Below are 116,683 nucleotides of genomic sequence, written 5' to 3' on the forward strand. Positions count from 1 at the left end.
TCCGTCCGCGAGCGCCGCGCCGCCGCCGGGGGCCCGCCGCCGGGGGTGAGGGCCAGGGCCGCGGGGCCGGACCGGGGACGGCCTTGGGGCGGGGGAGGCGGCGGCGGGCTGGCCGGGCCCGGGCTCGCCATTGTTGTGAGGCGCCGCGCGGCCTGGGCGGGCGGCGGGGCCGGGGCTGCGGGGGCCGCCGTGTCCCGGGGGCCGCCTCCCGAGCGTCCAGGCCGGCGGTCCCGAGCGCCCCGCTGCTCTGGAAGTGGTCGGGGCGGCCTTCCCGCGCCCCCCGCCCCCTCTCCTCTCCCGGGCCGACCTGCCCGGGCACCACCCCGAGCGGGAATCCCGGGGTCGGGGCGTCCCCCACGGCCGCAGGGCTCGGGGGTGGCGGGGGGCGCGGCGGCCCCCTCCCCCCGCCGCGGGCCCGCGGACTCGGCGTTCGGGGGCAGGGGGCTCGGAGCCGCCGACGGCCGCGGTTTCCGTGCGCGAGCGGCAGGATTATTTTCGAAATACTTAATGTTCTGTTACTGAGAATGTTTAATAATAAACAGGATGTCGCTGCTCGGGGCCTGCCAGATGGGGTTTTGTTGTTTTTGCTTTTTTGTTTTTTTTTTCCTCCTTCCCTTCTTTTTTCGTTTTGTCCCTTCTCCTAAGTCAGAAACAGCACTATTGAAATCGTGGGCCTCTGGAGTGAATTTGCCTATACAGAATTGGAAGGTGGCTTTCTCTTTTCTCCCTCGCTTTCTAAATATCGTGGGAGGTCCGAGCCCACCTTTAGGCAAGAAGAGGAGGTGTTTTTCCAGGGGATGGTTAGCTTGGAGGAAGTGGGGAGAACGGGGGCTGGGGAGGCTCTCAAGACTGTGTCGTTTGCTACATGGCTGCCAGGGAGAAACCTTCAGAAGCCTTTGGTTTCCAGGATTGTTAAATTAGCCCTGAGATTCCCCCCCCACCTTAAGATCGTGTGTGCATTTTATGTGGCTTTATACATTATTCAGTTTGGTTTTTGGAACCATCAGTTTGAAGTCCTAGCGTGGTTTCCATCTGCAGCCTTCCGGCCTCGTGTACAGTGCTGTGTGGTGTAAGGGACTGGGAGGCCCAGGCTTTGGGGTGCAAATCCTTCTTCTGCCAGAGAAATCTAGGGTCTAGAGAGGCTTTGCTGGCATACATAGTGCATTCTCCGCCTTGTAGGGTTAGGGTGATGGTAAAAGAGCTAAAAGAGCCTGGCACACAGTTAGTGTTTAATAGTTGTTCCTGCTGCTGTTTCTGTACCTGCCATCGACCCCCTGGGATGGAATCCAGCCGGTGCGTTGCCACCCATAGGGCTGACCTGATCCAGTCGGTGAATGCCACAGGTGCTGGGGCTAAGGCACTCAACCCATGGAACATCTCTCTCTGGGCCCTTGTTCATTCAGTGCTGGGCCTCTGTGGAGAGACAAGGACGGGAGAGAGTACCCTTTGGAGCCCCCCAGGAACTGGCTTGTGTGGTAATGTTACCGTCCTTGGGTCTAGGGGTGCCTGTCCCTTCTAAAGGCAGGTCTGCAGCTTGGCTGAAGGCAGTTCTAGAACAGTGGGAGATGCTGAGAACAACAAGCAGAGGCTGGGGACTCCTGCCTTTTGAGGATGACTGCTTTCCTTTGGGAATGGCAAATAATCACCTGGGGAGCCCGTGCTTGTTCGGGCAGGTGTCTCTTGGAGCCTGGATTCTGCTCCGTATTGGGTTACCTTATGCAAGTCCCTGAGCTGCAACTCCTCCATCTGTCTGTAAAATGGGAATAATTAATGCCTTGCCTTGGGTATCTGTTGGGGCTCTTGTGAGCCTCACTTTCTGTTTGTGGCAAACTGCTTCTGTCCATAGGAGGGTGATGAAAATGTATGTTGTTTTTGTTGGTTGCGGAGTTTTCTGATCCTTGCTCCAGTCCTGATCTTTTTCTCCCGTTCCTCTGGCTGATGGCCTGTGACTTCCCCACCCTCAAATTCTATCCCTCGGTGATTTTTTTTTTTTTAAGATGTTATTTATTTATTTGACAGACAGATCACAAGTAGGCAGAGAGGCAGGCAGAGTGGTGGGGTTGGGGGGGGAGAGAAGCAGGCTCCCCGCTGAGCAGAGAGCCCAATGTGGGGCTCCATCCCAGGACCCTAGGATCATGACCTGAGCTGAAGGCAGAGGCTTTAACCCACTGAGCCACCCAGGTGCCCCCATAGCTGATATTTTTATATTACGACTACTACTTAATGCCTGGAAGCACTAGACTGGCCTAGAACAGCTAGTCTGCTCACGGTGTTTATTGGTGAGCATAGCAGGGACTGAGGCTAACACAGGGGAAATTGACCCCAGTCTTGGTGGCAGGTGAGGGCTGCGACCCAGGCCACACCTGTAGCTTGTTTGTAAATGCCCCTGGAGACCCTCTCTTGGGCTGAGTGATTCTGTAATCTGCTGGGAATTTGTTTTGGTGCATTTTGACATTCCCACAACCATCTTGGTTTTGTTGTGTTTTCTTAAAACCTCCTCGGAACCTCCTCCAGGCCCACTGGCTGTTGAACTGAGACGTCTTAGCGGGGCCATGTCACCCTGTCAGTGTTCCCAGCTTCCTGCCTCTTGGCCCTTTTTTCCTATCTGATTTCATTCTAGCCAGGTCTGGCTCTGGACTGTTTTTTAGCTGGTTTGTTAGGGAAGGAGATGAATACCCTGCCCTTCCCAGCAAGCTTTTGGTTTACCTGTGAATTTTCAGCTTTCGAAGGCCGCATGGAGGGGCTTTATTTCAGCTCGCTGGCGGTTGGGGGCGGGGGAGGCTGCTGCTTACAGTGGCCTGGGTCCTCTCCAGTCTCCTTGGAGCCCAGATGGGTAAAGAGCCTGGGGAAGGGAGAGCCAGAAAACCCTGGGAGAGTGGAATTTCAGGAATGGCAAGTCAGAACTAGTTCCAGCACGGTCTGCTGGCCTGGCCTGGCCTGGCCGAGGGATTTTTGTTATGCCTGTTCACCATCCCCCACCCACTTTTAAATTTCAGTTCTCTTTTTTTGCAAAGGATTATTTTATTGTATTTTAAAGCTTTTTTTTTTTTTTTTTTTTAAGCTTGCACCAAGTACTGACTCATGTTGCTAATGGCTGTATGCTGGTTATATGTCTCATTATTCTACCATTTAAGATTGATCATTTCTAGTTGGTTTCTGTTTCAGACCAGAAGAGGCCAGGTGGGCTAGTGCGGTGTATTTCTAAATTTGATAATGAGGCTTCTCTACCGTCAGGCATTTGTATCTTGTTGTGGTTTGGCAGATAGCAGATAGGATCTGTCTACCTGGATTTTAGCAGGATCCTTCCCTTGAAATATAAAATTTCCAGCAGAGATCTGTTGGGCTTTAGGCTCTGAATTTCATATCTTGGTCAGGCCTAACTAGACTGTCTGCTTTTCAAGTCATGACTCAATTTCTTTCTTAAGAAAGTCCCATTTTTTCTGGGTCTTGTATAACCTTAAGAACCTTTGGTCTGTCATTTGGACAAAGAAAGGGATCGCCTGTGGTGCTCAGAGGGGGGAGAGAGAGAGAGGAGAAAGACGGTGTGATATCTGATGAAATAAAATTGGTTATGACAAGCTTTTAGGTTTTAAAGGTGCCATTTGGACCAGGCCTCCTCACCTGGGAGCTCCAAACCCCCAGCTCCGCTGTCGGTGGTACAGGCCATTGTTTGTCCCTGTGGCAGGCCTGCGGGGAGCCTCTGCACCCGGAGGGAGGCTGCCTGTGTGACTCGAGCCAGGAGTCTCGGTTGAGCCTTGTCGTTCCCCATACTTGTTGACTGTCATCCGTGGCTGGGTTGCGCCCAGAAGATGCCGGCAGCGACAGGGGCTGCCTGCAGAGGGAGGGGCGGGGGTGGGGGGCAGAGTGAGGTCGATCTTGATCTTAACTTGCTGGCGGTCTTTCACGGTCTCTCTGAGAGTACTTCCTTCCGCTCCCACCTCCGCAGCTGGTTTTGTAGCTGTGCTCTGTATCCTTTTCTCCTCCGAGAGACCCATTGGCCTTTTCCTCTTGGTGGTGGTGCAAAAGCAGTGATTTATTGATTTTCGAAGTCCTTGTCCTGCAGCAGGTGCCCCTGGAGCATGTGCTCTTTGCCGGGCACTGCGCAAGGCCTGTTACAAATGTTTTTCCCTATTCGTAAAAGTAACATTTTTACTGGGAAGGAAATTGAAAAATAGTGAAAAGAATAAAGATAAAAATACAAATACAAATCACCTGTAACCTCACCATCCAGAGAGAATCGCCGTAAAGTCCGGTGTATTTCCTTTGAGTGTGTGTTTGTTTTTTTAAAATCAGTAAACTACTGTATATACCACTCACAGTTTATAGTTCTTAACGTTATAGGTATTTTCCTAATACTGTTATTTTTAAGTAAGCTCTCCGCCCGACATGGGACTTGAACTCATGACCTCTGAGATCAAGGGTCGCATGCTCTACCTCCTGAGCCAGCCGGGAGCCCCCAAAATATATTTTATCAGTTGTGTAATTGCTTTATATGGATATGCCATGATTTATCGAATCCTCTTTTGTTAGACATTTGAACTGTTGTTACCCACTTCTTGTAAACAGATTTTTAGGGCGCATCCTGGCACGTACATCTTGGGGTGCATTGCTGATTATTTCCCGTGAGGGGCATTTGCAGAACAGGGAGAATACAGGCTCCTTCTTCAGTCCTTTTGGGCACACAGTGGGTTTTCGCCTTCGGCCCTTGTCACTTTTGACTCCAGCCTTGTCTCCAGGGTGGATCCCGGGCCACAGGCGTGCTTTTCCGTGCGGCCCAGGACAGAGCAGTTCTTGAGTCGGATGCTCAACCAACTGAGCCACCTAAGTGCCCCTTTTCACAACTTTAAATACGCTTTTTTAAAACAATATTTTGTAGTAGAGTATACATAGGTTTATAATTTTTCCCCAAAGGTTTATTTATTTATTTGTCAGAGAGGGGGTGCACATGCACAAGCTGGGGAGCAGGGGCAGAGGGAGAAGCAGGCTCCTCACTGAGGGGGGAGCCTGACACGGGCTCGATCCCAGAACCCTGGGATCAGGACCTGAGCTGAAGGCAGACGGCTAATGCACTGAGCCACCCAGGCCTCTCTCTAAGGTTTATCATTTTAACTGTTTTTAAGAGTACCAATTCAGTGACCTCATGTGCATTCACAGTGTGGTGCAACCGCCGCCCGTCTCCAGAACTTTATCACCTTCCCAAACTGAGCCTGTACCCGTTGAACACGGATCCCTCATTCCCCTTCCCTCAGCCCCTGGCAACCACTGTCTCCCTTCTCTCTCTCTCTCTCTCTCTAAGTGGAATCATACAGTGTTTGTCCTCTTGTGTTTGGCTTTTTTCACATGCTGTTTTCAAAGTTCATCTGTGCTGTAGTAGGTGTTAGGACTCCATTCCTTTTCCTGACTGAATAATACTCCATATCCCATTCCATATATCACAGTGTGTTTATCCGGTCATCTGTCAGTAGATGACAACTTTTTTTTTTTTTTTTTTTTTAAGATTTTGTTTATTTGACAGAGAGATCACAAGTAGGCAGAGAGGCAGGCAGAGAGAGGGGGGGAAGCAGGCTCCCTGCTGAGCAGAGAGCCCGATGTGGGGCTCGAACCCAGGACCCTGGGATCATGACCTGAGGCGAAAGCAGAGGCTTAACCCACTGAGCCACCCGGGCGCCCCTAGATGACAACTTATAAATGCCATCTTGCCTTTGTTTATTGACTGACACGTTTTCCCTCGTGGAGTGAGGGAGGGAGTGTGGGCCACAAAGCAGAATTCTGTTGCTTCCTGGGGCTCGCCGTTTTCGGTGTCTGGCAGGGAGGGTGCCTGCGTGCAGAAGGGGCAGCGGAGCTGCGAGGAGGCTCTCGTGGAAGTGGAAGTGTGCAGAGGAGTCAGGGCCACTCAGCCTGGGTAGGCGAGGGAAGGTCCTGGAACATGTAGCAGACTTGAAGTCAGCGCCCGGCTGGCTCAGTCAGTGGAGCATGTGACTCTTGATCTCGGGGTTGTGAGTTTGAACCCCACGTTGGGTGTAGAGATGCTTAAAAAACAAAATCTTACAAAAAGAAAGAAAGAAGTATCCATTGAAAACAGTATGCCAAGCCCTGGAGTAATAAAAGTGTGTTTCTAAGTTGAAATCAGAAATGTGTGGGCTGCAGTAGAAAGCTTGTGGGTCAGCTTGCTTTCCAGAGCGCTGGAGCCCTTTGGATGGGAACCTGTTGTGTGAGCGCTGTGCAGTGGCTGGTCACCAGCCTGGGGGAGGGCAGGTAGGACTTGGGCCCTGGGAAGCCGGAGGTGACTCTCCCACTGACCTTGGAGATCACCTTGGAAATCGTATCCTTGTGTAGAATGATGGGATGCATTTCTGCAGGACCAACTGGAAAAAGGAGGTCATCCTGGCCGCTCTCTCCAGGGCTCCTTTGTGTCTCCCGGAGCTCTCTTCCGCAGGTGTTGTTTACACACAGTGCAGAGCTTCAAGAACTGCTCTGTCCTGGGCCGCACGGAAGGCACGCCTGTCTGGGAGGGGGGGCCTGTCCCTGCCGCCTGGCTGACCTGGCGTGAGGGTGAATGGGCTGAGTGTTCCCCAGTCGCTGGGGACAGTGGAGACCTTGTCCTCGAGCAGAAAGTGGGATTTTCTTCTGATATAAAATTAATTGCAAAAGTATACATACTCATTAAGAACAAGAAAAAAACAAGTGTATGGAGAAAAAAATGAAAGCTCTTTCCTCCGGCTTCCCAGGCAGTAAGTACTGTTTGTAGTTGGGCGTGTTTATCCTCCCAGACTCTGGATGCGCGTGTAAATGCGGCCCTTTGTAGGTAGCTGCTAGAACACAGAGATGGGGTCATACTGCTTTCCTTGTACCACAACATGCATTTTTAAACATGTCAAGATAATTTTTTCGGATTAATATATATAGATCTATCACACTTTCAGTGTTTTTTAAAAAATAATATTTATTAAGTTTTAAAAAATCTACAAGTGTATGAGGAAAAGAACCCGAAAATAATTTATAATTCCACGGCCCAGATATTTCCAGTTTACTTTTTAAAAAAGGTAGAGGGGGTGTCTGGGTGGCTCAGTTGTTAAGCGTCTGCCTTCGGCTCAGGTCATGATCCAGCATCCTGGGATTGAGCCCCGCATTGGGCTCTGACGGGCTCCCCGCTCAGCGGAGAGCCTGCTTCTCCCTCTCCAGCTCCCTTCTGCATGTGTTCCCTCTCTTCACTGCCTCTCTCTGTCAAAGAAATAAATAGAATCTTTTTTTTTTTTTTTTAAAGGTAGTTAGGGGCGCCTGGGTAGCTCAGTGGGTTAAAGCATCTGCCTTCGGCTCTGGTCATGATCCCAGGGTCCTGGGATCGAGTCCCACATCGGGCTTTCTGCTCGGCGGGGAGCCTGCTTCCCCCTCTCTCTCTGCCTGCCTCTCTGCCTACTTGTGATCTCTCTGTCAAATAAATCAGTAAAAAAAAAATCTTAAAAAAAGATAGTTAGAAAATTTAAGCTGTATTAAAAGGTGTAAGGGCTCTTTTTCAGTCTCTCTGCAGAGAAGGCGCTATGAGAAGTTTCTTGTCATTCCTTCCAGAAAAGAAAAATGGTGCACATTATCCCTACACGCACATTTATATTCTTAAAGCATGCTTCCCTTTGCAAGTAATAAAATGCCGTGTGCTCCGCGACGGTCTCTCCGACGGATTACGTCATCTGGTTGGCAATGGCAGAGAGTACTTTGTGCATATACTTGATTTAACCTCTTTCCTATTTTTTTTTTTTAAAGATTTTACTTATTTATTTGACAGATCACAAGTAGGTAGGGAGGCAGGCAGAGAGAGAGGAGGAAGCAGGCTCCCTGTTAAGCAGAGAGCCCAATGCAGGGCTTGATTCCAGTACCCTGAGATCATGACCTGAGCTGAAGGCAGAGGCCTTAACCCACTGAGCCACCCAGGTGCCCCTAACCTCTTTCCTATTGATGGACATCTGGGCTATTTCTAATTTTTGGATGTTACACAATTTTGGTAAAATTCTGCCAGATTTTTCCTGAGAAACGTATAATTTGTGTCTAATAGCGTGTGAGGGTTTCTGCGGTGTGGACTCTTCCACTTGGATGGCATTTTGGTAAGAGTTCTGCTGAATAACTTTAGAAAACTGTGTCCGTTTATAAACAGTAGTGTGCGCGCATGAGTGTTTCCGGACCGTGGACTTCACTGAGTGAGCGGCCTTTACGCATTGTTATGCGTGAGCTTGTTTCCCAGATCAAAGGCACCGCAGTCCGGGTAGGATCCTGGATTTTGTTTTGGGAGCGACATTTACCATGGTCTGGAGGCTTGGAGAGGCGGCCATGGCAGGAGGTGCTCTCTCTGGGGGAGGGCGAGGAGGGGTTGCGAGGAGAGGCACAGGTAGCCTGTTGGCACAGATGTTTTCTTCCAGCCTTTACACCCCGGAGCCTAGCCTCTCTGGAGGTTTCTGAGGCTCCCATTTTGCAGCCCTTGGTGGTTTTTTGCTGTTGATATTTCTTGCTGTGTGGGACTTACTTGGAGGCCAACCCTCTGTTGCATTTCCTGATCACGGCTGTCGTGCACGTCTGCTCAGCCACTCAGCCTGCTCTACCCCTTGGCCTCTCGGCCCTGTCTTTCCCCATCTGGTTATTCCAGGAAATCATGCCTCCTGGGTGAAGTGACCGCAGAGACGAAACCCCTGGAGATGCCCAGATGATATTTCATCAGGCCAGGTGGGGAAGGATTTGTGCTCTGGTGAGAGAAAGTGCCCAGCGGGGGTGTGGTTTGGGATGGCGCCTCTGGCCCCGAGGGTCGGCGTCCTTACCTTGACCTGGGAGAAGTCACCGGCAGAGGGGGGCATGCCTGGCCCCCTCCTGCTCCTTTCCTGATGGGGGGGTACCCCTTGGCTTTGAGGTCCACTGCCTTCTTCCTGGTTGAACCCAGGTTCAACCGCTTGCGAGCTGGGTGATTCAAGGTGGTCATCTTTCAGAGTCCCTGTCCTCCTTGTCTGCAAAATACGGCAGTAACGCCTTCCTCCTGGATGGGGCGAAGCCTTCCGCAGGTCGCTCGCCAAAGTGTTTCTGAGGACCCGGCACTAGGCAAGCAGGCTCCCAATAAACAGTAGCTATTAATGGTTCCTGGATGCAGCACCAGCAGAGGCCTAGGGGTTTGGAGTAGGCAGGCGCATACACTTGGGGCTCATTTGTTGACTAGATGTTAGTGTTTCTCGTAGTGTGCTGGGCCCTGTGCCACACGCAGAAGACTGAGACCCAAATCAAAGGGCCCCTGCCGTCACCTCCAGGAGCTCAGACCCCTTGACCAGGGGTCTCCCCGAGGGGCAGGTGCATCAGAGCACTCTGCCATCCTTCTCTCTGTCCGAGGTAAATACCACCTTGCCGGGGTGTTGGGTTACTTGCTGCTGCCCTGTGCCGAGCCCCTGCTATTCCTGGAGAGTTTCGGGTAAACATCTTGAGGAGTAAAGATGAGTGTGTTCAGGTAGTTGATGGGTGCAAGGCCCACTCTGCAGCGTGCCGGCCTGTGACCCTGGCCCCCCCCCCCGACTGGGCATCGGGCAGACGGGAATGTTCGTTTCTGTCCCTCACATCTGCTTGCGGTAGGGGCTTCCACAAGCAGGGTACAGCCTTGGAGCCTCTGTTTCCTGCCAGATGGGATGAACCCTGTCTTAGAGTGTTTGCTGTGACTGTGGCCCCTGCTCAGCTCAGAAACAAGGCAGAGCGTTGATTCTGTGTTGCTCAGTTTACCCAGACCTTAAAAACAATGTGTCGGTAACCATACAGTCTTGTTAAAAAAAACCCAAACACTCCAGAAGTGCACAAAGTAGAAAATGAGTCATTTCATCCTGTCTGCTATCCCTTTTTCAGATCAAGAGATGACTGCTGTCTTGAGAACAGTTTTGTTTTCCACTAATGGGAATGCTTTAACTCTGCATATGAATTTTAAGTGACCGCTGGAAAACAGGAGACAGGAATTTTATAGGCACATTTTTTTTTTTTTTCTCTGAGAGAGAGAGGGGGGCGGGGAGAGGGAGGGTGGGGTGAGGAGCAGCAGAGGGAGAGAGAGAGAAGAATCTTAAGCAGGTTCGGCTCAGTGCAGAGCCAGACACAGGGCTTGCTCAGGCAGGGCGCCAGCTCACGATCCTGAGATCATGACCTGAGCCGAAATCCAGAGTCGACAGAGTCGGGCACTTAACTGACTGGACCACCCAGACTCCCTTATTGGTATATCTTAATGTCAATAAAGACAAGTAAAAGACATTTTACTTTACATATGGTTCCCCAGCATTGTCACTGGGTCCTTTCTTGTTCTCTTAAGGAATAAAAAAGGCCGTCACCTCGTTCTTTGCCACTCTGGATGAGTCATGACACTGCGGAGTCGCCGTTGGTGGCAGCAAAGAGCAGCTGTAACCAGCGCATGCAGCCCTGCCCGGGGTCTTCGGGTCGTAGGGTTTGGTGTCGTCCCAGGAGTGGGGGACAGAGTAGGCCGTGCACTCTGGGACAGGAACTGTCTAGGGTAGGGAGTGGCACAGTGTGGTGTGTGAGGACTGGTGGGGGAGACGATGGGGTGGTGAGGGGGCCGCAGGATTGTGAGAAGAGAGTTCCATCAGTGCGGGTCACATTGCTGTAAGACTCGTTATGAACAAGTGAATGACGTTGGTGTGTTTCCACCTGTGCTACAGGCACAGGCGCGCCGGTGAAAGCCCCTGGGAACGCTGGTCCCTTATTTTCGGGTTCTTCCTTTTTGTTACTTCGCACATTGGTGACCCAGTGACGGTAATCTTCCTTGGTTCCTGTAGCATTGGAGGCTCCCGGAATGAATAGCATGTGGGTTCTGGGGTCTGGTCCTTTGGGCTCATTGGAGATCGTTTAAACCAACTCGGCCCTTTTAGCCCCTCTGCCTTCAGCGTGTGTGGGTGCGTAATTTACTTTCATCAAAGAAGAGGTGGATTTCTGGGGCCTGTGTTGTTGCTGAACCATCTCTGTGAGCAGACACCCCAGCGCCTGGGGCTCGGTATATGGGACAGGAGGGGCTTGACGGCAGAGGACAGAGTGACCTCAGCCCGTTCCTCCTTCACCTGTGGCCTCCATGCCGGGACAATAGGACTGCCCCTTCTGCAGTGGTGAGGACGGTCCTCCATGCAGTGGTGGTGGTGGTGGTGGTGGTTGCAGTGGCAGCGACCCTGCAACCCCGCAGGCCTGGTGCACCTGCGGGGCTCCTTCCTCCCTCTGATTAAAGGGCGCCTTTCCCCCCAGGTGCGGTGCCTTGTTGCTCGGGAGTCTCCTTTGGGGCTTGTCAGGAAGTCCCTGTGGCCTCTTTTCTGCCTCCTCCCGGTGGAGCCCCAGGAGTGCCATGGTCGGAGGAGGGCTGGAAGATGGGGCCTTTGTTTTGTTGTGAGTGGCTGTTGGAGGGCGTTTGCCCTTTGTCGTTCACCTGGGGGAGGGTCTGGGGTCTCCTTCCAGCCTTTCAGTTCCTTGGGCACAAACGAGAAATATGCTTCATAGAAATGTCAGACAGTCCACAGATACTGGCCCAGGTGTGTCTACGAACACGTACTGGGAATTTGGTTGTAGCATTGTTTGTTGTAGTACACAGTTGGAAATAACTTTTCCTTTCTTTTCCTTTTAAGATTTTGTTTATTTGTTTGAAGGTCGGGGACACAAGTAGGGGGAGGGGTAGACAGAGCCGGACAAGCAGACTCCCCTCTGAGCTGGGGCGCCTGATGCAGGGCTCAGTCCCTGGACCCTGAGATCATGACCTGAATCCAGGTCACAGGCTTAACTGACTGAGCCCCCCAGGGCGCCCACAGTTGGCAGTAATTCCTACATCTCTCTGTAGGACAGTGGGTAAATGTGGCACAGTTACACAGGGAAATACTAAATGTAGGCCTTCAAAAGGATGAGGAGGATTGGTATTTTATTTTCTTAGATGACCAGGGTGTGCTCAGAGAAGAAGGTGAGCTGCCGCACACTAGGGAACTTCCCTGTTGGTAGAGCATAACTTGACCAGGAGCTGCTGCTGGGTTGGTGTGAGCTGAGGGAAGAGGGTATGAAGGGTGTCCCCCAGGCTAGTGGTGATCACCTTTTTTTTTTTTTTTTTTTAAAGATTTTATTTATTTATTTGACAGAGAGAGCTCACAAGTAGACGGAGAGGCAGGCAGAGAGAGAGAGGGAAGCAGGCTCCCTGCTGAGCAGAGAGCCCGATGCGGGACTCGATCCCAGGACCCTGGGTTCATGACCTGAGCCGAAGGCAGCGACTTAACCCACTGAGCCACCCAGGCGCCTGGTGATCACCTTTTGAGCTGGAGCAGCTCTTCTTGCATCCTTGAGCATTATTTGCATTTATTAGGCCGAATGTGTGTTTGTGACATCTAATGGTTGCAGAGAACTGGTCACAAAGGTCACCCGTGTGAATGTGAACGACATACATGCGCGTGGAGAGCGGCCCCCGGACCGGGCAATCGGTGCATTTTTGGCTCTTCCCTGGCAAGAGCTTCTCCCAGGCTCTGTGTTTTGCTCAGCGTCCTCCCGAGTGCCCTGGCTGCTGGTGTTGGGGCCCTGGTGGCTCAGAGGACTCTACCCGAGTCAGTCATGTGTGTCTGCTCATCTGTCGGTGGCCCTCGGAAACTGCTTTGTTGATCTGGTTAGAAAGAACAATCCAGTACAAATACCATCTCCAGTTTCTGTTCTCTGCTAAATCAGACCGTACCAGAAAGAACATAGATTTTAGTGGCGTTTGCCGAGAGCTGCTCACTTGCTGATTCACCGCTCTCTGGAGGTGGAAAAGGAAGGAGGAATCCAGTACAGGTGGGGTGTGTGTGTGTGTGTGTGTGTGTGTGTGTGTGTGTGTGTGTGATGTGTTTCTTTTATTTGCCAGGTCCCTGGCAAGTTCTGACCCTGGAGAGAGAGGCCTATGTGTGGCACATCTCTCTAACTGTCCATCTCCAGCTGTAAATTGAAATTGTCTTTTCTTGTTGTTGTTAAATTAACTGCATTTTCAAAAGAGGAGTTAGGCCAGGAACTCTTTCCAGACTGCAGTGGATTTCTAGTCAAGAGTCCTCTGCAGGCTTCGGCCCATGCCCGTGAGCTAGGTGTGTAGGGACTGACCCCGTGGCCCATGAAGAAAGGAGCCATAACAGTTGAAGTTGGTCAGGAGCGATGACAAGGGTCACTGAAACCGTCCGGCAGGAACTGTGGCTTGGAGCTTCAAGACAGACCCCTGTGGATGAGGAGCTTGGAGCTGCCACACTTTCTGGGGCTCTGGGACCTCTGTTGGAGTCCCTCCCCGATGCAGTGCCTGCCCAGACCCCACTCCAGCACACCCTTAACCCGCACCCTCACCACGGCGCCGGGAGTACTGGCAGAGCCTGGGAGTACTGTGGGTATCGTATCCTGGTGGCCACATGGTCATTCTCTGGGGCCCACTGAGTGCCTGTGTTTTGGAGCCGACTTGGATGTCAGGCTGACCTGGGTTTGAGCTCAGGTGTTCCAGTGTCCTGACTTGTTGGTAGTGACCTTGGGCCAGTCTTGCAACCTCTCAGACTTAGTGTCTTGTCTGTAAAATGAGGTGTACGTACCGTTTTCTTTTCATTCGACAGAGAGCACAAGCAGGGAGAGCAGCAGGGAGAGGGAGAAGGAGGTCATTGCAGAGCAGGGCACCCAACTCGGGCCTTGATCCCAGGACTGTGGGATCATGACCTGAGCCGAAGGCAAACGGAGCCACCCAGGTGTCCCCACATACTTTTTTCTTGGTGGTTTATCTGTTTTATTTCTTCGTTCAAAGAACTATTTTTTTTAAAAAGATTTTATTTATTTATTTGACAGAGAGAGATCACAAGTAGACAGAGAGGCAGACAGAGAGAGAGAGGAAGGGTAGCAGGCTCCCTGCTGAGCAGAGAGCCCGATGCGGGGCTCGATCTCAGGACCCTGAGATCATGACCTGAGCTGAAGGCAGAGGCTTAACCCATTGAGCCACCCAGGCGGCCCTCAAAGAACTATTTTTAATTCCATTTTATTCAAGTTTATTCATTAAATTACTTTTGGCTTGCTCCTCAATGATTGTTTCTGCATCCCTCAGCATTAAGTCATATCTTTTTTTCTTCTTTAGGGAGAGTGGGGGCGGGGGCAGAGGGAGAGAGAGAATCCCAGGCAGGCTCCCCTGCCAGTGGGGAGTTCTACACAGGGCTTAATCCCACAACCCTGAGATCAGGACCTGAGCCGAAACCAAGTCAGATGCTTAACCCACTGAGCCATCCAGGCGCCTCCATCAGGTCTTTTTTCCATTTTCTAGAATTGGATGCTTAATTTTATTCTTTTCTGTTAGAAATTTAAGGTTTTTAGATTACTAAATGTCTTCTGAGTACAAATTTGTCTATTTTAAAAGTTTTGATGTTTAGTGTTCTTTTCTCCATCTGTGCTTTTCTAGGTATTCTGCAGCGATGATTTTGAATTTCCTTTTGATTCAAAAAATTTTTTAAGAGAGTTTTAAGGTTTCCAACCGATGGGATTATTTTGTACTTCTGCTTTCATTATGTCTTGTTTTATTGCACTGTGGTCAGAGATTTTTTTGCTTTTCATATTTTGGGTTTTTCCTTGAAGTTTCATATGTAGTCACTTTTTCTAGGGTAAAGATTTTATTTTTAAGTTATCTCTACTCTAGTGCAGGGCTCGAACTCACAAGCCAGAGATCAAGAGTCACATGCTTTGCTGACTGAGCCAGCTGGGTGCCCTTGGTCACTTTTTTTTTTTTTAAAGATTATTTATTTATTTGACAGAGAGATCACAAGTAGGCAGAGAGGCAGGCAGAGAGAGAGGGGTAAGCAGGCTCCCCACTGAGTAGAGAGCCCGAATTGGGGCTCGATCCCAGGACACTGAGATCATTACCTGACCTGAAGGCAGAGGCTCAACCCACTGAGCCACCCAGGCACCCCCCCCCCCCATGATCACTTTTTGAACATGTTTGCTGATCTGCCTTAATTAGATCATCTGTTACCTTCTCTATTTTGAATTGGCTGGATCTACCAAGGTATAGAGATTTTTTTCCCAGCGTTTTCTTCTTACAGTTACTTTTTTTTCATTTTGAGGTAACTCAGTGTGTAATAGGTTTGTGCCTGTTGGTGTTTTCGTTACGGACTGCCCCCATCTCTGCTCTGCTTCTTTCCTGTGTGTGCTGCTTTCATTCAACATTGTATCTGCGAGTTTCGTCCATGTCCTTGTGTGTGAGTTTATTCATTCTCGTTGCTGTATAGTATTCCGTTGTGTCGATGTAGTATTGACTGGTTCTACTGGTGACATACTTTCAGCTTGCCTAAGTTTCCGTCCTGAGCCCGTCCTCATGATGCTGCTGGTGACATTTGTACACATCTCCTGGGATGTGTAGATGTTCTCGTGCTGTTGGGCTCATACCTAGAACGGAAGGGTTGGGTTGCGGGGCGGCGTATGGTCAGCTTCAGCAGACAGCTGGCAGTTTTCCAGTGATTGCGCCCATCGGCATGCCCACTGGCAGCGGGTGAGAGTTGCCCTTGCCCCACGTACTCACCCGCACTGGTGAGTGTGGCCTCGTAAAGAGAGTAGTTCTCCCGAGTTTAAACTCTGGCTTCCGTGTAATTCCAGTCAAGACCCAGCAGGCTTTGCTTTTGTTATTTCATTTGGATGTTGACAAACTGACTCTGAAATTTTATATGAACACGCGAAGAGCCAAGAATAAGCCACGCGTTCTTGAGGAAGAACAGAGCTACAAGACCTGCCGTGGGAGACGTGCGGGCTTCGTAGAAGCTGCGGCAGTGAGGGTAGCCCCGTGTTGTCAGAGGGATAGACAATAGGCTGATAGAATGGAACAACGATTTTGAAATAAACTTCACAGAAGTAGTCGGTTCATGACACAGGTGCCACATGACAAAGGGAGAAGGTGGCCTTTTCCAAAAAGGCACTGGGACCATGAGTCTTAATGCCTCAGATCATATCCAGAATCATGCTTATGTGATTGTAGAGCCAACTGTGAAGGATGAGACAGTAAATCTTCTAAAAGAAAACATAGAATATCTTTACGGTCTTGGATAAGGCAAATTCCTTAAGTGGGACACAGAAAGCACTACCAGAATAGGTAAATTGATAAATTGAACATTAAAACTTCTGTCTTCTCCTTTTAAGAAACGCTCCAGTAAAATGCTGCAAATGCTATTTTATAATTGCCCAACGACGTCTGATAATCTGTGAGTTTGTCCCCTGGAACCGTCTGTTCTGCTCTCATCGGGACGGGTGCTGACCTGCCTGTTGTGCAGCGGCCATCTTGGGCTTCCTTCGGTTGTCATTTCTGGGGCTTTGTCCCTCTGTTGGATCATTTGTTTCCTGGATCCCATGCATGTTTCAGTTGGGTAGTTGGAGCATCAGTAACTGTGGCTATCTTTTTTTTTTTTTTTTTAAAGATTTTTTATTTATTTATTTGACAGAGAGAGATCACAAGTAGGCAGAGAGGCAGGCAGAGAGAGAGGAAGAAGCAGGCTCCCCAATGAGCAGAGAGCCCGATGCGGGGCTCGATCCCAGGACCCTGAGATCATGACCTGAGCCGAAGGCAGCGGCTTAACCCGCTGAGCCACCCAGGCGCCCCAACCGTGGCTATCTTAAGTGGCCCTAAACAATGAGGACATGATTGCCTCAGGTATGTGGAAGTCCACAGGGGGCAGGTTTCCAATTGGTAGGTCCAGTCTGCCATGTTGTCATTAAGGACAAGGTGTCTTAGTTGTTTGGGTGGGTCACTGTGGAGTCTTTGTTGAGCCGAGAGGCTGTAGAGGGAACAGGTTTCTCTTAGAGCGAGACTGGTCCTCCCCCCAGCTGGGTATGGGGCAGCCCTCACTGTTGCTGGGGAAGGAGGAGGAGATCACTTCCTCCAGGAAGGAGGAAGGAACAATTAGCTGCTGTGACGTTTGTCTCTGTGTTGGATCGCTCTCTCGTTTGTCAGAGTATATTCCTCTGCAACTTTCTGAGGTGTATGTTTTGAGCCCTTGTGTGAGTCTGAAAGTGTCGTTTTCTATCCCCACAGTTTACTTGGTCAGCTGAGTATTAGATTCTAGGTTGAAAATCATTTTCCAGGGAGGGGAATGATGTTGGTGATAAGTACAGAAGTGCCTCGTCGTTGCTCTTAAGACTTCTTTGCCATTTTGATTGTTCCTCCTGGGATTTTTTTTTTTCCCCTTGTGGGTGGGTGGGGCACTTTCATAAGCTTTGGGGTTCCTCTCTTAATCCCCGATGTACTTTGATCTTTTGGTATCTGTTATTCTGAGCACTACATGGGTACTTGCAATCTTGGCTACTCAACCTGGGGGTTTTTCTTTTTTTCTTTTTTTTTTTTTTTCATTTGATGAATTCTTGCCTTTTTCTCTAGGAAATCCTGTTTCCACACTCCTAGTTAAGTTTGGACCCCTGGGTTCATCCTTTAATTTTGGGGTGGGAGAGGAAGACCAGCATTCATCTTCTTGCTACTTTTTCTGAGATTTCCTTAATTATATCTTTCATTTCTTCTGTTGAAATTAAAGTTTTAAAAAATGTAGAATGGGGGCGCCTGGTGGCTCAGTGGGTTAAAGCCTCTGCCTTTGGCTCAGGTCATGATCTCAGGGTCCTGGGATCAGGCTCTCTGCTCAGTGGGGAGCCTGCTCCCCCCTCCCCCCCTGCCTCTCTGCCTACTTGGGATCTCTCTGTCAAATAAATAAGTAAAATCTTTTTTAAAAATGTAGAATAGTTTGGATTTACAGAAAAGTTTTAGTTTCTGTATACCATACTGCCAATTTCTCCATGTTACAAAGTTCTGATGTTAGTATGATACTTTGTCCCAACTAATTAACCAACCTGATACATTGTTATTCATTGAAGTCTGTACCTTATTTAGGTTTTGTTAGTTTTTTACCTTATGTTCTTTTTTCTGTTCCAAGAGCACGCATTTAATTGTCGTTACTCCTTGGTTTCCTCCAGACTTATAGTTACTTGATTTTCCTTGTTTCTGATGACCTGGACAGTTTTGAGGAGTACTGGCCCTGTATTTTCTAGCACGTCTGTCCGTTGAGATTTGTCTGATGATTAACGTAAGGTGGTGGGTTTTGGCTTATCACATGTTTAATACTTCGTAGGACTTTTTCTGATTGTCCCTTACGAAAAAAAATTCTGTTTCTGTTGCGTGAGTGTAGTATCTTCTCTTAGTTTTCTGAGGATACTCATTTTATATTACTTCCTTTTTTTTTTTTTTTTTTTAATCTTTGGTTCCTGGCATTGTCTGTTTCTTCCAGGTACTTTTGTTTGTTGTGTATTGGTTTTTGTGCCTTTTCACCGAGGCCTTTCAGATGTCTGTGGTCTCAGGCACACACAGCTGACGGGCCTGAGTGGCTGGGTCAGTGGGGGCTCTTCCCTGTAGGGTGAGCGGGTGGGAGGGCCCCAGGTTTTTGTATCTGTTGGGTTTCAAGAGACCACTCCTTGCTCTTTGCCAGGGGCGTGGAGAGAGGGACTGAACATGTTTACAATAAGTTTGTCCGCCACTCTGCAGTGAGGCTGACAGCAGAGGGGGCCCAGGTGCCCAGGGTTTGCCACTCAGGTTTTCTTCAAGCTTATTCTTTTGTTTGGTGGTGGTGGTATTGTTTTAAGTTCTTTTCCTCACCCCCACCTCCTTGGATCGTGGCTTTTCAAGTCTAGACTTAACCTTACTTAATTTATCCATAGGCGGAGGGGCTCTTTCATGAAGCCCGCCCACCTTTAAGTCCCCGCCTCCTCATCCTCAGAGGTGCCCGCCACCTCTCAGGGCCTCCCGAGGTCTCTCCAGAGCCTGGCAGTCCTGTTTGTAGCATCCTTGGGTCTGCAAGATCCGTTTTCCCTCATTTCTCTTCCTTGTCAGCCAAAATTGACCCTGACCTTTGGGTGCCCTTTGTTGTTTATTTTCATTTTAGGGGATTTTCAGAAGGGTGAGCTATAAATGCCTGTAGTCTTTCTTAAAGTTTTTAACCAGAACCTCCCTGCGTCCCAGATAGCATTTCTTGAATCAAATGGAATTGAATGAAGGGGTTGTGTGTGTGCAGGTAGAGACCCGGTCATGTTTATGCACGTGTGTTTCAGTAGTGGCGCGTGTGTGTTTGTGGCTTGCAGGGCTCTGCTGCGGCCGTGCGGCGGGAGGGGGCAGTCGGCCGCGGTTGTCTTTTTGTGTCAGACATTGAGTGCCGTGTCTGTTTCTGTGGCTGCAGAGCAGTGCAAGGCCCAGAAGGCGGGGCAGGTTGGGATGCCTGCTCGTGGGTCGCCACCTCCTTGCCCATATGGGCCATGAACTCTGTGCTTCCCCCTCCAGGACTCTTGAGAAGGTTTGGAGCCCAAAGCCTCCGGGGCTGCAGAGGGAGGCTGGGCGCTAGGAGGAGGGTGGCAGGGGAGTCACCCTGTGCCGTGAGTACTCCGCCAGGCTGTGTTTGTATCACACCTTGTGGCCGGCATTTGTCATCCTCCAGCAGCCTGCTCAAGCAGACTTTCTGTCCCATGTGTGGAGACGCGCAAGCGGAGGTGGCTGAGGTGGCCCCTGGCCTCAGGTAGTTCCTTCTGTGTGTAGAGAGAGCCACTGTCTGCGAGAGCCCCTCAGTAATCTCTGGGGCAGCCTTGAGTGTGTGCGGCCCGCAGTGGCCACTCTTTGCAGGTGCTAGACCCAGCCTCTGTTCCTCCTCCCTCTGGTGTGTTTATAGCAGTGGATCTGCGAGGGCACCGGCTTGGGGGTGGGGTGGCGGGGGATGCTTTCCACGGAGCTCAGACCAATCCTTCCTGCTGCCTGGCCTCCCTCTGCCAGCCCAGCTTCCAGCCTCTACAGCAACGTCATGCCTGCGGGAAGGCTTTGGGTATACACACAGTCACTGCCAGGACTCTTCTCGTGCCCTGCTTGGCCTGTCAGCAGTCCTCTAGAAGCTTTCCTTAAAATCATTTTTATAATTTTCTTAAACCAGTAGCAAATTGGTTAAGAATTTAGTTAACAGTGATTGATGACTGTCATTGCCGAACTCTTTTGAACTAGGAGACAAGGACAGGGGAGAGCAGGAGGCAGGTGGCCCTGCGTGCTGGCGCACGTGCTAGTGCAGGGAGACCCGCCAGTGTACCCGGAGCTGGTTCACCATGGTAATTGCTGTATGTTTTAAAGCTTCTATCAAGCATGTATTCCTTTTGTTCCTGAAGAACATGATGGATAAACAAAGGAGTGGGGCTAAGATTCCCCCCTGCGTGGAGCAGTGTTGTCACGCCAGTGTGCGATGGCACCGGATCCTCAGGCTGCTGCCCTGAACTGGGAGACCTTGAAGCTGGGGCAGTTTTGCCTCCTTTAAGATGTAGCCTCGGTGGCGTCTTTATCTCAAGAGGATTTCCTCGGTGTGGAAGTGTGTCTCTGCCTCTTGGGAATTTATTACAGGGCCCCCGCCAGATCCCAGACAGTTCTCGGGTGTCTCACGGTGGCTTTGGAGGCCTGCATTCTGCATCGGAGCTCTTCAGCTGTGATGCCCCTGAGTGGGGACAGGTTCCTTGGTCACAGGAGCCGGTGGAAGCACAGGTGGGAGCCCGGACGTGGGGAGGATGAAGGCTTCACCACTTGCACAGTCATCGGAGGGAGGAGTGTTGTGTGTGAGGCTGACGGAGGGGCTGGGCAGCCAAGACATGAGGTGTGTGGAGCCAGTGTGACAGCTGCCCTTGGCCGAGAACCTTCTAAGAGCAAACAAGCACCGGGTCACATGTGTCGTGTTCCTTCTCATTTATTGCTGACGTCAGACCTGGGAGGTGGGTAACACTGTGTTCACCCTTATTTAATCCACAAGGAAACAGGCCTAAAGGCATAGCCAGTGTGGGCGGAGGTGAGATGCAAATCCTGGGTTTTGGAGAGATGAGACTGGGGGGGTGGGGATGAGACTGGGGGGCTGTTTGGGGCCAGTGTGTTGGGCTGGAGGTTTTGTCTTGTCCATGGCACGGTGAGATCCCGATAAGGGTGTGATGGCAGGGGCTTCTGATCTGGTTGGGCCCTGGTTGGGGTGGTGGGGTGCAAGGGCCAGTCGGGGAGAGCTGTGTGTGGTCCAGGGAGTCAAGGGTGGGGCTTACAGACCCAAGTGTGCAGAAGACTGGGCTGGGGAAGTGCTTTGGTCTCTGCAGCACATGCCTTATTTCTTATTTTTAATTTCTGTTGCTTCCTGAACATGCTCTCGGGGGTGTGTGTGTCTTTTCTGGTGGTAGCTAACAAACATGGGGACCAGAAACCCCATTTTCATCCCGAAGTTGTTCCCTCACCTTTATTTTCAAGCAGCTTGCTCTTAGAGAGGTTTGTGCTCTGTGTCCACAGACACCCCTCACGGCTCTGCAGAAACCTAGAGGCCGCGTGTCTGCAGGCGAAAGGACTGGATTGTGCCACAGAGAGCCCAGCTTTTCAGACAGGCCGCTCCTCACAGCTGGGCGGGGCAGGGGGGGCTCACAGCCAGGGGACACAGAAGTATGGGTCCCTGCTTTTCTGACTGCTGCCCTGTAGGGAGCCTCTGAAAGCTGGAGGTGTGCAGGATGTTTGGCCTGTGCTGTTGGTGGGGGAGGTGGTGGAGTTCCCCTGCCAAACCCCGCCAGGACTCCCCTCCGCCCACACTCCACTTCTGTCCCCAGCTCCTGCTCTGTCCTGATGCCTACGTGAAGCTCTTTCACTTGAACTTGCCTTCCTGTAACACGTTATTTTCCTTTAGACTAGGGGTCAGAAAGCTGCAGCCCTGCATCCACCTGCCTCCTGTTTTTGTAAATAAAGTTTTATTGGAACACAGCTCGGCCTTTTGTTGGTGTTGCCAGATTGCTCCTGTGCTGCAGTGGCAGACTGGCTCAGTTGAGTAGTTGACGTGGGGTCTGTGGGTCGTAAAGCCAGATACGCTGTCCTTTCACGGGAAACAGTCATGTTCTGGGGATGGGGCTCTGCTGACGACATGTCCTGGGCACACACATAATGGTCAGTGAGTGTCTGAGGATTTGAAGTAGGGGGTGTGGTGCCTCCCTTAAGTTAAGGTTCTTCTTTGCCAGATGATGGCATGTTGGTGAAGGGTGGGATTATTAATCTCGTATCTGGATTTTGTGGCGATGATTCTTCACGTGTGGCTGAGATGTAACAAGTATACTGAGCAATGAGCACGTCCTTTCTGGCCCCTCTGGTGGTTTTCTCAAGTGTTTATCCAGTCTGCTGTCAGTTTTCCATTCCTGTTGGATCATGTTTTTTGATATGTTTTGTGTCACGGTGGGATCTTTCCGTTCCTTCTATGTGGAGACATCGGCGAAGGCTGCCTTCGTCTCCCGCCCACCCCCAGGTCAGGTGCTCCTGTTTGGTCCTCACGGTGGTGGCACGCATGCTGGCCTCACAGTTCCAGCGGGTCCCGAGTCTTCACCCTGTGACTGTGCTCAGGGAGAGCAGGGCCGGAGCTGGAGCACACAGTAGGTCCTTCCTCAGTGTTGGTGACGTCTCCAGGTCCTGAGGGTTGAAGTCTGGTAGTTTTGTGACCTTGGACAATGTACTTCTCTGTCTGGACTGCATCTTAGTGTCTTCCGTAAAGCAGGCTGGCGGCCATAGTATCTTCCAGAATGAGGGCATGTGGGTGCCCAACAGGAGCCAATGTGTGGCTGCAGTGGTTCCCTGGGGAGTGAGTGAGAGGCCGTTGGGATCACCTGGCAAGGTGGGCATCTGGAGCGGGCTGATACCTAGGCAGAGGGAGATTAATCCTGTCCCCCGGTGAGACGGAGTGCGGGAGGCTTTCCCTCTGGCAGGCAGCTGGCACTCGGGCTCAGTGACCTGTGTGACAGGTGGGGCTGCTGTCTGCAGAGACGGGCTTGATATTAGGTTGCTTCTGTGGGCAGATCTTACGGGTGGTTCTTGTGCCAGGGGATCCTGGGCCTCTCAGAGCACATCTTTAGATGACTTGCCAGAATATGCAGACCTGAATTTGCTTTTCAATGTCCTTTTCTTCAGGGCACCTGGGTGGCCCTGTGGCATCTGCCATTGCGTCCCAGGGTCGGTCCTGGGATCAAGCCTCGCATCTGGCTCCCTGCTCAGCGGGAAGCCTGCTTCTCCTGCTCTCCCTGCTTGTGTTCTCACTCTTACTGTCTCTCTCTGTCAAATAAATAAAATCTTTTTTCTTTTTAAAAGATTTTATTTATCCATTTGACAGACAGAGACCACAAGTAGACAGAAAGGCAGGCAGAGAGAGAGGGGGAAACAGGCTCCCCGCGGAGGAGAGAGCCCAATGCAGGGCTCGTCGAACCCAGGACCCTGGGATCACGACCCGAGCCGAAGGCAGAGGCCCCAACCCACTGAGCCACCCAGGTGCCCCAAATAAATAAAATCTTAAAAAAAAAAAAAGTCCTTTTTCTCGTAACACAAAGCTATCTTCCTGTGGATTTGGGGCCTTTTTTTCCTTCCGCCTAATGGTGATATTTTCGTGCAGGGCAGCCCTTCTCAAAATGCCCCGGGGCCCCCTGGCATGCTTCCCTGGCGTGCCTCAGAGTGGCTGCTGTGGGAAAGAGCGGGGTTACCACGGAGCGGGTGGGGGGCAGGCAGGACCCCTCCTGGCACGGCACCCTGGGCTCCTATCTGTTATATATGGAATACTGAGGATCCAAATTAGATTTTATTTGGGGGGAGAAATGAATTCTGTTACCTACCAAAGGGAGAGAGAGCCGTGGCGATGAGCCAGGCTCAGTCCACGCCTGTCTGCAGGGACCTGGTGTGCCTCAGCTGGTTCTTGTCCGCGGGTTGGGGCGTGAGTCAGGCTTGTGTGAACACGCCTCGGACCCGCTGAGAAGCACGTTCTCTGGTCTCGGCCGGCTTGGAGACTCACACCCAGGTATTTGCCTGTACTTTTCTGCCATCTGGTGAGACCAGTCAGGCTGTGTGTGTGTGTGTGTGTGTGTGTGTGTGCCTCTCGACGGGTAGAAACTCAGCAGATGCCTGTGAGCTGTTCACACTCCTACGGACTGGTGGTGCTCCTGGCCTGGTGTTTGTGAAGACCACGGGGCGAGCAGAGCGGCCCCGCTGTCCTGGAGAGGCCTGCGGGCAGGGATACCCGGATGATTGTATCTGTGTCCAGGGAAATCTGGCTTAATGAAAGAAACACCGTATGCTCCAAGGCCAGTGTCTGTAACCTTATTTTGTAAAGGATCAGGCAGTAAATAGTTTACGCTTTGTGGGCCCTCCAGGGCTCTGCTACATGTCCTTCTTGGGCTGACAGTAACTTGGGGACTCCTGTTCTAAAGGAAAAGGGCCTGGAAGAATCTCCCTGTTTGCAGTCTTCCTGGAAAAGTGTGCAGCCCCTCCCCCACAGATGCTGTTTCCATAGCGACGGGGACTCTATCGCTTTGCCTGTTAGCCTCACAGCTTTAGGTAGGAATAGAGGACCCGGTGCGGGATGTGTGATAAGAGATGGCTACTTTGGCAGTAAATCATTTGTACATCCTGTGGCAGTGGGGGCTATTAACACTGGTGTGTTTGGTCTTTAGAACCATCTGGGACTTGGGAAATCTTGTCTTGGCCCCTGTAGACGGGGAAACTGAGAGCCAGGGAGGCCCACGATATGTCAACAGGTGCAAAACTTGGTTAAAAAGTGGGAGGAGGAGGCGCTGCAAAAAATTGCACGTACGGGTTTAATGCAGGCCATTTGTCCAGAGTGTGCCGTGCTCTGGCTTCCCCCAGGTGCGCTGGTTGCCGGGGGAGGGGGGAGCATTTCCCCCGCACATAGTAGGTGCTCAGATAGTATTTGCTGAATGCTTCCTTTTCTCGGGAGGGTTTCAAGCAACAGCCGTAGACCAGCTAACAATCCTAGACGCAATTCTTTTCTTTCTTTTTTTTTTTTTTTTAAAGATTTTATTTGTTTATTTGTCATAGAGAGAGAAGTGAGAGCAAGCACAGGCAGACAGAGTGTCAGGCAGAGGCAGAGGGAGAAGGAGGCTCCCTGCCAAGCAAGGAGCCCGATGTGGGTCTCGATCCCAGGACGCTGGGATCATGACCTGAGCCGAAGGCAGCCACTTAACCAACTGAGCCACCCAGGTGTCCCCCTAGATGCAATTCTAAGTTCCCAGGAGAACGGATCCTGTTTGCCCTGCGTTTTTCTTCATTTTTTTCCCCAGGAGTGCCAGGACTGGGGGTGTGGTCAGGCTCTGGTCTCCTAGTGCTTTCTGGGGGTGGGGGTGGGGACCGGTTCGTTCTCAGGAGGGTGTTGTCACCTGGAAGGCCCAGGAGAGCTGTCTGTGTCCACTGTAACCTCTGCCCACAGGACCAGGTGGCGCAGAGTCAAGGAAAGGTCTATTTGTATCCATGAACTGGCAGAAGTTTGGAGCAACAGATTTTAAGAATACTTTCTAGCCCTATTTGTGGAAACAGGTATTTTCTGGTCAAGTCTCAGAATTAAAAGACATTTGATATGTAGAAGTTAAGCACATAAGGATTTTGTGTGGAAATACCAGCCCAGAATGGCTGGTAAATAATTTTTCCTTCCCTGGACTTAGTCAGTTTGGTTTTTAGTTTAGTAAAGAACTCTGTAGTTAGATGAATTTAAATTAACAGTGCTAAAGCTGTAGTTCTGCCAGTATGGGGCTGGGAAGGAGACACCTCGGATTTTATTCAGAAATGTTTGTAGGGTCACTGGTCTGGTGAGAGCTGTGGTCAGGGGCAGCAGAGAGGTAGCTGCCATGTATCATTTTTCATCATTTTCTGGAATTGGTTTCTTATTAATTAGCTCTGTGACCATGGGTGGTCATGTCATCTCTTCTGGCTGGACATACGTAGGGGTGGGCGCAGCTGGCCCTCTGCTGCATCCCACGCCCCGCTCAGTGCTGGGCACACAGTGGTGCCTAATAAAAGCCTCTTAAATGAATGAGTGTTTTTCTGTTCTTGTAACCAATTACCATAACTTCAGTGGCTTAAAACAGTGCAGCCATAGGGGCGTCCGGGTGGCTCAGTGGGTTAAGTGTCTGCCTTTGGCTCAGGCCCTGCTCTCAGGGTCCTGGGATCCAGCCCCAGCTCGGACTCCCTGCTCAATGAGGAGCCTGCTTCTCCCTCTCCTTCTCCTACCCACCTCACCGCTCACACACACTCTCTGTCAAATAAAATCCTAAAAAAACAAAAGTGCAAATGCGTCCTCCTACAGTTTTGGAGGTCAGAAGTCTGAAGTGAGTCTTTCTGGGCTACATACAGTCAAGGTGTGGGTGGGGCTGATTCCTTCTGGAGACTCGGTTGGGTGGGAGGGAGGGAATTCTTTCTTTGCTTTTCTCCAGCTCCGACAGGCTTCTGCAGCCCTTGCCGGGGCCCCTCCCATGATCAAAGAGCTCTCCAGCCTCTGCTCCGAGGTGCCACGGCTTTCTGACTCTGGCCCTCCTGCGCTCCCTTCTAGGGACCTTGTGATCACTGTGGGCCTGCCCACATAATCCAGGATCATCTCCCTATCTTGCTAGCCTTCTGTTAATCACATCTCCAGAATCCCTTTTGCTGTGTAAGGGAAGGAAGTCACAGGTTCTGGGAATTCGGATATGAGCTTCTTGGTTATACGGCCTGCCACAGAGTTTGTGAATAGAGTACTAAGTAGAAAAGTCTGGAAGTGTCTAGACACAGTCCACAGGGTAATCTCATTTTGGGGGCCCTGCCCCCCTCCTGCTTGAGCTGTAGGGCCTCTCCTGGGCCACCCAGTTACTGCCCACCTGGAGGCCTCGGAAGGTGCTTGCTCAAGACTTCCTTTTAGACCCAGGGCGAGCAAACCACATAGGATGTCACGGATTCTTTGTTTTTTAAAACGAATGTGAAAAGTGATTTTTTTTTTAAAAAGCTTTTATTTGACAGAGATCACAAGTAGGCAGAGAGGCAGGCAGAGAGAGAGAGGGAAGCAGGCTCCCCGCTGAGCAGGACCCTGGGATCATGACCTGAGCCTAAAGCAGAGGCTTTAACCCACTGAGGCACCCAGGCACCCCTGAAAAGTGATTTTAAAAAATCATTCTTAGTTTGAGGGCTTATACAAAACAGCTAGGATGGTGACCAGTGTTTGCCAGCCCCTGTTCTAGACTATAAGCTCTGTGAGGCAGGGGCCCCATGTCCCCATCACCATGGTGACAATCTCAAGGGCTTCTGCTAATAGAGGGGAGGAAGAGGGGGGAGGGTGTGTGTCTGTGTGTGTTTCACGTTCCTATCCGAATGATCTTTTGATTTGATAGAAGTGCCTGAAAGTTAGATCTCATCCAATCCTAATGGAGAATTTCAGGTTGATTTACATTTGAGATCCTGTTAAATACCAGTTATTCTGACGAAAATCAAATCCAGTTCCTGCCGAGGGGCTTACCGCCCAGCTGAGGGAAGAATGCTGTTGTTAGTTATGACTGTTGGGCGGGGAGCAGAAACTCACTGGAGCCAGCTCCAGGGAGGGAGATTTAAAGATAAAGGGATGTGTTATGGAACCCCGCGGCACCAGAATCAGGATTTGGACACTTTGGGCGAGGTTCCGTGCCTGGTCATTCTTTGCTCCTAGCCCGTGAGGCAGACACACTCTGGGAGGCTCTGACACATATGCTTGGGAACTCTGAGCACTTTGGAGCATTTGTGGTTTCTGTCTTCATTGAGGCTGACTCTCCTACAGATTTCATTCATTTTCAAGATTTATCAAATGAATGAAAGGCTGGATGTATCCAGTTTTGTGTAAGAACCAGCTTGGTTCGTCTTCAGCCTCGCGCCAGGCTCCGTGAGCCTGGAGGTAGGTGATGCCACTATCTCCTGTTACATTTTTTTTTTGGCCCCAGTTTGTAACTGATCTTTGCTCCCCGTGCTTTATATAAAAGTCTTGCATCATAATATATAGGATTTTATCGTCCTCCCTGGTTTGGCGGAATGCTTTGCCAGCACACTGAAGGTGTTCCTTCTGGCCTGTATGGTTTCAGAATAGGGTAAGACAGCAAACCATACTGCGGCTGCTGCCACCAGGCGTCCTTCGTCGTCAGCGAACTGTTCGCTCTCACCTCTGACACACGCGTTAGCAATGCGTCTGAGTGACTACTTTAGCTTTCTTCCGCATGAATTCCAGAGGGAAGTAGTGATCGCTCTTACAAGTTTATTTTTCGTGATCCAGTTTTAGAAACTATAGCCAAGAACCTCTTGGGTATAGGATAGAAGACATGGAAGCTCTTGGTCCCCAGGTGAGTCGCCTACCATGGGGCGCTCACTCACCCTTGGCAGGCACACGCTCAGTGTCTGAATGAATGAGTAACATGCTAATAGACTTACAACAGCCCGTAGGAAATGAGAAAGTGGCAGAGGGAGGGAGCTGCCTTCTTGGTTGTCTTGTCAAAGTTTTCCAAGTGGAGGGGGCAGCGGAACCCAAACAGCGCACCCTCCCCCGCGCAGTCTCTCCTGGGGGTGCGTCTGTGTCCACACCCGCGTGCGCCCCAGGGAGCCCTGCTTCTTCTGTTGCTTGAGCCCGTGCTTTTTCTCTGGCTGCAGATTCTTTGGTTTGAGAAATGCACACACCTGGCGGGTCCTGCGGACCATCCTGATTTGCATTGCTTCCCTTTGATTTGGTTTTGCTCATCCTTGAAATGAACGGCCTTCATAAGCAGGTTGTGTACGTCCCCTGCTCTGCCTGAGTTCTGGTGTTAACGTGGGTGTGCTGCAGTGATGAGTATTTCTTTTCCGTCTTGAAGAGCTGTCCTTGACTTGGCACGAGGACTCAGTGTGGAAAGGTTTATATTTCAGTGTCGCTGATGAGCGGTAGACTCTGGCCAATTCAGACAGAATAGGACTTCTTAACGTTGGGGGTAGGGGAGGGACCTCCAACAAAATATTCTTTAAGTGCGAGCAGAACGGCCTGTGTGTGGTAAGGGTGATTCTCTAGAGACAGATCCAAAGCTTTCTTCAGGTCTTCAAGGAGATCCGTGATCCCTGAAGAATTCAGTCCATTGCCTTGGGTGTTCTGGTGGATTAACGCTCTTTTTTTTTTCCTTTCTTTTCTTTCTTTCTTTCTTTTTTTAAAACATTTCAAAGGCAGATCGGGAGTGGTGCCGAGAAAAATTTCCTTACTAGATGACATTTCATCGCAATGTCCGATCGTTTGGGGCAAATAACCAAGGGCAAGGATGGGAAAAGCAAGTATTCGACTCTCAGCCTGTTTGATAAGTATAAAGGAAAATCAGTAGACGCGGTCAGATCCTCAGGTAAGAACCGGGGTGAGGCCAGTTCTCTATGCTTTTCCTTACGTGAGAAACCCCGGTTAGAATGGTCTCGACCCAGAGTCCCCCGGTCACACTGCCTTCTGGGCATGGAGTGGTCACCTGGCAGATCTGGGGACGCAGAACCCCACTCTCCCCTCCCCCCGTTCCTCTGCTCCTGTTTGGTGTCTGATTTTGGTGCCAGTTCCTGAGGCAGAGAGGGCAGCTGCGGACAGGATATCCTGACTCTGCCTCCATGGATTGTGTCCTCCTGTGTCTTCTCCTGGAAGCTGGGGACAGGTTCCCCTCCGTGGGTAGACTGGAACTTCATTTGCATTAGTTACCCTGTCTTAGGCTTCGTGGTTCTGACATTCTGGAGCGTGGGGGGAAGGTCTTGTTGACACTGTCCACACCCTGGGAGGATTTGGGGACTGACGAGGGCCCCGCTCAGGCCCTGGCCCGGCCTGTGGCTAGGCGGAGGCTGCCCCTTCTGTCCTGCTGTGAGGCGCCTCAGCTGCGCAAGGTGGTTACCGTGTGGGGTGGAGGCTTCTGGGCCTGGCTCCCTGCCCATGGCGCAAACTCCCTGTGCCTGCTCCCGCTCTAGTAAAATGGAAGCCTCGGCGCAGATGTCAGCCTCTCTGTGCTCTGAGGCCTCGGCCACGGCCTTGTGAAGCGGCTGAGCAGCTCCCTGACCGTTTCGTCTGCCTGCACGCAGGCCGCCCCTCGTGTCTGTCCGGCTGTCTTTGTCGGCATCGCTTAGAGCGGGAAAGACCAGTGGCCTCCCGGCCTCTTTCTTCTGAAACTCGCCTGTCTCCACCCCTCTGTTCCGCAGTTATTCCTAGACATGGCTTACAGAGTCTCGGGAAAGTGGCCACAGCCCGGCGCATGCCACCACCTGCAAACCTGCCAAGCTTGAAGTCTGAAAACAGAGGAAACGACCCCAACATCGTGATAGTTCCCAAGGACGGGACGGGATGGGCAAACAAGCAGGATCAGCAAGACCCAAAGAGGTGAGAGCGGAGGGGCAGGTGGGGCCGGTGTAGCCAGAGCCTCATGGAGCGCCGCGGCCCCCTTTGCTTCTGCAGAGGGCAGCGGCCGAGCTGGAGAGCCGGGGACATCCCAGAGGAAGCTTCCTTCGCCCCGACCCCTGCTGCTTGGTTGTTTCTTGCTCTTTGCCTTCGTTTTCCCGGCTTCGGGAGCTGCAGCAGGGCTCCTGTGGGCTGCCTCGTCCCCGGTGACCAGTGTCCCCCGTGCCTTATTAGGAAGGGCCTTATCACCCCAGAGGAGCTTATGCAATGCCTCGGTGCTGGTTCCTGAGCCAGTGCGGGCCGCTGCGGCTGGGGCAGGTGCTCGAGGGTACTCCGCTCTGGTGGTCATCCCTTTGCGCCGGTTCTGGGGTGAGGAGGAGGCCGTCTTCCCAGCTTCGGGGATAGCAGCTCTCCGTAAACACTGCTGCAGTTAGTTGCTCCAAACAGACCCAGTTAGGAAGGAGAACAATCCAGAATCCTCCTTACTCAGGGTTGGTATGCAGCCTCCCTGTAAGCTCGCACTGCCAGCACGGCACTTACGGGAGCCGTCGGCGGCCCCGGGTCGGGCGCCGAAATCATTAGAGCCACAGCAACTGTAGGGGCTGCTGTTGGGCAAGAGACGGGGTGTGGGGGGGCGGGGGTGTTCCAGCTCGGCCCCGGGCACGTGACCTGGGCCCTTCCCTCCCGCTTTCCACTCTGGGTCTCTCTGCTGGGCGCCAGCGAGCCAGAACAGTGCGCAGGAGGGGTTTGGGATTTGTACTGGGAGGGGCCAGGGAGGGACAGGACCTTGCTAAGGCCGGCCAGCAGGACCTGCTGCTAGGGTTTGCCTGCTGGGGAGTGAGAATAGCACAGTCTGGTCTCCTGTGTCTTCCTGCCCTCGATCTCCTCTTGTGCTCTGGCTGCCAGTGCTCGGGATCCAGAGAGTAAAAGTGACTAGAGTGCAGCCTGCCAACCCGTGTCCTTTTCTCTCATTGGAAATGGCCATTGTGGCTTTTTTTTTTTTTTTTTTTTAGAGAGAGGGAGCGTGTGTGTGAGCACAGGGGTGGGAGGAGGGGGAGGAGGAGAGGCAGAGGCAGAGGCAGAGGCAGACTCTTAAGCAGGCTCCAGGCTTAGTGTGGAGCCGGATGCGGGGCTCGATCTCACAACCCTGAGATCATGACCCGAGCCGAAACCAAGAGTCGGGTACTTAACCGGCTGAGCCCCGCAGGCGCCCTGGCCGTGGCGGCTTCTGTAAAACTTCCTGTACTTACTTCAGACAAGATGTAGAGAGTAAGCACACAGTTCAGTCGGGTGAGCATGAAGGAACAGTAGAAATAGGGTCTGAAAAGCTGTTTTTACATTTTTCCAATAGTTTTTTTAGGGGCCGTACAGGTTGATGGTGAGTCCTGGTTTTGAGGATCAGCGGGCCACTTCCTCCGCGCTCTCTGGAGCCCGGATAGTGATCTGCTTGTTGCGCTCCGGTGTCCTGGGAGATACGGGGACATCCGGGCGGTTGTAGGACATGGAGGGGCTGATGCAGGTCGGACAGCCGGCACGGAGAATGTGGGGGTGGGGGTCCGCCGCTGCCGTCGTCTTGTTCAGACGGTTGACGCCACAGACTCTGTACTGACGCGGATATGGTACATTTCAGCCCAAGAGTTGACATGCCTCCACCCCAGTTCCAGAGAGTGAGGACAGGGCCCCACTCCCTGCTTATGTGGCTTCTGCCGTCGTTGGCACAGAAAGGGCCAGGGGATCTGAATGAGGCCGGTCTTGCAGAAGCACGTCAGCCAGGGGGAAGGTAGAGACGAGGCAGTGGACCCCAGGCGCTGGTCCTCTGCTCTCCTGGGCCATGTCCTCCCTTGGGGTCGCAGGGAGGGGACAGGCTAAGGGCCACCACCACTGGGACTCTGTGCTTAGGTTTGGAGAACACAAAAGCGATGCTATGCAGAAGCTTCTGTTGTAGGTAGGAGGTGACTTGAGAGGAGATTGGTGGCCTTAACTTTGTGGTGATGCTGCCCATGGGGCTGCTTGGGTCAGGTCGGCCCCCACAGCGTATACGTGTGTAGCGTTTGGCCTCAGCTTACTGGTGAGCCTCCGGCATCGGGGGAGACTGGGTGAGCGGATGGCGGCCCTCCTTGGGTCTCATGGAGCAGAACAAGTGACCAGAAGGCTCTGGGTGAGCAGACGTCGTCCTCACAGGCCCTGGTTGCTTGTGGAGTGTGTATCAGCTGACACAGTCGTCTTTGCAGGGCACTCAGGCCATAGCTTGTAAACTTCAAAATCCCTTTTAACCCAGCAGTTCCACGTCTAAGAACTTAGACTACTGAATGACACAGAAGTACGTGAAAGATTTGTATTAAGAAGTTCTCATTGAGGTTTTGCCAGTAATGGGGGAAAAATTGGGGATGGGGCCTATCCAGTTGTACTGTATCTCTAAAACCAAGAGTAGAGCCGTGTGCCTTCCCAGAGCACATTAGATACGTTAAGTAAAAACAAGTTACGAATTGTATGTGTGGTGTCACCCCACTCATGTTAAAAAAATACTATGCTAATATATATAGCAGAATCTGCTCGGTGTTTCACTCTGGAGGATGAGATCGTGACAAATTCTGTGTTAGATATATTTATACATTTATTTTTACTCTGGGCACATATTTCTTTTATAAGCCAATGAGCAAAATCACATCTCTCAAAGGCATTAGCCCCCTGCATTGCCGTGAGCGCTTGGTCAGGAGTCTGGGCCTCGGAGCCCCTTCCTTGTGTGACTCAGTTTCCCTGTTGGCGGCTCCTCCAGCCCTTGCTTATGGTGAGCTACCATAAGCTGCAGGGGCAGCTCTGCCTGGAGGCCGAGGACCGTCCTGCCCAGCAGACGGCTGTGGCTAGGCCTTGGAGGGGGCCCAGCTTCTCGTGGGCTCTGCAGTGGGAGAGTCTGCCGGGGAGAGCTGATGTGCTGCTGCCCAGGCTCTGGGAGGCTCGGAGGGGCTTGTGTGCGCCCGCACCTGTCTGACCGCTGTGCCCCCCACCTTGTCCAGTTCCAGTGCGACGGGCTCTCCGCCGCCGGAGTCGCTGCCGCAGCTGGGTTTGCAGAGGCCTGTCTCCAGCTTACAGAAGCCGACACAGTCGAGCAGCCAGGAGGTAGGTGCCGCGTGACCTGCTCGTTCTGGAGGCGAGCCTGGCAGGAGGCCGTGGGAAAGGCTCACGGGACATTGTCACGGGTCCCCTGAGGTGACTTGAGTCTGCAGCTTTTGGAGAGAGGCCCCAGATCCAAAACAGAGTACAGACACCTAACTTGCTTTCTGGTGTCTTACCTTGAGGGGAGTTCGCTGGGGTGAGCTCCAGGCCAGATCAGGGGCCCCTGGTCATGCTCCATGGGGACCGGTTAGGTCACAGGAAGGTTTGGGGGTCAGTTGAGAAACAAAATTAAGCAAGCTCCTTTACTGTCAGACCTCTCGTCAGTGTCTTTCGTGTGCTCGTGTGTGCTGTGACTCTGCAAAGACAGTGAGTGGCACTCCCTGATCCCATCTGTCCTACGAAACCTGTCTAACTTAACGTCTTTTTTTTTTTTTTTAGAAGGTTTTTTTTTTTTTTTTTTTTTTTTTTTTTTTTTTTTTGGAAGATTTTATTTATTTGTCAGAGAGAGAGAGGGAGAGAGAGTAAGCACAGGCAGACAGAATGTCAGGCAGAGGCAGAGGGAGAAGCAGGCTCCCTGATGAGCAAGGAGCCCAATGTGGGACTCGATCCCAGGATGCTGGGATCATGACCTGAGCCGAAGGCAGCTGCTTAACCAACTGAGCCACCCAGGTGTCCCTAACTTAACGTCTTTAGAGACAGGCGTGTGTAGGAACACACTTCGGGGGACTCTGGTGTGTGACCCTTTGCTTGTTGGTGCATTTCAAGTCTTCTGGGGGCGCCTGGCTGGCTTAGTTGGTGGCACATGTGACTCTTGATCTTGGGGTTTGAAGTCACGTAGAGATTACTTAAAAAAGAAAATCTTAAAAATAAATAAAGAGTGTTTTCCTAAACAGAAAACCAGGATTTAATCAGGCAGGGGCTCATAATGTACTCAGGCCATTGGAGTCTGTGGATCTTGTGGGTCAGTAGGTCGATACACTTGGCTGTTGGCTAGAAACCCAGATGAGACGCCTGCAGATCTTTTAGACCACAAGACGTGTAGACAGACACCTAACATTGCGCAGCTGTCTGGAAAACGACCTGCACTGCTGTGTTTTCGTTTAGTACTGCTCCCTGGGCAACAGAAGGCCTGAGATGCCATCCCCAACCACTGGGGAGAGTGTATGGCCTCGCCAGAAAGGCACCCTCCCCCACCTGACACCGAGCTGTGCTTTCGATATTAAAGGAAAAGGTGAGAGAAGTCCACATTCACGCGAAGCTCCCTGTTCACTGTCCTGAATCCATGAGTGCCCGGCGCCCAGCCAGAGTCCAGAGTTGCGCTCGGCTCTGTCTCCTGGACTGGGAAGCTTAAGAGACTAGGGCAGCCTTAGTTCGCCACCCTTGCTGTCTGCCGGACTCTCCTTGGGAGCTGCTAGAAGTGGATCTGTGCCTGTCCCCCAGGACTGCAGAGTCTCGGCTGGGCCTGGTGTGGGCCTGGTATCTGCTGAGAAGAGCTGCTGACCATGGTGACCAGCGTGCTGCTCACTCTGCCCCGGGCTCAGCTCTTCCCACGGGATGGCGGTGAAAAGGGAGTCCCGGTATTTCCGGCAGCTGAAGCTCGCCCCGAGAGACATGACGGCACTTGTTAGAGCATGCCAGCACTTGTTAGAGCATGCCAGGAGCTCTGACGGCAGCATTAGTGCCGCTTCTCGGTCCTGGAGCCATTCTCTTCCCGCTCGGTGCCTTTGGTGGGCAAAGGCAGGGGCACCATGGTGTGGGCTCAGACACCACGTGGGAGGCTGTGGGACGCCAGACTGGCCCGTCCCAGCAGCCCTGCCCTGTTTCGTCACTGGTACATACCTTCCGTGGTCTGTGCGCAGGGGCCTGTGGCCATCCCAGGGCACCCGGCCACTCCTGATACCTGAGTGGATCGTGAGACCTAGTCAGCTCTGCGCGGAAAGTGAGAGAGACTGTAGTGGTGCTGGGGGCAGGGCTGGGCAGAAGGGATCGATACTGAATGTGAGGTCAGACCCTGCAAGTGCTGAGATGTTCTGCTGCGGCAGCTTTGTTTTGTGCATTTTTACCTTCTGTTGGGGGTGAGGGAGGCTGCTAGGTTGAATGCTCTCTGGGAAAGGCAGGTGGGCTCAGTGGCTGGGGACTCAGCTGGGCTTGGGACACAGGCTGAGTGGGGACAGGTCCTGGTCCTGCCCTCCTCACTGGGACTAGTGACTGGTTTCTGAGCCTCAGCTAGGAGAGGACTGGAACCTTCCCAAGGTATGGGCGGGTTTGCTCAGTGAGGTGTGCCTCGCATAGCGCCTCACCTGCCGGGAGCTTTCAGCACCGCTGCTTGTGAGCCCAGCGAGTCCAGATCAGCAGAGAAAGGCCTCCCTTGAGTTGCTGTGCCTCGTAAGATGACAGTAATTACAGAAGGTGGTGTAGTGGCCCCTCCGGACAAAGATGAGGCTCTGGGCTCTTGCTGGCCATGGTACATGGGTTTTGAGACACGTGCTGGAATTGGGGTCTGATCATTAACCTCTGGAGCCAGGCACAGGAGCGCTGTGTGGGCATGAGAGGTGACCTGACAGAATGTTCTGGAGTGCAGTCTGAAGGGTACATGGGCTTGAGTCCTGGCTCTGCTGCAGGGCCAGGACGTGAGCTGGCCATCCCCTCTGTCCTGCTCCTCACCTGTGCTGTGGGCCTGGCAGCTCCTGACCCTCGGGCGGCCGCACAGGGGGGAAGCCGGCTGGAAAGCAGACCAGTGGCACTGGCTTTACTCTCATTTCCTTCCTCCTTTCAGAACACAAATTCAGTGCCAGGTGGACCAAAGTCATGGGCACAGCTGAATGGAAAGCCAGCAGGACACGAAGGTGGTAAGTGTAGGCGGTGGTGTCGGGCTGGGTGTGTGGGAGGGACGGGTGCCTTATCTGGACTGTTCCCTTGGGTCTTGGCAGCCCGTGGCCTCGGGCTCTGTGGGATCTTTGTGAGTGAGCTTCTGGTCCAAGCAGCCTTTCCCTCTGCCCCAGGGGTGGGAGCGTAATTCCGCCAAGCTTGTCTGCTCTGGTTTCCGGAGTGTTGTGAGTCAGGGCATCCCTCCTGAGGTGCGTGGGGAGGCTGGACGCTGGCCTGCCGCGCTCTGGCCTGGCAGAGCCACTGGTGGAACCGAGAGCTGCTCGGCAGTGCGGCCGACAGGCGTCTGCTGCCTCTTGCCCGGGCCTGCGGGGAGGCAGTATGGCGTGTGGGGCGTGAGCTGTGGGCCTCGGCCCTGGGAACCGGGCGGCTTGCGTCTTGGATGGTGGCACCACACTTGCTACCGTTCTCGGCCTGTCCGACCTGGGAAGCACTTGGGCCAGCAGAGCCGCAGCCGAAGCGGCCCCACAGAGGGAGATGGGGGGGAGGAGGAGCTCGGCTCCCGGTGACTGCAGAGGGGACAGCAGGACTCCTCCCCACCACCGGTGACCGGAGCCCTCAGAGAATGCAGGCCCTGGCTCCGTGGGTACTTTTGAGAGAAGCCAAAAATCCAGATTTTTCCGCATGAGCCCTCCTAACTTGTCCCTGTTAGGTTGACTGTTGCCGGCATACCGCACCCATCCAGCTGCGTGATGCCTCCGCGCTGCAGGGAGGGGCTGCCGGCGGGCCTGGGTGGCCGTGAGCGCTCTTCCTCCCATGAGAACACGGGCTGCCCCGTGCACCCTCTGCCCCCGGTCCTGGCGGCACCCTGGGCCTCCCGTGTGCCCGACAGCCGGGGCTTGGCCAGCTGCCTTCTGTAGCTCGTGTAGAAGCGCAGCTGACGCCCGCCTGCCCCGAGCCCTTCCCTGCTTACTGGCGCACATATGCCCCTTCTGGGAGGGAATCGCCGGTGCTTGGAGGCTCTGTCCTCAGTCTCCGGTGCAGAGTGACACATCAGTCAGCAGCGTGCCGTGTGCTGTCAAGTTCCCGCTCCTCCAGAGGAGCTCGGGGCCGGAGAGCGTGGGTCCCATCTGCGAGGGCGTTTTAAGGATTCCAGTCTCCAGATGAGGTAGAGGGGGCCGATGAGAGGGGGACGGCAGGGGGAGGGCAGCAGCAAGTATCTCAGTCCCTACAGTTAGGTCTTTAAAGAGGCTTTATAAAGGGCACTCGCTAGATTGTCTTCATAGTAGTCTTTATCTGTAAGGCTTGAAATTAAAAAAAAAAGATATTTTATTTATTTATTTGAGAGAGAGAGATAGTGAGAGAGGAGCACAAGCAGGGAGGAGAGGGAGAAACAGGCTCTCCTCGAGCAGGGACCACGATGCGGGGCTCGATCCCGGGATCCTGGGATCATGACCTGAGCCGAAGGCAGAGGCTTCATGACTGAGCCACCCAGGTGCCCTGAGAGGCTAGAACTTTTTAAAAAGTAGATCAGATGTGTTAATTTGTATATAAAAAGAACTACAGGGGTGCCTTTGGCTCAGGCCATGATCCCAGGGTCCTGGGATGGAGCCCCCTAGGACCCTGGCATTGGATTCCCTGCTCAGCAGGGAGCCTGCTCCTCCCTCTCCCTCTGCCTGTGCCCTCTCCTCTATCTCTCTATCAAATAAATAAATAAAATCTTTTAAAAAAAGAACTACAGAGGTTAAAAAATCCTAGTGAAGTTGGCACAAGCTGCGGAGGGCCGCGCGGCCGCGATCCAGGCACTAATACTCACACCCTTCGACTTAGCGGTGCCGCTCTGTGGAGTCCGCCTCGAGTGACGCTTCCTGTGTGAGAAATGACACACGGACAGGATGCTTCCTGCAGCACTGTAAGAGCAGAAGACTGGAAACAGTCACCTGAAATGTCCACCAAATTTTGGTGCTTTAATGAAATAATACTTTCCAACAGGAAAAACCTTTTACACGGATCTGGCAATGGTACATTCTGAAATGATGGAAAGAGCAGAGTAGCACGGACAGTGCGTTACTACTGTTCATGCAGAGATTGGAGATGAGGGAAAATACACTTCAGAAACACGTATGTGCAATAGAGAAGAGTCTGGAAAGGAGCCTCAGAGGAGGGGAGGAGTGGAACTAGAAGCGGCCTGTTTTCTGGGGGTGTCGGAAGTAGGTGGTGGGAGTGTTGGGGTGTCATCTGTTTGTGCCTTTCTCAGGCTTCTTTTGAACCTGTGATTCTGTTTCCTATAAAAAATAAGACGTGGTTCAGAAAGTAATTCCAAAACATGACAAAATCATTTGTGAATGTTGGATCACTCTTCTCGGTGGCGGCAGACCCTCCCGTGTAGAAGGTGCCGGTCAGGCCTTTTCCACCAGCACCAGCCCCCCGGGGCCTGACGGGTGCAGGCTGAGGGTGGAGGCTCGAGGGCTCCCGCACCACCACTGAGGGCCCCGCCTGGGACCTTCGGAGAAGCCCCCAGTATCCCCTCCTCGGGTTCGCATGCAGGGAACGGGTAGCCCTGGGGTTGGTGGTGGACCCCTTGAGCACGGACACTTTACGGAACGCTGCTGCTCCGATTGAGATTTTGTTTTTTGTTTTTTTATTTGTGAAGGGTAAGTTTAATTCATGCGTGGAGTGAGACCTTCGGGACTGCTGGGGCAGAAAAAGTATGGACTGTTTTTAAGGTTCAAATCTGTATTTTTAAAGTAAGATATTCATGTTTCATCCTTGCCAGTGGTTTTTTAACATGCCCGAGCGACTCTGTGAGTCGAGGTCCCCCTTCACAGAGCAGCAGAGCTCCTTTGTGACACTTGGAGATTGTCTCTCAGGTTAATCTTCGGTGAAGAATGTGTCACCTTGTCACCCCGGCAGGTTTATGTGGCCCTGGACCTTTTCACTGAGTGGGTTGTGAGTGAGTTGTTGCTTGTGCGTTCACGCCAATCCCAGCTGCATGTTTCCGGCCCGGTCTGCCATAGTGCGTGGGTCCGTGGGTGCACCAGTGCTGCTGGAAGAGTACTTGGGGGGAACTGGACTTGGTCGTCTAGGGAGCCAGGCACATCACAGTCGGACGTGCCGTGCCGTGACTGTTGTGTTATGTTTACAGGGTGCTGGGCATTTGGTTTAGATAAAAGCATCAGATCCCACTGGACCCTGAAATGCACCATTTATTATTAGCCATTCATCCGAAAGATGATTTCAGGTCCTGATGCTCAGTGCAGGGAAGGGCTCCCAGAAAGTTAAAGAAGGGTTTCTTCCGAGGAGCCTGTAGTACTGGGGAGTGGATGGGAGAGCCAAGGAAGGAGCAGACCCCAGAATCACAGGAGTGAAATGTTTATTGTTCATGAGAGTAGATCTGGGGTGGAGGCCTTGGGGGAGGCGCAGGGGGGTGTAGGAGGTTGTGGGCACCTTCTGGTGGATTTACCTCTGCATGAGAGCCATTGACCTCCTTTGGCTGAATTCCCCGAAGACCGCCCTTTTCTAGGAGCGGGGAAGGGTCTGGGCTGGAGCGCTGTGCTCTGCTCTCCCTTGCGCCGTGTCAGCAGCCCCTGTCGGCCATCTGAGTCCGGCTCTCCTTGTCCCTAGGGGAGTACACAGCGCCCGCGCAGGCTGCGTGGCTTCCGATCTTCGGAGCCACTAAGGCCAGCAGCATTCTTGTTCCTCTCAGTCCCCCTCACCAAGTCCTCTGCTTTTCTCGGCAGGTTTAAGGGGCTCAAGCCGACTGTTATCCTTCTCTCCCGAGGAGTTTCCGACGCTGAAAGCAGCTGGAGGGCAGGACAAGGCTGGCAAGGAAAGGGGCGTCTTCGATCTGTCGTATGGGCCAGGACCAAGCCTCCGCCCTCAGAGTAAGTGCACTGCGCTCCCTGTCTGGGCACGTGTGGGAACAGCGGACTGCCTGCCTCCTTCTGCCATTCTGCTGCTTAGAAGCATGCGTGCTCTCTTCTGGGCAGGCGTGCTTACTGACCCTGTACCTGTTCCCTGCCTCTGTGCAACTTACTCCCTAGGCTGGTCTGTGGGTTGAGCCAGGCCTGTCTGCTCCACACATCCCCCTGCCCATCATTAGACATTCGTTCTGCTCTCCTCGGGTGCTCATGGCAAAGACAGACCAAGGGCCCGTTCACTTTGTCCCTGGTTCAGAAGGCTCTTTTCTTTTTCTTTTTCTTTTTTTAAAGATTTTGTTTATTTGACAGAGAGCATGAGTAGGCAGAGAGGTAGGCAGAGGGAGAGGGAGCAGAGCAGGGAGTCTGACATGGGCCTCCATCCCAGAACCCCAGTATCTGACCTGAGCTTAAGGCAGATGCTCAACTGACTGAGCCACCCAGGTGCCCCCGGAGCCTGTTTTCTAAGCCACTGGTTCCTAAACCGAGCCAAATCCTATCAGGAGCCTTTGCAGAGTTTGTTAAAAAGTCTGATTTCCAGCCCTGCTCCATCTCCAGCCAGATTAGCGCCTGTATTTCAATGTGCCCGCTGGGGATTGTTTATACCCAGCCTAGGACTTGTCTCCACAGTCCCCTCATCTGGGGTCTGGCCAGGGAGTTTCAGGATTATAGAGCAGTACTTGTAGGTAATATATATATATTTTAAAGGTCTTTAGTGGTCAGAGATTTAAGATTTTCTTCGGGAATGAGATTTTTCATCTGTTCCGACCAGGGATTGTGAAACGGTTCTTGTTTGAGTGTGGGAGGGCAGAAGGCAGGGCTTGATTAGGTCTTGAAACACGAGGGACTTCTGTCTGCTTGTCTTCATTCATCCGCAAGACACCCAGCGTCAGAACTGATGCCCTGTAGACGACGTCCTCGCAAGGTGATGCTTTAATGGCGCCTACTGCCTTCTCAGTGGCCTGTGCTGGGTTATTTTGTCTGCTCCAAAGAATGTCACCAAATTCCTCAAGCCAAGCATCGTAGCTTTCTGGGATTAAAATAAGCTGCTTTGTAGGACTATAAAAAAATTTAGACCTAGAAGAAGTTTCTGGGATCAGTTCCATCTGAAGCAGGTGTGGCCAGAGTGGTGACCAAAGCCCTCGCCCAAGACTGCGTTCAAGGTGGTTCAGTTGCTGGGAGCCGACCCTGGTTTTGTGGCTCCTATGCTGTGTCTCTTTGTCTTAGGGGGTCAAGTACTCGGGGACCTTGTGCTTGACTGAGAAGGGTCAGGCTCATCTGGTTTCTTGTTGGCCTTTGATTCCCCCAGAGCTTGTTAAACTTGACGGTGGGAAACCTCATCTGGGACAGACAGATGGGTTGGCAGGTTGCTGTCTGTGACCTGCAGGAGAGACCCCTGAGCCGGAGCAGGAACAAGTGGGGGTGAAGGCCTGGTGGGTAGGGCTGCAGACCCTTCCACACCTCAGCTCGCAGGGAGAGGGCTTTGCTTTACCTTATGAACTGAGGAATCTCTGACCCGAGCTGTCACGGTGAAACAGAGTTGAAACATGTCAGTCCGCAGACCCTTCCACACCCCCGCTCGCAGGGAGAGGGGCTTTGCTTTACCTTATGAACTGTGAATCTCTGAGCAGAGCTGTCACGATGAAACTGTTGAAACATGTCAGGACTTACACCAATTTTCAAGGTTTTATTTCTAAGTAATCTCTACACCTACCTAACATGGGGTTCGAATTCACAGCCCCAAGATCGAGAGTCACACGCTCTACCTACTGAGCCAGGCACGTGTCCCAGGACTTACTCCAGTTTTAACTTAAAGCCCAGTGCTGAGCCTCGTGCTGATTCTGATGGTCCGTGTTTGTGGGAAAAATTAGCCCAAGGCTATTTTCATCAAGGCTGTCCTTATTTCTTTGTGTGTTAGATCTGTGGGTATGTGTGCTTTCTGTTAATTAACGGAAGACCATGTCTTGTTTACACTTGCCTTCTCTGTGAGTGGACCTTGTTTTGTATTTCTCTTACAACCAGACTTCCCACAGCAAGTTCATAGTCATTGGCCAGGTGCCTGCCCTCCACCTTCCCTGACAGATTCAACCACTTGACTCGACTCTTCACTTTTGGGTTTTTTGTTTTTGGTGAATGAGGGGGTCCCTTGACCTTCAGAACCTCACACAATCCCTCCTCCCCCTTCCTCTGTCCCCCCCCCCCCTTTTGCCCCCTTTCAATTTCCAGATGTGACAAGCTGGAGGGAGGGCGGTGGGCGAAACATAATTTCTGCCACGTCTCTGAGCGCCTCCCCAACTGAGCTGGGCAGCAGGAACTCGAGTGCGGGAGACGGAGCCCCCTCCTCGGCATGCACCAGCGATTCTAAGGACCCCTGTCTCCGCCCGGCTCAGCCTGTCCGCAAAGGGGCTTCACAGTTCGTGGGAAATGTATACCACCCACCTACATACCATGACATGCTTCCTGCTTTTGTAAGTTTTCAGAGTATGCATTTTTTTTTCCCACGAAGTTGGATTGCTCGTGTCCAGCAGAACCTCCTCTAAGTGGCTGAATGTCCACCTTGGTTCTCCTCCCAGTGTCTTTGCCCTGATGTGCCCTACTTTGGAAGTTTGCATTACTTCTGCATTTTTCTCTCCCGTTTTCAAATCTTAAGGGTCTTCGGCGTTCTTTCCCTGGTGATGTGGACGTTATTTTAGCCTTGGTTCTTTAGAAAAAGGAGAGGCAGGCATTGCCTATGACACCACAAGTCCCCTGGTGTACTTCCTGACGGCAGGAAAGAGATGGGGGAGACGGGGGTAGAATTCACTGGGCAGCTCCAAGACTTGCCTGTCTCTTTTTCCCAGTTTCCATTTTCCAAAACAAATTCGAATGCAAGTGGAATTTGGCATTTGAGCCATTACCAGAAAATCCTATTCATTGATGTTATGTTTCAGATGTGTTCACCGCAGTCATCAGAGAACCAGGGTACAGTGGAACGAGGATCTTTTCCCCTTCCCCAGCTCCGTCTTGAACCCCGTGTTCCTTTTAGACAGTTCCAGATGAATGACCAAGATGGGTAAGGCTTCTGTGTTACATCCCGCGAGGAGAGCGCGCCCCTGTTAGGGGGCGTTGCGCGAGGTCATGGGCTGATATGCCGAGGTGCTCTGTCTTCTGCAGACCGCAGTGGGCCTGGAGACCAGCCTGGAGCTGCAGGGTGTGTGGGGTGGACGAGTTCGGGCTGAGCTTGTGCGTTTGGGACAGAGTTGAAGTTCTGGAACGTGTTTGTGGCTGCTGCCCTAGGCGTTAGTGCCGAGTGTGTAAAACTGAGGCAGAGCTCCTCTCTGGTGTACGCTTGTTATAGGCTTCTTTTAAGAGGAGATGATTTAAATATTAAATGCAGCTATGAACCCTTGCAGTGTGGGACTTACTTCGGGGAAAAGTATGAGGTTTTGCTTCCATCTGTATGCCGGACATGAGGCCAGATCTTTACTCTTCTCACCCTCATCAGGAAGGAGAGCAGGCTGGGCACGACTCGTCCCATCCGCCCGCTGAGGCAGCTGGTGGGCCGGGCACCGCGGCCCACCATCATCAACGCCGAAAACCTGAAGGGCCTGGATGACCTGGACGCAGACGCCGACGACGGCTGGGCAGGTGGGTCGTGGGGCTTTCTGGGCCAGAGCCGCTCGCTGGGCAGCTGGCTGGGCGTGTGTCCGTCAGCATGCGGGAGTGGGCTGTGGGGTGGGCGGCAGCCTCGGGTTGCACCCCCGAGGGTACTCACTGGCAGTCCCTTCCTCACCGAGCCGTGTCCTCTGTTGGTCTTTGGTCTCGCGCTTAGCTTTAGGGGAGGTTTTGCTAAGTTCCGAAGAAGACATTTTAGAATGGAAAAATTAAACAAAACCATCAGTGGGGCAGTGAGCCCCAGCTTCCCATCACCTGGCTTCAGCAAGTACCATGCCCTGTCTGCCAGCCTGCTTGTTTTCTCTTAAAATTCTTTTTGTTTATTTGCTTTCAAATACATTTTAATTACATGAGTGTGCTCATCTTCACTGTGCAGTTTTGACAGAGGGACACATGTGTGTAGCACATTTCCCATTGAGAAGACTTTCCAGAACTTTCCCCTGCCAGCAGGCCAGCCTTCCTCCCCCGACTCTGCCCAGGGCCTCCCCTTTTGTGAGGGAGGTTCCCTTATGAATAATATTTTCATTTGTCTTTGGCAAATACCCAGGAGTGGAATTGTTAGGTCAAAGGGAAGATGAGTGGTTGGGCCTGTGAGACCCACCCACACCTTTCCCCGTGGCGGCCAGGCCAGGTGACATTCCCAGCAGCATGGGTTGAGAACGGGGTTTCTCTGCGCCCTCACAACACTTCCACGTGATTAGTCTTTTTAATTTTAGCCATTCTAGTGGGTGTGTAGTGGTGGCTCATTGTGCTTTTAATTCGCATCTTGCTGATGACTGATGATGATGAACAAGTTTTCATGTGTTATTTGGCTACTGGTGGTTTGTTTTTTTGAGCGGTGGGATACAAGTCACAGATACGAGTCCTTTGCAACTTCATGTTTTACAAATATTTTTTTCCCATTGTTTGCCTGCCTTGGTTTTTTTTAAGATTTATTTATCTACTTGAGAAAGAGAGCATGCGTGCGTGCATACAAGTGGGGGAAGAGGCAGAAGGGGAGAGAGAGGAAGAATCCCAAGCAGACTCCGAGCTGACTGTGGCGCCTGACATGGGGCTCAATCCTAGGACCCACGAGGTCACAACCTGAGCCGAAAGCAAGAGTCAGACACAACCGACTGAGCCACCCAGGCGCCCCCTTGTCTGTTCACTTTTTTTTTTTGCATTGGGCTTTGATGAGCCAAAGTTTCTTTATTTTGAAGAAGCTTAATTTATTAGTGTTTTTTAGAGTTATTTCTTTTGTGTCCTGTCTAAAAATCTTTGTCTCCCCTTGACAACAAATATACCCCCTTATTGTCTATAGTTTCAATTCTCGTTTTTGGGTCTGTGGTCTATGTTGAATTAATTTTTGTGCATAAGCCAAGAGTCAAGGCTTGTTCTGATCTGTAAGGCTGTCTAGTGGTTCTGTACCACTTGTTGTTAGGACTTTCCTCTCCCTATTGAATTTTGCTCTGGCACCTTTGCCAGAAATCCATTGACTGGATAAGTGTGGGTCTATTTCTGGACCCTGTTTGTTTCATTGATGTACTTGTTCATCCTGTAGGTTTATAGTAAGTCTTAAATTCAGGCTGTGTAAGTTTTCCAGCCTTGTTCCTTTTCAAGATTGACTGTTTTTTCAAGATTATTCAACTGTAAGATCTTTTCATTCCCATATAAATTTAGAATCAGCCTGTCATATTTACAAAAGGCCCACAGGCATTTTGGCTAGGACTGTGTTGAATTTATTTCTGGATAAAATGGTATCTTCCATTGATATCCAGTGATACCTTCCACCTGGGTACTTGGTGAGTCTGACTTTTCTCAGCTGTGTTTCAGTTTTCAGTGTGGAGGTCTTGAACAGCTTTTGATAAGTTTATTCCTAAGTAGTTTATGTTTTTTGATGCTGCTGTAAATGGCATTGATTTTTTAAAATGTAATTTTATTTTCTATTTGGTGTTTTATATAAACAGTTGATTTTTGTTTATGGTCCTGTACCAAGCACTTTGCTGAATTACACTGGGTCAGTTTTATAGGTTTTGTTGATTTCTTAGAATTTTGCCTACAGATAGGGAAAGTTTTGTATCTTCTTTTCAGATGATATGCCTTTTATTTCTTTTTCTTGCCTAAATGCAGTGTGGTACTTCTAGTTCAGCGCTGTATTCAGGTTCTTTGTTCCTGGCCTTGGGGAGAAAGTGTTTATAGTGTTTCACCGTTAAATCTGATGTCAGCTATAGGATTCTGGGTGTTCTTTATCAGATCGAGGGATTTCCTTCTATTTCTAGTTTGCTGAGTGTTTTGTTTTCTAAATCATGAATGGGTATTAAATTTTATAAAATAACTTTTTCTATGTCTGTCGTCATAAGATTTTTGTCCTTTATTTTGGTAATCTAGAGGACTGCATTAATTGATTGGTTGATATTTGTTTATAAAATATTTTTAAAAATTTATTTACTTGATAGACACAAGTAGGCAGAGTAGCAGGCAGAGGGAGGAGAAGCAGGCTTTCTGCAAAGTAGGGAGCCCAACTAAGGGCTCTATCCCAGGACCGACCATGACCCCAGCCAAAGGCAGATGCTTAACTGACTGAGCCATCCAGGCGTCCCTATTTATTTACTATTTTATTTTATTTATTTTATTTATCTATTTAAACCAACCTTGCATTCGTAGAATAAGCTCCACCTTTTTGTATGCCTAGATTCAGTATGCTGATATTTGATTAAGATTCTCGGTGTCTGTGTCTGTGGCAGATATTGGTCTCTGATCTTCTTTTCTTCTAATATCTACGTTGGGTTTTGATCTGGGGTTATGCTGGGCTCAAAAGAGGACTTGGAAAACATTCCTTCTTTACTTTTTGAAAGAGTTTCTGTAAGTTTGGTATTATTTCTCTCATAAATACGTGGTAAAATTCACCAGTGAAATAATTTGACCCTGGAGTTTTCTTGATGGTGACATTTTTGATAATAAATTTAATTTCTTTGGTTAGTTGCAGGGTTACTCAGATATCCTTTGTTGTTTTTGTCTATTTAATAAGTTGTATTTTCCAAAGGATTTGTTCATTTCTTTTGAATTGAATTTATTGGTATAAAGTTGTTGATCTCATTCCTTTTCCTTTTGACGTCTGTAGGCTCTGTAGTGCTAGACCCTCTTTCATCCCCAGTAACTGGGTAATTTTCTGTTTCCTCTTTTTCTTACTCACTTCATCCAAGGAGGTATTCTTTTTATTAATCTCCATCTCTTAAGAGGCAGTTTTGACTTTTACTTTTCTCCATTGTTGGATTGTTTTCTATTTTATTTATCTGTTCATTTTCATTATTAGGGCTTTCTGGATTTCTAATTTAATTCCATCATAGTTCAAGAGCATGTACTGTATGGCTTCAGTTCTTGTCAACTTACTGAGACTTATTTTATGACTAGGACATAGTTAGTCTTGGTGACTGTTCAAGTGCATTTGAAAAGAATGTGTATTGTACAGTTAGGCGTCTGTAAATATCAGTTTTGTCACTCTCAAGGTGGTTGGTGAGTGTCCTTCAGATCTTGCCTACTTATACTTTTGTCTAATTCTCTCAGTTACTGAAAATGAGGTGTGGAGTTCTCTGCTGGGACCGTGGATTTATGTTTCTCCCTTGAATTTTATCAGGTTTCTGCTTTGTTGATTTCGAAGCTGTTATTAGGCATATGCACATTTTATAATTTTCATAACTGACGTATTGACCTTTTGTATTGTTTTCAGATGTCCTTTATCACTAGAAATGCTTCTTGTCTTGGGGGGGGTCCCTTTTGTCCCATTTGAGATCATTGCTGTAGTGTTATGTTTTCATGGTGTGTCATTTTTCTCGAATCCTTTTCCTTTTGACCCATTTGTGTTTGTTTAAACTGAAGATCTAGGCAGCATATAGTATTCGCTTTTTCATCAAATTGGCTTTGTAATTGTATTGGACTTTTTGTTTCCTTTTTTAAAAGGTATAGTTCATGTAACAAATTTCACATACCATTAAATCCACCCTTTTAAAGTCCACATTTCAGTGGGTTTTAGTACATTCACAAGCTTGTGCAGCCATTTCCACTGTCCAGTTCGAGAACATTTCCATTGCCCACAGAAGCAGCACACTCTACCATTCATCAGCAGCCACTCCCAGCTTACCCCCCCCCCACCCCCGCACACATCCTCTGGCAACCACTAATTTACTTTCTGTCTCTGTGGTTTTGCCTATTCTGGACATTTCATATAAATGGAAGCACACAGTATAGTGTGTAGCCTTTTCTGTCTGGCTTCTCTCACTGAGTCTGTTTTCAAGATTCATTTTGTTGAGCTGTGTGTTCATATTCATTTTTATGGCCAAAATACTCTTTCCCTGTATGGATCTCCCACATTTTGTGTGCCCACTTGTCAGCTGATGGGTACTTTCTGCGCTCTGAGCCCCTCAGGCTGGGGAGTGCCCTAGGACACAGCAGCAGCTCACAGATCCCACTGACCATGGTTCTGTGTTGCCCGGTTGGACTCCCATCTAGTTTTGTCTGCTCTTTTGTTCACTCTTCTGTATCTTCTAAGACATTCATAAAATATTTTGTCCAGATTTAAGAACTGTTGTCTGTGGAAGGGCTCTTCTGACCAGGGCTGCTTTGCCGTCATCCGAACCCAGAGCGGTCCCTCACTTTACCTGCGGTGTTTGTCGCGGTGGCGGCTGGCCGGGTTGCCCTCCTTCTCCTCTGGGCCGGTATGAGCCCTGACTGGAGGAAGCCCCCAGTGTGGCGCTCAGCCTTGGCTTCTCGGTCTCCATGGCCCTGCTCCTGTTGTAGGCCTGCACGAGGAAGTGGACTACTCCGAGAAGCTGAAGTTCAGTGATGACGAAGAGGAGGAGGACGTTGGGAAGGACGGCAGGCCCAAGTGGTAAGGACTCCCCCGTCCCTGCTCCTAGGGCCACTCCCTGGGGCTTGACCAGCGTGGGTGTACACGTGTCACTGTTTACTGGTGCAGCCGTGGGCTGGTCGTCCTGCCAAGTGCATTTCCTGGTCACGGGCAGCCTCACACGGGCCAATACGGTTTCTCCTCTGCGGATGGGACAGCCGTGTGGGCCTGGAGCTGGGGCGTGCATCCCGGCATGGTTGGCTGGCTGAGCGCTGCTGGTTTTAACCACTCTGTGCCGGTGTTTTCCCGAGTGAGTGTGTACACCACTTGCTCCGCAGATGACCTATGGATATGGGGCCCAGAAAGGTCTCTCTGCCAGGCAGGTTTGGGAAACCAGCAGGCTTCACCTGACTCCTTTACTCCGTTGTTGCCCAGAGCCTCCGACTGGCGTGCTAGAGCATGTCAGGGATCTTTGGGAAGGTGGGAGAAGCACCAAGTGGGGCATGCCACCTTTCCTGAACTTAGTGACCATTTCATTCCTTTTCTCTTTTTTGAATCATTTCATTGGACTCATTTTACCTGTAATGCCCTATAGAAAATACTTCATTGTAGTTTGGTCCCTCTAGTTTTTGTCATAATACCAGTAGATTGATTGGCTAGTACTTTTATTTTTAAAGTAAATTCCACTCCCAATGTGGGACTCAAACTCATGACCGTGAGATCAAGAGTCTCCTGCTCTGCCAACTAGGCCAGCCGGACTCTCTGGCTAGTACCTTCTTTTTTTTTTTTTTTTTTTTTTTTAAGAGTTTGTTTATTTGAGAGAGGAGGAGAGAGAGCACAAGCAGGAGAGGGGCCGAGGGAGAAGGAGAAGCAGGCTCTTGGCTGAGCAGGGAGCCTGACTCAGGGCTCGATCCCAGGACACTGGGATCATGACCTGAGCTGAAGGCAGATGCTTAACAGACTGAGCCACCCTTGTATCCCGGCTAGTACTTTTAAAATAGTACCTATGGCTGCTTTAATTTGCTTTTTAATTTAATTTAATTTTATTTTATTTTTGATACCAGCAAGTATGAATGCTTTCCTTTGTGTGGGATTGCCTATTTCCTTTGTCCATATATTTATTAGACTTACTGTATCTCCTTTAAAATGTGATTAGTGTTTTATATTGTTTCGCTATTAATGCTTTGATGTTTTTCTTTTTGTCAGTTTTATTGTCAATAACTGAATGTTTACATAGTTGAGTCTGCAAGTCTTTTTCTTTGTTATTCCGTGTTACTTACTTCAAAGTCCTTCTAGAGGGAGTGGGTAGGGATCTTCTGCCACTTTTTCTCTGATACACAAACAATTAACTAATTGAGGCTTCTCTAACTTATTTTAATGCCGCTTGATTTTAACTGAAGCTTTGAATGCACTTGGGAAATATCTATGGGTCAGTTCTTGGAACACTAAACCCAGAAGGAATTGTGAGCAAGAATTTAAATTAAAGGCAAAACCATACAATTTTACAGACTTACGGAGCCATTGGACACTGCTCCTCGTCTCTTTCAGCTGACGTGAATGGAATATTCAACTGAAAGAGTTAAGCGTGGGTTTGGACCCAGCTTCGCTGCTGGCTGTGACCAAGGACATCTCAAATTGAGAGTCCCCAGACCATCCCCTCCCTGAACCTGCACTCTTTTCGGTGTTTTCTGAGTTGGTTGTGAGTCTCCTCCTCCAAGCTCCCCGGTCTTCCTTAAATCTTCTTTGTTTCCCCGTCCGTGATGGGCTCCTGACACTTCCCTGGACTCCATCCTTCCTGTTCATTGTCTCTGGGACCCTGGGACCACATCCTTTCTTCTCCAGACCTTTCAGAGGTTAGGCAGCTCAGGTCCTTCCTCCACACAGTGCCTTGGTCGTCTTTCCTGGTGCGTCAGGAGCCTTGTGTGGTGTCGCCACCTCTCACGGTGACGTCGGGAGTCCTGGCAGTCGCCGGCCTGCTGGATCCAAGGCAGCTTCTTGGCCTCATCCTCCCTCTGCCCTCCCCATGCCCGTGTGCACGGACACGCGTGGACACACACACACTAGCCACAGCTGACCTGACCCGCTGCTTTTCGCTGAACTCCTTGACGTATGCCGGGCACTGCTTTTGCACGAAAACAGTGCTTGGTAAATGCCCGCATTTTTTTTATCCTGGTGCCTTTGTTTCCCCTGCAGCATGTAAAGGTGGGCCCCGTACAGACCTCCATTCCCCCCAGCCTCCGTTCGGAACCCTCTTCTGCTCCTTGCCGTGTCTGCTCTGCTTCCTCCTCTTGCTCTGTTCCGGCATCGTCCAGTGGGTCCTCGTTTGCTGTTCTGAGGAGAATTGATTGAGCTCCTCCTTTATGCAAAGCAGAGGGAAGGAGCCATAGTCTAAGGGGAAGGACCTTCATCTGGGGTCTCAGGTTCAGATCTGTTTGCTCTTCCTGGGAAGATAGCTCCCCAGCGTCTCGAGACTCTGTTACCAGTTCTTTAAAATGGGGGAGAAAGGACTTAACTTCCTGTAAACCAGGTAATGGATGTGGAAGTTTTTTTGCATAAGAGTGACTTGGTAAATGTTGGTGCTGGATTTTGGTGTTCCGGGCGTGTCCTCTCACCCACGCAGGCTAGGTCTGTTCCAGGGAACGACATTGGTGTGTGGACAGCTGGCTTGGGGATTCCTGAGGCCCTCTGACGGGTAAGACCAAAGCGCACTTGGGCTGACTGGGAAAACTCACACTCACTGCGGTCTGTCCCAGGAGCAGTTGGGACCCCAGACGGCAGCGGCAGTTGTCAATGAGCTCCGCGGACAGTGCTGACGCCAAGCGTCCCCAGGAGGAAGGAAAAGACTGGGGTGAAGCAGTGACCCGTGTCATCCGGAAAGTGCCAGAACCTCAGCCACCTTCCAGGAAACTTCACAGCTGGGCGTCCGGCCCTGACTACCAGGTACCGTGGTCACTGGAGGGGTTCTGTGCCTGTGGCTAGCTTGGGAGACACATGGGCACGTGCGCACCCGCTCTCCTCAGACTCCTCTCACCGAGCTCCAGGACCGCAGCACAACGGTCATCTGCTTGTCTGCTCTCTACGATTGCACTTCACTGAGTTCGTGGTTTCTGAGAAGTCCTAGGTGGACATTTCTCTCTCTTGATTTTTCATTGGCAAAGTTTATTTTTAAAATTTTGAAACAGTCACAAACTTACCAAAAAGTTGGAAGCACAACACAAAGAATATTTTTCTCTAAACCATTTTTAGAGTAAGTTGCCAGCCTGGTCAGGCCCTGTGCCCGCAGAACGCTTTGGTATTTATTTTCTGCCTCGTAGGTAACCACGGTTAAAACCAGGAAGTCCGCGTTGGTGCCTCACCGGCATCTGGTTCTCAGCCCCATCCAGCTTGTTCTCTTTGCTCTGTCAGTGTCCTTGCTGCAGAAGAATCCACTTCCGGATCATGGGCTGCCTCCAGTCTGGAGGAGCCTTCAGCCTCCTTCACGCTCATGACTCTGACCCTTACCGAGATTGCAAGTCATTTATTTTGTGGAATTCACCTCCAGTTTCCAAGGTTTCCATTTTTGGCTAGAATGTCTCAGAGATGACACTAACTCTTCTCCTTGTATCGCCCCATGTGACTGATCCCACTCTGTCCACGCTCTGACAGCCATCACTCTGATCGCTCTCTTTTTTTTTTAATGATTTTATTTATTTATTTGACAGAGAGATCACAAGTAGGCAGAGAGGCAGGCAGAGATAGAGGAGGAAGCAGGCTCCCTGCTGAGCAGAGAGCCCGATGCAGGACTCGATCCCAGGACCCCGGGATCATGACCTGAGCTGAAGGCAGAGGCTTTAACCCACTGAGCCACGCAGGCGCCCCATCATCACTCTGATCTCTTAACTAAGGTTTTAATGCTCACAAAATTTCACACCATGGAGTTTCTCTCATCCACATTTGTAACTGATAAGAAATTTGTGGGGAGATACTTTGAAAATATAAGTATTCTGTTTCTCATTAAACTTCCGGTTTCCTTATTCGTATCAGTGGGTTATAGTCTGTTCTTCTCATTGTTCTGAAGCTCTGGCTATCTTTGATTTGGCTGTCAGGAGCCTCTTTAGGCTGGTGTCTGTCCTATGTGTCCCATCCATTATTAAGCAGTTTCTTTGCTTTCTGATAAGGGAAGCTTTTTTCTTTTCTTTTCTCTTTCTTCTTTTTCTTTCAATCTTCTTTTCCCCCCAAGTAAGCTCTACACCCATCATTGGTCTTGAACTCACGACCCTGAGATCAAGAGTTGCATGGTTGGTCTCAGGCAGGCACCCCGGGATAGCTTTTCTAAGGTCATTTTGTGTTTACCTTGTCTTGCTCTGGAATCAGCCCTTAAGATACTTAGAAACCAATATATGGGTATCAGGAGTGCTCACTCCTCCTGGGCCTGCTTGGTGGACAGGGTGGGGACAGGTGTGTGTGTATATGCAGATGCATGTGTACACACAGACGCATGTTCGTGTCTTCATTATTTGTGTTTCTGTGTAGAGAACCGTGACTTCACAGTGTTAGCTCTGGTTCCACACAACCCAGCTTGGTTCTTTTCCCACCGTGTATCTGTAACTCCTCTTTCCAACAGTGAGATATCTGTTCCCGTCATCCCTAGTGTTCACACTGACTTGATCAGTCCCCCTGTGTGTGACCAGTCTCCCATTTCTGCCCCCTCCCTCTCTCCCTTGCACCGATGCCCTCCTTGCCCTCTCAGCCATCAGTGCCCCATCCCCCCACCCCACATGGATGCCCCGAATCTTCCTGCTGGGCCACCTCTCCTTGTGAATTGCCTCCTCACCCAGCTTGGTTGGGCTCTAACTCCCACACCAGCTGCACCTCCACATGGATACCATCCTCTCCCTGCCTGGGCTCTGACCACCTGCTCTTAGCCACCAGGACTGCCTGGCACCACATGCCTGCCTTGCTGGGCCATGCTTCAGGACTTCGGGACTGATTGTCCAGGAAGCACAGAGTTAGGTCTGAGAAAGGCATTAATTCAGATATATTTGGGAAAATAATGCCAACAATAATGAAACTGCCATTTTTAAGGCACTTCAGCACTTAAGGGACTCTGGTTCCACATCTTATAAAATGAAAATGCTTTTATCTTCAGTCTTTTCTGTCAAGTACCTGTTGTGTGCCAGGCACTGTGCTAGGGTTAGGGAACCACAAAAGTGGAACAGAATGGACACAGAGCTGTTCTTGGAAGTTACCGTGCAGTTAATCCAGATTTCATTCCTATCTGGGGGTTACTCAGTATTCTAAAAAGGTTTCACTTTGATCTGCTCATAAACAACAACGTGAGGTAACTGAGTCAACAAAGAAAAAAAATCTCTATAATTTCATGCATTCAGGCTTCTGAACAGTTCAGACGCTTTGCAGAGCATGAGGTCCATGAAACGGTAGCTACTGTTAGGGCGCTCCAGGTATCTTGTGGAGTTCGACATGTGCCCTTTCATTTCTGGGAGCCGTGGGGTATGAGGTAAATGATGATGTAGGCCCTGGGGTGCCCCTGTGCACAGCGTTCAGAGCACGGGGGCAGACCTGGTCCTGGGCAACGTGAAAGGACAGTGCTCTCTCGCACCCTGGTCCCATCTTCTGAAAGTGTTTCTCTGCTTCCAGGTTCCAAGTTCCTGATCCTCTCGTTATTGTCTCTTGATCATGAGTAGTTAACTTTCAGGAGGAAAGTCCTTGACTGCAGTGAATGTGTTGCATGGTGCTTTTGTGGAGGGCCCACGAGCACGCGAGGAAAGGCACAAATCTTGTTTGTTGATTTTGGAGGGCTGGGGACCCTTGTATGCGTCTGCTACGAGCACCTGGCATAGGAGGCTCTGTTTTGGAGGGTCATCCCCCACTGGAATTTCGGTGACCGGTGCTGAATTACACCTGCCCGACGTCTGTGCTGCGACATGCATGGCCTTCTTTGCACGTGCACTGTCCCTCGGGCCTCCTTTGTCCCCGGCTTACACAGGGGGAGCTAGGGTAGAGGACACTGGCACTTGTCCAGACCTCACTGCAGATTAGTAAAGGGCCAAGCAGGATTGAAACCCGGGTCCACTCGGCACATGACTACTGCTGCCTCTTAAAGGTGCTCAGGGGTCTTGGGAAGGAGAGCTGATCGCATGGTGGGGTGGCCCGTCTCCTGGGCTCGGGCCCGTTGTTCCATCCAACTTTATTCTCTGGGCAGAAGTCCTCGCTGGGCAGCATGTTCCGACAACAGTCTCTTGAGGACAAAGAGGACAAGCCAGCCCCACGGCAGAAGTTTCTGCAGTCGGAGATGTCTGAGGCTGTGGAGCGAGCCCGGAAGCGCCGGGAGGAAGAGGAGCGCCGAGCCCGGGAAGAGAGGCTGGCTGCCTGTGCCGTCAAGCTTAAGCAGCTGGACCAGAAGTGCAGGCTGGCCCAGAAGGCGGGCGAGGCCCAGAAGCAGGCAGAGAAGGAGGTGCCCCGATCTCCAGGCACCGAGAAGCCGCCCCCACAGGAGAATGGCCCTGCTGTGCGCAAAGGTAGGCGCTGGGCCTGGGCCCGTGAACCGGCCACCCTGGGCTGCTGGCCATGTGCTGTTTGCTTCTCTCTGGCTTCCCGGTGCAGCTGGCAGCGGCCGGCAAGGGGATGCGGGAAGCATGGGTCGTTGAGTTCTGGCCTGAGTTCACATCCTGTTGTAGCTACACACTTTGCCTCCCTGGCGCTTGTTCCCTTGTCTGTAAGACAGGATGGAGTAGTGTGTTCCCGCCCGCACGCCCAGGGCACGGGAGAGCACGTACAAAGAGCACTGGGCGCAGCTTCCAGATGTGGAAAGCGTGCGTGGTACCCACTTTGTCCTCGTTGTCTTCGTCGCTGTTCTCATTCCTGCCCCCACCCAGCCAAAGATGCAGGCGCTAGCACAGGGTCCTTTTAGCTCATTTAAGAAAATCACAAAGAACGTACCTTTGTGGCATTGAGAGAAGCCCACCTGCTCTGCTTGTTCGAGTGCGTTCTTCCTGGCATTAATTCTGCAGGGAGTGGATCACGTGGCTCCGTAAGGGACGTTGAACAGCGCTGCGTGGCGGAGAGGGGCTCCTGCAGCGGTTTGAAAGAGTACGGCCAGCTTGGTTCTTTGTGATTTCTTTTTTTTTTTTTTTTTTAAGATTTTATTTGCGAGAGAGGGAGGGAGAGAGAATGAGCAGGGAGAGAGGGAGACGGAGAAGCAGGCTTCCCGCTGAGCAAGGAGCCCGATGCGGGGCTCAATCCTGGGACTCTGGGATCATGACCTGAGGTGAAGGCAGACACTTAACTGACAGAGCCACCCAGGCACTCTTCTTTGTGATATCCTTAAATGAACTAAAAGCCCCTCTTTTTAGGAGAGAAGAGCCTGATGCTGGGTTCAGTCCCTGAAGGCTGCTCAGGTGGGTGCTCTGGCCGGCGAGCTCTGAGAAACCGACAACCGTTCTGTCCATTTCCTTGCCCGGAAGTCTGGGTGTAGCCTGTGCCCAGCCCCAGTACTCACTGAACTGGAGAGTCTGGGAAGCTGGTGCTTTGGTGTGAGCGCCGCTCCGTTGAGACAGGTCCTCGGGGCGGACCTGGGTGTTGTGTGTGCCCCTGCCCTGTGCTTCTGTGGCCTTCCTCTGGGACGTACGGCCAGGTCTCTGGGGTTTGCGTGGGGGTTTGATTGTCCCCTGCAGTAGAATTAAGAATGCAGCCATTAATTACACTTCAATAAAGCTGAGAGACCCCCCCACCTCCACCCCAGTGCGAAGCTAGAAAGTTGGGATGGGGGCAAGAAAGAGGGAAACTGTTCTCTTCCCTTCTCTTCCCTTTACCGACGAGGAGGCGGGCAAGGAGAGGCGCGGTGACTTGACGTGGGGTTGACGCCGGCTGCTTGGATGATGGGTGTGGGCTGTCCCGAGCTGGTGGCTGCTGTCCGCTTTGCTGGAGTCCTTTTCAGTAAAACCTCTCTTGCCTGGAACAGATCCCCAGCCTCACTGCACACTGTGTGACCCTGGCAGGTCACCTGACCTCTTGACCCTTCGCTTTCTCACCTCCAGAGGGATGGCGTCCCGGGGCGTCTGTGAGCTCACGCGTGCAGGCAGGCGTTAGCACGTGCCTGGGCTTGGGGCTGGGGGTCGGCCGGCCCTGGAATGTCTGCGCCAGCAAGAACGAGTGTTTGCCGTAAACGTTCGGCCAGCCCAGCTTTTGTGAGCTCACTGCAGACATTTTTCTCATTATTTGTCCTCTAGGCTCTCCTGAGTTCTCTGCCCAGGGAGCCCCCAGCACGTTTTCAGAAGAAGCCCCCACGGCTCCTCCAGCCGTGGCCCAGAGCGGCGGCAGTGAGGAGGGGGCCGGGGAGGCTGGGTCCCCCGCGCAGGAGTTCAGCAAGTACCAGAAGTCACTTCCTCCCAGATTCCAGCGCCAGCAGCAGCAGGTAAACAGGTCGGACGGCTCGGTGGATGTCCCCTCCCCCTTAGGGGAAAACAGCTGGCTGGAATCTGCCCTCGCATACCCCCATCATTGGCAGGGGGGCAGGGGCTGCGCCTGAAAACTTAGAGCCTTAGGAGAGCGGCCCTGGCCATTTTTCATTTTTCCAAGTGATTTCTCCTATGAACGAATAGAACCTCTGCTGGTAGCAGCCGGCGGTGTTGTCCGATGTTGGCGAGGAAGCAGTGGTGGTGTGCGCGCTCATGCCGAGCAGTGCACTGTGGCTTCTCCTTAGACCAGTGGTGTCCACCCGGGGACCCTCCCAGGGAGAGAGGAGGCCCGGGAGGACTTGCAACACTGTTGGAGAGTTGTGTTAGCTTGGGGCTAAGGATGTAGGTTTGTAGGTATTGAGTTGAACGGATTCTGATCCTGATTGTGCAGCTTCTCTTAGTTGGGCGTGGCCTTGGTGGGCCGGGAGGAATGAACTCCTGCCTCGGCAATGCCGGCCCTTAGGGCTCCCGCGGACTGGCTTATCAGTGTCACCAGTATCCTCTTTATTAGTGGTCCCTACACTCAAAAGGGACCTTGTCTGCCCTGGGGAGGATGACGTGGGTCATTGTTGTCATCACACCAACTCTGGTGGCCCCGTTGGAGCGCTCCCTCGCATCTGTGTCTTCAAGGAGGACGTGTGGAGGAACAGGTTCTCCTGACAAGCGGCGCACTTAGTGGGACACAGGTGGCGTGTGGACGTCACGTCGCCCGGCAGCCAGATGTGGTGTCCGTCGTGGTTAGCTGTCACTTAGTGTGGATCAGAACATGTGTGCCCTGGGGAGACACATCCGGGTCTTCAGCCTTTTTCAGAATCTCTTTTAGTTGCTTTTAAAGACTTCACCTCAGCTCCTCTTTTCCACGGGCCCCCGCGAGGTATTTTGGAAGCCCCCCAGCTCCTGAGCTACAAACAGGAGGTGACATCCCTCATGCTGTGGCGGTGCGACAGTGTGAGCCAGCGCCATGCGGTGATTCGCAGGCTTGGCGGGGAGTTAACCGACCAGGAGGATCTCCGGGGTAGCTCCAGCCAGACACAGCCGTGAGAGTAACGCTATGGGGCGGGGGCAGGGACAGGGACCGCTGAGTCCTTCCTCCAGAATAGAAAGCAGTCCGAACGCACCAGGGCAGCTGAAGGAGCTGGCCAGACAGCCCGTCTGGTCAGCTTCCCTGAGGGCCTGGGGGCCGGACCGGGGAGCTCTGTGTGGAGGCTGGCAGCCCGGGGTGCTGGTGGGGGGTCGCAGAGCTGTCTGGCGCGCCCGACCCGGGCATTCCTGTTTGTAGAAGGGAAGGGCGCGGCCGGTCAGCTCTTCTCCTTGTCCACCTCTGCACCTGACTCCTGCTGGAAGGCTGGTTTTGGGTGTGCTTGTGAGGGCAGCCCCAGGGGTCAGTGATGCCAAGGGGGCAGGGCTGGAACTGAATCCTCACAGGGTCTCGGACCTTGACTAGAATGTTTTGCTGATACTCATCTGTTTGTGCAGAGACTTTTCTGTGTGTCGTGACGTGGTCGGAGGCAAGGTTGCCACTGCTGTGAGGGGAGACGGGCGATGTGAAACCCTCACCTGCCCTCAGGGCACGGAGGGCAGTCCCAGTGCTGCAGGGCAGAGGCGGCCGCCGGGGACTGCCATGGACTGCGGTGGGGCTGCCCAGAGCAAGGGTTCTCTTAGCGCAAACCTGAAGGAAGGATAGGGCTGAGCCAGGATGGTGGGGACGGGAGCCTTCTAGGTGGAGGGCCCCGTGTGCCACCAGGGCCCCACGAGGCAGGCAGTCGTGGGTGCTGAAGCTCGAGGCAGGTGGGGCGGCTCCCATGGGGCCTGGTGGGATTCGGGCTGCTCCGCCGAGAGCTGTGGGGAGCCGTCAGAGACTCCTCGAGCCCGGGCTTGGTGTGACTTGGTGTGACTTGGTGTGGGGAGGTATGTGAGTGTGTGTATGTGTCATGTGTACACGTGAGTGTGTGTGTTTACACATACGCAAGTGAGTACACACGCAGGTGCAGGCTGTGCCCCGGGCACGTGTCTGACCCGGTCTTTCTTCCCGGTCAGGAGCAGCTGTACAAAATGCAGCACTGGCAGCCGGTGTACCCGCCGCCGTCCCACCCGCAGCGCACCTTCTACCCCCACCACCCCCAGATGCTGGGCTTCGATCCCAGGTGGATGATGATGCCTTCCTACATGGACCCACGAATCCCGCCCACTCGCGCCCCCGTGGATTTCTACCCGTCTGCCCTCCACCCCTCAGGTAAGCAGCTCCAGTGGGCCACGCGGGGAGCGGCTGGGGTGGTGTGGGGGGAAGGGCGTTCCTTCAGGAGGTACACCCACCTGGACTCCAGTCTGGCCTCTCCTGCAGCTCACGGGACCCCTCTGAGCTGTAGCTTTCTCTTGTTTGCATACTAGTCACACGGAATCGCTGGGGAGCGTCCTTCCGGTCACGTGTTATACATCGTTTTAATTAGTTCTGGTGATCTTGCTGTGTCGTTTTGTCCTGCTCTTTTTTTCTTTTTTAATTGAAGTTTCTCTCTTTCCATTTGTAATGTTCTTTGTGCCTTCTCCCTTCCTTTTTGTCCTTGATTTGTCCTTCCCAAGGTTTGTGTAATGCCATTTTTAAAAAGCAGCTTTTGGATTTCTTAATTTTATTTGGCTTGTATTACATTAATTTCTGTCTTTTCCTCATTAATTCCTTTGAAATTTTTCTGCTCTTTTTAACTATGTTGAATACTTAGGTCATTAATTTCTGATCTTTTGCTATAAGTATTAAAATATGACTTCAATTATAAATTCCCACAAATGGAAGTTGTAAGATACAGCATTTTTATTGTTGTACAGTTTCAAATGTTAGTCTGATTTTGGTTCATCACCCTTTTTTGGTTGATGATTTTTAATGGTACGTTGTAAATTTTCCATTGAGTTTTAAGATTATCCTTGTGGTGTTAATTTCTTTTTTTTCTTTTCTTTTTTTAAGATTTTATTTATTTATTTGGCAGAGAGGCAGGCAGAGAGAGAGGGGGAAACAGGCTCCCTGCTACACAGAGAGCCTGATGCGGGGCTTGATCCGAGGACCCTGAGATCGGGGCCGGAGCCGAAGGCAGAGGCTTAACCCACTGAGCCACCCAGGCGCCCCTTGTGTTGTTAATTTCTAATGTGGTTGCTTTGTGTTCAGGCAATATTATTTGGATGATAGAGAAGACGGATCAGGAAACCTCCCTATAAATGCCAGATAGTCAATATTTTAGGCTTTGAGCACTACTCCATTTTATTGTTTTAGAACAAAAATGACCAGAGATGATAGTAATTGAGCGAGCCTGGTCACTTTGCAGTAGAGCTGCATTTTTAACAACAGGCCGCAGGTCAGACCCCCTGCAGGGCTTTTGTGCGCCAGCCCGGTCCTGTCTGGATCGCTTGGCATTTGTTGAGATTTTACTTCTAGGCTCTTACATGATCTTTTTTTTTTTTTTTAAACATTCTAGCTTTGCTTGAAAACAATGTTATCCTCCAATTGGACGCAGCCCATTACCTGAAACTTGCTGACGGTGCTGTGTGCATGTACCTGTCCCACCCCGAGCTCCTAGCCCCGCTTGCCTGCTTACCGAGAGGTGCGGGGAAAGTCTCCTGCTCTGACCGTGGCTCTGTCAGCTTCCGGAGCCCGTTGGGTTTTACTTCCGTTGTCTTGGAAGCAGACAGGCGTGGAGCGATGTGTCTTGTTCTGCTCTTCCCGTCGTCACGTGGCACCTGCTGTCCTTGGCCACTTCCTCCCTCTGACGTCCACTCTGTCGGATATTAATGTCCTCATTCCGGTTTTCTTTTCACAAGTGCTTGCTTGGTATCTTTTTTCCATCTTTTTACTGTCAGCCTCTCTGAGCCCTTTTATCGGGGGAGTTTGTACATACAAGATGTGTGTGGTTTTACACTCGGAAAAATCTGACTTAAGCGCCAAAGTGCCTCACTTTAGATCTTGGGGATTATTATATTCGGATTTCCTACTTTCTGTGCTTTCTGTGAATCGCGCCTTTCTGTGCTTTTCTTTTTCTTCATAGTTTGGAACAAATTTCCCTATTGTTTTGGTGGTTGTACTCTGCATTCCGTTTCTTCTTTGTTAGTGGCCACACAATGCTCTCACACTCGCCTCTGACTTGGAGCAGCTGGTCAGCGCCCTTGCCGCTGACCTGAGCTCTCGTGACCTCGTCAGTCTGTCTTCCTCTCGTTCCCTAGGATTTTAGTTCCGTGTATTTGCAGCCACCACGTCAGTCATTACTGTTTGTGTTGCTTCATGGAATCTGTGCCTGGCCGCATTTGCCTGTCCACACACTGGTCTCCTCACTGCCTTCTCTGTCGCGTTTTCCTTCCATGGGGGTGTGGCGTTTCTCCACGAAGTATGTTCTCTTGAGTTCTTCAGGAGATTTTTCTGGCAGTAGGTTTTCTTTGCCTGAAAAAGTGTTTATGACACCCTTTCTCTCGCTGTGTGTAAAATTCTAGGTTGGCAGTTCGTTCTTTCAGGACCCAGAAGATAGTATTTCCTTTTCTTCTGGCTCCCGATGCTGCTGAGGGTGACTCATGTCTGCGTAACCTGCTCGGTTTGCTCTCTGGCCACGGCTTTTTTTTTTTTTTTTTGCAGTTTTATAGTTTTGGGTTTTTGTTTTTTGTTTTTAGATTTTGTGTATGTATTTATTTGTCAGAGAGCACGCAAGCAGGGGGAGCGGGAGACAAGCAGGCCCCCCCCCAAGAAGGGAGCCCACCATGGGGTTCAGTCCCAGGACCCTGGGGTCACGAGCTGAGCTGAAGGCAGATGCTCAGCTGACGGAGCCCCCCAGGTGTCCCCCAGTTTTATACTGTTATTTGATTTTTTTTTAAGATTTTATTTATTTATTTGACAGATGGAGATCACAAGTAGGCAGAGAGGCAGGCAGAGAGAGAGGAGGAAGCAGGCTCCCCGCTGAGCAGAGAGCCCGATGTGGGGCTCGATCCCAGGACCCTGAGATCATGACCCGAGCCGAAGGCAGAGGCTTCAACCCACTGAGCCACCCAGGCGCCCCTGTTATTTGATATTTAGCAGTTAGTTTTCATCCACGTTAACTGTGGGTTTTTGAAAGTGGCGACAGGTCCATAGTAACCAACATGGAGAGCTCGTCTGGTGACTCTTCGTCCTCCTCATGTTTTCTGGATGTGGTTCAGGGCATTCCTTATTCCTCTGGCCCAGACAGCATTGTCGAGCCTGGCGTCAGCGCAAACACGTGGAATCCCATCTCCTTCGTGGCAGATTTCTGGGACTATTTGAGTGCCGGGGGGCCATGCCTCTTGAAACTCACCTAGTGGATGCAATTGTGACTGTTGATGGTATTTTCTCTGGTCACTACATTGCTGGTAACAGAACACCCCTTCCTTGTGGGGGCCTTTCTGCTGGGCCCCAGTTCACCCTTGCTGCTTTTAAGATCTCTTTCTCTTTATTACTGGAATTTTTTTCTCAAATTTGTGGTTTTTTTAAAGATTTACTTGTTTATTTCAGAGTGTGCGTGTGTGAGCGGGGGAAGGGCAGATGGGCAGAGAGAGAGAGAGAGAGAGCGAGAGCGAGCGTCCCCAAATAGACCCCCTAAGCAGACTCCCTGCTGAGCGCGGAGCCCAGCATGGGGCTGGATCCCAGGACCTTGAGCTCATGAGCTGAGCCAAAGTCAGATCAAATCTATTGTGTGTGTGCATCATACTTTTTTTTAAGTTCTTAATTACTTTGTTATGCTTTTCCTAATTCTTAAAACATAACTTCTGGTGTTTATTCTGTTATCTGAAGTTCTCAGGAAGGCACATGACTCTGGCCTGCTGTGGGCTCATGGCGGGCTGCTTCCCACATACACTGGTGATTCCGGGTTGTGAGTTCATCTTCTGCAGAGCTTTATTTATTGTGGAAATCCAGTATGGCTCAAGAGGAGAGTCTGTCCCTCTGGGCTGGTTTTCTGCCAGCCTAGAACCACCTGTTCCCCTAACTTGGGGAATTTTCTATGCCACTCTGGGGTATAACCCTGAATCCTCCTCCCCAAAGCTGCATGAAAGCCGGCATGGCCCCATAGTCCTAGGAGCAAACTGATTTTTCCCCACTGGCCCAGACTGAGACATAAACCTCCTGTTTTGCTGTACTAAGGAGCATACGTTTTAAAATCTACCTTTGCGTTGAGGGCCTCACCCTTTGAGGGTCTCTGTCTTGAGCAGCGTCCCAGTTACGGCTCTCTGCAAAACCCCATTGCCCCTAGCTGCTGCGACTGACAGGGGTGTTTCCCTGCTCCCGTCCAGGAAGCACCAGCTTGTGGCTTTGGCTGGGGCTGTGGTTTCAGCCCCTTGGGGTTTCCCGTATTCTTGGGAACCTCTGTAGGGGGCGGCGGGGTGGGGAGATGTTTGACACACTCTGCATGGGATCTTTGTGGCAGAGAATGTCTGTGCTAGCAGGGTTTTTTGGGTCGTAAGAGCCTCCACATTTCCAAAACCAAGCAAAACCAAGCTGACGTACAGTGTCGACCGCTTCAGTGTGCCTCGCAATCAGCCCTTAATGAGCTGTCTGTAACTGCCGATTTCCAGAGAGGGTCTCCTCCCCTTGCCCCGCACTAACTTTATATCGGAGTCCTGTATCAGGACCTTCCACAGCTACTGGAAAGCTTGAAACCCGCTGGCTTAATGTTGAGCCGTTTTCCAGCCAGATCATCTCAGTAAAAGATGGGCACAACACAGAGTGTGGCTGCAGATAAGCTTCGTGAAGAGAATATTTGAGAAATCAGATCTTTTTCTCTCCACAGGTTTAGGCCTGATGAGAACTTTAATTTCTGCATTGCCGCCCTCCTCCCTCTGCCCCCACTCGATCCACACGGACAGAGAGGCCTTGGGGCACACACCTTCCCTAGCCAGCATCTGTCCAGGGATGAGGCATCCTCTCTCTCTCTGTTTTTTTTTTTTTTTAAAGATTTATTTATTTGAGGCGGGGGCAGGGGCTGGGGGAGAGAGAGAATCTTCAAGCACACTCCCTGCTGAGCTCGGAGCCCGCCACAGGGCTCGATCCCATGATCCTGAGATCATGATCTGAGCTGAAACCAAGTCAAACACTTAACTACGTGAGCCACCCAGGGGCCCTTGTCCTCTGTCTCTTAATCACCTCAGGCCAGTTAACAGTTTGTCGTCCTCTGTGTGTCCTCCTGCCCCCATTCACTGTACAAAAATGTGGAGTGCTGTGGTTAGTCTCAGGGCTAGAAGTAGAAGGAACTGGGGTGCTTGTCTGGCACATCTGGTGGGGCATCTGGGATTGTGGGTTTGAGCCTCATGTGGGGTATAGAGAGGACTTACAAATAAAGTCTTAGGGCCTGGGTGGCTCAGTGGGTTAAGCCTCTGCCTTCAGCTCAGGTCATGATCTCAGGGTCCTGGGATGGAGCCCCACATTGGGCTCTCTGCTCTGCGGGGAGCCTGCTTCCCCCTCCCCCTCTCTGCCTGCCTCTCTGCCTACTTGTGACCTCGGTCTGTCAAATACATTAATTAAATTAAATCATTAAAAAAAAAAAGGACCTGAAACCAAAATCCCCTCCCAAGTCTTCTGGCTCAGGTTTTGAAGCAGGCAGAACCCAGGTCTCCGTCCTTGTAAGCCTCTCAGGCACGCAGCTCGGTTTCCTCCATGTGAGCAGGAGACCTTGGCATCTGCTTACAGGCAGACCCTCGTGGCTGACCGATCGGCCCCCCGGCCTTCTGCTGACAGGACCAGCTCTCCACTGAACTGTTTCCGGTTCCCTCTGCCAGTTTGATGTACTTCTCCACACGGGGTTCTGGACCCGGGAGCGCAGGCTGGACGCCACGGGCCCCCAGGACAGCTCTTTGGGACACTTAGTGTTGCACGCAGGTGTGCGTTCAGAGGTTCTGTGGTCAGAGAGCACGGAGAGCCCCGTGATGATGGACCGGGGTGCAGTGGGGGAGGCTGCTGGGTCCATGTGACAGGGTAACTGGTGTCTCCTCTGGGCCTCTGGTTGCCCCTGACATTGGGAGCGTGGCTCCCTGAATGAGCTGGTACAGAGGAGTTCTCTGCCTTTGCCTTCTCCAGGACTGATGAAGCCCATGGTACCCCAGGACGCCCTCGGGGGGACCGGCTGTCGCTCTGAGGACCAGAGCTGCGCACCGCCACTGCAGGAGAGGAAAGTGGCCGCCCTTGACCCAGCCCCCGTGTGGAGCCCCGAGGGTTACATGGCGTTGCAGAGCAAGGGCTACTCGCTTCCCCAGCCGAAATCCAATGACACTTTGGCCATGGACATGCACGTCAGGTGAGATGAAACATGGCCCTGTGGTCCTGCATTTGAAGGCAGAATCTCCATGTCCTGCTTGCACGGGGCTCTGGGATGAAGCTCTGTCCCTGGAGGCATTGCCTGGAGAAAGGGCACTTGGCAGGGACTGGCAGTGCCCTCCGGGGTTGGAGAATTGATGAGGTTTGCTCGAAGGCTTTTGTATGAGAGGCCATGACCTGCCGGTGAGACTGGCAGCGGCCAAGGAGCGGTCCCGGGTCAGAGGCAGACCTGTGGAACCTTGGGTCAGGGCGAGGGGTGGGGCTCGGCGGGGTCGAGTGCCCAGGTCGCGGCTCCTTCTGTGAAAGTGAAGCAAGTGGGCCCTGCCGGCCCGGTGCCCCAGGCTTTCCGCGGACTCCCAGCCTCCAGCTTGTCATTTGGACCAGAGGATCCCCAGCTGCTCTGCCTCCTGTGGCGCGCTGAGTCCACCAGCAGCCACCGCACTCTTCAGTCTGGACGCCGGGGCCCACCCAGCTATCCACGGCCCAGCAGCTCTAAGACGTGTTTAAAGATAGAGCAAATGTTGGTGCTTGTGGGTTTTTTTTTTTTTTTTTTGGTGTTTTTTTTCTTTTTCGTTTTCTTTTTTTAAAAATTTTTTTCTTTTTAAAACTAAACTCTGTGTTCAGCATGGAAACCAGGAACCAGGCTCCAATCACATTGACTGATTTTTCTGGTTCCTTTTCAGGAATGAAAGCTCTTACTCTGCCTCACCCGGAAGGTCAGGGGGCGTAGGCGCCCAGCGCGATCTCCTTGAGGAGAGAGGGGAGGAGTTCTTGAGTGCTTTTGACAAGAAGGCCCAAGCAGACTTTGACAGCTGTGTCTCTTCTCAAAGAATAGGCCAGGAGCTTTTGTTTCCACCCCAAGACCATGTTCAGGAAGCAGGTGCTCCTGGGGGTCACACCCCAGACCTCAGGTGTTCCCCGCTGGAGCCCGACTTTGCCCCAGCCGAGAAAAAGCCAGAGTATAGCAATTGGGATGTTAGCCACCCGCCAGAGGCCACCGACACAGCCAACAGCATCGAGAAGGGGGCGCCCCGGGAGGAGCCATCGTTTAACGTCTCCTCCTGGGAGAAGGAAGGGAGCCCCAACAATCAGCCGCCCCTGCAGCCCGAGTGGACGCCTGAGCCCCGGGGCCCCAGCGGCCAGCACCCGGAGCAGACCGGCAGGACGCGGAGGTCTGGGCCCATCAAGAAGCCCGTGCTGAAAGCCCTCAAGGTAGAGGACAAGGAGAAGGAACTCGAGAAGGTGAAGCAGGAGCTGGGGGAGGAGGGTGCCCGCATGGCCAAGGAGAAGGGGCCGGTTCGCTCGGCGGACAAGGATGAGGACGAAGAGAACGACCCTGCGCTGGCCAATTCCTCCCCCTCCCCATTGGAGGACCAGGGCTCCGCCTGCACTGGCTTGGGCCGTGAGGCCAGCAGGTGCGAAGAGGACGAGAAGCCCGACAGGGCCTGGGAGAGCAGACCCCCCCGGGAGTCCAGCGACACCCCCCCGACAAAGAGGAACAACTGGATCTTTATTGACGAGGAGCAAGCCTTTGGGGGCCGAGGGCAGGCCCGGGGCCGTGGCCGCGGCTTCCGAGAGTTCACGTTCCGAGGGCGGCCTGTGGGCGGCGGTCCCGGCCTCTGCAGTGGGGGGGTACTTGGGGCGCGGGGCATCTACGGTGGCGGCCCGAGGAGCGGCCGTGGCCGGGGGCTGCGGGACCTCGGCCAGCCGGAAGACTTCCCCAGGGCCAAGCCGCGGCGGCGAATAGCCAGCGAGACCCACAGCGAGGGCTCCGAGTACGAAGAGCTTCCCAAGCGGCGGCGACAGCGAGGCTCGGAGAACGGGAACGAAGCTGCCCTCCTGGAGCGGGAGGGCAGTGCCCTGAGGAAGGGGGACTTCAGGGACTCCTGGCGCTCCAGCAAGGTGTGCTCCGAGGACCACAGCAGCCTGGAGGCTAAGAGCCGAGGCCCTCGCGCCTTTGGCCGGGCGCTCCCTCCCCGGCTGAGCAGCTGCGGCTACGGGCGGAGAACCTTCGTGTCCAAAGAGGCCGCCCACTGGCAGAGCAAGAGCCCGGGCGCCTCCTGGCAGGAGTACAGCTCCCCAGACGCGTGCGGGTCCCGGCGACCTGCAGACAGGGACTGTGTCCCTGATGCCTACAGACATTCTGACTCTTTTGGTGCCAGGGCCTTCGAGGACAGCCGCCTGGAGGACAAGAGGCCCTTCTTCCCTGATGACCACACGGCCGACCCAGAAGGCACAGAGAACCGGCCGTTCCGGAGAAGGCGCCCTCCTCGCCAGGACAAGCCACCACGCTTTCGGCGCCTCCGGCAGGAGCGGGAATCCCTGGGCCTCTGGGGGCCCGAGGAGGAGCCCCACCTGCCGGCAGGGCCATGGCCAGGCCGGCCCAAGCTCTGCCCCGGGGACAAGAGTGGGTCCCCCGAGCTCTCGTACCAGAACTCGTCTGATCACGCCAATGAGGAGTGGGAGACGGCCTCCGAGAGCAGCGACTTCAGCGAGAGGCGGGAGCGGCGCGAGGGCCCAGGGGCTGATCCCGACCCCCAGGTGGACGGCAGCCTGCCCGGGGCTGCTGTGGGCGAGAAGAAGGAGCTGGCCAAGAGGAGCTTCTCCAGCCAGAGGCCCCTGGCCGACAGGCAGAGCCGAAAGCTGGAGCCGGGGGGGTTTGGGGAGAAGTCGGTTAGGCCAGGTGGTGGTGACACTTCTCCCCGTTATGAGAGCCAACAGAATGGGACGCCTTTGAAAGCCAAAAGGTAAAACACAAACCCAACCCCAGGCTCTTTTCTGTTGCTGTTGTTCTGTTACTAAGCCTGTTTTTTTAAGCAGCACTCCATGCATGCGTGTCCCGCCGTGTGTCGGGAGCCAACTCTGTCCCTCTGGTGTGCCCTGGGGCGGGGTGGGGGGGCTGCCTGCCAAGACCATTGTGTATGAGCGTCTCCATCACTCACTCCTGCACTGCTTGTCTGCTTCTCTCGTGTGTGGTTGTCATTGTTGTCGTGGCTTGGACACCAGAACTCAGAGTCCCCGCCCCAGTGGTACTTGTGTGGTGGCCGCCCCGCTGAGGCGGCGCTGCCTGTGGACGGTGCCAGCCCCCCAGATCCCTCCGCCCTGCGGCTCCTGTCACCCAGTGGCCTCAGGGGCCTCTGGCCTTCTGGCCCTGAGTCTGCTTCTCGACAGTGAGGAAATGCAGCCCCGCTTTGGGGGTTTAACTGCCTCCTTGTTGAAAGAGCCAGGCCATAGCAGCAGAGAGTGAGGCGTCCGAGGCGCTGTGAGCATCTCTCATGGGACCTGGGGTCTTCAGGGGTTGATCTGTGCTCTGGGGCTGCTTAGTGCCCACAGGCTGCCTGGAATCTGGGAAAGGGGGAGAGCACATGCAGGGAGTCACTTGGGTAGCCTGATTTCCTGACCACACGCAGGCCACAGCTCAGGCTGAGGAAGGCTGCTTCCTGCCTCCTGGCCTCCTTAGAATCCAGAGCCAGAAACCCGGAGTGGAGCTGTCTCAGAGCCCCAGAGAAGGGGCCTTCTGAGAATGCTGGTCCTTCCAGGTGTCTGCCCAGCCTCGCTGTCCCCGCCCCAGATGCCAAGACTCGGCTTTGCTTCTGACTTCTGCCGAGAGCCTTGTGCTAGGGCCAGGTCTGTCTCCTTGCTGGCCAGTCTTGTGTGCCCGGGGCAGAAAGTTCTGTGGCTCTGCTCAGGGCAAGCCCTTCGTTGTCTCCTCTGCACAGGCCCGCTGAGTGTGGCACACGGTGGGAAGGAACAGAGGTGCTGAGCCCCGGAAGGGGCGGGGGAGGAGTGGTGCTCTCCATGAGCGGGCAGAGCTGCTGAAGCGGTGTGGGGGGGAGGGGATGCCATGGGGCCTTGCACACCACACACGGCTGCCGGAGAGCAGCTTCGACCGAACGACGGGATGTTGTAGGTCAGGGCGCTGTGTCCGTGTGCGTGCTGTGTGCACGTGCAGGGTTCCTTTTCCCTCCTTCCCAGCCTTCAACCGCATCTGAGCTGACGAGCTCCTCCTTCCTTTACAGGTCCCCAGACGAGGCCTTGCCTGGAGGTCTTGGTGGTGGCGGCGGTGGGAGCGGCCACTACGCACTGGAGCGCCCAGCCCATGCCACTTCTGATACCCCCGACGCCCCCTGTGAGAAGGCAGAGAAGGAGGCCAAGCTGGCTGTTCAGAGGGCGGGTGAACAGGGAGAGACCATGAAACAGTTTGACCTGAACTACGGAAGTGAGTCTGTCCTCTCACATCTTCAGGGGGAAGAAGAGCAGCGGCCTCCGTGGGGCCGCGGGGGCTGCCCGTCCTCTGAGCACCGTGGTCTCCGGGCAGGTGGCGGGCTAAGTTCCAAGGCTGCGGTGGCGAGCAGAGCAGATCCCTCTCGTTGCTCACAGCCTTGCTGATGCCCAGAGCCTCCCCGCGGTGTCCCAGTTTCAAAGACGGGGAACCGCGGCCCAGAGAGGTTGAGGGGTTTGTCCGGGAGCAGAACTGGGAGTTTGGCATTTCTGTTTCCAGAGATGTCTTCGTAACTGTAGTGCTCCTCAGGTCTCTGGTTTGGGATAACCACGTGCCGAGGGGTCGCGGGGAGGGTGGAACGATCCCCACGGGATTTCCGTAGACCCTGCGAGCACGCTCGTCCGCTCATCCTTTGGAGGCATGGAGCCGGCTTTTGCCGGCCTCCTGAGCCGAGCCATCCTTGGAGTCCAGCAGCTGGTAGGGTTGGGTTATCCTTTCTGCTGATGAATGGACACAACCGTCCCTTCTTGTGAAATCTGGGTTCAGATTCCATCATTGAAAACTGCGGGTCCAGCCCTGGGGAGGAGAGTGAAGTGGGCCCCATGGCGGGTGAAGGCTTCATCGAGGTCCTCACCAAGAAGCAGCGCCGCCTGCTGGAAGAAGAGAGGAGGAGGAAGGAGCAGGCCGTGCAGGTGAAGGGGGCCAGGGGGCTGGTGGGCTGGGACGGAGAAACCCAGAGCCAGAGGAGGAGGGTTCTGAATGAAGCCCAAGATGGAAGAGGGGAGGGGGAGTACTTCCGTGGCCCCCATTGTCCTGTGGGAGGAGGTGGTAGTATCCTGTTCTCCAAGAGGGTGATTTGTCCCTGGTGACAACGGCAGGACGCCGGCCTCCATCAGTCCCTCTGAGCCCACCCTCCTCCCGCTGCTCTGGCTTGTGTGGGATGAGATTTGTCACCTGGGGCATCATGAGGCTCGGGGACCCTGTCCTCAGACGCAGTCAGGGCTGTCTGCTGCGCACACGGCCTCTGCGGCCCCTTCTGGGGCGGTTCGGTTGGCAGTGCCGTTCACCTGTGTTTGAAGCATCAGGAGGCGACTATTCCAGCATCTCCGGAACAGTTTCTGGTGGGGGTGGTTGGGGGCCCAGGGTGCTGTCCCTGGGAAGAAATTGTCGCTCTTTATGCTTCACGTCAAGGCTGGACACATCCTTTCTCTCCTCAGATGCCCGTCAAGGGGCGAGGTCTTTCCTCCCGTGTTCCTCCCCGGTTTGCTAAAAAGCAAAACAACTTGTGCCTGGAGCAGAGTGACGTGACCGTGCCCAGCAGTAGCCTGGGCACCGAGATTTGGGAGAGCAGCAGCCAGGGTAAGAGTTGGGCGCTGGGCTCAGCAGCTTGGCTCAGGGCTGTCCTCTGGGCCCCGGGTCCTTTCTCGGGAGCATCCTGCTTTGGGGCTGTGAATGCCCATGCGGCTTTCCGGGTTCCCTGCCTCCTCTCCAGAGCCCCAGTGCCCCATGCCATCGCAGCCCACCCACTGGTGCAGCCCCTGGACAAAAGTAGCTGCTCCCTGCCTGAAATTTGTGACAGGAGCACCCCCCTCCGTGTGTCCAGTGGTCTGGACGACGAGAGCCCCGTCTCTGTCTGCTAACCCTAACCCTAACCCTTTCTTCTCCCCTGTGGAAGAGCCGCAGGTGACTGCTAGGGAGGCGGAGAGGGGCCGAAGCTTGCCTGTCTGTGCCGCAAGCCGGCCCGGACCCCGACTCCGGGGGTTCTGTCCGTTTCTCCTGATGCCCTCTCAGCGAGACAGAGTGAGGGCACCTGATTTCTTGGAAAATTTATTTCCCTGAACTTTAAAAAACAAAAAAATTTCTAATTCAGTGCTCCTTTTCTGGTCTTTTCATTTTAAAATATAAAACCATTTCAAGCAAGCAGGTTTTTCTTGAATGCCTTCTCTGGGCAGAGCCTTACAGAGTACACAGGCGAAGGAGAGAAGGGGACACATGGTGCCTTGCAGGGGAGCTTAGGGAACTTGTTCGTTTCTGGTGTGCTCTGCGGAGTAGCCGAGGTCTCCAGAGCGCAGTGATGTGACCCCAGAGCCACAGTCTGGGTTCTGGGTATTCTTTGAGTTTGACCATGTGACCTTGCTTCCAACATATTGGAAAAACAACACTGGGAGAGAGAGGCGCCTGCCTGGCTGAGCGGATTAGGCTTCTGCCTTCCGCTTAGGTCATGATCCCGAAGTTTAGGATTGGGCCCTGCCCCGGGCTCCCTGCCAGCAGGGAGCCTGCTTTTCCCTCTGCCCCTCATCCCCCCTTTGTGCTCTCTCGCACGCCCCCTTTTCGCTCCCTCTCTCAAATAAATCAAATCTTAAACACACACACACACACACACCCACCCACACACACCCATTGGTAGAGACCCAAGCTCTGATTGGAAGTATAACGATCTCTAAGCTGTCGCTGTCCGATGATTTGGTTGCACGTGTGAGTGTTGTTTATCACACTCCGAATGTCCGCAGATGCCCGCCAGCTCGTCCCTCGGAGTGGGCTGGACTCTCCCTGCCCCTGCTCTCGGGGCTTCGCTGCTAGGACTCTCCAGCACATCCCCAGCCGCTCGCGGGCGGGGGGTGTGGGTGCTGGATCTGAAAGCAGCATGTCAGGTTCTGTGGTCTGTGGCTTCTGTGGGACTCTCGGAGTGGTCCTTGAGCTGGAAGGAGTTGGGTGACCCTGGCTTGAGTCTTTGTGAGGGCTGCCGGCTTGTAGAAATGAGTCCTTGGCTTGAGCGAGAGAAAGCTGCGCTTCGCAGGGACGGCGGTGCAGAATCCTCCCAGATGGGGTGAGACCTGCCAGCCGGCCTGCCGGAGCACCTCGTTGATGGAGGACGCGAAGCACGTTTATGAGAGTCTGAGCTTGCTGGGAAGTTGCGTAAAGCCCGCCGTCAGGTCCTGGGGTCCTATCTTTGCGGCGTGCCGCTGACAGGGCAGGGAGGGTGGGTGGCGGCCCGGCTGTGTGTCAACAGCACCCAGGCTCGTGGCTCCGGCCTCGGGCTTCCTCCGCGATGCCCTGACTCTCTGTCTTGCTCCCTCCGGCAGCCCTCCCTGTTCAGGCCCCAACCAACGACTCCTGGACAAAAGCCGCCACTGCCTTCAGCAGCGCTGAGCCTGGCTCCGCCGAGGTGAGTGGCCACCTCGCTGCTCGGGCCCCCTGCGTGCTCACCGCAGCCACGGAGCCTGGTGCCGGGGCCATTTCCACAGGCCCCAGCTTGGCGCTCAACTTCTGTCTTGACTTCTCATCTGTGTGAGGGCCCGGTGTGAAGGGGAGGGCGGGGATTAACCCGAGAGGGTGGGCAGCCGGGGTCTCTCCCGCGAGCTGGTGGCGGCGGCCGGTCTATCTGACCTGGGTCACAAGGGGATGAGTTCGGCAGCCGTGTCCCTGGCACCCACTGTGCGGCTTGTGCTTCCAGCTGTGTCTTCAGGTGTCGGCCACCATTAGTGGGTCAGAGTGGAGGTCGGGACAGGCGTACTCGGGGGGTGTGTCTCAGCCACGGGCTTGGTCTTGCTTCCTGGTCCCACGCTGGAGTTTGGGGGTCAGGACTTCTGACCCATTTTGTCCCTCGCACAGCAGGGTTTTAAGAGCAGCCAGGGGGACAGCGGCGTTGACCTGAGCGCTGAGTCTCGGGAGTCGTCTGCAACCTCCTCCCAGCGCAGCTCCCCGTATGGCACCCTGAAACCGGAGGACATGAGCGGGCCTGGCCTGGAGCCCAAGGCTGACGGCCACAAGGAGCAGGCTCAGAAGCAGTCTGAGCCGAAGGTAAGCTGGACGTCCATTCACCGTGGCCTGGGCCAAGGCGGGTGGGGCTGTCACCCTTTGTCTTCCTCCCCTCTTCCTGGGGCTCAGGGGCTGAGGGTTGGGGTCCTTCCAGTCTGTGTTTCTCAGTGTCCCTGGTTTTCCATCAAGGATGCAGAACAAGGGTCAGGACAGAGCAAGGAGCACAGACCGGGACCCATCGGCAATGAGCGGTCTCTGAAAAACAGAAAGGGCTCGGAGGGGGCCGACCGGCTGCAGGGAGCCGTTGTCCCGCCTGTTAACGGGGTGGAGATTCACGTGGACTCTGTGTTGCCGGTGCCGCCCATTGAATTTGGAGTCAATCCAAAAGTAAGGCCAGGCTGTGTTTCCTTCCCGCCCCCCATCCTTCTTTTTATGCTTGGAGAGAGAGAAGGGTGCTGAGATGGGGTTGTCAGTGAGAACGAGCAGGGGGGGTGGGAGCTAAGCAGTATTCTGGGGGAGCTTGTCAGTGTGCTGGACGTGGCAGGCACTACTGAGCTGCCTTCTAGATCATTCTTCTGGCACGAGCCAGGTTCTCAGGCTGAGTAGACGGGTTATCTTCACTGTCTCCGTTGGGTTGGCCCGTGGGCACAGGCAGGGGGCACAGAGGGAGTGGCAGGGGGTGGCATCTTTTCTTGGGTGCTGTCTGGTGAATGCTACTCAGTTGATTTTTTGAGTCACTGAGACTGGGTCAAGTTGATGTGTGCCTCTGCTGAAAGGCGGGCCGGATGATTTCAGTGGCTCTTCATCCTCCTCAGGACTCCGATTTTAGCTTGCCGCCTGGCTCTGCCTCTGGTCCTGCAGGGAATCCGGTCGTCAAACTTCAGGATGCCTTGGCCAGTAACGTGAGTGTGCTTTGCCCCCAAGCTCTGTCGTTCTCTGTGCTGGCAGGCCTGGAACGAAGGGAGCAAGCCTCTCGGGGGGCTGGAGGGCAGCGTGAAGCCAGAGGAGGGGACCAGTATCAGGTTTGGAGGTCAGCCACCTGACCTGGGTATGAGGTGTGCCCCATTTTCTAGCTGGTTGCACGACCTTGGGCAAGTTGTGTAAATGTTCCACACCCTGGTTTTGTGATCTTAAAATGGGAAAATGTAATTCCCAAAGTCTGGTTTATTTGGCACTTTGCAATTCTCTGATCTTCTAAGTTCTGTGCTTACGTATGTGTGATGGTGCCGGGGTATTTTTATTCTGAGCAATTTCTCACAACCCCTGTAATAGGTTTACGGGCACTGGGCATGTGTGGGCAGGTCTGTTGAGCACATATCCGAAGAAATGTTACAAGGACCTCTTTAGTTTTCGGGTGGGGCGGCCAAGACAGGACCTCGGATCTCCAAGCTGGGTTCCGGTGCCTCTGTGCGCCATGGGGTGAGGGCGGGGACGTGGCTCTCCGTGGATTCTGCTGCGGGAGTCCGTGAAGGCAGCTATCTGGAGCAGACAGCCGTGGTCTTTGTTGCTCGCAGCCTCGTTTCAGGGTCATGAGCACACGAGGCCCGAACTGAAGGTGCACTTTGCTGTGCTGTCATTCTGCCTCTGTGCCTGTCAGTACTCCATGGTCTCCTCCCCTCCAGGCGGGCTTGGCGCCGAGTATCCCCATTCTCCGGCGTGACCATCACATCCAGAGGGCCATCGGCCTCTCCCAGATGTCCTTCCCCACCGCGGACCTCACCCTGAAGGTAACACCAGCACAGAGCGACGGGGGGACCGCCTGGGTGCCTTAGCTGGGGAAGAGGCCAGAGCGAGCAGCCCCGCCCGACATCCCGCGTCCTCCGTCTCTGCCAGCCACTGCCTTCCTGGTGGTAATGCTTCCGCTCACCTTGCTTTTCAGATGGAGTCTGCACGCAAGGCTTGGGAAAACTCTCCCAGTTTGCCGGAGCAGAGCTCTCCCAGCGGGACGGGCTCAGGCATCCAACCTCCATCGTCTGTGGGAGCCTCCAACGGGGTCAGCTACAGCTCCTTCGGTGGGGTTTCCATGCCTCCCATGCCTGTGGCCTCTGTCGCGCCTTCAGCTTCTCTTCCAGGTATGCCCCCCCCGACACACACACACACACATACCCGCCCCTGCCCGAACCAGCTCGGTCGGTTGTCCCCCTCATTCTCAAGAGAAGCTTGGATTGCTTGTATTAAGGAGTGTGCAGAAGTAGGAGCTGGTGTGCAGTCGGGAGGTCATAGCTTCCCAGGCACTGCAGATAACTTGCTTGTCCCGCTTCCCTGCTCCACTCCCCCGGGAAGCCGACTGGGAGCAAGCGGAGACGGGGCTCACCGCTGGTGAGGGGCTCAGCCCCCTGCACTGCAGCCCCTTCGTCTGTGAGAGAAGACTGGCTGTCCGCCGGTTAGCCGATGAGACAAGGTCGTAGCTGGAAAGTGCTCCGTGTCAGTCAAGCCCTCAATGAGTGGGAGTCTGCTTCCCCACGGTGCTGGCATTCAGAGGGCCAGGGCGGGGTTTTGAGGGCCCAGCTGCCAGAGTCCCAGTGATGCCATTCCTATAGACCATTTCTGACCCTCCACTATGGGCTTGGTGTGGGGGGCGAGAAGAGCCAGGGTCCGAGACCCGGGCCATCCCCAACAGTACTGGCCAAGGGTTGGGTGTGAGTGTGGGATGGAGCCCGTTGCCACACTGGGCCCTGATGCCGCCACCTGCCCATGTTCCCCAGCAGGTGAGTCAGAGTAGGGCTGTTGGAGCACGGGGCCAGCGGTACGGGGCTGAGCAGGCTCTGCACACACTCCCTCCTGCCGCCTTCCTGGGAAGGCAGGCACGCGTGAACATTCGGAAACAGTGAGGCTTGACTCCGTTCTGTCTCCTCTGGGCTTCTGTTCGCAGGCAGCCACCTGCCGCCTCTCTACCTGGATGGCCACATGTTCGCAAGTCAGCCCCGGCTGGTTCCCCAGACCATACCTCAGCAGCAGAGTTACCAGCAGGTGAGGGCGGCCAGCCAGGTGGCTCCGTGGGGGACGGGGGAGCAGTGCACAGAGGAGTGACCTCCTGTGTTGACTTGTGCATTGGCTTACTTCCTCGTCCCTCCCGTGTAATGCCCAGCTCCCCGTCCGTCCTAGCAGCCAGGAAATGGTCAGTGAACGGACACAGGAGAGACAGGGAAGAGGAATGGAGCTCTGCACTCCAGACTCTCCGTTTCCCTCTTTCAGACTTCTTCCTGTGTCCTAGCTGGGGAGTTAGCTGAAATGGAATTCTCTTTGGTATCCTTTGGTATCAGGTATCCTTCTGATGAAGAGAAGAAAGGCCTAGAGTCCCAGGCATGGATTCGTTAGAAAGAGGTAGTTTTAGAAACGTGCAGGCATTTGTTTTCATGCAGGATGGGCGTATTTTCTGTGCCGCAAGGGGCGGATTTCTGGAATCCTCCCTCCTGAAGCTGCGGAGCCTTCTTACGGTCCAGCACCCTCTGGACCTAGGTGTCAGGATGGTGGCTTCCTTGGGCAGAAGCAGATTTGGGGACCGAGGAAAGAGGACTTGGCCCATCCCAACCTCTTGATAAAACATTTTAAAATATCACGCTGTTTAGCTTTATAAGACGTTGATCTTCGCGTGACCCGGTCGTACTGCACGCACTCTTCGTGTGTGTGTCCTGCTCACCATTGGATCCAGAATGCACGGCTGTCAGTCCCTGTAGCTAGGATTCATTCTCGCTGCTGTACAGAATTCACCGTAGGAACATACCAGCATTTGGGATTACGACCCATTGTTTGCTTTTTCCCAAGAGCAAGGAAAGCACTGGAGGCACACGGCCCAGTGTGCATTCGGGGCATGGTGGGGGGACTGGAACAGCATCCCAGAGGGCCCCGTGGTTACTGCCCGGCTTCCCCTCCGCAGGCTGCCGCCGCCCCGCAGATCCCGCTTTCCCTTCACACGTCTCTGCAGGCTCCAGCCCAGCTGGGACTGAGGGGCGGGCTGCCCGCCTCCCAGGCTCAGGAGATCTTCAGCTCCTTGCAGCCCTTCAGGTGAGATGCAGCCTGGGAGGTCTGCGCCCGCGGCGTGTGGGCTCGCCCCCTTCGTTGTGCAGCTGATCCACGCCTCTCTGCTTTTGGGGTGGATGGGGGGGTGACCACAGTCACTTTGGAGTCACTCCTGACTGCTGCACAAGCTGCATGGGCTTGATGGTCCTCCCCGGGCTTTATTTTTCTTTCCACGTCATCCTACCCCTTCCCAGCCTCTCCCTGTCCTCCCTTCTTCCCGCCGGCCAGCACCCTGGGTCTGCTCTTCCCATGTGTTCGAAGTCCGGGCCTTTGGTGTCACCCAGGTTTTCCCGTGCCTTACACAGCCTGGATATGTACTCCAGTGTAGACACTCAAACTGTGGTTTCTAGACCAGCACATCCCCGTCTAGGAGCCTGTTACAAACGCAGGTTCTCAGGCTCTGTCCCAGATCTCCTAAGTCAGAAATTTGGGGTGGGGGGGGCAGTAAGGCCAGCAGTGTGGGTCTCAGCACACACGGTGTGGGGAGCGTGATGTGTGCTCTTACTTGAGGTCTGCTGGCGTGCTCCCGCCTCTGACCCAGCACGTGTCTGGTTTTGCAGGTCTCAGGTGTATATGCATCCCAGCCTGTCGCCGCCCAGCACCATGATTCTCTCTGGAGGCACAGCCTTGAAGCCTCCGTACTCGGCATTCCCCGGCATGCAGCCCTTAGAGATGGTGAAGCCCCAGTCCGGCTCCCCCTACCAGCCCATGAGTGGAAACCAAGCCCTGGTGTATGAGGGCCAGCTGGGTCAGGCTGCTGGCCTGGGCGCCTCCCAGTTGTTGGACTCCCAGCTCCCACAGGTTAGGAATTCAGTCCTTCCTGCTCAGAACGCTAGGCCGCTTTCTTTCATGACTATTTTTCCTTTTTGTCTGCCTCTTGAGGTGTGGTCTGCTGCTTGTGACCCTTGTGACTGGTCCCTGGGCCGCTAGAACTGGGGGCAGGTCCTCTGGCTGGTGGGAACGGTCCAGTCTCCTGTCTATCCCCCAGAGTGCTGCTGTTCCCACGGCCTCTCTCCACCCTCCTCCTCTGGGGCTTGGAGATGGGGTGCTGTCCTTGCATACCCAGTGATGCATCTAGGCTGCTCTCCCTCCTCCTCCCCAAAACCCCAGCTCTGGAGCCTGTACTGTGCACTGCTCCACTAGCCTCCGGGGGGCTGTGGGTCCACATGATGAATCCAGGGTTTGGCTTCTCATCTTCCTGTCCCGTGACCATCAGCAGTATGGGGCGGCTTTGAGTCTCCCCAGCACGGCTCCTAATCTAGCCGCTCGTGGTTTTGATGTCTGCGTAGGTGATTGCCTGGTCTCTGTTCCACGGTCCCCTTGCCAGCAGTGCTCCGCTGAGTTCACGGTCCATCTGGGCTGGTCAGTGCCGGAAGCTGTCCCTCTTCCGTCATCTCAGGCTTAAGGGTCCTGCCAGTCACGAGCTCTGCTCTTCTAACTCTCCCCGTCCAGCGACCCAGGCTCTGGCCACCTGTTTACCATGTGCCCCAGTGGGCTCACGTCCTTCCCTCCCCAGCTTAGCAGAGCTGTGCCATTGCTTTTGCTCTCGGCCCTCCTCCAGTGTTCTCATCTTGGTAAAGTCCAGTCCTGTGTCTGCACAGCCGTCTGCGCCCGCGGAAAACCAGACCTGCTACGCACGCCACGCACCAACAGCCACCTTCGGGAGCGTCCATGTCCCTGCACGTGGCCTGTCGGTCCCCTGCCCCCACTGTGGGTTTCAGACTTGCGACTTCTCCTCCCCGCCTTCCACCTGCCGCCATGTGGCATCTTGCCTCCTGTGTCACTAGAGAAATACAAGCAGTGACAAAACGAGATCTTGTACAGAGTGCCCCTTGCTGGGTCTCCTGGCCCAGGGGTGGCCTGGCAGTGCCTGGGGGAGGCCCTTCAGCCAGGCTCCTGCTCCTTCCCTCAGGCGCTGTGGGGCCTCGCTCCTGTTTACACGCAGCCGACCCTATTATTCCCCTTATTCCCTCGTTAAAGAGACAAAACCCCATAAAATTTTTTCTAAGGACACTGGTCAGTTCCTGATGGTGGTTTTTTCCTCTCAACACCTCCCCCCTGCACCGTGTTCGCAGGCAGCGTTCCTGCTGGAACCCTCTTCCTCACCTCCGTGCTCTGCAGGTTCCCCGTGCACCCTGGGCTCTGCCCTCCAGTCTCTGTTCTGCCCTGTGGCTCTAAGTCCCAGTGACATGGGTCTTCCCAGTCCCACCAGGTGTATGTTTTCCAGCCCACAGGCTGCCTGTCGCTTCTGCTCTGGTGTCCTACGGCGTCTCAGACATAATAGCAAAGGCATCAAATCCAAAGCCTGATTTTCGCCCAGTCGTTATGGCCGTCTTGTCCGTGTAGGTCCCGTTTGCCCTCACGCCCTCTCTGATCCCTCAGGTGCTCTTGGCTCTACCTTTGGAAATTACCAGAATCCAGCCATTTCTTGGGCCCAAACGTTTGTTCTCAACACAGCAGCCAGGGGGCCCTGTGAAACACAAGTGTAGCCACACCACCCTTAGCTGGCGCTCCAGCAGCGTGGCGCCGGCCTCCTGTTCGTCCTGCAGCCTATCGTGTGCAAGGAGGAGTGGGGTTCTGGAGACTCTGGCGGCCACTGTCTCCGTGATGCAGTTCCAATAGATCCTTCTGATCCCCACCGTGGACTCATTGCAGGGGGATGAAGAGGAAAGTGACTGAGAGACAACAAGTGGCCTCCCTGCCCCAGTCCGGAGTCTCCGGGCTCCCCTCCCTGTCACCACGCGGTGCTGGACTTGACAAGGAGTCATGCAGAGTTCTTTGTCACCACGCCCCCCCCACCCCTGCCCCACACACCTTCTGCTGTCATAATAGCTTTCAGAAGCCTCCAAGAGTCTCCAGTTCCAGGAACCCTGAACCCCAGAACCCAGCTGAGTTTTCTATCACCTTTAGAGGCAAAACATTTAAAGGGGTTTTGCCTTTTTGTGCCTTCCAAAGGGGTACATAGATACACGTCTGTACAGTATCTGTTCTCAACATAGCAGCCGGGATGCCGAATACATTTGCTTTTAGGGGTTTGTTGACCATTCCTTCCTAAGAAGCCCTCCTGCCCCTAGGCACAGGGCTTTGCTGCCTGCAGTCCCCACGCTGGGTCCGCATCCAGTGTGGCCCTGTCCTCGCTGTGCCCTGGGTCTGACCGTGTCCTCGTGCTTGCCCCTGATGCACATAACGTGCACTCGGTAACCCTTTGCTGGTTGGAAGCAAGAAAGTCTGGGGTGCACATGGCCCTGTGCAGTCCCAGAGAGGAGCCCTTCACATCCCATGCTCCCCCAGAAACACCTCACAGCGTGGCATCTGCTGTCTGTGGCTGGCACGGTCCTGAGCTTGTCTTCTCTACCTGCCTGGTTCCAGCGGTCACACTTGCCTTCGAGGCTGCACCCTAGCAGAAATCCTGAACCTGTCTTACCGTGCAGAGGCCGTGCTGTAATTCTGTGGAAATGAGAACCTGATGTATAACACGTGTTTGCTCTCGGGGTCACATGTAAACAGTAGTTTGTGGCCTCCTCCCCAACATCCATTCTTCGTCTTGATTACCCCGTTCTCTAGCAGCTGCCGATGCCGCTGCCGGGCTCCCAGCTCCCCCTGCCACGGTACGGCTCTGGGCAGCAGCCCCTGATTCTGCCACAGTCCATCCAGCTGCCGCAGGGGCAGAGCCTCTCGGTCGGGGCCCCCCGAAGAATCCTTCCACCCGGCTCCCAGCCTTCGGTCCTTAACACCAGCAGAGAGGTAAGGAGGACTCCATCCCACTCTGTCCTGGGAAGAATCGTTGCTAGCTAGTCAGGAAGCACTCTGGGGGCAGGCAGTGCCAGAGGTCGGGGTGTGAGCTCTTGGTCTCACCAGACCACTGGTATCCTGCTAATGGTAAAGTCCTCTAGGAACCCCATGGCGGGGCCCCCTTGGTTCCTGTGTAAGCAAGTGACATGAGCCAAAACTCAGAGCAGAAGGATGTGTGGGGCTGACGGGCCAGGGGAGTTGCGCTGGGGCGTCTCAGAGACTGGTCCCAGACGTCCCCACCGACCGTGTCTAGGACCAGGCTCCAGGCTCTGCTGAGGGGCATCCTGCTGGGGCACAGTCCTTTCTCGCCACCCTCCTGTAAGAAAACAAAAACGGGACAGTTCTTGGTTCTAAGAAGAAGCCTCTTGAACCCAGACTGGGGGGTGGTGGGGAGTACGGGTTCCTTTAGACAATCCCTCTCTCCCCCGGGAATTCTCATTGGCTGTGCAAGGGTGAGGGCCGGGCATCCCTGGGCCCTCAAACGATCGCTCATTCCTTCTTGATGCCTTCAGTCCTCTCAGATGGAGATGAAGGGCTTCCACTTTGCCGACAGTAAACAGAATGTTCCTTCCGGAGGCTCCGTGGCGTCACCGCAGACTTACAGGTAAAGAAATGCCCTGGGGGTCGGATGCTGCATCGCAGAGTCCTTGGTCTGGATGGGACTGAGTGGTTCAGAAGAGTCCTAGGCGCCGGGGGAGAGCTGTGGAAGGGCGTTGAGGCTGGTTCCCCTTTGAGGCCCCGTGTCACCTTGAAGTGCAGTGCTGGGACACACGCGTGTCTTAGCCAGCCACGGGGAAGTCAGGAACTGGCGGAGTGGTTTTGCTTTTAGTCATCATGATAAAATGCTCTGGTTTGGGAGAGCTTTCTGGAAAGGTAGGAAAAGGAACGTCTGACGTTTTAATAGTGTAAAGCCTGGCCTGACTATTCACTTTCTCATGAGGTTTTCCAAAGGATTCACTGGCTAGGAAAGTGCACTCCCTGGAAGGCAAGGAGACTTTCCTTTCCCGGGGCTGCGTGTTCCCTGCACTGGCCCCCTGACCCCGCCAGGGCCTGTGGCTGCTGGCCTTGCAGGGCCGTCCGTGCCTCTCATGGCGCGGACTGGCCCCTTTTCTCTGCGTCCTCGGTATCGGTCTCTGCCTCCAGTAACTGCCCCGGGCCTTCAGCTGGGGGTGGCTTTGGGTGAGCCTGGTGTTGAATTACTGATCATGCTAGAAAGTTAAAGAACCTCTGATTCCGCTGAGCTGTTGGGCCCCGAGGAGGAGTGTGCCAGAGGAGGGAGGCCGCACACTCGGCCGGGGGCTCGCAGGTGGGTGCGGTCGGCTCTGTTGTATGCGGGGGATGCCTGGCGTGCCCTCCTGCTTGTGAGCGGGTGGAACAGACATGCGTGACTTGCAGCGCTCCGTGGGAGGTTAGCAGCAGGGCGCCAGGGCGCCCCGAGGTCCATCTGTTGGTGCACAGCCGCCCTCCCGTTGGGGAGCACTAATGCAGATCAGAGCACCATCTCGTCTTGCTGCCGCGGACGCTGTGCCGCTTTGCTCTTGGAGAGTCGAGGCCGCATCCTTGTCCCTCCCGTCTATCCCGTCATTCCACGCTCCACCTGCATTTCCAGAGAAAGGCATCTGTGGGACCTTTGCCCCATTCCATCATCTTTTCTGTTCTTATGTCACCCTCTTGGCTTCATTTATTTTTGTTTATTGGTTTGTTTTGTGTTCCATCTTTTTGACATAAACCAAAACAATAGAATTTCGGAAAACCACGGACAGACAGCAACACAGAACGATGAGTATAATCTCGAGCGAGGAAGGCAGCTCCGTGGATACGCAGATGCTGCCGCGTCCCCCCCCGCCCCGCGACCGTGGGTGGCACTGAGCAGCGTTGGGTCCCAGAGGCAAACCCAGGCTCACAGAGCAAGACCTGCCCGTGTCTGCTTAGCGTAGGAGAACAGCATCGGGCCCTTTGGAGAACATGTAGAAGGTAGAAGCTCTCACAAATGGCCTTTGTTTTGTCGGTGCTGTAGCAGGGTAGGGAAAATTGGTGTTTTATAGACTGGTGTTTTCCACGTTTTCTGGAAACGGGGCTTCTGAGGCATGCCCTGCCAAAAAAGGGTTCCCTGGTCAGACACCTGGGGCTCGTGGCCCTCGGCACAGGGTCTGGGCGCCCCCGCTGTCAAGGGTCCTGATGAACTCTGCTGTGCACAGCACTTGTTGGGACTCGGAGCCCTAGTCAGCATCCAGGAGCACGGGTTGTCCGGTCAACGGAACACGTACAGAAAGATGTTCCAAAAGATTTTTGTTGCTTTTGGTTTTTCTTTCCACTCACCGCACCCCCACACCCACACCCACACATACATACATACACACTGCCTAAAAGAGTGAAAAGTAGGAATAAACTTGGCCCCATTCTGAAATCGGCTTCAGAGACCATTTGGGTCACAGAATTCTGTTGGTCCAGACCCTGAGAGACGGTCAGTGGCCATCTACCTGTCCGGTCAGTGCTGCCCGCAGCTGGGGCCTCGGCCCCCGTGCCCTCAGCCCCCGCACCCTTGGGTGCGTCTCTGCGAGCTGCTCTGGTACCCTCTGCCCTCTGGCTGGCTGAGGTCTTGGCTTTCCTCCGTCTGAGAGGGCGCTGCCCGAGCCAGGGCCGTGCCACATGCTAGGCTTGACTCGGTTTCTCTGGCGACGCGTGTGTTCTCACCCCCTGCCTTTGGTTTTTTCAGGCCTAGCTCTGCTAGCCCCAGTGGGAAGCCCTCTGGATCAGCAGTTAACATGGGCTCTGTGCAGGGACACTACGTTCAACAGGTAGAAGATGGCTTTGCAGACCCTCCAGCCCTGGACGCTTAGGCCCGTCTCCAAGCGCCAAAAGAGAAGGGACTGTCCAACCATTTGAGTGCTCCTCTTAAAAAGAGAGACGAGCCCTAGCACGTAGAGCGTGGCGCCGGGAGCCGGCGGCCCGAGTCCCTCCTGGCGAAGGCATTTCTCCTCTTGATGGGTGTCTGGATCCTTCCTTGTCCTGCAGAGAAGGGAGGATGCGGATTCCTCTGAGGAGGTGGCGCCAGAAGGTGGACCTCCCTCCGTAGCGATTTGGGCTGTGAAGGCGCGGGGACTCGGTTAGGTCTGTGGGTCAGCTCTAGAAGCCACGCGTGTGTGCGTGCGTGTGTTAGCTCTAGTAAGTGCTGTGTCTCGTCTGTCTTGGCTGGGTGGGAGTGCCAGTGGAATGAGGCTTTCTCATTTTGTAACAAAAGGGGTTTCTCAGTGTCTTTGCCTTCAGGCACTGTTCTCAGCCGCTGCTCTAAAATGCGATGGGGTCCAGAGCTCACACCCGTCAGGCGTGGCTTTTTAATAAAACCGCATTCCTGGCTGACGGAGGCGGAAGTTTGATCGCTCATTTCACTCCTCCTAACTTGGTTCCCTGGAGGGTCGCTCCTTGAATTGCTTGGACTGAGCTGCTAAAGCTTTCTTGCAGAGGTCACACCCTGGTGGGGGGCAGAGTCGAGGCTGGCCACAGAGCTTCAGGTTCATGGGACCCTGATGGGAATCTCGAGGCCAAACGAGGGTCCAGGGTAGACGTTTCCGGAGAGCAGGAGTTGGGGGGGTTGGGTGTTGAAGACCAGGGAGGACCAAGTCCACGTGCTGGCCCCGTGCCCTTCTGCAAGCATTTGGGAGTTCCGACTCCTGCGGTGCACTTGGATCTGCTCAAGGGCTTTTTACCCTTGGGGCACGGGATACACTGATTTGAGGAGGTCCTTCCAAGTCAGCCTTGGATGTGCACCTGCTGCACGGGCCCATGGCCATTGCAGAATGGTTCCTAGAGGGCCCGGCACCTTCTTGCCTCCCTGAATCACTGCCCTCAGCACTCTTGGGAGGGGAGAGAGCAGTGTCCGCCCGTGTCCTTCGGAGTCTGAGCCTTCCACCAAAGGAATGGGCTTCTCAGGGTAGCTCTTTTCTGTGACTCAGAAGCAGGCAGGGGCCAGTGGGAGTTATGTATCCAGCCAGATGTTTCTGCATAAGGGTCACTGTCTTTGTCCCCGTTCATCTGTCCAAAGGCCAAACAACGAGTGGATGAAAAACCCAGCCTGGGAAGCGTGAAACTGCAGGAGGCCCCCTCAGCCGCCTCCCAGATGAAGCGAACTGGAGCAATCCAGCCTCGGGCGGTCAAAGTGGAGGAGAGCAAGGCCTGAAGGCGCTTGGCCACGCCTCGCCCCCCCACCTTGAGGACAGGGCCGCCGCTCGGCCTGGACACAGCCAGACTCACGGACATCTCGGACACCTCACCAGATCCACCGTCCAACCACCTGGCCCAGACTGAGAGACCTCCCTTCCCTTCTCCACTCCCGAAAGCTCTGTGTCCAGCCAGCTTGCCCCTGTGGATGTGGCATTGACCTGCTCGCTTTACTACGAAGCAAACAAGCAAGCAAACGACCCCGTCCCCATGTCTTCCCCGCCTCCTGTCCACAGTGACCGTGGAGTGACTCGAGCCTTTGTGCAGTACAGATGACCCTGTCCCTCCCTCTCCCTCCCTGCCCCCCATCCAGCACCCCAGGCCCCAGGTGTAGTGGTTTGACAGCAGGGCCGTTTCAGTTCGAGGCTTTTTGTTTTAAAAAGCAGCTACGTTTTTACAAAGGAGAAAGGAAAAGAAAAACAAGCTATGTGTGCATAGCTGAACTTTTATACACTCGCCATCCTCTCCTCCCCCTCCTCCGTCCCAGTACCACACTTCCCCCTCTCTCCGGGGCTGCCGCCGGGCTGTCCCTGTGATTCCTTAACGCAGGACTTTCGGGCAGACGTGCCCCCGCCCCCTGCACTCCCTCAGCGGGTTAACCGGTACCGGTGCTCGCAGAAACCGTGGGTGGCACGCCGGCGGGCGGCTCCGTGTTCAGGGGCAGCGAGGGAGAGGGGGAGGTTAGGCTGGTGTTTGGGGGGGTGGGCGGGTGGGTTCTAGCGCCTGGCCTGATGGTTGGTCGCTGGAGCTTCGGGGCAGCCCAGTGAAGCCGATCGCATTTTTAGCGTAATCGTGACACGCGGTTTCTGTCCTGGACTCTTCTAAAGCCCGTGGACATGCGAGCACGGGGCAGCTGAGGTAAATCACAGAGATGTAGAGTCACTGGTGTTTCCCGGGGCTGTCACCGGACCCGCATGCCCTTCCTGGAAGCCTTCCGTAGCATGCCCTCCTCCTTTCCTCCTGAGCCTCTTCCTTGTCTGGGTCTTCCTGTCCCACCACCACCTTTCACACAGCTGGCCCCTGGAAGCCGCGAGGCTCCCTCACGTGGGGTCAGGGCCGCGCGTCCGGCCACCTGCTGGGGTCTGCGGCCCGCAAGGCTGCTGCGCGAGCTTTTTCTCCTTGGCCCGGCTCCCAGCCACACACCCGGGTGGTGGGGGCACAGTGGCCTGAGCTGGGCTGTGGGCGGCCGTCCTCCTGGACAGCTGGGGCGGGCTCCGAGGGGAGGGTGGGTTGCGGGTCTGACCCTTGTTCCACCGCAGCCGTGGGCAGCCTCGGGAAAAAGCGTGTAGGGACGCTGCCAGCAGGATGTTTGTGTGAGCCATCTCATGCTGGGTTTTTGTTCTTTCTTTTTTAAAATAAGACCTAAAAGGAAATCACCCCCGATTTTGCCATTCCAAGAAGAGGGGATGGGAAATGTCAAGTTTTGTACGTGCTCTTCAGGGTAACTAACTGGCCAGCCATGTTCCTCCACGACAGGGAGGACCTAGCTCAGGACGAGCAGGAGGTGAGCGGCGATGAGCCCCACAGAGTCCAGCCTCGGGTCACCGCTGCTGTGTGACGCCCCATGGCCCTGAGCGCTGTGTCCAGCCTAGAACCCGGTAGGGAGCAGCGCCTCGGGGCCCTTTGCTGCTTTAAGGACTCGGGGTGCGTCCCGCCAGCGAGAGTGCGGGTTGACGCGAGGTTCCTCCGGACAGGGCCGGCGTTCTTGGAAGACGCTCTGGCGCTTCCTGACAGCTTTGTGTTGCCCTTCCTGCCTCCGCCCTCAGACTGGGCTTCCGCCAGCTGGCCATCTCCATGCCTGAATCTCGATTCTGCGGTCCCTTCTCCGAGGGCTGCTCGCTTGACGAGTTGCCCGCTCTCACCTGCCCCGTGTGCTCATCTGCTTTCTCTTCCCTGCCAGTGTGCGACTGCTGTCCCTGTGACCGGCCGCCCTGCCCGCCGCTCCCCTCTGCTGCCACCTGCCTCCCCTGCCCAGCTGCCCCTGTGGGAGCCACACACATTCCCCGCTGCCCGCACACTCAGAAATACCGCCAGGCCCGCACACCTAGTAGCGGTGCATGTTGTATGTCAGAAGGAAGGAAAAGGTTTTCTCACTTTGCATTCCGGCAGAGCAGCCCTGGATGCTGTTGGAAACGCAAGGTGTACCCTTCAGGTGGACCTGCCCTCAGCAAGACAGTGCTTCCTGTTTGAGAAAAAAATAAAAACAAAAGGTCACCTGTTCGCCAGCCCTTTCCTCTACCCTTGTATTTTCTCTCCTCCCCCTTCCCAATAAAAACAGAAAACACTAGAATTTATTTATATGTATTGATGTTGTAGGTCTAGGTGAAAAAAAGTAAATGTTTCACTGCTCTATTTATATATAATGTCTGAGTTATTCCGTGCAGGAAAGGCCAGGAAATTGCATGTGAAGGTCAGTGCGTTCACCACCTCCGTGTGCCCGAGCTGCGGTCTCTTTCCCACTAAGATACAGATTTTAAATTGGGCTTGGGGCAGAGGGCAGGGCTGAGGCCTGCCTGACCTCCCCACCCCACCCCAGTCCCTTCCTCGGTCTGATTAAATGCAGTTTTTAGTGCAGACAGGTTTTAAGGTGCAATATCTCTTCTTTTCATTTGGTTTTAGAACCAAGCTCAAGGTAATAGGGCTTACGGTCTTACTTTGGTTTCAGAACCCCATCCTCAGCGCATACCCATGCAGAGGCTTCTGCCAGGATGCCACGGGGCCTTAGGTGGGAACAGGTGAAGACCAGCACTTTGCTTTCTGGGGCTTCTGAGATGGGGGCAGGGGCAGTCAGAGACCCCTCACTGCACCTTTGCCACCTCCTGATGCTGGCAGCTCGGCCCTGGCCATTGATGGTGCAGCCCGTTGCTTGGCAACCAGTGACCCCGCAATAGTGTCCGTGCAGTGTCCTACTCAATGGGTGAAATCCTGGAGTGTGGGGTCAAGTGTCCAAGAGGCATTACCCCCCCCACACACACACACCCCCTCCGCCAGAAACTTCTCTGCCGGTTATATTTGGTCTCGTTTTCTTTACTATTGCTTCCCCCTTTTTAGTCCACATTATTACTGTTTTCAGACTTGGAATTCATACACTTCTGGCTCTGGGTTCCTTATGAGGGAAACCAGAGGATGACTTAGACATTCAGAAACCGGTTGAGTTCCAAAGCTGTGGTCGTTCCAACCACCTCTAGGGATATTGGGGGATCTTGTGAAATATTGACCTCGGATCCCCCCAGCTATGCCCTTGCTCTCCTGTCTTCTGGATCTGCCCTCTGGATGGGTGATGAGGTTTGTGACTGATGCTCAGAGCCAAGGAGGCTGAGGGTGTGCACATGGGTGCACAGCCGTGTTCAGAAATGGTCCACTGAGGCAGTGTGTGGCAGACTGGTACAGCCCCTCCCTCCCAGCTGTTCAGTTCCTTTCCACCAAGTAGCTGCATGTTGCCTCTCTGGTCTGTATTTGTCCCTTTTCACTGCTTGCAGAGCAAGCCTGGGTTAGAAGGTCTGTGGGAAATGGCCTTTGACAACCAAGGAGACCAGAGTGTGCTATGTCATGTTCTGTGCTGAATGGGAAATGCAGACTTCCAGAAAGCCAGCTCTTCCTGCTTGAAAATGTGAGATGGACCCAAGAGATCACTTGGGACAGGGTGTTTCAGTGTTGGGGCCAGGCACTGTCCCCTAGCCATGCCCTCTGTCAGGACCACCAGTGCATACTAGGCTAGTGATTTTCCAGGCGCATCTGACCTTACCGTTCACCATTTCCCCACCCTGGCTGTGTGGCAGTGTCCCCAGGACCCTGTCTTCAGCATGTTATGAAGCCTTAGAGTGGAAATTTCTATGAAGGCTCTGTGTGGGTGACTTTCTTCCATTGTTTAAAGGGGATTCTGTACTCTAAGCTTTTGACCTCATGCCTTGCATAGTAAAAAGGGTTTGGGTTTTTGTTCTTGAGGGTTGTTTTGTTTTTGTTCCCTTTTGCTTTTAGTTTGGCCTTTCCTCTTTGTCTTTTCATGTAGACCAGATATTTGAAAGGGCAGACGATGGCTAAAGGTGTAATGTGCAGCTTGTTTATATATTTTTTGGTAAGCTTTTGCCTTGGATGGGAAATGGAATCATGGATTCAGCAGGCCATGGTGGCACACTCACCCTTTGCCCTTCCCTCCGGATCACTACCTATTGTTTCTCCTTTCAAATATGTGATTGTACTAGCTCTTTCCATATGAAAGAATTCTCCTTATTTAAATAAAAAAAAATTAAAAAAAGAAAGAAAGAAAAAGAAAAAGCCCTAAAGCTGAACATGCTTTCTCAGGCTGTGTGTCCCTCGATTTTCTGTTGTCATTTGATGAGAGAGATGGAAGGGTTTTTAGGGACATCTTATGTGGAAATCGGGAGTGACTTGGCTGAAATGCTTTAAAGCAGGGTGGGGGAGAGAAGGGATTAAAACCTATAGATAAAGGTTAATATTCCAAATGGGTAAATGTTAGTGCCCATCCTTTCCCCTGGTGGGTGATATCAAGGTGTGCAGGACATGTGCCTGCCCTTTGCCCTCTCCCTACTTCCCCCTAGAATTGGGCATGTCAGAGGAGAAAGCATCTGATTTGTTATGGTTTATTTTTTTAAGTTTTAAGTAAGCGTCTGACCCTAAGATGAAGAGTTGCGTGCTTTACCAACTGAGCCAGCGAGGCTCAGTTGTGTGAGCCATTTTATGCTTTGTCGTGGTTTTGTTTGTTTTTGCCACTTCTTAGTGACCCTTATCTTTTGCTGGGAAGAGAGGCTTATACTGCACTTTGGGGTAGGGAAGAGGAATGCTCCAGTCGGGAAGTGAGAGATCAAGCGCTTGGGTTTGAGTCCCAGCGGTGAATGTCGGGTCTGCCCTCAACCACCCCAGCTGCATGACTTGGGAGAACACTTCACCCCCCTGGAGTCACAACTGTAAAATGCCGATTTAACAGTACCTAACCTCCTGGGGTAGTGTGGACTCAAAGAGGTCATGGGCACCAGTTAAGAATGTAGGAGACTTCTAAATCACCCCTGCATAAAACACCTTCCATGAGGAAAGACTCTGCAGTTTCCTCCAGCGCCTCTTGACTGTAGGGAAGAACAGGGACCTGGGCACCGGCTGTCTCAGCTCTAGCGGCCAAACCCGTTCCCTGGATTCACTGCCAGGGACAGGGGGTTCTCGGAACTTCAGGAGTCAGCCAGCCCCACTGCTCCGGGGGCCCAGGGAGCCCCCGGCCTCAGGCGGGGTGAGCTCCAGCTCCCTCCCTCTCCACAGCCTTGGGCGAGGCACGGGTAAGTCAGAAGTAACCCCACATTCTCCACCGGTGTCCTCTAACGCTGGGTTGACCAACATTCGCGGGGAAGAGAGATGGTTCGCGAACTACCACCATTGTAGTTCTTAACCTTGCAATACCCATCCGTGAGATGAACACACATACGCGAGAGGACCGGGAAGGGGAAAACTGGGAACAAGGTTGGCCGTAGGTTGGCCGTCCCGCCCCGCCAGCGGGGGACCGAAGAGCGGCGGCGGGGGTAGGCAGGGGCGCAAGGGAGCACGAGGAGCGGTGGGCCGGGGGCCGGGGGAGCCTTGCGCAGTGCGAGAGAGCCCGAGGGAGCCTGGGCTGGGGGCGGGGAAGCGGCGGCAGCACCGACCCCGCCCGCCCTCCCTGCGCACGAGCGCTCCCGCGGGCCCCGGGCAGACCCCCGCACGCGAGCTGCTCGCCGGACTGCACTGCGATGCACACGGCTAAGACCCAACCGTCTCGTTTTTTTAAAAACACTGGAGCGTCCAGCGGCCACGGGGCTTCTGAAACACCAAAGCTGTCAACGGCGCACTACAGAGGCGGGTCTCTGCGCCGTTCCGGACCCTGAGGGCCCCGGCGGCGCACGCGCGGCGCTCTGGCCCAGGGCGCACGCGCGCCGCTCCCGCAAAGGGCTCCGCAGGCCCGGCGAGTCGAGCGTCGAGCAGGCGGTACGTGGGCGGCGCAGAGTGCCGAGCAATCTCGCCCCGGCGCGCGACCAGAAGCCCTAACGGTGGGCGCCCCCCGCCCCCCGGTCGGCGGATCCGAGGCGGGGTCGGACGCGGGGAGCAGCTCTGCGGGAACTCGACGAAAAGAGAGTACGTTTGAGGCGCCGGGGACGAGCGCCCAGTTGAGACCCGAGAGTCGGCGCGGGCCGCGCGTGCGCGGCTTGCGGACGACCTGGGGCGGGGGCGTCGGCGTCCGGCTGGACAGGGGGCGGGGCCGAGGGCAGGTGCGCCCGGGGAGAGAGGGGGGCGCCCCGGCAGGTGCAGGCTTGGGAGAGGAGGGAGTGCTCGGGGCCGAATGAAACCCGCGGGAAGGTGCAGCCCGAGAGAGAAAGGGAATGCCTGGAAGAGGAGTGGGGGCCTCCCAGGGCTCCTAAGGTCTCTGCAGAGGCGGGGACCGCCACAGGCCAGATGCAGCTTTGTTTGGTGCGAGAAGGGGCGCCCAGCGAAGACAAGGGGCACTCAAGGGAAGATGACACCTCAGGGAGGAAACGGGGGCTCCTGGGTACAGACGCACCCTCGGGGTGAGAAGCGGGGCGCCCAGGTGATGGGCTGCAGCAGGGAGCGGGGTGGGGGAGCACTAGGGGCAGATGAGGAGCCTTCTGGGGCCCAGGAGGGCGAGGTTGGCGAGGCCCGGGGGCTTCCCTAATAAGCAGCTCCTCTCCGGGAAGCGCTCGGGGGGTGGTCGCGGAGTGGCTTGTTGAGTGAGTGAGTGACTGTTCAGTCCTGAGGCGCCCGAGTTCTCACCTTAGGTGACTGCTGGTGTCCTCCGGACTTTCTCCCAAGGACCACCTGCCCCCCCCCCCCAACGCCTGGTTCTTCGCGGTGCACCTGAGAGCTGCGGTGGCTGCCGAGCTCTTCCGCGAATCTGTGAGCTTCTGGTTGCTGCTGCTTTTCCGATGCCGTCTCTGTCCTTCTCCAGGGCATCCTCCAGGACCTGCTTCTCTACACGATGTTGGGATTTTTGGAGCGCCCTGTGGTGGTGACGGCTGACATCAATTTGAACGTTGTGGCTCTGACTGCAGTGGGGTTACTGAGCCGCCTGTGGCGGCTCGCCTATCCAAGGGCTGTGGTGTAAGTCAGACAGCCCCATTCAGGACGGACTGGAAATTGTGATGTGTTCATGCGCTGGGGACCGAAAGTGCCCTTCTGAACAGCAGAAGCGAGAGAGTGGAATTCCGGGCTTCTCCGTGATGGATGTTTTGGGCAGAGGAGAGGACAGTGGGTCCTCAGGGCGGCACATGCTGAGTCCACCTGTCACATTTGCCCTGTAGTTCTCTAGCAGGTGGAATGTGGCCCCTGAAACAGATGCAGCAGCCATAGGTACCCATTTAAAATCAGGGGTAGAGGATCGATGGGTTTGGAACTGAGTCTCCATTGACCTTCGAGCGTGTTGCTCTAAGGAGCGATGACGGCTGGTGGTATGACAGGGCCACTTGCTGTCTGGCTAACGTGTGTTCAGAGAAGAACACACATTGTGGAACCCATTAAACATACACAAAAGTAGGGAGAATAGTATAACCCCCCCATGTGTTCATCACTCAGCTTCAGTGGACTTTTTTGAGGCAAGTCATAAGCAGCATGTTTCAGTAATTTGGTATCTTTCTAAAAGATGAGAACTTAAACTGTCTTAACATTGTCACGCCTAAGAAATTAACAGCAATATTGACGATATCCTTGGATGTCCCCAACTGTCTGAAAATAGTTGCAGTTGGTTTCTGCATGTCCCCCCATGACCCCTGCCCCTGGTCACCACGTGTGATTCTGACCCTTAGTCACAGACGCAGCCCCGGGTCTGGGAGGCCTCTCAGTAGACAACCTGCTTGCACGTCCTCAGTGGACCCGGGGAGGGTGAATCGAGTCTGTGTAGGGCAGACACCTGAGTGTGTGGCCGTTGTCGGCGAGTTTTCCCTCCTGTCCTTGTGCCGCTGTCTGAATATTTGGGACAAGGTGCAGGTGCAGTCAAATGAGCACTCACGTTGTTTGGAAACAGGAGTACATTTACCCTCCACCTGTGCTAGGGCATCCGCTTCTAGTGACTATCACGCCTGTTTGCTTTGCAGCTTTGATGAAGTGTATTACGGGCAGTACATCTCCTTCTACATGAAGCGGATCTTCTTTCTGGACGGCAGTGGACCACCATTTGGCCACATGCTGCTGGCCTTAGGAGGTAGGATTCGTTAGCAAGGGAAGTAGCCATTTATTTTTTTTTAATTTTTTATTCTTTAAAGATTTTATTTATTTGACAGATCACAAGTAGGCAGAGAGAGAGGGAGAAGCAGGCTCCCCACTGAGCAGAGAGCCCGATGCGGGGCTCGATCCCAGGACCCTGAGAAGGCAGAGGCTTTAACCTACTGAGCCACCCAGGCGCCCCTAGAAGTAGCCCTTTAAAACTCATAAGTGAGGGGCTCCCGGCTGGCTCATTTGGTGGAGTGCGTGACTCTTGATCTCGAGGTTGTGAGTTCAAGCCTCACGTTGGGTGTAAAGATTATTTTAAAATAAATTAATAAATAAAGCCTATTTACAACACCTAAATAAATAAGTAAAATTGTGGTAATTTGTTTAAGAAATTATTAAACTCGTAAGTGGAATTTCTTGAGGGCAGAAACTGTGTCTAATTAGTCATCAGTGTTTCCCTGTGGCTGTCAGGGTTTGGTACTCCCCAACTCTTGCTGCTTGGGGTAGTTTCTGACTTGTCTTTTGTTTCAGGTTATTTAGGAGGATTTGATGGTAACTTTCTGTGGAACAGGATCGGAGCAGGTAATAGGTCATTTTCACGTCCCTTGTGACTTTGGAATATTAGGATGGAGAGGAAGGGCTTTCCTAGGGATTAACAACCGTGGTTTATTAATCCGTCCAGCATATGATGAATTCGGTACACGTGGAAGGCTTTTGAAAGGCCTGGCGACCATCTTAGTGTATAATCACGGCACCTACTTTGTCCTCGGTTTTCAGGCCATGGGGCAGTGTCTGTGTGTGGCATCTGTCGCAGTTATCTTTTTTCCATGGAAGTTTTGTCTCTTGCCTCAGTGTTTTGGGGAAAAGGCAGGGCAGATTTATAAACGAGTAAAGCACTAACTACTTTCAGAGTCATGAGGCATTATTTTCATGCCCGATGAGTGCGAGGCTCTGACTGCACACGGCCAAGGTCAAGGCTTTTATCCGCAACTTACACACGCCCTTCTGACATGGTGCCTAGTTTGGCAAACTTGCATTTTGGAATCTGTGAACGTGACTCCATGTTTGAAAACACACCTGCTGCTCAGGAAGGTGGTGCGTGCCCCATGTTGGTCAGCTCCGCCGTGGTTGCTTTTCCATCCAGAATACAGCAGCAACGTGCCCGTGTGGTCTTTGCGCCTGCTGCCGGCCCTCACCGGGGCTCTGTTGGTGCCCATGGCCTACCAGATCCTGCTGGAGCTTGGCTTTTCTCATTGCGCCGCCACGGGGGCTGCCCTGCTGATACTTATCGGTGAGACCCAGGCCTCTGCCTGCTCTGGTGCCGCTCAGGGAAGCCCCCAACATTGGCCCCAGTTATGTCACAGCGTGCAGCCCAGGAGAGCTCGTGGGTTTAGTAGATGTGCCCCCGCAGGGTCTCCTCCTCACAGGGTGGAAGGAAGTGTGCCCAGTCTGCCCAGATTTGACTCTGGGAGGACTCCGTGGCCCTCCTCCCAGGGTGTGGGCTGGCAGAACTGTGAGGTCAGACTTGTGAAGCTGCATACATCCACGTACCACGAAGTTGGCATTCCTTCTGTACATGACAAGGATAAAGACTCAGAAAGGTTCTTTGACTTGCCCAAGGTCACACAGGTCTTGCTAGGCATGATTCACACCTCAGAACTCGCTTCTGTGGTTCTGGAGCCCATCTCCTCCAGCCACCCAATCCTGAACTTCCCATGGCCACGTTCTGTGGCCTGTAGAGGGTGTCCTTTCTGTGGGTGCTCCCATCTCCCTGTGTCTGCCCTTGCTCCCTGACAGCTGACGTACGTGTCCTCTTTCTAACAGAGAACGCTCTCATCACTCAGGCAAGGCTCATGCTTTTGGAGTCAGTGTTGATATTTTTCAACCTGTTGGCTGTGCTGTCCTACCTGAAGTTTGCCAACTCCCAAAAACAGAGGTATGCAGCAGGGGCACGCCCTTCCTAGTTAATGAGAGGGAAGTGTCCGGATGGTTTGTTGACCTGAAAGGGTCTGATGCCTTTTCATTTGGGGGAGCCGCTTGTGGACTTTGTGTCTTTCGTCGTCAAGACTGGCCCTTGGCTCCTGACTTCACAAATACATTCTCATTTTTGTGTAATTTTTTTTTTAAAGATTATTTATTTGAGAGAGAGAGCAGAGTGAGCAAGAGAGAGCATGAGCAGGGGGATCAGCAGAGGGGGAGGGAGAAGCAGGCTCCCCACTGAGCAGGGAACCTGACGTGCGGCTCAAACCCAGGACCCTGAGATCATGACCTGAGCCAAAGTCAGCCACTTAGCTGATGGAGTCACCCAGGCGCCTCTCACTTCTGTATAATTTAAACTAACTGGGAAAATGTTCTGGCCAAAAAGAAAAAAATTCTGCCGGGACTGAGATTTGAGAGACGACGGTGCGTTTTCTCGTCATGGAGCTCAGGATGGCCCACTGATCCCGAGAGCTCTGAGGGGTGCTCCCCCTCGGGCAGTGTCTCGTGATCCGTTCCCAGCTGTGCTCTTCTGCTTTGACCCCAGGCCCTTCTCCCTGCGCTGGTGGTTTTGGCTGACGCTGACCGGAATGGCCTGCTCCTGCGCAGTGGGGTGAGTCTGGGCTGTGGGCCTCAGGCAGCCTTGGCCGTCTCCTCATTCTGTGCCTTGTTGGAACGATTTCTCCTTGGGTCTTTTCAGCGTCAAATATGTGGGTGTCTTCACGTACCTGCTAGTGCTCGCAGTGGCCGGCGTCCATGCCTGGCACCTGATCGGAGACCGGACTCTGTCACATGTAGGTGCCTCGTGGAATGGGGCGAGTGGCCGTCCCAGGGTGGGCGGAGGTCGGTGTGATGTGAGCGTCTGGGGAGAAAGTCTTCTCCAAAAGACAGGCTTTGTGAGCCTCTGGCCAGAGGCTGTGGGAAGCCTGGAGCTCTGCTGCCCGCTTCCTCTGGGCCTGCCTGTCTGGAGGGCACACCTTCCCGAGCGGCTGGACATGACCTGTCCTCTGTCTGGCGGCAGGTCCGTGTGCTCTGTCACCTGCTTGCCCGAGTGGCAGCGCTGCTGGTCGTCCCGGCCCTCATGTACTTGTTGTTCTTCTACGTCCACTTGACTCTGGTCTACCGTTCCGGGCCCCACGACCAGATCATGTCCAGTGCTTTCCAGGCCAGCCTGGAGGTAAGGAGGGGCACCACGGCCGCCTCGGAGAGGGGATAAGACTAGACTCAGGGTTTTCTTTTTTCTTTTTCTTTTTTTTTTTTTTTTTTTTTTTTTGAGAGCAAGAGCATGAGCAGAGGGGGAGGGAGAAGCAGACTCCCCATGGAGCAGGGAGCCCGATGCGGGACTCAATCCCAGGACCCTGGAATCATGACCTGAGCCGAAGGCAGACACTTAACCGACTGAGCCACCCAGGCGCCCCTGGACTCTGAGTTTCTTATGTAAACACTGTCAGGTGTTAGGGGGGAAAACCACATCAAGACATGACGAAGCCGCTTTAGTTTTTCTAAACAAGCTGTGCGTGTGTGGACAGCGTGGAAACAGGCGATGGGTCAGCTCTTCAGTGTGGCCTGCCTGAGGACATGGCAAAGTCCCACAGACACGGGACAGGTGCCCACACGTCACAGGACAAGCTCGGCTCTGGCATTCCTTCCTGCTGACTCTGCAGAGAGAGTGAAACATACCAGTTGGGGGGTGGTGAGGACTGGAGAGTCCGATGGGATCCACTCCTGACACCCAGGCATGTGTGTTTGGACAAATTTCTTAGCTCATCCAAGTGCTCGTCTTCTCACCTTTTTTTTTTTTTTTAAAGATTTATTTATTTGAGGGGAGCCTGGGCAGTTCAGTTTTTGGTGTCGGCCTTCCTGCTTGACGGGAAGCCTGCTTCTCCCTCTCCCTCCGCCCCTGCTTGTGTTCCTTCTCCTGCTCTCTCTCTGTGTCAAATAAATAATAAAATCTTTTAAAAAAAAAAAAGGTTCGTTTATTTGACAGAGGACACAAGCAGGGGCGGAGGGAGAGGGAGAATGTCTAGCAGGCTTCCCGCTGAGTGCAGAGCCCGTTGTGGGGCTCGATCCCAGGACCCTGAGATCACAACCTGAGCCGAAACACAAGAGTTGGACACCTGACCCATTGAGCCACCCAGGGAGCCCTTTTTTTTCTTCTTTAAAGATTTATTGAGAGAGTCTCACCTTTCAAATGGACAGGGTTGCACTTCCCGGAGGATGCCTGTGGCACTAAGCGGGCTGTGTGGAGGGATAGGAGTAGGTCCCGTGTCCTCCTGCTAGTTCTGTGACACGACAACGACTGCCACCGCCCGAATACGCCCCCCGCCCGGAGGAGGTGTGGCTGTCCAGAGGCTCTCTTGCTCACGGCCCCCTCTTGCTTTTGTCTCAGGGCGGCCTAGCTCGGATCACGCAGGGCCAGCCCCTGGAGGTGGCCTACGGCTCCCAGGTCACTCTGAAGAACGTCTTTGGCAAACCCGTGCCCTGCTGGCTCCACTCCCACCAGAGCACCTACCCCATGATGTAAGGAAGGCGACCGTTGTAAACCGAAGGTCGTAATACGTTTGGCTTTTTCACGTTTCTGCTGTTACCAGCTTTGACTCGAAATGAAATTTCCGAGAAAGACGTTGAGCTCTCGGATTCTGATTATCAACGAACCTTGTCATTTCTGTGTATGGAACAGAGGGACTCCGGGGCAGAAGGCTCTTCTGCCTCGGGGGCTCTCCCACACCTGCTGCTTGACGTGCACGCTGGGTGCATCCTCCTGTCCCTCTCGGACCCACGCTTACACGTCTCATCCTTGTTTCCACCCGGGCACCTTGCCGGGTGGCGTCGGCGGGAACCTCGAGAGAAAGGCTGATGGCAGCCCCCAGCGGACACGTGGTTGTGTTGGTTCCTTCTCACAGATACGAGAACGGCCGAGGCAGCTCACACCAGCAGCAGGTGACCTGTTACCCGTTCAAAGATGTCAACAACTGGTGGATCGTGAAGGATCCCGGGAGGTGCGTGCGGGTGCTGGGACTCCAGGGTGGGGCTTCCCTCGTGGCCCCCTCTCCGTGGTCGCTTCCTCCCTCGAAGCTTCGAGAGCAGCTCCGTGCTGCTGAGCCGGCGGTCCAGGGGTTGAACGCTTCCTCAGGGAACTGCTCCCTGCCCCGCCCAGTGTCTCCCCGGGGGCTTCCCAAGCTCTCTGCCAGCGCCCCCTGTGCTCCCCACGGCATTCCCTTGCTCAGGCCTCACGGATGGAGGACTCCCTTGTCCCCCTGCCCCGTCCAGTCCGGCAGCCCGTCCGTGGACGTCCTGCAAACGAGGTCCCGAACCATCCTGGCCTCTGTCCCTACCCCCTGCGTCTCCCACAGCTGTCTCCTGCTCCAGTTCTCGCTGCCCCACGTGGGCTTTTAAAATGTCACTCATGGCAGATCACGGTCGTGCTGAAACCCTTCCTAGCTTCTGTCGTCCCTTCAGGGCCACCAGGGCCATCCAGACCCCTGACGGTGGCCTGCAGTGCCTGGCCTCTGTCCTGCCTTGTGCCGGGGGTGGCTTTTTTTTTTTTTTTTAAAGATTTTATTTGTATATTTGACAGAGAGAGAGAGAGAGAGGTAACACAAGCAGAGGGAGAAGGAGAAGCAGGCTTGAGGAGCAGGGAGCCCGATGTGGGGCTCAATCCCAGGACCCTGGGATCATGACCGGAGCCCAAGGCAGATGCTTAACGACTCAGCCACCCAGGCAGCCCTAGCCGGCTTTTTCGTAAAACCTGTCGCTCCTCTGGGAGGCTGCCTTGACTGCCCTCCTCTGGTCACGGGCACGTCGGCATCCCGGTACCCGTTGTGGCGCAGCCTGTGAGGCGGTCGGCCGTTTGTGGCTGCTCCGCCGCGCCCGCCACCACCCTGCTGGGCCTTGGGGGTGCGTGTATGGGGCACGGGGACAAGGGAGGCCCCCCGACTGACGGGCCGGCTCTCCGCGTCCGCAGGCATCCACTGGTGGTGAGCAGCCCGCCGCGGCCCGTGCGGCACGGGGACGTAGTACAGCTGGTCCACGGCATGACCACCCGCTTCCTCAACACGTGAGTGCCCACCGTCCGCCCTCTCCGCGCCTCTCGGGTCGGCTGCCCACTGCCCCTACGCCAGTGTCTGGCTCCCTCGGGGTGGCCCCGCGCTGTAGCCCGCGCTCTTTGGTGGTGCCCCCCCCGTGATGGTGATGACAGCACACGGAGGGGTTGGGGGACGGGGCTTAGCAGGGGAGCCTGCAGACCCTGGGGCCGCCCTGGACCCTGCAGTGGGTGGTGGCTGGGGGCGGGGGTTGCTTCGAAAGACAGGTGAGGGAGAGCACGGGAGGGCTTCCCACATAGAACCAAGCGCGCCACTTCCCTGGAGTTGAATGGCTTAAAGTACGTGTGAGTTCAAGAAGCGTTGGAATCCGGCCACGTAAGGTCCAGAATGGTCCCTGCGTTTCGGTGCTCAGCCCTTTCCTGACTTGACCCGAGCAGTCTCTGCAAACCAGCGTGCCCCGGTCTCCTCTCTTCCTACCTCCACCCAGCTTCTCAGGTCATCTCCTGGCTTCTCACGCCTCCCAGATGGTGCCTCGAGACCCTGTTTCCCCCTGCAGGCTACCCCCTGCAGCCTCTGGCCTCTTCTCCCTGGAAGAAGCCAGCGCTTCAGCCGCCACCCCGGCTGCTTCTCTTCCTTCTGCTCCTGCTTCGGCCCAGTCGAGGCCTGATCCCTGTGCTGTCAGGGCCGGTGCCCTGATCTCCTGCCTCCCCTCCCCTACCCCCCACCACGGGTGGTGCCCTGTGAGCCCACGCCGTCCACTGGCCTGGCCTCACTTCTCGGCCAGAAGCCTTCCAATGACTCCCACCGCGTGGCCGTCACGTTCAGAATAACATCCCCACTTCTCCCTGGCCGCGGGCCCGTTGGGATCCAGCCTCTGGTGACTCCCGGGAGAACTTCACTGCAGTCCCCCTGGCCTCCCTGCTGTCCCCAGATGACCGACCGCAGCACCTTTGAGACCTTTACACCTGCTCTCTGCCTGGAATGTTCTTGGACTCCCATCCCCCATGGCCCGCTCGCTGTGGTCACGCGTCAGCTGAAATGTCGCCTCCTCAAAGCCTTTCCCAGGCGCTCCTGCTCTCTTGGTTTTGTCGGTGGTGCCCCACAGCCTGGCACTCTTGGCCGCGCACATGAAGGTCTGCCTTCTCCAGGTGCGAGGGAGGGCTGTGTCCTCCGGAGTGCCCGGCGCAAAGGAGGATAAAGCGTGAGAACCACACAGATGAGGGAGGTGGTTCTTTCTGGACATCGGAGGTCGCCGTCCCTGAGGGCGTCTCATCCCCCCACGGTGTTTCTAGTCCCGCAACCATTTCCCAGACTGGCTTTGTCGCCCATGGTGGAGTGGCAACACCCGCGCGGCCTGGGCTGCCGTCCATCAGGCCCCGCATCTCGGGTACTTCTCCCCAGGGGAAGGGCTGCCGTCAGTGTCTCGTGATCCGCAAGCCTCAGACGGTGCCCCTCGGGGCCGCTCCTCCTTCAGGCTGAGCCGGTTTTGTTTCTGGAAGTGGGTTTTTGCGCTTCGAGGCGTAGTGATGGGCTGGGTGAGGAGCCCCCTCCACAGCACGTTGTGTTTTCCAGGCACGACGTGGCGGCGCCCCTGAGCCCCCACTCACAGGAGGTCTCCTGCTACGTGGACTACAACATCTCCATGCCCTCCCAGAACCTCTGGCGACTGGTGAGTCCCAGCCGGAAACCCCTCCGTGGCCATCAGGAATGTGTCTGTTCAAAAGTGCCCTTTAGAGTCACTGATTGAGATGTAAAATTAGTGATTTTTAGCCCTATAAAATGCCCCAGGTGTTTTCGTGGGAAGGGAGACGTCTCCATGGGAGGGACGAGCTGGCTGAGCAGGTGGTCTGTGCTCTGTGGTGGCCATGTGGCTCTCGGGGCCCTGCCAGGTGAAGGTGCCCTTGGCCTTGGCGGCCTCTCCAGACTCAAGACCAGGTCATGGCTGCACAGGGTCGGGCCTCCCCAGCCACCCTCCGTTGACCACAGGAGCCTCTTTCGTTGAGCCTCGCCTGGTGTGAAGGAACACCCTGGCCACAGGGTTTCTCTGGGGACAGCTGGGGCTCTGACCGGGCCTCTGAGCATCCAGGGACACGGGCTGCCCCCTTCCAGAGTCCCTCTCCAGGGCTGCACGCGGCCTGCTGGAAACGGTGGCAGGAAGAGACAGTTGTGTCCCCGGGTCCTTGCGCCGCTGTGAGTTCAAAGACGTGCTCAAAAACAGTTTTAGTCCCGTGTGCACGCTAATCCCCGGGGGCGGGGGTCTCTCCCTAACGAGAGGCAGGCTCTCCTTCCAGCTCCGACCAGCAGCCGCCCGCCGAGCACGGGTCTCCCGCCCTCTGTTCTGGGCTCGCAGGTGCGACCGGCAGGGCGTGCTGGGTGCCGTGCCACTGGCAGGCCCTCCTGGTGGAGCCAGGGGCTTCAGGGCTGCCGTGTGTGTGTCTGTGTGTGTGTGTGTGTGTGAGCAGCGTCCCTCCGTCCCCCCCTCACCTTCTTGGTGCTGCACGTGTCCGCCTACCTTCTGCTTCTCCCTCCTCCCTTCGGCTGTTCCCATGGGATGGGAGCGCTCTGCACCCAGGCCCCGTCACTGGGAGGCCTCCTGGTGGACCTTCTCCTAGGGGCCCACCTATTGCCCTTCTACCAGGCCTTGGACAGCTAATGGCCAAGCCCCCTCCTCCCCCGTTCCCGCCAGTAGCACCTTCACCCCCACAAGCCCACATGTCCAGGGACTGTGGCTCATGCAGCAAGGAGGGAGGGCGGCCGACGCGGGGTGTACCGTCAGCCCGGCCTCTCCCTGCTCCCGCAGAGCCCTTGGGTCCTCCGGTCCTCCCTGACAGCCACACGCCTGCACGGGTCACCACGAGGCTGCGATAAGATACAAGGCCAAGTGCTCTCACAGTGTTAGTGGTTCCATTACCTGCCAGCAGCCCCCGCACCCCACAGAGGACACCTCAGGGACCGTCTCCAGCCCTCGCCTGAGCCGTCTGTGCATTTGCACAAGCGAGAAGGCCGATGGGGGCCTCTCGACTCTGCAGAAGAGCAGTGTGGCCCCGGCCCGGCCAGGGGCTTGCTGCGTGGGTGTCGGGAGCAAGGTCGGGGCACCATCCTGTTAGCTCCCTGGAGCTTGGTCCCTTGCCTCAGCGTCGTTGTTTGGTGATCGGTGCTCACTGGACAGGTCAGGAAGTCGGGGAAAGAACGAGATCGTTGACAGGACCTGCTTTTACAGGACATCGTGAACCGCGAATCCGACACGGAGGTTTGGAAGACCATCTTGTCCGAGGTCCGCCTGGTGCACGTGAACACCTCTGCGGTCCTGAAGGTAAAGGGGAGCTGGGTTTGGCTCACCTGTCTCGGCTGGGGGCGGCTCATGACACAGTTTACCGGACCCTCCGGGCTGAACGGACTCTTCACGGGCAGGACGCCCGGCTAAAGCCTTTGCCGTGTTACATGCACGCGGCGGGGCAGGACTCCGACTTCTCATACTGAATCCTGACGTGGCGGGCGCACGGGGGAGAGGCTGCCGCCCTTGGCGGCTGTGGGCAGAGTGACCTGGTGGCAGGGTGGTGGGGATGAGCGGGGGCCCCGGGCCTGCGCGTCACCCCCCGTCTCCCCCACAACCCACTGTTTCGCTAGCTGAGCGGGGCCCACCTCCCGGACTGGGGGTTCCGGCAGCTGGAGGTCGTCGGGGAGAAGCTGTCCCGGGGCTACCACGAGAGCATGGTATGGAACGTGGAGGAGCACCGATACGGCAAAAGTGAGTCTGGCCCGCAGGCTTCCTGTCGCTTTAACGAGACACCCTCCCTACCCCCTGCCGTGGGCTCGGGTTCACTCGGGGATGGGACGCCATGCGCACTCCCTGCTGAGCCGAGCCCGAACAAGCCACCTGTCGCTCTGAGGTAGCGCCTGGGGCCCGTGCAAGCTGAGCCTTTCGAGTGGAAAGATCCGGATTTGACAGGGCTCCCGCAGATGGCCGGGAAGGCCAAGCGGAGCGATGCTGTGGGCTGTCAGAGAAGAGGGACGTGGGCTTTTCTCCAAGCTGCCAGTGTGTGGTGAGCCCCTGACCTTCTGCTGTGTGTCGTGCCAGGCCAGGAGCAGAAGGAGAGGGAGCTGGAGCTGCACTCGCCCGCCCAGATGGACGTCAGCAGGAACCTGAGCTTCATGGCCAGGTTCCTGGAGCTGCAGGTGACCAGAGGGGGTGGCCCGGCTCTACCTGGGGCGCTGGCTCCTCACCAGAGGGAGCGCTGTGCTCGGGAGAGCTGCACCCTTCCCGTCGTCTTCCTTCACCCGGGGCCTGGCTGAGCAGGAAGGGTTCCTGTGTCTCGGCCGTAAGTGGTAGAGGCCACACGGTCAGCCCCGGGCCTGTGGCCTTGCGGGCAGGAATAGCCAGGAACCAGGCAGTGTATCCTTGTATCCACAGCCAGAGTATGCTTGGAGCCCCCCACGGTCAGGTCAGAGTGGCCCAAAGTCAACATGATGGAGCCCTAGCAATGTCAGAATCAGAAACTAGGGGTCCTGAATCTAAAAGTGTCCTTTAGCACCAAGTTCAGTCCCTTACCCCCACAGACAGGGTGATGGGGGCCTTGGGGTAGGACCTCAGCGCCACGTGTGCTGGATGGTCCAGGTGAACGTGAAAGGGACACCCCAGCCCCTCAGCCAGGCCCCCGAGCGAGGGCGGCTCTGGCTGTGAGCTCGACTCTGGCCTCTGCCTCCTTGCAGTGGAGGATGCTGATGGTGAAGAGCGATGACTCAGAGCACAAGTACAGCTCCTCGCCGCTGGACTGGGTCACCCTGGACACCAGCATCGCCTACTGGCTGCACCCCAGGACCAGCGTACGCGGGCGCGTGGGCAGGCGGCGCGTGGGGCGGTCGCTCGGGGCTCCTCGGGCGTGGAGAGCAGCCGCTGCCTCCTGCGCGGGCCTGGCTCGGTGAGGGGCCTCCTGCGGGGCCGGTGCTCGCGTCAGCCGTGGGGGTGAGGTCCCGGCACAGCCGCACGTTGGAGGAAAGCAGGCTTTACTGCTTTTGTGGGAGCGCGTTGCTCCCCGTTTTCTGAGAAGAGCGGCTTTTAAAGTACTCCCGCGCTGTCCTGCATAGAGCACGAGCGGCCGAGCCCACCCGTGCTCTGTGCACACCTGTCTGTCCCTCCTCACACCTTAGGATGAGCAGCCGGGAGCTGGCACCCCCAGCTCCAAACACCTCCCAAATGAGTTCACGCTGAAAACGCTCCCCTTCGTCCTCCTCCGCGTGGAGACGAGCGGCCACGTGCTGTGGAGCGGGGTCCTTAGCCCCGCGTGGCCCCGGGTCACCCTCTGCTGGGCGCTGTTGTCAGAGCAGGGGTGCTGGCCCCTCCCGGTCGCATCGCTGCTTCGCGCCCTTCCTGCAGCAGAGGCTGCGGTTCCAGCCTGTGCCCGGGGTTTGGCCGCAGGCTGGCGGGCACACGGGCGTTGTCGGGGCTGGGTCCCTCCAAGCAGCCGGTGGCTGACGGGGTCCCCTGTGCCCTCAGGCCCAGATCCACCTGCTTGGGAACGTCGTGATCTGGGCCTCGGCCGGCCTCGCCACAGCGGTCTACGCGCTGCTTTTCTTCTGGTACCTGCTTAGACGCCGAAGGTGCATCTGGGACCTGTCCGAGGGTCAGTGCGTCTCGCTCCTGGTGACAGTCGGCCTCACCAGCAACCTGGGCCTGAAGGCGATCTCCTTGTTTCTTTGTGGAAGGGGCTTAAATGTATCTTTTTAAGAAGATTTTATTTATTTCACACAGAGAAAGACACAAGAGAGGGAACACCAGCAGGGGCAGAGGGAGAAGGGGAAGCAGGCTCCCGCCGAGCAGGGAGCCCAATGCGGAGCTCGATCCCAGGACCCCGGGATCATGACCCGAGCCGAAGGCAGACGCTGAGCCCCCCAGGCGCCCTGTGTTCTGTCTCCCTAGAGATAAAATGTTGCAGTTGAGGGTCCCACGTTGTGTTAGAGGCTCGTGCAGGGAAATGCAGGGGCCAGGCAGGAATGGCCCTCTCCCCAGGATGTGAGCCCCACCTCAGTGTCTGCTCGCTCGGGGATGGCGGACGGCACGGAGTGGTCAGCCGGCCCTGAGTTACTCGGGTGCGGGTGGTTTGCGTAACAGAAACTGCTGCGGACTGTCTTGAAACAGACAAGGGCAGGGGGAGCCCCCAAGGCCTTAGCAGTGTGGCAGCGTCCCCAGTCTTCCCGCTGACCACTGCCCCAGGGGGCAGGGCGGGTCCCCAAATACAGCCCCTCACAGCTCCGGCTCCTGAGAGTCCGACCTGCCTGCTGATGATCCTGGAGGAGCCGGGGCCCCAGGGGGTTGGGTATGGCTCGGGGGGTCGGGATGGTGAGGACCCCGCAGGAAGTACAGGAGGTTCTTGGGACATAGTTCTTTCTCCAGAGATCACGGGAAGGGTTGGGGGGTGGGGAACGGAGAGCGTGTGTACCTTAAAGATGAGGAAGGCAGCTCGTGGGACTAGCAGAGAGCCTTTGCACGCGGGGCCCGGGTCAGCAGCGCTGGCTCAGGGCAGCCTCTCCCCCCGCAGATTGCTGGCTGCGCTGGGTGCTGGCCGGGGCTCTGTGTGCCGGCGGCTGGGCGGTGAACTACCTCCCCTTCTTCCTGATGGAGAAGACGCTCTTCCTCTACCACTACCTCCCCGCGCTCACCTTCCAGATCCTCCTGCTCCCTGTGGTCCTGCAGCACGTTGCCGACCACCTGTGCAGGTACAGGGCCTCAGCGGCTGTGCCCCCCGGGGCTCCAGGTCCAGGGGTGTCCCAAGGGAGGACTTCGGGTGGTGTGGGAAGGGTTGGGGGCACCATGGGAGGCAGGTGTGGCCAGCTGCGAGGGGCGAACAACGGGGACGCGGGCTGGGTCGCACGGTGTGCGGTGGAGCAGAACCACAGCGAGTTCTGGAAGTGGGGCCAGAGGGCGTGGACTCGGTGTTTTGGGGGGTCGGGAGCTGCACAGCCTCTCAGGAGGGCTGTGGTTCGATCACGCCGGGAGTGGGGATGCTGCTCCAGCACCGGAGCGTAGATGGGAGACTCCGGAACATGCACAAGGAGGGGGTCATGTCCAGCGCCTGGGGCAGGGAGTGAGAAGGAAGGACAGGCTGTCCAGGGGGCCTGGTGCGCCTCATGGTGAGGAAGAGCCCTGTGCCCGCGCCCCGGTCCCCCCAGGTCCCCTCTCCTGAGGAGCGTCTTCGGCAGCCTGGTGGTGGCGTGGTACTCCTGCGCCTGTCACGTGTTCAACACGCTGCGCCCGCTCACCTACGGGGACAGGTCCCTCTCGCCCGGCGAACTCAAGGCCCTTCGCTGGAAAGACAGCTGGGACATTCTGATCCGAAAATACTAGCAGGACGCGCGCAGTGAACGTCTGGACTGGGGTCGGGCAGGAAGGGCTGTCACCGAGAACCGTGTGGGTCTTTGACAGAAGAGCCTAGGCCGGGCTATGGTGTCCCGTTCTCCAGACGGTTGATGATGGTTTGTTTTGAGCCGAGTTTCTGCTTTCCAGGCAACAAAGAACATGCCCGAGGCGTGTACTGGCGCCTCCGCGCCCCCTGAGCTAGGGCGCAGTGAGTGGCTGGCGGGCGTGGGCCTCGTGAGGGAGCAGCAGCAGGAGGGGAGCAGGCCACGGTGGGGAGAGTTAGGGTCAAAGCAGCCAAGGCCCTGGGCCTGTGAAGCTGCAGACGCCTCCGCCTCATCCCCAGTGAGGCCTCGAGGTGCCGGCCTGCGTCCCGTCCACGCCAAACGAGCTACTGAAGGACGGGCCCCGGACTCCGGCCACTGCAGCAGAGACCCTGGGACCCCTCGCTGCTGCTGACATGGCGGGGGCACACGGGCCAGCAGCGCCACCGGCACGCTGAGCCTCGTGTCCCCCACAGGTACCCCCATCCTGAATTTGCCTTCTGTGTACAATTAAAAAGGGACACACTGGCACTGGCATTTGGTATTATTTATTGATTCTCCAAAAGGGCACAGTAAGCTGGACAAGACTGCCACACGGTCATCAGAGAGCAACCACGGCCAAGCTCAGCTGGGGTCCTGTCTGTGGAGCTACACTCAGTGCTTGATGGAAGGAAACAGGGAGCGTCAGTGCAGCTTAGCCCGTGGCCAGGGGGAGGCGTCACTTCTATTCTATACAAACGGAAGGGAAGACAAGCCAGGACGACTCCGGCCATAGGCAGAGGATGTGGGGTGTGTGCGAGGAGACTGGCTGGCATTGGGCGCTGGGCCCTAGATGGGGCCCCGGGCTACCCCAGGGAAGGCCTGTCCATTCAGCACCGGGGCCCCAGGTGGCTCCTGAGCAGGACGGCGCGGAGACATGGGGTGCACCAGCCTGCCCCCCCGCCCCACCTGTGGAGCCGGGCTCGGCCTGGGTGAGCACGTGTCGTCTCCTGTGTTGGCTGCTGGTTAAGGAAAGGCTTGTTCCCGGGGCTCCTTCCTTGGCGCACAGCCCAGGAGGAAGGAAAGCTCTCTGGCTCCTTAGAAAGGGGTGTGCCCCCCTGGATCGCACCCCACGGCGGGGGTGGGTGGGGAGCATGAAACTCGGTTACTGGGTCACAACTCACATGGGAGAATAAATAACGAAACAGTCACACATGTAACACCTAGAGAGGGGAAGTACTCTTTTCTTGACCTGTTTCAGTCGCATGTGTGCGGGAACCGGACCATCCTAGAGAGTCCCTCTCGCCGTGGGTTCCTGTCACACGCTTGGACAGCCACAGCAGCCATGCCGTGTGCTCCGTGTTCCCAAGGGACGTGACCGGCTCACCACACGTTCCGGGGCATTTCTCAGTAACTTGGACTTTTAACCCTCTAATGTGCGGAAGCAGGTGAAGATGTCAAGAGGGCATGCCGACATCCCGTCGAGTGTGACAGGTGCAGTGAGGACCACCGCGATCCCCGCCCATCCTGTCCGTACCTATGGCGCCCAGAGGAAGCAGTGGTGGCGTTTAGAGGGGCGGGTGGGCGGGTATCTCTGGGCCCGACCCTGAACACAATCTGTCAGGGGTCCTGCCCAGGAGGCTGAGCACCCCGCTCCTCAGTGGGGTCTGCTGCTGGACTCCAAGTGCGATCGCTTGCCAGCGGTCAGCACGCCAGGACGGTCTCCCGGCTCAGGAAATGTCCTCTTGTAGCTCCGCCCATTGGACCCTCGCTGCCATTTGCAGAGGTCGCCGCTCAGGATGTCCTGGATATGCTGCACGATCAGGTTGATGGCCACTGTGGCAGAGACAGCGCGCTCAGCCCGTCCGCCCCCTCGAGGCCTTGAGGCCAGGCTCGGGCTGCCACTGGTTCCCTGGGCCACCCAGCCCCGCAGCGGCTTGGGCGCCGAGAGCACAGGCCTTCCCGCCGAGGCTTCGTGGCGGTGCCCGGAGTCTCCGCAGATAGAGAAGCGCTTGGCGGGAAGGAGCACGGTAACATGGCCTGGCCCGTCTGTGGGGGTCTCGGTTCACCAAGAGCCCAGAGAAAAAACACTTCCTGCTATGGCGCAAGTCCCCGTCAACAGAGCGATCTGTTTCCGGCCTCACTGAGCTGTGACAAGCAAGGCGGGGCCGTTTTCGCTGTCCAACGTGTTAAACAGATTTTTAAAGTATTCTTTGGATCTGTGCAACACACGTACGTGGACGGGAACCCTCATCACTTCACTGTGACCACCAGGACCGGGCAGGGCCTGCCCCAGGGCCCAGGGCGGTGGACTGGGGGGTCGGGGCAGCCGTCAGGCCTGGTTCTTACCCATGTTGTCGACCCCTCGAGGGATTATCACGTCTGCATACTTCTTGGTCTGCAAGGCAAAAAGCAGATCTCAGAAGCTCTGTCCCTCCGAGGACTTCTGGTTGTTCGACACCAGACTCGACGGCAGGAGAGCGGCCGTGGGGGGCGTGGCGGGGACCGGGGTGTGGCAGATGGGGGGCTGGGACTTGGGTGTTAGGCAGGTGCCAGAGGCAGAAGTGGCTGAGGCATCGAGAAGACACACGTTCCTCTCTGGGCGTCTCTGAAATGCTCGTGCATTTTCCGGGGAACGCCATTGTGAGAAGAGGTCCCTGAGCCACGTGACCTGCGGTATCCTTCTGCCACACGTGACCTGCTTCCTCTGGAACCAGGAACCCTTCTGCGAGAAGCCCAGATTGGGAGCGAGGGAGGTCGCGGCACACTCCGTGGCTGGCACGTGCACAGCCCTCCACGCGGCCTGTCCCCGTGCGAACACCTGCTCCCTGCCGGGTGCTCTGCCAGGTCAGGGCAGGGACAGAGACACCAGGAGGAACCCGGCCATCGAGGAGGGACCCCAGCCAGGTGTTGCTAAGAGGGACACACCCCAAGCAGGCTGAGCAGAGGGAGAGGAAAAGGAAGCCGTCTGAGCTGCGGGACAGCCCCGCGGACCGTTCCGTGTGGTGGGCATGTAGACATGGGCCAAGTCCTGGGGCAGTGGTGTCTGCAGGCTGTGGGGACCCATGGAAGCCGCGGGCACAAAGAGGGCCAGGCTGGCTTCACGGGGGGCGCTCACTGTGGGGTGCGGAAGAGCTGAGGAAGGTCGTACTACAGGGGCGAGAGAGGGACACGGTCACCCTGGCCAGACTCAGGGTGTGGCTGCACATAAGGGGAGTGGGAAGTTCAAGGACCGTGCTGGGGCGCAGCCTACACATAGGGTCACCTGGTGGCAGTGGGTGTCCACACTTTTCCCATTAACCACCTGCTCTGCCAAATGCCTTTCCTTCTGTGAGTAACAGAGAGTGTGATTATCAATTTACTTTTCTCACCACTTTCCAGGTGCTTTGGAGAACACAAACGTAAAATAAGGTTCTCTTCCACCAGCAGCAGACAGAACTCATCTGTCTACTCAGCACAAGTGGGGATCCCGGCTCCGTTTCCTTTGCACCATATTTTACTTTTAAGAAGCAAAATGTTAAGTTTCCCTTTCAAACTACCGATAAGTCCCATCCAGTAAGAGCTGGAAAGTGGAGAGAAAGGGGAAGGCCTGAAGCAGGAGGAGAGGAGCTGCATGGAGCTGTGGGGCCGAGGGGCTCTTGCAGGCAGAGGAAGGGATCCACACAGACAATGCTTTTAGAGCGGAGAAGAGTCCCTGCGAGGAGGTCTAACGAGCTAACTTCTCCCTTCGTAAGACCCTGCTCCCCCACAATTCAGCTCTCACGGTACAGGGCGCCAGGGGTCCTCTTGAAAAGGGAGAAAAGGAGGTCCCCAAGCAAGCAGGAGGGGTACCGGCAGGCAGAACTCCTCGAAGGCTGGTTTGACGAAGGTGGTGTACTGGGTCAGGATCTGCTCCAGGTCCCTCCCGCGCTGCACGTCCCGGAGAACTGAGGCAGGAGGAGTACGGCAGTCAGGACTCGCGGCTGGCCTCAGCCAACAGCAGAGAGAGGCCTGCGTCCGCCTTACCTCTTCTTGACAGCCTGACGTCAGAGTCCGTGTCCACAAAAAGGCGCAGGTGGAACATGTCCCGGACCTCCTGACTGTAGAACACCAGGATGCCCTCGAACAGGACCACGTCTGCGGGGTAGACCACCGTGGTCTCTGCTAACCTGGGAGGCGAGACCAGGACACGGGCCCTGCTGGAGCTACGGGATCTGGGAGCCCAGGCACAGATGGCTCTGGTCACCAGGTGTGGACCACCTGGAGGGGGACAGATGACAGCGGGAGGGAGACAGGGGTATGCCCAGAAACCAACAGGGCCAGGCTGATGCAGGGCTACCTGCGGACCCCACGGCGGGTGTGCTAGCTGGCCCCCCTGCACACGGTTCCTCTCCCAGGAACCACCTTGCTCACCTTGAATGGGTCACAAAATCGTAAGTTGGGACCTCGACAGTTTTGCCCTCCACGATGTTTTTCAGAGTCCTGTGCATCAAATCGTTATCAAAAGCATCTGCAGGGACGGAACAAAAGGCAAGACTCTCCAGGCATCCTTGTGCTGGGGATGGGAACCAACTTCCTCTGCCTGAGGGGCGGGCAGCCACAGCTGGGTGCTCATGGTACCTGCGGCCTCGGGAACATCTGGACTAGACCCCACCCCCACAGTTTACATTTGCAGGCTGCTGTCCCACACAGAAGTTAGACCCGGGGATTTCCTGATCGGCCAGCACTGGGAGGCAGGTGGGTTAGGCATCTGCTTCTATTTCTGGGAAATAACCACCGACCAAGGCTGCTTAGGCGTTCCTCCCGCTGGGACCCAGCCATAGGGTGGGATCTAGCGGTGGCAGGCAAGGGCAGGCTGGCTCTCTCCTCTCATCTGTTGACCCCATTTGCACCTGAGCAGAACAGACACAGCCCTCTCATTTAGCCGCTGCTTGCCCTGCTACCCTCTAAAGGCCTTTGCCCCAGGGCAGGACCCCACACAGCAGGAAGGTGGGGGATTTCTTCATGACCAAAATCTTGGCATAGCAATGGTCCCCAAGGCTCCACGGAAGCAAAGACTTCCTGACTGGCTCCAAATGAGGGAGCCGGCAGCTCCTGCTGGGCCGTCTGGGGCGCAGAGAATGAGGCAAAGTCCTTCTGACTTAATCACACAGCCTGCTCCGGCTCAGACTACTCAGAAACGTCATGGAACCACTGGGGTCTCTCTGCATCGCCGGCCGACCCGGGAGCCAGTCCCCTTGGTCTGTCCTCCCTCCCGCCCTCCCCTTAGGGTCTTCAGCTGCACCTGGGTGGTCGAAATTGTACTGTCCCTTCAACGCCTTGGCCTTCTGTTCTGGGGTCAGGACCTTGTAGAACCTGTCTTGACTCAGGATGACCAGCTTCCGCTGCCGGTGGTCCACTTCGTTCTGGCCCAGCAGCTCCATGATCTTCTCACACACAGTGGACTGGGAATACAGACAGGATTCCCGCCTGGACCTGCTCCCGCCACGGGGCGGCCTCAGGAGACCCTGACCCACCCGCCCGCGGAGGCTTGCCCACCAGGCCAGCGACAGGTGGGGCTGGCCTTGGGGGAAGGCCGCAGGGAGGGTGCGAGGAGCCCGAGGGCAAGCGCCCCAGGCCCTGCCTGCACCCCGGCCTGGCCCACCACAGCCGCAGCCCCCTCGCCCCTCCACCCCAGGCCCCGGAGGGGGCGCCTCGGCAACCAGGAGCCGGGGGTCTCTTCGCCGGCTGGAGGCCGGATCGGCCCGCCCCGAGTCTCCGAGGGCCGGGGGTCGAGGTGGCACACGCAGGCCCCGCCGGGCCACCCAGCCCCTTACCTTCCCGCTCGCGGTGCCGCCGCTCACCCCGATCAGGAAGGGCCGGTGATGAGGGCGGTCCGCCTCCGGCGCGGCGCCCTCGCAGTCGCCGCCTCCAGCCGAAGCCATCCCGGGCTCCGCTGGCTCGCATTGGGTTCCTGGCTCCCGCCGCCTCCCGGAACCACCCAGCCTGCCCGCCCCCGCGCGAAGATCGGAGACGCCCCCTCGGAGCTCCACTTCCGGGAGGCGTGCGGCGCGGGGGGGGAGCGCGCGGGGCACGGCGGGAGTTGTAGTCCGAGGGGACCGAGGACACTGCGCCTGCGCGAGGCGAGCCGGCCTCCCTGCGGCCAGGTTGCTCACAGCCCTGTGGTGCTGCGGGTTTGCTGCAAAGGGCGAAAGCCCCTGCGTAGCGCCTCTGGCTGGAGGAGTCTCTAGATGGGTGGCCGCCTCCATCCGCGCCCCCTACCTAGCAGCGTCGGCGATGATCCCACCCCCGAGACTGCGGGGCCCGCAAGTCAGCCTCCTGAGCCCAGAGTCGGAAACTTAACCGACTTTACAGCCTCGTGGCCGTCACCCCCGAGCGCGGTCTGCCTTCAGCATCTGTTTCTCGTCCTGCCGACCGGTCCGGCCCTCCTCGCCAGCGCACAGCCACTTAGCCCTGCCTCCCCGACCCCTGCAACGCGTCCTACACAGGAGCCATCCGAGTTTCCTACCATGGCCCGGGTCGTGCCGCTGGTCCCCCGACCCCCGCCTAACCACTGCCTCTGCAGCCAGCGTCGCCTCCTTAAACCCCCCAGCACGTGGTGGTGACGGTGACTTTCGACCTCTGCATTAGGCAGGCTGTGAGCCAAGAAAGCCGAGCCCAAGTCTGCTGGGTACCCCTGGACCCCCGGGCCTGGCACAGAGAAGGCAAATGCAGATAGATTCCAACTGTCTATTTCCCCCAAGGCATCAAGACTCTGTGGACGGTGCTCCTAATGCACTGTGAGCCCCGCATGAATATTTGATGAGGTATGAAGCCCGTGAGAGGACAATAACATTCAGACAGGGACCACGTGGCTGGGTCACCCGCGGCTTCTCCTGATGGAGGGCGGGGTTAGGAGCCAGGACCGCGGCTGAGAGCGCTCAGCCCTTGCTTCTGCGGCGTGACCTCTGGCAGCTATGTAATCACTCTGTATTTCCTTTCTTCCCAAATGGGGCCATGCCATGACTTTTTTAAATGAGCATGTAAGTGGAGCTCGGGGTGCTGAAAGGTAGAGTTTCAGTTAGACCACAGAGAAGTTGCAATAGAGACGTTTATTAGGCACAGGTCCGCCTTCAGGGGCCACCCAGGGAAGTCAAGGCAGAGTGCCCCAGGCCTGGGCCCTTCCTCCCCACCGTCCCATCCTTCCCTTTGGAGGGCTGACTCTTCCCAGCATCCCTCCCCAGCTGGACTGGGCGAGGCCAGTCTAGATCCTCAGTGGCCCGGGCATTTCTCCTGGGAGGCCTCTGGCAGGTAAGCCATGGATTCTGCAATCTCCTGACTGACGCTTGTCTGGAGAGGAGAAGCCTGGTGAGGGCAGGCCCTGGCTGGCTTGCTGGGCTGAGCCTCCCCTACCCATGGTGAACATTTGTTGTTGCTGAATGGGGCACAGAGCTGCCCAGCCGTTGGGTTTCTCAGAAGCAATGAGGCAGGACTGGTAAAAGTGAACAGCGATAACCCTCTAGGATCCTCTGCTCCTGTCCTCGCCATCCCCCAGCCCGGCTCTCCAAGGCTGCTCTCCTTCCCCACCCCCTTCGCCAGCCCCAATCACCTGCAAAAATGTCTGTTCATCCCAAGTACATCTTTAAGCTTTTATGGCATACAGGCTGGCCACTTGAAGAGCTGACCAAGTGTTAATGTTTTGTTCTTCGTTTTGTTTTAAATGACATTCTTTTTTTTAAAAAAGATTTTATTTATTTGACAGAGATCACAAATAGGCAGAGAGGCAGGTGGGGTTGGGTGGGGGGAAGCAAGCTCCCCGCTGAGCAGAGAGCCCGATGCGGGGCTCGATCCTAGGACCCTGGGATCATGACTGGAGCCGAAGGCGGAGGCTTTAACCCACTGAGCCACCCAGGCGCGCCTTGTTTTGTTTTTTAAAGATTTATTTATTGGAGAGAGAGAGAGAAAGAGCGCGCACACGAGCTGGGGGAGAGGGGGAGAGAGAATCCTGAAGCAGACTCCCCATTGAGCGTAGAGCTCTGTCCCAGGACCCTGAGATCATGACCTGAGCCAAAATCAAGAGCAGGCTGCTTAACCGGCTGAGCTACCCGGGTGCTCCCGGTGTCAGTGTGCTCAGTAGTGTTTAATGCCATTTTTCCTAATCACAGAGTCAAGCCATGCTCATTGCAGAGTGTGCATACCCACACAAGGAAAACTAAAATCGCCCATCACCCCTCACCCAGGGAAAGCAGCGGTTTCGTATTCCAGTGTTGGCCCTCTGGTCTGATAGGGCTACGGCAAGACAGTGGGACGATAAACAAGGTTTGCTTCCGTATCTTAACTAACAGCGAAGCCACACAACAGCCCTAGGCTATGGGTCCCCTTATTATCCCATTTTCCTGGTGGGGAAGTCCAGGAGCAGAGAGATCACGTGGCTGGCCCAAGGCTTCCAGTCAAGATAGCTAAGCTAATAGGAAGTCAACACACCCACATACACACTCACGCACCCCCCAACGCCGAGAAGTGCATAATCTCTCTGTTCCAAGACAAGAAAGGGAAATACAGTACCTAGGTCCTGGAGCCCAGAAGCCAAGCTGCCCATGAAGGGGGCCAGGAGCAGCCTTGGGGGCGGGAACCAAAGCCAGTGCCTTTGCAGACGGCGGGAACCTGAACCGGGCTGCCCTCTGGTGAGCCCGAGCCCTCGAGGATACCAGTGGCTCCGGGTGGAGCCAGCCCAAGAGGAACCCTGGGCGCGCATCGCACGTGAGCCACCGACACGGCGCAGAAGCCCCTGCCCCAGCCAGAGAAGCTAACACAGCGCGGCCCCCAGCTGGCGACCTCCGTAAGGGTCCGTAGAGACAGACGCGGAACTGTCTTGCCTCCCAGGGCACAGGCCAGGGCAGGCGCAGGGCGCCTGGAGAAGGTGGATCGTGCTGAAGGTGAACTCACGAGATGACGAAGCCCCGAGGAAATCTGCCGCGTGTGGAAACGGCAGCCGATGTGGCACAGGCGCCCAATCACGTCCGAGGAACTCGTGACAAAACCCCGATTTGGAAAGAGTTTAAGAAGAGCTCTGCAAAGGCGAAGGACCGCATGACCAAATGCAGCAGGCGGTCCCGAACGGGACTCCCCGCCGGGAGCGTACGCCAGAAACCGGCATCGTGCCACCCTGGCAGCCTTTCTCTGGGCCTGAAACTCCTTTCAAATGAAAAGGTTAAGAACCATTTGAAAAGAAAGTGCATGGAATAATGTGCGTGACGGCAGAAAAGATACAGGAAAGAACTGTAGAGTTTGAAAGAACCAGATGGGAAAGGGGAGCACTTGTCTGGCTAGGTCGGTAGGGCATGTGACGCTTGATCTCAGGGTTGTGAGTTCGAGCCCCACATGGGGTGTAGAGATGACGTAGAGATAAAATTTTCCAAAATAAAAAAAAAAGAACCAAATGGAAATGCTCATTGTGTGAAGACACAAAAATATTTTTTTAAAAAAGATTTTATTTATTTATTTGACAGAGATCACAGGTAGACACAGAGGCAGGCAAAGAGAGAGGGAAGCAGGCTCCCTGCTGAGCAGAGAGCCCGACGTGGGGCTTGATCCCAGGACCCCGAGATCATGACCTGAGCCAAAGGCAGAGGGTTTAACCCACTGAGCCACCCAGGCGCCCTTACAATTGACTTTTAAATGTGCTAAAAGCAGGGGCACCTGGCTGACTCAGTAACATGTGTGACTCGATCTCAGGACCTTGAGTTCAAGACCCACCCTGGGGATAGAGCTCACTTTAAAAATGTACTAGAAACTTTGATACATAGCTTTTTTTTTTTTTTTTTTGCCTTAGTTACCTCTGTGCACAATTAAGA

The 116,683-nt window shown here is 54.9% G+C and overlaps 3 protein-coding genes across 17 annotated transcripts; 2 read left to right on the plus strand and 1 right to left on the minus strand.

Moving 5' to 3' along the window:
* Window positions 1–28,981: 28,981 nt before the first annotated feature.
* LOC111146186 (proline rich coiled-coil 2B) lies at window positions 28,982–87,575 on the plus strand. 6 transcript variants are annotated; one of them, XM_022501621.1, is made up of 31 exons: window positions 28,982–29,175; window positions 30,002–30,179; window positions 33,212–33,314; window positions 36,088–36,160; window positions 39,878–40,021; window positions 42,281–42,522; window positions 42,985–43,106; window positions 43,539–43,681; window positions 48,482–48,572; window positions 51,284–51,470; window positions 54,733–55,048; window positions 56,759–56,943; window positions 59,024–59,219; window positions 65,034–65,250; window positions 65,954–68,017; window positions 69,290–69,489; window positions 70,039–70,184; window positions 70,710–70,851; window positions 72,576–72,658; window positions 73,105–73,293; window positions 73,441–73,638; window positions 74,067–74,153; window positions 74,874–74,978; window positions 75,131–75,323; window positions 76,124–76,221; window positions 77,129–77,256; window positions 77,832–78,084; window positions 80,866–81,015; window positions 81,576–81,667; window positions 83,780–83,861; window positions 85,106–87,575. In XM_022501621.1, exons 1-31 carry the CDS (start codon window positions 29,061–29,063, stop codon window positions 85,238–85,240), a joined length of 6,657 nt encoding a protein of 2,218 aa, XP_022357329.1. In that variant the 5' UTR covers window positions 28,982–29,060; the 3' UTR covers window positions 85,241–87,575. The 6 variants fall into 6 exon arrangements, with proteins under 6 accessions (XP_022357329.1, XP_022357326.1, XP_022357327.1 ...); XM_022501618.1 differs by having other exon boundaries at window positions 77,832–78,072; window positions 80,836–81,015; XM_022501619.1 differs by having other exon boundaries at window positions 77,832–78,072; window positions 80,839–81,015.
* A 3,796-nt stretch (window positions 87,576–91,371) lies between these two features.
* Window positions 91,372–107,423, plus strand: LOC111145571 (protein O-mannosyltransferase 1). Of its 6 annotated transcripts, none has more exons than XM_022500515.1 (19): window positions 91,372–91,392; window positions 92,222–92,373; window positions 93,363–93,469; window positions 94,009–94,059; window positions 94,622–94,768; window positions 95,302–95,413; window positions 96,002–96,067; window positions 96,155–96,248; window positions 96,476–96,631; window positions 97,844–97,974; window positions 98,358–98,453; window positions 99,419–99,511; window positions 101,070–101,166; window positions 102,718–102,810; window positions 103,125–103,245; window positions 103,576–103,673; window positions 104,208–104,321; window positions 104,992–105,118; window positions 106,034–106,653. In XM_022500515.1, the coding sequence occupies exons 2-19, from the start codon at window positions 92,252–92,254 to the stop codon at window positions 106,519–106,521; spliced, it is 2,313 nt and encodes a 770-aa protein (XP_022356223.1). In that variant the 5' UTR covers window positions 91,372–91,392; window positions 92,222–92,251; the 3' UTR covers window positions 106,522–106,653. The 6 variants fall into 6 exon arrangements, with proteins under 6 accessions (XP_022356223.1, XP_022356224.1, XP_022356222.1 ...); XM_022500516.1 differs by lacking the exons at window positions 91,372–91,392; window positions 94,622–94,768 and adding exons at window positions 91,730–91,823; window positions 106,665–107,423 and having other exon boundaries at window positions 106,034–106,211; XM_022500514.1 differs by lacking the exon at window positions 91,372–91,392 and adding an exon at window positions 91,730–91,823.
* Window position 107,424: 1 nt separating this feature from the next.
* Window positions 107,425–112,908, minus strand: LOC111145573 (uridine-cytidine kinase 1). 5 transcript variants are annotated; one of them, XM_022500523.1, is made up of 7 exons: window positions 112,667–112,908; window positions 112,135–112,294; window positions 111,264–111,360; window positions 110,877–110,950; window positions 110,703–110,797; window positions 109,221–109,269; window positions 107,425–108,707 (listed from the first exon to the last, which is right to left on the minus strand). In XM_022500523.1, exons 1-7 carry the CDS (start codon window positions 112,772–112,774, stop codon window positions 108,529–108,531), a joined length of 762 nt encoding a protein of 253 aa, XP_022356231.1. In that variant the 5' UTR covers window positions 112,775–112,908; the 3' UTR covers window positions 107,425–108,528. The 5 variants fall into 5 exon arrangements, with proteins under 5 accessions (XP_022356231.1, XP_022356229.1, XP_022356230.1 ...); XM_022500521.1 differs by having other exon boundaries at window positions 110,877–111,019; XM_022500522.1 differs by having other exon boundaries at window positions 110,877–111,019; window positions 112,694–112,830.
* Window positions 112,909–116,683: the final 3,775 nt, after the last annotated feature.

This window comes from Enhydra lutris, unplaced genomic scaffold, assembly GCF_002288905.1.
Source record: "Enhydra lutris kenyoni isolate GAN:26980312 unplaced genomic scaffold, ASM228890v2 scaffoldscaffold13, whole genome shotgun sequence".
In the NCBI taxonomy this organism is placed as follows: domain Eukaryota; kingdom Metazoa; phylum Chordata; class Mammalia; order Carnivora; family Mustelidae; genus Enhydra; species Enhydra lutris.

What these genes read in the sequence shown, in the direction of transcription:
- LOC111146186 (XM_022501618.1), top strand. Translation starts at nt 29,061, where the DNA reads ATGTCCGATCGTTTGGGGCAAATAACCAAGGGCAAGGATGGGAAAAGC. An exon ending in AGGATGCCTTGGCCAGTAAC is followed by an intron (nt 74,154 to 74,873) that starts GTGAGTGTGCTT and finishes CCTCCCCTCCAG; the next exon opens with GCGGGCTTGGCGCCGAGTAT. An exon ending in GCCTTCAGCTTCTCTTCCAG is followed by an intron (nt 75,324 to 76,123) that starts GTATGCCCCCCC and finishes TTCTGTTCGCAG; the next exon opens with GCAGCCACCTGCCGCCTCTC.
- LOC111145571 (XM_022500515.1), top strand. Translation starts at nt 92,252, where the DNA reads ATGTTGGGATTTTTGGAGCGCCCTGTGGTGGTGACGGCTGACATCAAT. An exon ending in GAGACCGGACTCTGTCACAT is followed by an intron (nt 96,249 to 96,475) that starts GTAGGTGCCTCG and finishes GTCTGGCGGCAG; the next exon opens with GTCCGTGTGCTCTGTCACCT. An exon ending in GGAGCACCGATACGGCAAAA is followed by an intron (nt 103,246 to 103,575) that starts GTGAGTCTGGCC and finishes GTGTCGTGCCAG; the next exon opens with GCCAGGAGCAGAAGGAGAGG.
- LOC111145573 (XM_022500520.1), bottom strand. Translation starts at nt 112,774, where the DNA reads ATGGCTTCGGCTGGAGGCGGCGACTGCGAGGGCGCCGCGCCGGAGGCG. An exon ending in CGTCAGGCTGTCAAGAAGAG is followed by an intron (nt 110,798 to 110,876) that starts GTAAGGCGGACG and finishes CTCCTGCCTCAG; the next exon opens with TTCTCCGGGACGTGCAGCGC. An exon ending in TCGAGGAGTTCTGCCTGCCG is followed by an intron (nt 109,270 to 110,702) that starts GTACCCCTCCTG and finishes TTTGCCTTGCAG; the next exon opens with ACCAAGAAGTATGCAGACGT.